General features: G+C 43.6%; 2 protein-coding genes and 1 long non-coding RNA gene across 3 annotated transcripts in view; 1 reads left to right on the forward strand and 2 right to left on the reverse strand.

Moving 5' to 3' along the window:
• Positions 1–761: 761 nt before the first annotated feature.
• Positions 762–99710, reverse strand: TASOR2 (transcription activation suppressor family member 2). Its single transcript, XM_040414217.1, has 24 exons — positions 99583–99710; positions 70210–70309; positions 61865–61985; positions 55906–55925; positions 55726–55825; positions 52138–52238; positions 47462–47559; positions 46542–46614; positions 46386–46460; positions 43966–44709; positions 43058–43261; positions 39881–40808; positions 35832–36201; positions 33454–33720; positions 30228–30908; positions 28538–28939; positions 26538–26837; positions 23624–25939; positions 20291–20416; positions 9712–9865; positions 7093–7198; positions 5311–5492; positions 4161–4275; positions 762–1586 (listed from the first exon to the last, which is right to left on the reverse strand). Exons 3-24 carry the CDS (start codon positions 61888–61890, stop codon positions 1580–1582), a joined length of 7395 nt encoding a protein of 2464 aa, XP_040270151.1. The 5' UTR covers positions 61891–61985; positions 70210–70309; positions 99583–99710; the 3' UTR covers positions 762–1579.
• Positions 99711–139118: 39408 nt separating this feature from the next.
• The window catches only part of ASB13 (ankyrin repeat and SOCS box containing 13), a 20168-nt gene continuing 15107 nt past the window's right edge, over positions 139119–144179 (forward strand). The window contains exon 1 of the mRNA XM_040413379.1: positions 139119–139307. Within this exon, the coding sequence (XP_040269313.1) occupies positions 139241–139307 (67 nt within the window). The 5' untranslated portion in view covers positions 139119–139240. The remainder of the gene's footprint in view (positions 139308–144179) is intronic.
• Positions 143895–144179, reverse strand: part of LOC120984483 — a 16729-nt gene continuing 16444 nt past the window's right edge. Inside the window, exon 3 of the long non-coding RNA XR_005775268.1 lies at positions 143895–143907. This is a non-coding gene — a long non-coding RNA (uncharacterized LOC120984483). The remainder of the gene's footprint in view (positions 143908–144179) is intronic.

Genomic DNA, 144179 nt, shown 5'->3' on the forward strand with positions numbered 1-144179 from the left:
TATTTGGGAATATATTTAGCATAAAGTAGTATTTAAAGGGAACCTGTCATGTGGATATTTGATTATAATCTAACTAATTATATACGATCATTAACTACTAAAAAGTACCTTAGATGTATTCACTTACTGGTGTGACAGATGGTTACCTCACAATATACACACAAAGATGCCGCATGCTAATGAGCTGATTGGAGTCTGATGGCGTGACATCACTGAGTCCAGCGTATATATATTAATTCAGAGCTATAGCCACTCCCCTGCCCACCTGCTGCTGATTCATATGGAAAATAACTGTCATTCAGCAGCAGGTGGGCGGGGAGAGTCAGGAGACATAAATATTCATGACTCATCATTATCAGGTGGAGCTTTTTAATACAAGATGTTGGCAGATTGACTGGGTCAATTAAAGAAAGTGACCCAGCATTGTGCTAAGAGAATCAGTCACTTATTTATGTTGCCCTTAGTTAGGACACCATAAAACTGGTGACAGGTTCCCTTTAAGTATTTTAATTTTCTTAATTCCTGGAGAACCCCTTTAACTTCCCCAAGTGGGCCGCACCAGTCCTGGGCTCCATTTTGGATGTACTCTCTACAAAATGAAACAGAATCTGGAAGTTACTAGACCTCATTTACATTACAATAAAATACTCGCTTGCAACTAATCCTGAATGGGAAATGCAGAACAATGTCTGTCACCAACTAAACATATCAGACTTGAAACCTGTTAAAAAGCAGGAAAAAAGTATAATTATGGATATGCCTTTAATACAAACATTGAACGGAGCACACTTTATTTATAAAATTGTTAACAAAGACTCTTTCCAACAGCTCAATAAAGTAATCTATTACATTTACTGTACATTTTCCATAGAAAAAAAAGAAAGTATCAAGAAAGGGTCCTCCCCCAGCCCTATACACCTTTATTTACAAAACCACACCCTCTACTACACCCTCACTGATAATAGGAAAAATAAAACTAAATATTCCATTAATACAGCTCAATGTACAAGTATTGATTTGTAACATACATTAATTTACATTATTAGCTTGTCTGCAAGCTATGTCATAGCCTATTGTTGTGCACAGTCGTTTACAAAGCGTAAAAGAACAAAAATAGACATTTAAACTGAGATATACATTAATATTTTGGTTTATAAATACTTTGCAAAAACATACGGATTTTGATATCATAGCAAAAGTAAATAATTTATTTATTTTTAAAATAAAAAATAAAAAAAGAGGAAAAAGAAAATCGATAAAAAACAAAAACTACCATGGACATGGCTTTCGATTTTCAATCATCTATAGTGCTGAGGTTGTGTATATCCAATACAGATAAAGATATAAAACAGTCTTATCTTCGTATACTTCTATAGCTTTCTGCATATTAGTATGAATTATAATTAGAAGCATTTTGCGGGGGAAAAAAAACAAAGCTGCAAAGGTAAGACTAGGTTTTAACTGCAAAGTGCATGCATGTACTACGCTGCTATAACCAATACCAGATTGTCTGATGGATTTGCTTCTATAGACAGAGTTCATCAAGTCCTATGTTCCACAGAGCTTATTTTCTGATGCATCATGGCCTGAAGAAAAAAAATTAAAATTAAAATAAAAGATGTTAAAGTTGAAAGTATTTCCTCCAATAATTCCCTCCTCATCACAATCTTGTGTCTGGCTATAAGGCTAGGGCTACACGACGACGTGTCGTGCGACTTATCACACAGGGCACAAATACACTGAAACATGTGTCGCGCGCCAATTTTTATAATGATAGTCTATGGTGCCGCACTGTGACATGCTGCGACTGCGACGAGACAGTCGCAGAAAAATCCATCTTGGATAGGTTTTTTGCTACTGTCGTGTCACAGTCGCAGCATGTCACATGTTGCAGTGCGACACCATAGACTGTTATTATAAAAATTGTCGCGCAACACATGCCGTCGTGTAGCCCTAGCCTAAGACTGGCTACAGCAGGAGCCTGCCCCCACTACTGGCTACAATGTTAAAGGGGTTAGCCACTATATATGCATTGCTGCAGATCTGCTGGGAACAGTGCATTATCCCTTTCAGGACAAGGCGATTTTCAGTTTTTTACTCTCAGCTCGCCCAAAGCCATAACTTTTTTAATTTTTTCATTCACATAGCCATAAGAGGGCTTGTTTTTTGTGGGACAAGTTGCACTTTCTAATAGCACCCTTTACGGTTGCATACAATGTAGTGATGAGCGGGGGGAAAAATCCAAAGCTGTGTGAGGGCTTATTTTTTGCGGAACAATCTGTACTTTTCAATCATACCATTTTGGGGAGTGTATGACTTTTTGATCACTTTTTATTTCATTTCTTTTGTGGGAGGTAAAGCAACCAAATAATAGAGAATCAGCCATTTTTGTTTCCCAGTGGTTGGTCCCCATGAATCAGAATAGGGTTGTCATCATGACACCAAAATTTGGATTTTGACACCAGAATGATACTTTGCTGAGGTATGAATACGTTTGTCAATGTTTTCAAATAGATTGTGCATGTCCGGCTGCTTGATTTTGCGGAAAAACTGCCTTTTTTCGCCCATGAAACTGCGAGCCCGTTAAAAATCTGGCCGCTGATCAGTACATGACATTCGCCATGTTCTCTCAGTGGGACCTGCTTCTAAGCTACGCAACAACAAAGCTTAGTATAGAAATACTGACAATATCAATAGTGAACCAAAGAGGGCATTAAATTATTGAAATGGTTTTAGATCAGACACTTACCCTGTGTCCACAGGCTAGCATAAGTTTAAAGGACTTATCCAGGAAATGATAATAGGTGTTCATTATCACATCACCTGGGGTCCACGTTCTGGCACCCTCACCGATCAGCTGTTCTAGCGAGCCGCCGCGCTCACTGGAGCTCTGGTGAGTGTGGCGGGCTCCTGGTCGCTCACCAAGCACAGCAACGTACATAGTAAATTGCAATGCTTGGTATTGCAGCTCTGTCTCATTCACGTTAATCGGGCTGAGCTGCAACTAGGCCAAGTTACCGATGTACAGTGACGTCACATGGCCTAAGAAGAGACTGCGATGCTCATGGAGCGCACAGCCTCTCCCCAGCCGATCTGTCAGACCCCAGCCGACCCTTTAACCTACTAGGTAAAAATAGAAGAGATCAGAGTGAAGTTTCCTTGTGTTGGAATTTATTTCAGAAACTTGCAGAAAATCCACTACAGTAAAACAGTGTGGGTGGGTTTACCTCCAGTTTACTGTTATCATTCATTTTCCTCTTAGTGTCCCTAAAAAGTGTCACAGAACTTTCAAAAAAACTTTTGATATGACACAGCAACATTTTAAAGGAGGAGACTTTTACCAACCACTAGAACGAGGAGAGAAAAGCGCTCACATAGCGCACACCCTCAAGACAGGCCCATAGATTTTCCTATCGAGCACGTCTCCTTCAGCATGTGAGCACTTCTCTCCTTGATCTAGCAATCGTGGGGGTCTCAGCACTTGAGCCTCCACTGATCAAAACCTTTTGAAAGTTCAGTGATCACTAAGACTTTTATGGGATTAAAAAGATTTGGTCCCAGTGCCACCGGGATGCCAATATTTCTCAATATTGAGACTCTGGTCATTGAAGGGACAGACAAGTGGAAAATTGTGCCCATCAGTAATAGCCCAGAAAAACATTCAATACGTTCTGTACTTATTTCAACTAATGAACAATGTTCAACTATTAGAATGGATGTATTTACTACCCCAGACATGTCCAATACGTTCAAAAATTCAACATGCGTATTTTCCTTTGAAATAAACTCTCAGTTTATGGTTGCATTTTAACCTGTCCAAACTGAGTTCAAAGGGGTCCACTAACAACAGGTTATCCCCTATCCACTAAGATCACTGCGGTTCTGACTGCTGGGACCAAACTGAACACAAATGTGTGGGTTCTGTGCACCCCCCCCCTTACGAAACGGATCACCAATCGTCACTGCCGCTCCATTCATCTCTTCATCATTTCCAGAGATTGCAGAGTAGAGAGCTCAGCCACCTCCAGCAGTCCCCGAGTTTGAATGGAGTGGCAGCACGCATGCTCCATCACCTCTTCATTCATACAATGGACGCGGGAGACCTGCTTTCATGATCAATAGGGTTCCAGTGGAAATCTAGACGTACAAGGCCCCCTCACCAATATGAAGCCTGGAACTGTGAATCCACTTTTTGAATTTTTCTTAAGAAAGTGTCCACATCATACACAAGGATGCCATTCTGCTCATACTCCTCAGTAACCACGGAAGTCGCGCCTGTATAGAAAAAACAAACAAACAAACGCATTTTTACATTTGATTATAACACACCAACATATTCCACAGCACTGCACACAGATCACTCACATTAGTCCCTATCCCCATTGAAACGTATAATCTAACTTTCATCTAATTTTCCTATCTCAGACACACACTAGGGTCAATTTCACCTATTCAAATTAAAGGGGTATTCCGGTGAGAGAAAAAATATGTGGTAAATGCAAGCTAATAGAGAGATGTACATTTTATTAACAATCTGAAGCAATCTCTGACTTCTAGGCCCCTTCTCTGGAAGTTCAGTAGTTCTTGTGGTCTCAACACAGGAGGAAACAGTTCCCCCTAGAGCATGGGACCCAAGGGGCTCTGTTCAATGCCACACTCCTTGGGTCCTTCTCACTCAGCAGCATTGACGTAGTATTCAGACTTGTAACGCTCCCCTAAGCTGTGTCACAAATCACGTGTCCAAAGCTTCCAGCCACCATGGCCACCTGTGTAACAGATGCCATTAAATCCCTCTAACTGTACTCTAACCTGCCTGCTTGGTCACTGGCCCTCCCTTCCTGCCTGCTTGTGTCACGTAATGGCAGCTGTCCAGAGCAAATGAATGGAGACGGAACGGAAAACGAAATGAGAGAGTCTGTTCACAAGCTCCGGACAGTAGCTGTCATGGGACGAGGTCAGAGAGGGAGGGAGGTCGAAGTACAGTCATTCCGCCGTCACGTGAAGGCAGCTCTATGGAGCTTCTGAACAGGCTCATTTACTTTTCCACAAGCAGACTTAGGCAATCTGGAGGCTTCATGTGCTTAGAAAAGGTTGACATGGAATACCCCTTTAACCTGCCGGTATAAGTGGATATTGGAAGGGTAAAGTACCCACAGGAAATGCAGGCGCAGAAGAAAAAAGAAAGAAACAATCTCTGTGTAGGCGTTACCCTTGCCAGATTTCCACCCAAGACCCTAGTGCTTCCACTAAGAAACAGTTCAGACAAGGCTGATAAAGGGTGGAGGCATCACTAGAACTGAGGAAGGATACCTGTCAAATAAACAGCAAGTCTAGAATGGATATGTTGGTACTGGAGGTTCACGAGACATGAAAGATCATCTGATGGCTCGTTAGATCTGGAGTCACATTGGTGATAAGGCAGCATTTCAATAATATTTAAATATTGGTGAGATTTAAGCAGAGACATCTTTGTCCGAGACAGAGGTTCAGCCCTAAAAAGAAGAAGAGGGAAGTAAAACACTCATCAGACAACAGTCAATGATGGCACCACAAACTACAGTGTACAACAACCAGATTAGTCGTTTCAGACTTAAAGGGTTTTGCCCACTAATCACACTTATCCCCTGGCAACAGGATAGCATAGAAGCTAAGGGTCCATTCACACGTCCGCAAAATGGGTCCGCATCCGTTCCGCAATTTTGTGGAACAGGTGTGGACCCATTCATTTTCAATGGGGCCGGAATGTGCTGTCCGCATCCGCATTTGCGGATCCGCACTTCCGTTCCGCAAAAAAAAATAGAACATGTCCTATTCGTGTCCGCATTTGCGGACAAATAAAGGCATTTTCTATGAGAGTGCCGGTAATGTGCGGTCCACAAAATGCGGAACGCACATTGCTGTTGTCCATGTTTTGCGAATCCGCAAAACACATACGGACGTGTGAATGGACCCACAGTGTCCGATCTCTGGGGGTCCAGCAACTGCAACCTCTGAGAATAGAGCAGTACTGTGCATGCGTGACCGCTGTTCCATTCACTTCTATCAATCAGTTTGTCAGAAATAGCACTGGGCGCTGTGCTCTGCAGTCCCATAAGTAGCAGGGGTCTAGGGTGTGCACTACCGCTCCATTCACATAGGGACTCTGGGATCTCTGTTCTAGTGATCCCTGGGGGTCCCAGCAGTCAAACACTTATCCCCTATGTTGTAGATGGGCTATAAGTGTTGTCAGTGTGAAAACCCCATGTAAAGCTAAACATAAGCAGGATCTGCACATCATCTGAGAAGTTCTGGTTCCTCTTTAGCGATGGTGATAAAGGCTCATTACTGAAACCCTAGTTTCCCAAGTGCCAGTAATCTGAAATAAATAGACAAGCAGAATACTGACCTCTGGCAGCCAAAACCCATCTAACAAAGAACGTGTAAGTTCTTAACAGGCTGTTCCTATGTGTAGAGGAAAGTGTGTGTGTGTGTGTGTGGATTTAAATGATTTTTGTAAAATATTTTATTAGTTGAATTTCTTCACTAAAGTTGTCCCAGGTTTTAAAGGAAATGTGTTACTATCTGCCAGTTATACCCGGATAGGAGCATATATTTTTTTCTAATCTGTTTTTACTTTAAGATTTCAGATTTTTTAAATTCTATTTCCTGAACATGATTATGGGGGCAGCCATCTTGCCTGTGCTCTTCTTAACAGCATTAAGAAAATTACTTTACGGCAGCCCCATGGTCCATGGACACATAGGTCAGGAGGGGACCTCAGTGACTTCTATGGGATAGTCTTCTAGCCATGCTCTGTGCCCTGTGCAGAGGACATTGTACAAGGAAGGAATAGATGAGCACTGACCCTCTCCTGTCCCCATGTACTGTAAAACTCTCCACGTCCTTTATACCTAGCACTGATCACGGAAAGCTCACCTCTCCTCTATCTCCCAATCAGTGTATGGGGCCATTCACACATATACAACAGTAAACTAGTCAGTTACAGCTGTCCTATGGTGGGTGATAGCACGGCAAAGTTTCTAAAGTGTATGCCTTATGTCATACAACAGTGGAATATGGAGTATGCTACAATGTGACAGACAGAAAGAAAACCTTTTATCATCTTTAAGCTTCCGATTCTCTCTGTAATGAATTAGCCACTTCCAAGTAGCGTTTCTGTTCATCTTCTCCAAAACGGCAAGAACTTCCTTTAGCTTTCCTAAAAGGTATTCAAAGAAAGGTTGCAAATGAAGTATTATTGCAATAAGTTTATTTTATGTACTTTCCACTCTGGTAGCGCCCCCTGCTGTTTATCCTTCTTGTCCACCTTCTCCTGCATTCAGTGGTGGACCCACGTCATTAGTAGCTTCCTTCTCTCAATACTAGTGTAATCATCTCGGTCTTCATTAATCACTATTTCTAGATTCAGCTAAATACTGTATCTCTCTATGGACAGCAGAGAAGGAAATTGCAGGCATATTGCATACCATATGTATCTCTGGAGCTATATGTGAGGAACTATTTTCTACGCAGCTAATCGCAATGCATCCTGGGAGATGATGCTGCTTGATGAGCTGCTGCCTACTCACGGCAAGGGAAGAAAGTCCTCCAAATATGTGGGTAAGAAAATGGTTTTAAATTTGCACGATAACCTCTTTAATGCTATAGGATAAGGTTACAGAAAACTCAGCAGTACAAAGACTCAGGCTACTTTCACAACCGTTATAGGATCTCAATACCGGAAGAAAATGCATCAGGATGTCTTCCGTTCCAGCAGCATTCCGTTTTGTGACCGGAAACAAAACTGCTGCAGTTTTATGTTATGTCATAAAAACGGGAAAAAAAACGAATCCGACACTGAAAACAATGTAAGTCAATAATGACATCAGTTTTTTTGGGGGGGGGGGAGCCCAAAAAAATAATATCAAATCTATCACCCACTGACTTTCAATGTATTTAGTGACGGATCCTAACGGAACTGATGCATCCTGATGTGCAAAATCAAAACGGATCCATTTAATTCCGGTATTGAGATCTTCTGTCAGATCTCAATAACGGAATGAACAATGTAAGTGTGAAAATAGCCTTAAAACCGGATCCTTTCATAACGGATGCAGCCAGTTGTATTATCCTAACGGAAGCGCAGATGTGAAAGTAGCTTCAAAGTCAATCAAAACAGTTCAACCTATACTTCTGTGTGCAACAGAGACATACACTACTCACAAAAAGTTAGGGATATTTGGCTTGTGGGTGAAATATCAGGATGAACCTAAAATGCCCTCTAACCGTTACAGGTGGACTTAATGTGACCTTTTCTAAACTTTCAAATGCACATGTCCAACCGTTCAATGTTTAAGGTGTTTGATCCACGAATTGCCCAATAAATGTCCTGATTTAATTAGAATTGGTATTTAAACAGTCCTCCTCATCATGCTGTTCACATTTTGACATCATAAGACCAAGACGACACCTAATAATTGATCAACAGTACCTCACCACTGTGAGGCTTCAAGCAGGGTGTTCTCAGAAGGAATTAGCCACTGAGCTTAGAATGTCAGGGAGTGTCACGAGAAGTTTGCAACAGAGATATAGAGAGACTGGAAGAGTCACAGAAACGCATAGAAGTGGATGTCCTTTGGCCACATCCCACATTAATGAACGCTTCATTGTGAACAATGTCCTGCAGAACCGGATGATGAATACCACACAACTCCAGGCACCCAAGTGTGACCATTTGAAACCGTTTATATAAGCATGGTCTGTGAGCCAGATGACCTGCAAGGGTACCTGACCACACCACCAGGCACAGGCATCATTGTTTTGCATGGGCCAGGGAGCATCTACGCTGAACAAGGGACCAGTGGGCCTCAGTGCTGTTCACTGACAAATATGGATTTACGCTGAGCAGAAATGATGGCAGCCAACGATGTTGGAGACGTCAAGCAGAGCACTATGCATCAGCCATTGTTGTCACCAGTCGAGTCTTTGGTGGTGGTGTTACAGTGTGGGCAGGTGTGTCTAGTCAATACAGAACTGCCCTACACTTTGTGAATGGTACAGTGACAAGCCAATACTATCTGAATAACATCATTATTCCAGTCATTGTGCCTGTGCATGAACAAAACAGGCCTAATTTCATCTTCATGGACAACAATGCGCCAGCTCATTGAGGTCACATCATTAGTGAACGTCTGCTGGAGACTGGGGTACCTCAAATGGAGTGACATGCACTTTCTCCCGACCTGAATCCCATTTAAAACCCAGCTGAGTCGCTGTGTAGAGGCTCGTACCTGTGTACCCCAGAACCTCAATGACCTGAGGGCCGTCCTTCAACAAGAGTGGGATGCCATGCCTCACCAGAGAATAAGTCAACTTGTAAACAGCATGAGATGTTGTTGTCAAGCTGTAATTGATGCTTAAGGCCACAAGGCAAGTTATGGAGACATTTTTGTGGGGAATACCCACCACTAGTGTTGGCTTTTGTTTCAATAACTTATATGAGATGAGGAAATCACCATTGGATGCTTCTAATTAAAGGCCGTACTTTCATGATATAATATCACTGTATCGTAAACTTTTTACGTTTTCCATAAATTTTACCCGAAAGCCAAATATCCCTAACTTTTTGTCAGTAGTGTATATATATATATATATATATATATATATATATATATATATATATATATATATATATAGTATATATCTAGCCTTAACTCCTAAACAAACACTAACCCAGTGTTATATTCCCCAATACACTTTTATCTGAGACCACAAAACCACCGGCTTGAAAGAGCTCCCCATATGTTGACTCAGTAATATCCTCGGGGGTGTCCACACCAGCAAAGGTGACATTAGGCAGGAGCTTCAGTTGCATCAAATAAGGAATCTGCAGACATAAAGAGAGAATTTCAGTACAATTCAGCACAATATGGAAATTGAAATACATCACTTTATGTTATGTCGCCTTCTATGGCTCTCGTATTAGATTTCAAAGCTAAGGGCACTTTGGGAGGAATGTATCACGCCCTATACTTCCGAATTGTGGCTTTAATGTTGCAAAATTGCAAAAACTCCACCCTTTGACTCTTGAATCTTTTTTATTGTACATTTGCATCCTAAACATGAAATTAAAGTGGTCTTGCAGGACTTACTTACTGATGACCTGGAAAAACTGGACCTTAGAAAAGGTCATTGATATCAGACTTCCGGGGGTTCAACTCCCGGCCCCCTACCAACCAGCTGTTTGCTGGAACCAGGCACCAGAATACCACAGCTCCATCACTGTGTAGTGGCCGTGTGATATAACCAGGCACTTCACTAAACAGCGTTTTAGATGTGTAGTTCTTCCGGCATTGCAGCTCCTCCAAACAAGTGAATAATGGGAATGCAGGAGTTGGACCCTTGCCAATCCCATGCTGATGATCTATCGTAAGGTCGTCAATAGGCAAGTCCTAGAAAACCCCTTTAAGCAACTTTCTTAATATTCTGCATTGTGTAAGTCCTACACCTAGCTGACGGTGCTGCAGAATAAATGGTGAAGATGGTAATTCATTAATACAAAAATAAAAGTTTACAAAAAGGTGAACCATTGCTTTAAATGATTCACACGCTGCTTCCACCTTAGACGTCTAAAGGTGGATTTCTTTCTACATGCTTCACCCAATATTATAGGTTTAAACCTTTATAGCAGAGAACAAATATTGCAGCACATATCAAATTGCCAAACCTTCCAGACAAACAACTGCAACCAGATCCTGTTCTATAACTTGACCTGAAGAAAATATATTCCCCCCCGAGAGTCCCCCTATAGCTTATCATTTGTTAGCAGACAGTAAACAGTCCCTGTTATTTTCCACTGTCAAAACAGTCAGGAGAGATGAGCGGCCCAAATATATAAGAGAAGAAGTCCCAGGTTAGGGGAAATGTGCAACTGGCTATCTGGGTTGAGTTCTCCTAAAAATAAATATGTTATTACTGATAATGTATTGAAAGTCCAGATATCTCAAAGTCGGCCACAACAGACAGTGCAGGAAGAAAGTCAGCCACAGGCTCAACTAGTAGTTTAGGAAAAAGGAATGGTGATCTCCAGCATTCAATAAAATACAAAAAACAAGATTTTTGTATAACTTACCAGTAAAATTTCTTTCTCGCTCTTCATTGGGGGACACAGACCATGGGTATAGCTATGTCCTCTAGGAGGCGTTGACACTAGTAAAAGCTGTTAGCTCCTCCCCTGGCAGCTATACCCCCTCCAGCCTGGAGAGAGAGCTTCAGTTTGTGAGAAGCAGTAGGAGAAGCAAGTAAACCAACAAAACAATGTGGAACAGCAACAATGCCAAGAACCGAACCAGGTTCTAACCAGCAGCAGCCACAACTGTGGCCGAACAACAATACTGGGTGGGTGCTGTGTCCCCCAATGAAGAGCGAGAAAGATTTTTCTGGTAAGTTATACAAAAATCTCGTTTTCTCGCACATATTCATTGGGGGACACAGAGACCATGGGACATCTGAGAGCAGTCCAACAGGGAGGGAAAAAACCACAGACCCATGAAGCAAGCCCGTGCAGTCAACTAAGAACTGTCGCCTGCAGACCCGCGGCCCACGCAGCGACCATCGATGCATAAGTATGCACCTGGCAACCGCTTGCGAACATGTGCAAGGAGGATTGGATCCACCTTACATTACTCTGCAGCCAAAGCGCGATTTTACCTAACTCGAGAAAACTCCCATCACTTTTGGGGTGTGAGCCATGACACCTAAGGGTGGAGCCCTGCTCCGAGTGCGGTAAGCTGTAGCACTGCCAGACCGAATCCAACGTGAAGTCGCCCTTTGGGGGCCACCAATCCCCGTTGATGACCCTCTGGACGGAAAGGGACTGGAGGCTGCTAATAATGAGTAGAGCACTGACAACGTCCATAATGTGACTCCCTTCCGTAGGGCGCGAAGGAAAGGAAACCATATTCAGATCCCAAGGCTGTAAAGACGAGACAGAGGAGCCACATGTGCCACTCCTTGAAAGAAGATTCCCACGGCACCAGGGAACCTGGAAGGCTGCCCAAGACGGAAGCGCCAACACCTGACCCATCAAGGAAACAAGGGCTAAACAAAAGGTCCAACCCTTAAAGTAGAAGGGAGGGAGAAAAGCCCCAAAGTGAGGGGGACGTCTTGGTTTCATAGAAGCTTCAGAAGGACCTGCAGGTCCCAAAATAGATACTGGCGATGCAGAACTCCTGTCCTGAATCATAGTGAGGAAGATATCTGTCGGAAAAAAAAAATCCACGTTAGAACGGCGGTCTCAATAGCCACGCCATCATTGAAAAGGTCACATAAGACTGAACCTCTTGAAAGAAGGACGTCTCTGAGTGGCAGTGACCATGGACGTCTCCAGGAGAACGAGGTCGGCGTGTCACGCACGACGAGTCAGTTACGGAGCGACTAGGATATGTCTGAATGTCCTCCATCCGGACCTTCCGTAGAACCCTGAGAAGGAGGGGAAAAAACTCCCACCAAGGAGAACCAGGACCTCCATGGCGGATGCTTCCGGGACTCTGGCTCTGGAGAGAAGGCGGAAGTCCTTGTGCAGATACCGTTAGCACACCCGGACCAATGGAAGAATCCCTGTAGGAGGAAAAGTGTGGAGGGCGGCACAGCCCACCAGTTGGGACCAGATCGTGTCTGGAATGGAAAGGCACCAGACGAATACCCCATGCAACGCAGGTGAGGGAAGGTAGCAACATAGGAACTACCAAGGCATACGGGGTGACAATGAACCATGAGCCAAATGGGGAAGACAGGAGAAGCAATAGGCTAGGTCTAAGCCCCTACCCTGTAAGAGACCGACGCTATACAGAAGTAGCAAAAATCAAGCGGCCGTGCCAAAAGAACTCTGCCCGAGAAGGAAGCCAGGCAAGGGAAGTCACACTGCAATGCCAATCCCAAATCTCAGTAGAGGAGGGAACACCCGTAGAAGCCACCGATCCGGTGGTAAAGAGTCCACCGCCTAGCGAGGGGCTGTGCAGTAAGAACCCAAGCATATAGGGAAAATAATACCGCTACCACAGTGGTAGCCAGCGCTTGCTCCCGCAACGCAAAAAAAAAGGGAGGGAGAGGCCCGATACTATCCGTAGAAAGAACCCTACCTGGGCGCTGAACAGGCGCAACTGCCAAGCTAGCTCCAGGGCAGGACACCTACCAGAGGGGGGTGTCCCACTGCAGCGACCAAGAACTCGAACATTAGCGACAAGCCGCCCTGTGGAGGAAAACAGGCTGTAGGAGCTAAATCAGAGTCGCCAGCATAACCACTTCCCCCGATAATGGGGAGCGGTGGATAGAGCATACGGAGTCAGGGAAAAGAGCCGACCCGCTGGAACGTACTCACTAGGCAAGTACAACGGAGCATGTATTACGTATTGACGCGGACAATATCAGGACCGACCGGAGCAACAGAGGCCCCTGGAGATATGGGGGGGGGGGGGGGGTGTCTGTAAGACCCACAAGTGATGCTAGGAACCCCCTGGAAGACAGAGTATGTCATAATCAGGTGCGAAACCAGCACCGAAAGGATGCAACGATGAATAGCCACCGTATCCACTGGTGGCACCCATATAACACTAGGGCAAGAGTGTCGGGCGCCTGCGAGAACCAACTGTAGCCACGCCCTCTAGGAAATAAGCGAAGGCACCTAGAGCCGTAGTTCCGCAGAAGATGTTAGGTTACTCCCCGCTAGTGGATCACTAGTGGAAGGGGGAAATGCGACAGAAGCACGGTGATGTGCAACACTCCGCCTATGGAATGATAGCGGACAGTCGGAACCGTATTCAATGGTAGAGTAATTAGATACCTAAGGACAGTATGAGCATACAGCAAATACTGGTCAGTGGTAGGGAGAATACCCCACCTAAGAAGGGGGCGAATGCCCACAGCGAACTAGCGGATATGGCGAGTCCTGTACCCCGTGGAGTGCAATAGTGCACCTAAGGGGGAAATGCATACAGCACATAATGTAACCAGTGACAATGTCATTGCGCCACCGATGGATCTGCATATGGCAGGTCCCGAACCCCAAGTCATTGTACTTAGTCCACCTATGGCAGGGGACAATGTATAAGGCAGGCACTGTATCCTGAAGTAGTGCAGTTACACCACCAAAGGAAGTGGGTAATGCATACAACAGTACTGCTGGCCACCTAGACGCAATCACTTAAGATTGCTTCGGACTCCTCAGGATCCGAATCAGAAATTCTCCCCTCTTCCTGGACGGACCCGCCCCAGTGAGGGAGGGTGTGTCCGAGCAGGATTTTTAGGGAGGAAGAGTAGGGGAGCGGAAATATTCGAGGAGAAAAATTATCCTGCTGTGGTTCGCCTGCGCGTAGAACTACCCTTCAGAATCTCGTCCCTGGCAGTTGTGGACTGCGCAGGTGGGGACTTATCAACCAAACCACCCGAGGGTGGAACGGAAACTCCCAGAAGTCTCTCCACCGGGTTGCGAAGGCGGTGCATTATCAACCAAAGAACCCCGGAGGGTGGATGGGAGATTCCAGCGGACCCCACTGGATCGCGCAGGTGGAGAATTATTAACCAACAACCAAGAGGGTGGATTGGGAATCCCAGGGGTCCTCCACTGTATGGCGCAGGTGGAGAATTTATCAACCAAACGGCCCTGTAGGACAGATTGGGATCCTGCAGAGAACCTTCACTGAGTTGCGCAGGTGGAGAATGATCAACCAAACGGCCCCGTAGAACGGATTGGGATCCTGCAGAGAACCTTCACTGAGTTGCGCAGGTAAAGAATAATCAACCAATGGCCCCGGAGGACGGATTTGGATCGTGCGGTGGTCTGTCACTGGATTGTGCAGGTGGAGAATCATCAACCAAACGGCCCCGTAGGACAGATTGGGATCCTGCAGGGATTCTTTACCGAGTTGCGCAGGTGGAGAATAATCAACCAAACGGCCCCGTAGGACGGATTGGGATCCTGCAGAGAAACTTCACCGAGTTGCGCAGGTAAAGAATAATCAACCAACGGCCCCGTAGTACAGATTGGGAACCTGCAGTGGTCCTTCACTGGATTGCGCAGGTGGAGAATCATCAACCGAACGGCCCAGGAGGACGGATTGGGATCCTGCAGGGGTCCCTCACTGGATTGTCCAGGTGGAGAATCATCAACCAAACGGCCCGGAGGCGGTATTGGGAACTATGCGAGTGTGGCAGAGGAGGGGGACCCGTATGGACAGACATACCCTTTATTATTTTATTTTTATTTTTTTAAATAAAACTAGGAAACCGGCCTCAGTGACAAGAGGCAGTAAGGGGTTAAATCCTCCGCTTATGTACAGTGCACTCAGGGGAAGGGGCCCAGATAACCAGGTGCCAGCCAATGGTGGGTGGCCATGAAGGGTTAAGGCGGCAGCAGCTCAGCAGGGAGGGCGGGAAGAACTCACCTCCAGGGACGAAGGCCACGGCCCCAGCAAGCCGCAGCGCGGCTATTCAGAGATTGCCTTCCCCCCCTTGCTGCACCGGCCGTGTCACAGACCGACTTGCCACAGACTTGCTGCACAGGCCGTTGATAGCGGAAGTCGGGCAGAGAAGGCGCGGGCCGGAGCACCGATGTGGTGCACGGCCGATCGCGCTGTAGTTAACCCATTCCGGAGCGGCGCGACGGCGTCCGCTCCAAGGGGTGTAAATGTGGGAGGTGTCGGGGAGCGGAGTCTCCTCCGCAAGCAGAGCTCGTCGCATGTGTAAACGGCCGCCCTGCCGGCTGCCATATTTTTTGAGCAGGACGGCAGAAAATCGCGGCCGGAGCACCGAAGTGGTGCCAGCCGAACGCAGGGTGGTTAACCCCTTCCCGGAGCGACGGCGTCCGCTCCAAGGGGAGTAAATGTGGGAGGTGTCGGGGAGCGGAGCTCGTCGCATGTGTGAACGGCCGCCATATTCTTTAAAGCGAACCTTTCACCAGGATTTCACCTAATAAACTATTACCAGTACCTTATAGATTATGCTCATTCTGTTTAAATGCATTCTTGTCCCGCTTTCCTGGGATGTATATTGATGAAAAAAACGACTTATAAAGTCCTTGTCTCCAGCTCCTGCAGTCACGGTGGAAGTCAAGGGGGTAGCCCTTCCCTCACTCCGGGCTGTAACTCCCCTGCCCTAACCCCTCCTCTAACTAGTGTAACTGACACCCGGCTCAGTCGCCGGGACCGCGCTTGTACTGGCGGCGCATGCGCCGTTGGTCTCAGTAGCAGCGCGATCCCGTCTATCGCGCGGACTGAAGCGCGATCCTGTAAGTGAATTGCGCATGCGCCGTCCGTCCCCGATGCCTCCCTGTCTTCTGTTCTTCAGGCGTGCGCCTGAATAGAAGACAGGGAGGCATCGGGGACGGACGGCGCATGCGCAATTCACTTACAGGATTGCGCTTCAGTCCGCGCGATAGACGGGATCGCGCTGCTACTGAGACCAACGGTGCATGCGCCGCCAGTACAAGCGCGGTCCCGGCGACTGAGCCGGGTGTCAGTTACACTAGTTAGAGGAGGGGTTAGGGCAGGGGAGTTACAGCCCGGAGTGAGGGAAGGGCTACCCCCTTGACTTCCACCGTGACTGCAGGAGCTGGAGACAAGGACTTTACAAGTCGTTTTTTTCATCAATATACATCCCAGGAAAGCGGGACAAGAATGCATTTAAACAGAATGAGCATAATCTATAAAGGTACTGGTAATAGTTTATTAGGTGAAATCCTGGTGAAAGGTTCGCTTTAAGCAGGGCGGCAAAAAATCGTGGCCGGAGCACCGAAGCGGTGCCGGCCGAACGCAGGGTGGATAACCCCCCTTAAGAGCGATGCGCCCGGCATCCGCTCCCGAAGGGGTGTAGTATCCACTGGTGGCACAAAAGGTAAATGCCGCCTTGTCTGTGAGCGGAATATGTGCCGCTCCTTGCCGCGCTCTGCTCCCTGCATGTAAATAAGGCGCCAGTAAGAATACCTCATCTATTAACCCCCTATGTCCCCTCAAATCAACCAAACGGCCTGTGCCGGAGGGGAATGCTTCAGGGGTGCTGGGCTGTACTGAAGCCCTGTCTGTACGCAGACTATTGCCACCAAGAGGGAGGGGGGACCAACCCAGAGGGTTAAATACTCACCTAGTCCCGTATACTCACCTCCTCTTCTGTCTTGCCGCCATCTTCCCCCGTCTGGTCCAGCAGGGTCACCCCTTCAGCTACTGGCACCGTAGTGGCAGGACGCTGGAAATGGGGGGCTTGGATGGGTGACCCTTTGGCTGGCGGGATGCAGGGGAGCGAGGCTGCCCTGGTACACCTTGTCTTCTGTGGGGGAGGCAGCACTGCGGGTGACCGGCACTGGCGCAACTCGACCCCGGGAGAACAGGGAGGCGAGGCGTCCACTGTTTTCCCATCTGAAAAAGAAGGAAAAAAATAAACTAGAATAAAAAAATCTTCAGGAGATCCCTGCAGAGTAGGGAGGTCTTGCCTCCTATTGACACTAGAAAAAACTGAAGCTCTCTCTCCAGGCTGGAGGGGGGATAGCTGCCAGGGGAGGAGCTAACAACTTCTGCCTAGTGTCAACTCCTCCAAGAGGACATAGCTATACCCATGGTCTCTGTGTCCCCCAATGAATATGTGCGAGAAATACTTTATTTCAGATTCTAGGATTGCATCGGCTGCAGCAGCGCACACAAAGATGGCTGCCAGCCAAATCTCTCTCTCAAATGACGGCAAATCTTTTTATTCTCCTCTCCTCACTTTGAAACACAATCAGTCACACTGTATTCTGGGTTTTAATATCTTTGTCAGACGTCCTCTCTCCCCTGTGTGGGACGTTATATAGTGCCTATGACCCATTGACTGACTAGCACCTATAGTTCCTCATGGGCAGGCCCGCCAGACGATGCTGCCTCCCAACTTGATTTCAGACCCTTTCTCGCTGTCTTCTGGTCCATAAAATGGCTGCCATCATTTTGAGCGATTTGTGAGGGTCGAATCCCAAAATTTTAAGATTCTCTGTACACTGAAGCTCTTGGGAAATTTGTAACGCAGTCGATTTGTGTAGAATCAATTCGCTCATCTCTAGTCACCTTCTCTTTCTCCTAAACTAGTCTATTAAAAGTGCTCTGCCTCCTCAGATTGGCTAATGTGTATATACACATATACATATACAGTCAGGTCCATAAAAATTGGGACATCGACACAATTCTAACATTTTTGGCTCTATACACCACCACATGGATTTGAAATAAAACGAACAAGGTGTGCTTTAACTGCAGACTGTCAGCTTTAATTTGAGGGGGACCAAAAGTAAAGGGACAATTGGCTTCTCATCTGTTCCAAGGCCAGGTGTGTTATTCCCTCATTATCCCAATTACAATAAGCAGATAAAAGGTCCAGAGTTCATTTCAAGTGTGCTATTTGCATCTGGAATCTGTTGCTGTCAACTCTCAGGATGAGATCCAAAGAGCTGTCACTATCAGTGAAGCAAGCCATCATTCGGCTGAAAAAACAAAACAAACCCATCAGAGAGATAGCAAAAACATTAGGCGTGGCCAAAACAACTGTTTGGAACATTCTTAAAAAGAAGGAATGCACCGGTGAGCTCAGCAAGACCAAAATTCCTGGAAGACCATCGAAAACAACTGTGGTTGATGACCGAAGAATTCTTTCCCTGGTGAAGAAAACACCCTTCACAACAGTTGGCCAGATCAAGAACACTCTCCAGGAGGGAGGAGTATGTGTGTCAAAGTCAACAATCAAGAGAAGACTTCACCAGAGTGAATACAGAGGGTTCACCACAAGATGTAAACCATTGATGAGCCTCAAAAACAGGAAGGCCAGATTAGAGTTTGCCAAACGAAATCTAAAAAAGCCTTCACAGTTCTGGAACAACATCCTATTGACAGATGAGACCAAGATCAACTTGTACCAGAGTGATGGGAAGAGAAGAGTATGGAGAAGGAAAGGAACTGCTCATGATCCTAAGCATACCTCCTCATCAGTGAAGCATCGTGGTGGTAGTGTCATGGCGTGGGCATGTATGGCTGCCAATGGAACTGGTTCTCTTGTATTTATTGATGATGTGACTGCTGACAAAAGCAGCAGGATGAATTCTGAAGTGTTTCAGGCAATATTATCTGCTCATATTCAGCCAAATGCTTCAGAACGCATTGGACGGCGCTTCACACTGCAGATGGACAATGACCCAAAGCATACTGCAAAAGCAACCAAAGAGTTTTTTAAGAGAAAGAAGTGGAATGTTATGCATTAGCCAAGTCAATCACCTGACCTGAATCCGATTGAGCATGCATTTCACTTGCTGAAGACAAAACTGAAGGGAAAATGTCCCAAGAACAAGCAGGAACTGAAGACAGTTACAGTAGAGGCCTGGCAGAGCATCACCAGGGATGAAACCCAGCGTCTGGTGATGTCTATGCGTTCCAGACTTCAGGCTGTAATTGACTGCAAAGGATTTGCAACCAAGTATTAAAAAGTGAAGGTTTGATTTATGATTATTATTCTGTCCCATTACTTTTGGTCCCTTAACAAGTGGGAGGCACATATGCAAACTGTTGTAATTCCTACACCGTTCACCTGATTTGGATGTAAATACTCTCAAATAAAGCTGACAGTCTGCAGTTAAAGCACATCCTGTTCGTTTCATTTCAAATCCATTGTGGTGGTGTATAGAGCAAAAATTTTTAGAATTGTGTCAATGTCCCAATATTTATGGACCTGACTGTATATCACAGGCTCAGCAGGAAGTCAGTGCTTGGAGAACTGATTTCTATCACGGCAAGGACAGAATGATTATAAATGACATACAAATAAGCAACAAGTGGGAAAATGGAGATTAACCGCTAAACATAAACTAAGGCATATGAGCCTTAGCAGGGAGGAACATGGAGAGTCACTTTAAAGGGAACCTGTCACCTGTATTTTGGGTATAGAGCTGAGGACATGGGTTGCTAGATGGGCACTAGCACATCTGCAATATCCAGTCCCCATAGCTCTGTGTGCTTTTATTGTGTTAAAAAAAACGATTTGATACATATGCAAATTAACATAAAAGAGTCATATCTTACTTGTGTGACCAGAGAAGAGTCATATTTTCAAGCTCTGACTCATCTCAGGTTAATTTGCATATGTATAAAATCGTTTTTTTTACACAATAAAAGCACACAGAGCTATAGGGACTGGATATTGCGGATGTGCTAGCGGCCATCTAGCATCCCATGTCCCCAGCTCTATACCCGAAATCCCGGTGACAGGTTCCCTTTAACTTCCAAAATTATTTGACAAAACCTTTTCTTACCTTGTTGATGCAAGAAAATACATCCTCGTTTTTCATGATCACTAAAAGCTGATGAGAGTCAGAATGTTCACTGCTCAAAAAGGCCGGTGGGTCTGTTTCAACATGACCATCCTTTACTAGTAAGCTCTGTGAAACAAAACATTTCTTTTGTCACCTAGTGGACTTTAGTTTCCCAAACTTGTCAGGACTTTTGACTTGATTAAAGTACAACTTTCTCAAAACCATCCTTTCTGTACACTGATCAGCCATAACATTGACCTCTGAAGGACAGCCTACTTTAGTACTAAAGAGTCTACGATTTATTTACATTTTTTTTTTTTTACCTCTGCATCAGTCATTGGAGGGCTTGTTTTATATGGGGCAAGTTGTATTTTTCAATGGCACCTATTTGGGGTACCTTTACTGTATTGTACAACTTTAAAAAAAAATTGGGGACGAAAGTATGGACTTCCAATGTTGAACCCAGGGTGACCAGGTCTTCCTGACTTCATCATGAGATCTGTTTTCCCTAACTAGCAAGTTCTTCCAACCGGTGGTTCCGTCGAGTGTCACAACAAAAGGGATGAGGATTTTTTAGCGATAATGAGGAAAGTACTAAAAGCCCATGTTACTGGGCAAAAAGTTGATGAGGGCCCCCAGAGTAAAATCAAGCCTGGTAAGATAGTAAAGGTTGAAAAACAAACACTTTGTATCACGACTCAGTAAGTCGACAAAATTTGGTGGGGGTGCCCCAAAGATTTTCAAACTGCCTGGGCATGCACCACAGTGCCAGCACACATTTTATGAAAGAAGGTCGATTTAACAAAAAAATAAAAACAACTCTGGCGTTCGATGCCATGCATCTAGAGAAACTGTGACAGTGTTTAAGGATAAAAGTGGTCAGATTCTGAAAATAAAGTTCCCATACCAATAAATAACTAGGTTTTTCGGGTAATGCAAGCAGATATGTGTAATTCAGAAATGTGATGACTGGGAAACTTAGAGAGTAGAAGGAGAGTCGCTAGCCAGGACAGGTCTCAATCATCTGGAGGATTGTTCAGAAACTGGGTGCAGAGTGAAGTTCCTACAATGTAAGGGCTCATGCACACGAACGTATTGTCTTTCCGTGTCCGTTAGGTTTTTTTTGCGGACCGTATGCGGAACCACTTAAAAAAAAACTGAAGTTACTCCGTGTGCATTCTGTTTCCGTATGTCCATATTTCCGTTCCGCAAAATAATAGAACATGTCCTATTATTGTCCGCATTACGGACAAGGATAGTACTGTTCTATTAGGGGCCAGCTATTCCGTTCCACAAAATACGGAATGCACAAGGACGTCATCCGTATTTTGATTGGATCCGTTTTTGCAGACCGCAAAATACATATGGTCGTGTGCATGAGCCATAAGAAAGAGATGGATCATTTGTAAAGGTCTGGGAGTACTGTATGGAGGTCCCGTATTTGAGGGTATTCTTAAAGGGCTTCTGTCACCCATTATATTTTCATAGTAACACCATTATATTTTCATATATCGCTATATAACTAATTTAACTAGCCCAAAAAAAAAAAATCACTTTAGTGGGGTGACAGAAGCCCTTTAAGTGAAAGGTTATGAATCTGAAGCCAGAAGTCCAGGTGTGGTCCTTTTGTACCTTTGGGAGACAGGATAGGGACATCAGTGGGGTAAAACCTGAGATTGGTTTTATTCTGTTAATAACCCAGTTAAATACTACTACTTTAGGGGGTTGAGAGAAGAATGGGTAGAGAAAGTAGCTTTTGGGGAGAACCACAGCTATGTCCATTAATAATTCAAATATTTAAAAAAACTTTATTGAACTTTTTTTTATTACATTTTTGTTAGTCGCTTTAGGGAATTTGAACCTGTCACCTTCTGATCACTTGCACTATACACTGTAATACTCCTACAGTGCATAGTCATTATGACAAGCAGGCTAATACATCCTGCCGCACACATTGGCGGTCGGAACAAGGCAGGCCTGGGGTCCTTTTAGAAGGCTCCCTGCTGCCAAGCCAAGTACTCGGCACCCCACAATTGCATACACAGGATCCCTCTGTCTTACCTCTTAGATGCTGTGGTTGATATGATCTGCAGCATCAGAGTTTTTTTTTTTTTTACTAATGATCTATTCTCTGCGGCATTCTTGGAGCTTTCTCTATCCTATGTGACCAATAAACCTAATGGCCTAGGTGCAGCTTAGCCCCACTGAAGTGAATGGGGCTGAGCTGCAATACCAAACACTGCTGCAATACAAATAACGGAGCTGTGCTTGGTGAGCTGAGAGAAAGCTGCGGCACTACCGATCAGACACTGATGACCTAACCAGTGGATAGGTCATCAGCAAAAAAAAAAAAAAAAAACACTCGGAAATTTTTTTTTACTTTTATTTCAACAGTGAGAGCTGGGTGCCTGCTGTATAATAAAGCTGGCACCCACAGGCAATGGCACAGGCCCAGCTCCTCAGCTATCGCCCTGACGTACTATTATGCAACAGAGCATTGAATACCATTGCTGTAACGTAATAATACGTCAATGAGATTGATGGGTTTAAAGGAGTATTCCAGCTGTATCATTTTAATTAAAACTGGGTAAGAGAGGGATAAATTAATAAACAGCTTACTAATCCCTTGCCGTTGCTTTAGTCCCACCTACCCTCCATTTCCCGTTCACAGGCTTGACACTCTAGAAACAGGTTGGAACTTCCCGCTCACCCGACATTGACTGAGGTGAGTCACCATTGTGGCCAGTGATTGGTCAAAGAGGCAGTCCAAGCCATTTTCAGCATGTCGAAAAGCAGCAGTGTCATGGAATCTGAGAGTACTAACTGTTTATTATTTTACCCCACTTTAAATTAAAATCATGTTGTTACCAGAATACCACTTTAGCAGTTACCATGCTAGTGAAAACCACACTTTCTTCCAGTTTTACCACAAATCAGAAGTTTCAGGAAGAAACTGGACAACACTCAGGGTGTCCCTGAAATTAGAATATTACCTATTGAGCAAATCTGTGTTTCTGCCCCGATTCTCCCACTAATGATCTATTTTCATTTCTGGAAAGCCCCAAGTAAGGTCCGATTTCTTTGTGAAACCTTACAACCCATATAAAAGATCTACTGTTGACATCTTGATTCCAGATCCGAAAGGACACCATTAAATGGTTTTGTGGAGTCCATTGCCTTTACGGGTCACAGCAGTTTTGGTGGGACGTACACAATATTTGGGCAAGTGGCTTTTAATGTTATGTTTGATCAGTGTCTTATGCTAGGTTTATACACGAGAAGAGTTATAGTATATAACAGCATATCAGACTGTTTGCTTAGTATGATAATTACCTTAGCTGATGAGATGAAATCACCATCGTCTGTCTCATATATGTAAAAAGAGACCTTTCGCTCAGATGCTCTTGCAACATTCTGAAGCCTTGAATGTAAGTTCGTACACAGATCTGATATAAGGTTCTTAACAGATTGTGATTTGGAGGAGACTGGTACAAATGGTCTTCTTGAAGGCCTATCACTCTCCTCTGCCAGCTGAATGGCTGAAGTTCTATCTGCTGCAGTACTATCCAAGCCAATGCTACTCAACTTTAAGTGATTGGACTGTACACACTCATTAAGAATGACAGAAATGTCATTATTTGATTTGTCCAATGAATGTTCATACCTTAACCGACTAAAGTGATAAGGAGAATATCTAGGAGTTCTACATTTTCTTTTAGTCCTGTAACTGGTAACAGGCCTGTCCACAGGCCTGTCCCATAGTTCATCCTCATAATAAGGTGAACTATTACAAGTGCTCGGGTGCCAGCTATCATGCCTTCTAAAATCTGTCCTGCGGCGTGGGCAGTGCATAGTGATAAGGAGAGGGCCTCTACACTTGACTGTAGATTGTGAACAGCTGGGAATCCTCCTGGACTCAAACATTGTCTGAAAAGGAGGTCCATGAATGTGCTTATCTGTTGTCGACTTTCGTAAAATATCCTTCAACTTACAAACGAAACGCACATTTTCCATGTCAAGAGTGTTCTGAGTAAGGTCGTCTGACACCATTCTTCTATCAGAGAAGAGGTGGTCCAGGTCAGACATCGAAGAACTCGCCTCAGTGACTGTCCGCAGAGCTCTACCATGGCCTTTAATGTTTCTAGTTACATTAACATTCCCACGGTTTGTATGGCTCTTGGATTCGAGATCTTGGAGATGCCTTGAGAAATATTCATCAGTTTCGTATAAACCACTATTTGAACCAGACTGCAACTGAAAGTTCTTTTTTGTCCTATCTGTGGTAGTCTGTTCCTGAGAGCATGTTACCTTATCCTGGAATAAACTAGGAGACTCTCGAATTTCTTTCTGTAACTGGTCTTCATGTGCCAGTGGTTCCTTATATGAACGTATATACTCAATATCTTCATCAGAAGTTTCAGACCAGCGATCATACTGTTCCTTACTTATACTCCCTGTATTAACTATGAAACAAATATCAGGTAGCTCAGGAGCTAGATCCTGCTCAATGCTGTCGGATACATCTTCAAGGGATGAGGATATTAAGTAGACATCTTGAGAAGACTTTACTCCTTCAAGGATCTTTGGTTCAACAGAAGTCATGGCTGATTCTTCTGGTGACAAGTTGTCTATTGCAGGCTCTTCTGCTACATCATCACTATTCTTCAAAATGCTTTTATCTTCATCACCTGGAAGTGAATTTTTTGCCAAATCTATATTTTCATTTTCCTTTGTGAAGCCGCCAGCGATGGAGTTTTCATCCTGAGACAAGAGAACATTTTCACAACTGGAACTAACAAGATGGCCAGTCATGGACCCTAAGCATATGCGCTTTAATTTTGACAGGATTTCTTTTTTATTCTTGCTTGACTTCCTGTTGCTGTGTTTTGAGTCTTTGCCACTTGTACTGGCTGGCGTGACAGTTGAACACAAATGAACATCATCTCCAGCGAGATCAGGGGACTGTTCTTTTAAAGGCTGTTGTGTAGAATCCATTATATTTGTCTGCAGAGTTTTTTCATTTAAGTTACCAACATCAGATTTTCCCCCTAACATGTCCTTGCTTAATCCAGATGTTACAGAACTATTTACAACAGTTTGACATGTCTGAGTTTCAGCTATGGTTAATAAAGCATCATCCTTCTCATTTACCGTCTCCACTAAACATATGTTATTTTCTGTCTTGTCTCCTTCAAAAGGTGCCTGAGATAGAAGTTGGCGACTTTGGCTTTCAGCTAAGCCTTCATTATGGACATGCCCTTTATGGTTTTCACACTGGACAGAATCCTCTATTGTAAACTTTTCACAGTTGACTTCTCTATCCAGGTCTCCAAGAACAGATGTGCTTGCAATCCCTCCAGCACCAACTAATGAGGGGTCCTCTACTAAGCAGGCTCCATCTGTATAAGGCAGTGCATGACCTGCAGCAGAAATCTCTTGGGTAGAAGGAACCTCTTTTTTAGAAAATTCAAGTAGACCTGCACTGTCAATATTCATGTTCGCATCATGGTTTAATGCTTCTGGCTCTTTTGTTCCTTCATCTGTGGCTGCTTCATTGAAAAGTTGAGTGTCCTCATCATTTAAGCAATTTTGGGAAACATTAAGGGTGAGGATTCCCTTCTCTGGCACTTCCTTCTCAGGTTCCTCCACCTTTTAAGAAACAGAAATAACACAAATTTAAGAAACTACATATGTAAGCATTCAGAAAGCACTTCAGCAGTATTTCAAGCTGAGTGAGATGCATTAAAATTAAAAGACTGCAATTAAAATGGCTGCCTGGAATAAATGCTTTTTTTTCATACTGGTGCTGCAGAAGCCAAACAAATCACAATTTTTAATTTTGTGAATATGTTTCTGATAGTACACCCAAAATTTTACCTTAAGTTTATCTCAAATTATTTAAAAAAATAATTATACTGTGAAAATAATTGCTTTTCTAAAGCACAGCAGATTGTTTATAAAAAGCAGACGCACTCTTGTATTAAAATTATATTTCCATATAACTGGAGGTACACTTCATACATAGATACTCTCTTCCCTCAGATTAGGTTAGCACGGTTTCCCTGCATGGTGCTCCTCCAAATATAGAGGCACAAAGTCTGCCATGGCTCTTCTCTAGGCTTATAGATGGGATAAGCACACGCTATTAAGTCATATGTCCTACAGTGTACTTTGGACTGAGGCTCTAGTTAATAAAAATAAAAAAAAGTTAACAAAAGGAGAATTAAGAACTTCATATAGTGCTTACCATGCTTGCTTCTGAGATATGACTAGGCTCATGCACATCTGTTTCCTCTACATTTTCCTTTTCAGGAACAGAATGGTCCTTATAGACCACAGGCACGGAGTGTTCCACTGTGGTACTGATTTTGTCCTCCCCAATACTATGCCCTTCTTTTTCCTCCGTTTTCTCAGATACTTCTTTCAATGATTTCTCTTTACGCTCCAGTTCATCTGATTCCATATGAGCCATAGTACAGCTTTTAGCACTACAGTCCACATCGGACCCCTCATCAGAGATTCTGCTCATGGTGTCAGCAGCGGTGATCTGTATTTATCAAAGCATGAATGTAAGTGAAAAACAAGATACCAGAATAAACCACACACATTAAGAGTCTTTACCTTAAGATCCACATTACAATAAAATAGATGGTATTGAAGATCATTTCAACAAATGTAAAATAAACAGTCACAAAGGGTTAGAAAATAAAAAAATAAACCATACTGACCCTCACCGTTGACCAATAATGCATTATAGCTTATAAGTCGCAGGCTGTGTCTGTGACACTGTCTAATAAACATACAATCATCCTTTCCCAGGCACCCGGCCACAATGGCAGATCATGGTAGAGGGGGCACTGTTACCTCTCCCTAGATGCCGTGGTCGCTATTGACTCTGGTATTTAGGGAGCTAAGCAGATCGCATCAAATTGAACTGATGCCGGCCCTTACAGCAGGAGCTTGGCCTCAGTCACTGCCGGGCTCCCACAGTGATCAGCGCAGCCTGTGAGTTCTGTTGCGTTCCTGCCAGCCGCGCCAAGTGGCAGGCAGTAGGGACTGAAGAGACCAGATACCGTAGGCTGCACTGATACAGCACCCTGGCAAAAAGAAAGTCTCATGCGCAGGCCAAGTACATAGTAAATGACACTGACTCTAGGGCCAAGTGATAATATCATTATGATTGATTAGGGAGATGAGTAAACCTTTGTCAGCACTATGTAGAATTCCGCGAGATGAGAATACCCCTTAACAGAATGTATGATTGGGGAGATGAGTGTACCCCATGCAACTAAGTATAATTGGGACAGATGAGTATACCCTGTACAACTATGTATTACGGGGTGATGTAAGCATACCCCTTACCATTATTTATATGTGGGAGAGATAAGTATAGCCCATACAACTATGCATAATTAGGGGAGCAGAGTATTCCCCTTACATCTATGTATAATTGGGAGAGACGAGAAAGTCCCACACAACTGTGTAAAATTCTGACAAATCAGTATATCCCATACAACTATGTATAATTGGGGGATGTGAGTATACCCCTTACCCCTTGAATGGAGCTTAGCCGTGCCCAAGCCATTGATACTAGTTGTGACGTCACTTAGACTGCGGTAAACAGCGAGAAGGCCGGGGCGCTACTGCCAGCGCCGCTGCCTTCTCAAACAGCTGATCAGCAGGGGTCCCGGGTGTCGGACCCCCGCCGATCAGATGCTGATGATCTATCCAGAGGATAGATCATCAGTTTTAAAAAACTGCAGAACCCCTTTAAGTCTCGGAAAACCCTTTGAAGTCAGATTCTGTTCCAAAACAGCTGGGGGTAATGCCATCCAGACCAGATATGAATTCATCTATTGTAGCGCCAACATATCCTCCGGTATTGAATAGGGAATACGCTTACACTGAGAATCATCTCTCTTGGTACTTCTTTGGCTGCAGAAATGCTGGTGGCATGAAACCAGCCTGTCTACCAACTGGTGTGTGAACCACAAAATACTGGATCACCCACAAAGCCTTGTTACCATGCAATGACCTGGATACTTAATAAAAGGTCAAAACATTTTTTAGAGGAGACTGAGGGACTCCGCAATGAATCAATACTCCAGAGTTTACAGCTCTCCTTACTGAATTCTCACGTCACCTGTCAAAGCGGGTAGGTTCTACACTTGAGGGCCTTGTTATCAGATTAAGATTCTACTTCAAAATAACGAAAATGTTACCCAACTTATATACTGTGGTACCTACCTTGTTCAACACATTTTCATCAAGCTCATGTGTATTCTTTGGCTCCACCACATTTTCAAATTCATCAAAGATGTTTTCTATAGCTTTTTCCTCTCTATCTTGTAATCCAATGCTGTCCAAAGCAGAATTTGATGTACCTCCCTCTGTACAATTACTATTACAGTCCACATTCATGTCAGAGTCTATATTCTTTGAATGATTAGGACTGTGACCAAACGCCAGTCCTTCTATTTTCTGTGATCCCCGATTGCTTGCAATGGTGTCTGTGCATTCACCAACCTGTCTGACATCATCACTCTGTACTGACTCAGAGTGGACATTTCTATCTGGAGTTTCAAAAAGTCGAAGGTTGTCCGGGCCAACATGGTTAATGCCTGAAGAATCTTTATCACACTCCAATGCCTACAACAAGACACAAATGACGATAAAATTAGTGATTTACAGTTTTCAAGTGCCTTAAGAAAGCACCAAGAGGGAGGAGGTCTGCAAGGAAATTTTGTCCGAGCATGCACATGTTCTGAATGGGGAGGGCTGCAGCCAGATACCTTTGGTCTTTATCCCCCCAAGAACAAAAGGATCCAACTGCCTAATTCTTCTTTCAGTCCCTAACATCTGCTGTCTCGGGACAGTTAAGACACCCTCCTACACATTAGAGGTTTTGCCAGTAACACCAAAATCAGCAGATTTGGACAGCTTTAGAGGCAGGTTGGTAGATCAGAAGATACCAACAATGAGGTGGTTCTTGAGCTGTAAACCCGACCTAATTCACAGAACTGAAACTGAAAGCTCCTTGCTGCCAACCCTGCCATAGCATTTTCAAACATGCCACTTGTCTCATTTAAACAGATGGATATACAAGACAAAAAGAAAAAAAAAAGTCACATATCAAAATGGAGCCTTCGTGAATTTAAAAAGGCCTTGGATCAATTTATTCTGCCGGCTGTCTCAAAGGACAAATATATATCATACACATTACTAAACTATAAATATTACAACTATATCACTGTAGTATACTACACATAGTAAAAATATAAAATCAACATTATTTGCCTTTCATTTAAAGAGGACCTGTCACCACTCCTGACATGCCTGTTTTAATAGCTCCATGCATTCCCCATGTAATAACAATTCTGGAGCATCTATTCTTATGGCTCTATGTTGTGCCATTCCTTTATTATTTCTACTAGAAGTTATGAATGAATTGCTAGCAGTCTGCAGTAAGGGTACAGAGTGGTGGTAACCAGTTGGGGGGGGGTGTACCTGCACAGACCGACTCTATCCAATCAGTGCTGACATTGTCAGACTGTGCAGGTACACACCTAACTGGTTACCTCCCCTCTGTACCCTTACTGCAGACTGCTAGTAATTCATTCATAACTTCTAGTAGAAATAATAAAGGAATGGCACAACATAGAGCCATAAGAATAGATGTTCTGGAATTATTACATGGGGAATGCATGAAGCTATTTAAACAGGCATGTCAGGAGTGGTGACAGGTCCTCTTTAAAGCACAAACTTCTTACATTTCCCCCTTCTAAAGTCAAGCTGCAACTCTCCACATCAGAGGTCACATTGGGTGTGAGAGTATGCTAGGGCAACCCCTTTAAGATCTGGGGATCTTACTTTGGAGGTAATGAATACTGCAATATGTATGAAAAGTGTGAATAGTATTTACAGCTCTTTTAGTTACCTCTCTGTTCATCCAAGGATCCACTAGGTCATAGCTTATACCCGTACAGAACTTTGCTTTCACATCATTATGATCTGATGGACTTTCAACCACCATAACATCGCAGCTATTTGGAATGGTCACCCGACTGTCATTTCTTTCTGTATTCTGAAGTACAGCATCAGCATTAGCGGAGAGGTCATTTATTTCCTGTGAAGGCAGAACAGCGGCTGGCAGTGGATCCTGGCTTTCGGCGGTCTCTGCTGCAGCTTTGTGACTGTCAACACTTGCAGGCACCCTGGCACCCAAAAGACTCACACTTTGAACAGAAAGCTCATCCTTTTCAGGAGACAGCTCCACAGTTGCCGGATTCTCATCTGTAATGTCCTCCCTCATGTCATCTGCAGATGGAATCTCAAGACTGGGAATAGATTTAGAAAGATATTTCCCTTTATGGCCAGCCAGTTCTGACTTGGAAGGAGTTTCATGGCTTTCCCCTGTAGTTGGTGGCTCATGTAGAGATAAAATGTCGCTGTGTGTTTGGCTTGTCCGTCTAGAGAAGCTAACTTTGATATTTCCTGAATTTTCATCAGCATCGCTGCTTACTACTTTACAGTGAGCTTGTTTGCCTGCTGACTTCTGGGCTTCATTCATGCGGGAGAAATGTCTGGAATATTTATGCTCAATGTCTTTAGGCTTTGCCTGAAATCAACAATACGTACGAACAGAATGGATTACAATAAAGGCAGCAGCAAAATGACCATACCTTTAACGTTCTACACCAGATCCAACAGCTCTAGAATTTCCGAGGAACATAAATCGTAGGGCTTGCTAGCTTAATTAGCCTGATGCAGTTCTAATGGCTGCGCACTACTTGACCCTACCACTCACCGACTATGGAGAGTCACTGCTGCAGCCATGGATTGGCTGAGTGGGTGTTTCCTACCATCTCTTCCGTGTTGAGAAAGGACCAGGATGGAAACACCAGTAGTAAACTGTAAGGCCCCTTGCAGATGAGCGTTTCTCCCGCATCGCAGCACCCATAGTCAGTGACTGGTAGGGGATATTTCCTGGCATGTGTGGAACTGCCTGTGTGTTGGGACAATACCGGAAAGTAAAGACCAGTGGGGATCCAGTTAGTGTTGGAAACGGAGCAGCAGTGGTGGAGTATTGATTTATTTATTTTTGTTCCAAAAGTCTCAGAGCACTTTGCTAAAAACGTTGCCCCACTGGACAACCCATTAAAGGAAATGTGTCACCAAAAATGTTATCCAGATAGCAACTAATCTTTTTATTTTCTGATTGCAGATTTATTCTGAAGATGATTATGTAGGGGGAGGGAAGGGGCATCTTGTCTGAGCTGTTCTTAACAGCATTTAGAAATCATTTAGAATTGCTTTACGGCAGCCCCATGGGCCATAGACCCAATGGTCAGGAAGGGACCTCAGTGACTTCTATGGGAGAGTCTTCTAGGCATGCTCTGTGACCTGTGCAGAGGTTATTGTACAAGGAAAGAATAGATAAGCTTTAAAAATTGCCTATTGTGAATGGTGGATCCTGTGTTATCTATACACAGAGGTGGTATCATTATAGGCAGGCTTAGGGGAATATTACACCAACAGATTATCTGACCAATTTCTGTCCAATCAGACCAATAGTTGGTGTGTATAACAAAAGATCTGTGTGTGTAAAACGGCCATCTGACCATTGATTGGTCAGAAAATCAGTCAAATCTGTCTGGAATTAAAACGGGATTTAAACAATAGGTCATTTTCTGGTGACACATTCCCTTTAATAAAGGAAGTGAAGGACCCTCTGAATTTTATGACAGAAACCACATATGAAGATTTGGCAATGAATAGGGGGAAGCGTTGGGCTCAGTTTTCACGCCCATGTTTGTGTAGGCCGTTATAAGAATGCACTATATGAATAAGTGACCCATGGAAAGGAAAGTTATCAGTAAAAAAGGAAAAAAAACCACGCACAGCAGCACCCCGCAGGCACCAAGATATAAGCACACATTTCAGATTTTCATTATTTTAAATGCATTTCATTATTTTAAACTGCACACATGTGGGGTAGCGACTGCCTCTATCTTGTTCACACTCCTCTAATCTGTCCAAGCCTGTTTTTAATTAATTCAGAATTAAGGGTGGGTTCACATCACGTTTTACGCCTCCATTTGACGTTCACGTTCTTGTATTCTGCGCAGTTTTTTTTTTTTACAATGGAACTCTACGGTGAACAGATGTCTCTGTATGACATCAGTTCAATGTATACGTTTTTTATATACATTAAAAGGTTGGGAAAAACCGTGATGTGAACCCACCCTTAGGCTACTTTCACACTTGCGGCAGAGTGAACTGCCTGCCGGATCCGGCAAAACGTATGCCAACTGATGGCATTAGTAAGACTGATCAGGATCCTGATCAGTCTTAAAAATGCCTGATCAGTCAGAAAAAATGCATTGAAATGCCGGATCCGTCTTTCCGGTGTCATCCGGCAAAACGGATCCGGCATAAAAAAATTTCGGTCTGCGCATAACCGGCATTCCGGTATTTTGAATGCCGGATCTGGCACTAATACATTCCTATGGGGAAAAAATGGCGGATCAGGCCTCCGGCTGAGGTTTTATCTTTTGCCTGATCAGTCAAAATGACTGAACTGAAGACATCCTGAACGGATTGCTCTCCATTCAGAATGCATGGGGATATGCCTGATCAGTTCTTTTCCGGCATTGAGCCCCTTTGACGGAACTCAGTGCCGGAAAAGAAAAATGCTAGTGTGAAAGTACCCGTAGCTGGTTCCTACCTCTCCCAAGTTCGTTTTGTAGGTCTAGGATCAAACAAGAGGTATGTCTTCTGCTGTGTAGATTGTGTAGTGTATAAATCACCTTGTCGTAGCAGAAGGGCGCACACAATTTGAACAAAACGTGCGCTACGAATCTCAAATGTCTAAGCGTAGTAAATATAGCAGTAACGTAATTTGAAATCATATATATCATAATATATCACATCACCGAGTATATCTTGGCGCCCGCAGGGTCCAGTGCGTTGTGTTTGCTTTAGTGATCATGATCAATATACGGCCCACAGAGACACAAGTAAGGGCACAAATACAGACCCCCACACAGCAGTACATAGGCTCATTCCCCCTTTCATCGTAGAGGTCATGTTAAATGAATGTACAAGGAACATCTATAAGGCCTGTAATGTCCTGACGTAAGAGACACACATGGATCATTTACCTTTTCAGAAGAAAAACCACCAATGTGCATGCAATTCTCTGATTTATCTGCTAGTTCAGTGTTAAACAGGTTGGTGTCACCGATGTAACACACAGTTGGAACATTGGCACCAAAGATTGTTTTCATTACATTGTCAGGTGCTGGGGCACCTTTGCTTGTCGGTGCCATTATGCCCATCATACTTGTTTGAAGGCTATCACTGCAATCTGCACTCTCACTGTCCTTACACATTTGGAAGATTTCACTTGATAATTTTATATTATAATCCTGTAATGACACATTATGTAGAATTTTGTGTGCAGTTGTCAGAGGTTTTACTTAATCTTATTTAAGAGGATTATTGTATTACTTAAAGGGGTTGTCTCACTTCATGTAGAGGAAGTTAATACAAGGCACTTACTAATGTAATGTGATTATCCATATTGCTTCCTTTGCTGGCTGGATTCATTTTTCCATCACATTATACACTGCTCGTATTCAGGGCTTATAACCACCCTGAAAATCCAGCAGTGGAGGCCATGCTTGCACACTATAAGGAAAAAGTGCCAGCCTATGCACACTCCCAATCACCAGAGAAGCTGGTGCTTTTTCCTATAGCGTGAAAGCGCGGCCACCACTGCTGGATTGCAGGGTGGTCGTAACTCCTGAAAACCAGCAAAGGAGGCAATATGGCCACAATACATTAGTAAGCGCCTTATATTAACTTTATCTACATGATAAATGCCATTCGCTGAAGTGAGAGACAACCCCTTTAACACAGTTGATTGAGCTATTATTGAACAGTACAAAAGAATATTTCTCTGTCAAGTCAAAATGTTATTTATTAGCTATAGGTTGTGCATGTATCTTCTACCAGCTCTCTGTTCTCTCACTTTAATGTTGTCAAACCCTCTCCTACAAGGATTTCCCAAGCAATAGCTCATGGAGAAGGCATACCAACAGTAGTGCGCTTCTAGGAACTTCTGGAAAAGTAGAGGTTGACCCCTAGTAAATAGAGCTAACCCATGTTTGGTGGTGTCTTCCAGGGTTATAAAGGGTTATAAAGCATTATAATCTAGTTGCAATCATTAAAGTTGTCTATGACGAACTTGGAACTTTTTTTTGTTAACCAGATGAACACATGACAACACACTGGGAATGAGGAGATACCAACCGCATGAGATGTTCTACTAACATGCTCTAGAGGGCTCCCTTCACGACTTCATCTCAGCACACTAATCTATGAAACAATTGCCCTCTACTGGACTATTATGATCACAGACAGATTTTGTTCTATGTGGCATTCACATTATTATGTATTTTCTTTTTCTTAAATTCGGGGAGATAACATTAATCATCAACCCTTTCATATACAGACATAATACTGATATAAAGGAGTTTACCCATTTTTTAAAGTGATGGACACAAGTTGATCCAAAGGATACACTATCAACTTTATGATTAATGGGGGCCCAACATTGTATACCAGTCATTACATAACTATTCACATTTCAGGGACTAAACATATCAGCTTTCCCTCAAGCCTTGTGACGGATAAAAGCCTCCGACATGATGGCACCATTATGTTTCCATAACTGCCTTGCCCGCCCAGCCAAAGGAACATGAAAGTTGTGAGTACATAAAGGATAAGGCTCCATTCAGACGTCCGCACTTTGGGTCCGGATCCGTTCCGCAATTATGCAGAACAGCACGGTGGCTCAGTGGTTAGCACAGGCGCCCTGCAGCACTGGGGTCCTTGGTTCGAATCAGACCAAGGACAACATCTGCATGGAGTTTGTATGTTCTCCCGTGTTTGCGTGGGTTTCCCCGGTTTCCTCCCACACTCCAAAGACATACTGATAAAGAGCTAAATTATGAGCCCCATGATGCTAATGTCTGTAAAGCGCTGCAGAATATAGTAGCGCTATATAAGTGGGTAAAATAAATAAATAAACAGGGGAATGTGTGTTGTGCATCCGCATTTCCGGTCCGCGGCTCCGCAAAAAAATAGAACATGTTCTATTCTTGTCCGCAGCTGCGGACAAGAATAGGCATTTCTATTGGGGTGCTGGCCCAGTGTTTTGCGGATCCGCAAAACACTGCGGACGTGTGAATGGACCCTTAGTCACACAAAGCTTTTTTTGACACAAATCTCAGACAATGACATGTAGATTTTGCTGCAGATTTCCTGCTAATTTCACCGCTAAACACTGAAGAGATGAAATTCACCGAATTTGCACAATTCGAAAAGAATTTGAAAATCCACAGCATTTTCAGTTTCCCATGCAAAACAATTCCAATACATGTTGTTGTACCTTTGCTGCGGATTTAGTGTCAAATCTGCACCACAAATCCACCACGTCTGAACACCTGTACATAAGGCTATGCATTGGACTCACCTTTGTCGGAATGCTGGTAGGGGGAACAGTTACATCTTGGAGACTCTTACTGTGACTTTTCCCCAGTCTACAAGACAAGACTGAGTCAAATGGATTTACTTGGCCAGACAATTCTGATCTTTTTCCCATGGGCAGAATGACATTGCTATTCTCTGCAGAAGGGACATCGTCCAGCTCCATGATTTCATAAAATTCAAAGGGGTCCAGGACAGTGTTGATAGACACATATTTTGCAGGATTGCTGTGCTCCACCACTTTCCGTGAACTGAAATTTATCGGCTTGCTCGATTTGCTGTAGAACAGAGCTATCCACATGTGCAGGATGATTTTTACATCTTCTACTTTCTCTTTCAAATTGGGGTTCCATGGGCTGAAAACATAAAGAAGCATCTATTACAATATGGAGTCTGTGCATTATGTTTGAACTAAAAGTATTCACCCTTTGTCCTGCCATGTTTATTGCCTTAGTTTACCACTGAAGTTCATGCCCACCTCAAAGGTTGTGGTACATTAGTATTTTTGAGTTGTTTTTTTTTAATCGTCAGGTTCTTTATTCAGCATGAAAACTGACATATGGCACCAGGGTGAAGTTTCCTTAAAGGTTTTTTTCGGAGACATTGTAGCTGATGAGCCATCCTCTGGATAGGTCATCAGTATCTGATTGGTGGGGGGTCCGACACCCGTGACCCCCACCGATCAGCTGTCTGAGAAGGCAAGGCGCTCCTGTGAGAGTCGCGACCTTCTCACAGCTTTTCATTGGTCATGTGGTCTAGGAGCAGCTCAGCCCCATTGACGTGAGTGGGACGGAGCGCAATACCAAGCATAGCCACTATACAACGTACGGTGCTGTGCTTGGTGAGCACCAATGCCTTTTCAAACAGCTGATCGGCAGGGGTCCCGCATGTTGGCTGGTGATTGTGGGGACACTGGATATTGTAAAGGAATGCCTTAGAAAATAAAAAAAGTAAAAACAAAATTCTCATAGAAATACTAGGGATCGACCGATATTGATTTTTTAGGGCCGATACCGATAATTTGTGAACTTTCAGGCCGATAGCCGATAATTTATACCGATATTCTGGGAATTTTCATTTTTGAGAAAAAAAAAAAAATTCCTACACAAATCTGCTGAAAATTAATATGTTTATTGTTAATGTGTATTTTTTTTGTTTATTGTTAATGTGTATTTTTTTTATAAATCTTTTTCATTTATACTTAATATTTTTGTGTTTTTTTTTTTACTAACTTTTAGCCCCCTTAGGGACTAGAACCCTTGTCCTATTCCCGCTGATAAATCTCTATCAGGGTGAATAGGATCTCACACTGTCCCTGCTGCTCTGTGCTTTGTGCACACAGCAGCATGGAGCTTACCATGGCAGCCAGGGCTTCAATAGCGTCCTGGCTGCCATGGTAACCGATCGGAGCCCCAGGATTACACAGCTGGGGCTCAGATCGGAGGAGCAGGGGAGAGGGGATCCTGTGGCCACTGCCACCAATGAGTAATACTGGGTGGGGGGGGGGGGGCGCACTGCGCCACCAATGTTTTTACAATTGGCCGGGATTGGGATGGGGGTGGGGGGCGCACTGCGCCACCAATGATTAATACTGGGGGGCTTGGGGGGGGCACACTGCGCCACCAATGAAGATGTCTCTCAATCATTCATATACAGGAGGCGGGAGCTGGCTGCAGAATCACATAGCCGGCTCCCGACCTCTATGAGCGGTAGCTGCGATCCGCGGCACCTGAGGAGTTAACTACCGCGGATCGCAGCTGCCGTTCATAGAGGTCGGGAGCCGGCTATGTAATACTGCAGCCAGCTCCCGCCTCCTGTATATGAATGAATGAAAGGCTTATCTTCATTGGTGGCGCAGTGGCCACAGCCCCTCCCCTCCTCTTATGTTCTCTCCTCTCATTGGCGGCAGCACAGGGGGAGGGAGACACTGCTTCCTTCTCCCCTGTGCTGCGGAGGGAACACAGAGAGCGCTGACAGCAGCGCGTTCTGTGTTCCCAATATGTTATCGGTATATCGGCAAAATAGATGCCGATACCGATAACGTTCAAAATCCTCAATATCGGCCAATAATATCGGCCAAACCGATAATCGGTCGATCCCTAAGAAATACCTTCATTAATCTCTTCCTTTATATTATGTTTCATAAAAGAAAGAAATTATGAAATCTGCTCTATTGGTATCACAGAAGATTTGTGTCACACCTGACAGCATTAACAGCCTCCTAGAATAAATCATAGGGTGGGGGGATTCATCATTAACGGAGCCAGAAAACTAGCATCAAAAAGTCACAGATTGTGGCGTGGACACTATTTTTAGGTAAAAAATTGTGACTGTGCTTTAACGCGATTCTTGCCATTTTTTAAACCTGTGTGTCAAGTGGCCGTGGTTAGTTAGAAGTAGTTGTGGGCAAGATTTATCAAAAAAAATGTCCAAAACTCACTCGGGGCAAAGGTATTATTGCGACTTTGGCTAAACGTGATGCAAATCAAAGCCAAACAGACTCCAGATTTCCCCACACAATCAATTCTCTTTCAAAGACTGTCACGCCTCTCCGCTTTGCTTAGTCACGCAGCTGAGCTGCTCGCCAGAGTTAGGACTCATGCACGCGGCCATAAGCGTTTTGCAGCCTGCAAATCTTGGATACCGGCATGCCACCATTTTTTTTTACTTCTGTAAAAATCTCCTATCCTTGTCCACAAAACAGACAATGTTCTATTGTTTTGGAGCCACAGACATGTGGACATATGGAAAAGGACTGCACACGTTGTAGTCCCCGTTTTTTTTGCGAGCCCATATAAATGAATGGTGCTGTATACAGCCTGCAACTAAAACGGAACAGAGGCGGACAAAATATACGTTCGTGTGCATGAGCCCTTAAATGGAATGGGTTAGCAGGAAATTAAGCCTGTTCATGAAACAATCTGCGTGGGCACATTTATCTTCTGCTTGCTTACTCCTATATCATACGTTTCTGCTTTAAGATGTAGCTTTGCCACTGTTTTAACACTGCCATTTTACTGAAACATGTAAATACCTCCTAAAATCTTAACAGAGGCAAGCAAGCTGGTACCTGCCACTGCCACAGAAAAAAAGAAATGAAATATCACCCAATGTGCATCTTTGCATTGGCTTTCTATTAACACATCTTTCCTGCCTTCGCTACCATCTCATCATTACCTAAAGGATGATGATCAATAACTTGGAAAAGGACAGTCTCATGCACAGCATATTTTTTACATCAATTAAAAAAAAAAAAGCTCCTGTACAAAATAAATGAAAACACTAAAAATGACAAACACAATTTCTAACTGCAGGCATTTTGTAAGTTTTTTCAGTGGCATTTTACAAGGCAAACAAAACTCAATTTGATGTTGGTCTTAGCTTCCTTGACATATAGTCATTATAGGAACCCAACATTTCCAATTATAATATATTGACAATTTGTAATGAATGGACAGGGTGTGTTGGCGTGAATGTGTTTACGGTTTCAGATGGAAATACACCCTAGTTATAAATTACCATATTTTTCACTTCATAAGACGCACTTTTGTTCAACCCAAAAGTGAAGAAAAATTGCAGTGTGTCTTATAAAGTGAATACAAATTACTACTTCCATTATGGAAGCGCTCATTAGTATGCAGCAGATGCTGAGAGGCGATTATAGCACTGGCTGTTCTTCTTCCGGGCCCCAAGCTGCACTGCGTCTTGACTCTGTATAGCGGCAGAGCGTAGTGCACTTAGGCCCGCACGATGACCTCATGCTGTGTGATGTCAGGTCACACTGCAGCTTGGGGCCCCAAAAGAAGAGCAGGGAGGGGTGAGTACGAGAAGATCATGCCATCCAGAAAAGCATAGGTAAGTTCATTTATTTTATGTCTGTTCTGAGGTCTGATGAGGATTGGGGGCCTGAATCAGGGGTCTCATATGATAAAGTTTAGGGGTCTGATGAAAAAAAAATATATATTCTGATTTTCCTACTCTAAAACCTACTTGCGTTTTCTAAAGTGAAAAATATGGTACACATCCCCTACTTACCCATGTAGTGCCCGATTTATTGTTTTCTCTAAGGGATCCCGGGTAAATTTGCTGTCTACATCAAAGTCGTATTTTGGTTCCCAGTGAAAAGTAACTACAACATTGTCCTGGAACTTTGACACTGCCCTCTGTTTCTGACCGGCGTCTGGGCACACACTTTCGTTGGTCAATAATAAATTCTCTTCTGGCAGACCATTTGCTGATGGCTCAGGAGGCACAATGTCAGCCGATGTAGTGGAATCAGGGACACCTTGAATGGGTTGTTCATTTACTTGTTTTGCAGGTTTGCCTGGAATATCTTCCATTGGAAGCTGAGAATAAGAATGCTCCAGGCAGATTTTACTTAAGGCATTGTACCGTGCTTTAGCCTTGGCAGCAGCAATGTGAGCTTTTGGTGACATTTGTTTTTCAACATTGTCAAAACGTTTTTGTGATGCAATGTTCCGAGGAGAGACACTCAACCCATTCTTAGGTTTATCAATTTCACTTTCCAATATACGTTCAACCTCAGTGATGGTTATAGTAGACTGAGCTGGGAGACTACATCCCTTTGGTGGCGGTTCTACCGTACTTACGCTGTCACCTGTACTTGCTGCTTCCTCAATTAATGGCTCATTTGCTGATGCCACATTTCCACTTTTTATGTAAGGGATGCCTGTGGAACCAAATGAGTTTAGAGCCAAGTCAGCCAGTAGATTAAGGGCATGTGATTCATACATGCCTATTCTCTTCTCAATCATACTGTCCTCAGAAACCTGAGCACTGCTTTCACTGGATTTGCTGAACGTGTTGATCTGTTCAACTGTAACATTCTTCATTTTCTCTTGATTCCTTTTAACGCCTCTTCCTGTCTTTCCATCTTCTATCTCATTTGCCCTTCTCAAGCTTACAGATTTCTTAGTAGCCCCTACCGACATGTTTTTGTTGCCTGCTCAAAAAAAAAAAAAAAAAAAATACATACGTGAAGCACGGTTTACAAAGTTAAACCCATTATCTAGTAAGGCCTTGTTCACATCTCTGTCAAGCTGATCCAGCACAAATGCCAGCTGACGGGCGGACAAAAAAAACGTTGCCTGCAACAGTTTTTAGTCTGGCCAAAACTGCCGGAAAGCAGCAGGATCACAGCCGGACCTCATTACAGTCAATGGGGAGGTGAACAAGAGAATTCAGCAGGTTGTTCCCTACAGCCTGCCGGATCTGCTTGACAGAGATGTGAACTAGGCCTAAGGCTCAATTGTCCTGGGGGTAATGATCATTATGGTTTCCTTATATGTAAGTACTACAATGACTTCTCTGGTCTGGATTTTAGTGAGACTTTAGCGTGTGCTCTTCTGACTCAAGTCATGTTCAGCCGACATAAAGCGTGGTCTACTGGCTCACTAGAACTGTTATTTGTAGATCATAAAACTAAACATACCTGCCATTTACATGCCGCAAAAACAAGTCACTATGACATTTACTTACATACACAAACAAAAGATGAACTGAGACTAGACGGGTAAAGTAGCAAAATATAAATATACTTTATTTAATAATTCATAAAAAATATGTATATGATGTAATACATCAGATAAAAAGGTGGACTACACCTGAGGGGACATGACACAGTCACACAACGATTGGGGGAAGGGGGCAATGAGGCAACCACAATATACTAAGCTAAAATGCCTTCTTCACATCCCCCAGAAGAAGGCATTTTAGCCGAAACGCGCGCTGGGGTACGTGGCTCTCCCGAGTTGGACAGTTTTGCTTTATGGGTATGTTACTTTATATGCTTAAATGACAAACGATTCTGTTGATACACTTAGTCACTCTATATATGCTACAGGAGTGGATATCGATTCCTGTACATATATATGCCTCCACCTATGGCTCCACTTTCAGGGCACTGTTAGCCGCCCTTTATGCTCTTATGGAGATATATATGTGTATTTTTATATGACCTGTTTACTTGTGATATCTACAGGATTTGTTTCTTTACATAAGTGATAGATGTTATTGTTGCCATATTGGTTTATCCGATATATGTTACAGGAGGATCGTTTTCTGTCAGTTGTGTGTTCACTTACAGTGGACGTGACTATTCGAGTGACCGGTTGTTATACATGCATGTGTCTTCACTTAGGATTCTATCTTCAGGGCACTGATTTGCTCTCCACGGATTTATGGAGACATATACGTGTATTTTGACACGACCTGGATACTTGTGATATTTTTAGCATATCAATAGATATTTTCTGTATACATATATATACTCCTAGAGATGCACATTTGCACTTTTGATAAAATTTTGACATCTGTGACAACTATGTGTGACGTTTTTATATGTCAGTGCATTTGTTGCATATCTTAGTATATTGTGGTTGCCTCACGCCCCCTTCCCCCAATCGTTGTGTGACTGTGTCATGTCCCCTCAGGTGTAGTCCACCTTTTTATCTGATGTATTACATCATATACATATTTTTTATGAATTATTGAATAAAGTATATTTATATTTTTCTACTTTACCCGTCTAGTCTCAGTTCATCTTTTGTTTGTGTATGTTTATGTACACTGAGTGGGTACGTTACTGTAGGGTACTCTCCTTCACATAGGATCACTAAATGTGAACGCAAATCTATGTGTATTCTGTGACTGTTATATTTTAATCAATTACTTACATAGTATGGTGCCACCTGGTGTTCAGAGCGTATGTTAATGTGCATGTCTATCTACTGAGCTAAGTGTTCAAGGTCACACATGCTCAGTCACTACAGCCAGGTCTCCGCATGGTGATCTTCTGTACACCAGAAGAGCAGTAACCAACAGCATTCTTTTCACTAGAGCGACATGCACATTAACATACACTCTGAATACCAGGTGGCACCTTACTAGTAGGCAAAGTAAATGTCATAGCTTTTCACTTTATCATTGTAAACAGAATGTAATAAATATATATATATATATATATATATATATATATATATATATATATATATATATATATATATATATATATATATAAAATTAATGATATGTAATGGTGGGACAACCCTTTTAGCTCTCCACCCTAACAGGCGCTGTTGATAGTGTCCCTAAATGGCGTGGATACTGTCCCTAAGTTTTAGCATCCAACACTATAAATGAAAGTACCAGAAATGTGAGGAAAATCTTTAACCCACTTTAGTAGTACTTTACCTGGATCAGACACTTTACGTTTTGAAGGCCTATCAGGAACAAGAAATGGCTCTTCAGGGGCCAAGATTTTTCTTGGGGTTCTCTTTATGGTTTTAGCCTTTTGAGTTAGATTCTTGTTCTCTTCATTTGTTTTGCTTGTAGCCATCTTATCAGTTGTCTGGATTTTCTCATCTTGTATAAAGGCAGCTGTCAAAACTTCAGCTCCTAGAAATAAAACTAACATGTTCATTATATTTTACAGGTTAAGCAGTCAGGTTGATTAAGGGACGGATGTCGCTTCCCTTTCACAGAAGATTCTGGCTTGGCCAAAATCCCTAGTTCCAGCTACGTCACTTTAATAGGTCAGACACTGACTTAGGGTTAGCTATCTATAGGTGGAATTAGAGAGATAGGTCTCATGTTCTGGAAAATTCATTTGAATGCCTTTTCCCCAGGGAGCACTGCCTGTAAAAGTGGCCATACAAATAGATAGAACTGTGCTGATGGTTGAACAACTATTGAACGAATGGTCGTCTGGTGAGCAATCGTTACACAGAGGCGGCTATACACATTCGAGTCTATCAAGGCCATTACAGTCATTCAAAATGACACCAGGAGAAGGACAAGAAATCTTTCTGGGAATATTCTTTCAAACAAAGATCTTTTGTTCAATTATTGGTCAAAAACAGTGGACTTCTCTTCAGATGATGGTGATATGTTATCTGTTAGCTAAAACAACTGTTGGTTGTTAAACTTTGCCTAACAATCATTTTAATTGAATCGCCCATTTTGACAACTTTTTGGGGAACCTTAAGACTCTATATGCCAGCTGTCATGTCCACAAGGAGAAACAGTACCCTGCCAAAAGCTGTAACAAACTTAAAAACCCTGGTTACAATACTGCATTACACACCAACCAGTTTACCAACCTCTTTTTCTCCTTTGCGGATACGGAGCACTAGCAAGTTTTACCAGAACTTCACTTGAAGAACCAATCTGCTTCTTGTCCTCAGAGAGAAGCCGTTTTCTTTTGTTTGAAGTTTGATTTTCACTAGTCTCTGCTGTGCTCAGGGCAGCCCGATGGACAGATTTTGGTTTGCTTTTCTTCTTTCTCTTTGCACTTTTCCTTTTGGGGCCTCTTTTAGAAATTTGCTGTCTGTCCTCATGAACAGCACGTTTTCTGCGCGGGTTGCTACTGGTAGCTTTTGAATCTGCTGGCATAGACAGCTTAGACGTTGAAGACGGATTGTCCTGCTTTATTACGTTGCCTATAGTTTTACCACTCTGGTCACTGTTGCCAGATAGGGCAGCGGTTTCAGCTACGATGTTGGACATTCTTATGACTGGAATATTGAAATTTACAGGTGATGAAACATACAACTGTAGACAAGAAAAAGCCAGTTGACTACATTTTGTAGGTGGTTCATCACCATGACTGTTAAATACAGATAGAGGTACACTTTGCTCAGGCCTTCTCTCTGATGAACTGCCTTTCTTACTTTGGAGAACTACATGTTTCCTAAAATACTGTTCCACCAATGGACCAGGGTAAAGGGCTTTGTCCTTTTGCAACTTTCTTGACTCTATAATGGCATAATGAAGGCCAGGTAGAAGATTTGTTATTGTCGATGAAAGTTCCTTTCTGGCGAACTTGCTCTCCCATTCGTCTCCCCCTAAACAGAAAACATGTAAAACATTAGCACTCACTCTCCATTATTCATTCCAGTTTCGTTCTGTGTGTTCTTCTTATAGACTTTACTGATCATTGATGTATTTTTGTGTAAATAACCTGTGTTTCAGGGACTTGAAGGGAATCGGTCACCAGATATTCATAAGCCTCTGCCCGCTGCCAATGATTGAGAAAAAACCAGCACCGCCGTATTTCAAACTGGTCACTTTATTTGTAAAAAAAAAAAAAAAAAAAGGAAACACTCAAGCAGTAAAAAACATCACCTCCTTGACGCGTTTCGGGCCCCCAGGCCCTTTGTCAAAAGAATGAATGAACCATTGATTCAGGAGTCTCTGCTCACAGCGACACGTCGACAGCTTTTCATACACGTGGTTCCCTGATAGAGCCGGTAAGGGCCAGGGGGTAATATCCCTGAATTGTGTTTTGTTTGACACTGCCAATGATTGACAGTTATTTTTCCAACTGAATTAGCAGCAGGGGGACAGGGAGAGCTCATGAAAATTCATGACTCATCTGTATGTGCTGGAGCTGTTCAATTCAAGATTTTAGCAGGATGGCTGGCTCAACTAAAGAAAGTGACCCAGCATTGTGCTAATGGGATCTGTCACTAGTTTACGTTGCCCTTAGGACACCATAAAACTGGTGACAGTTTATGCCATTGATGGCAGACTGAGCACCCAAGTAGCCTATTCTCATTCCCAAAGTTTCTATATCTTCCCACACCACACACTTTTGCACTCCATCTCTCCTATCCTGAATTACAGTGATGGGGCTTACTTGGAAACTAGCACATTTGTTTCATAATTCTAGTACTGCAGATTTCACCACATTGGCCGATGTCCTTCCATTTTACATTACTACTAGTGTTGAGCGAACTTGTGTTTTAAGTTCGGCGTCTAAAGTTCGAGTTCAGGTTATCGAAGTATCCCGTTATGGATTCTAAATTCCGTTATGGTCCATGGTAGCGGAATCCATAACGGGATACTTCGATAACCCGAACCCGAACTTTAGACACCGAACTTAAAACACAAGTTCGCTCAACACTAATTACTACGGTAAAGTGACCCTCAAGTTACACAATTTCCAACTTACAATAGTCTTTTCTGAAAATGGCAATCTGACTTGAAGATGCAGACAATCAGTGCAGGCATTTTACTGGTAAACACTTGAACTAGCACATGACATTAGGCACAAACATGAGCCAATCAGTGGGTACTTTACTACTGAAGTCCACGCGGCTGTCTAATATCCCTCAGTGCAACATGTAGTGTACTGCCATCTTTGTCTTCAGATGGGTTGCTGCATGGACACCAGACTAGGCGTACTTGCCCAGTTGAGTGCATAATATAAAATTGCCAAAACTCAAACATATCCACACTATGCTCATTTTTATAGAAAACCAATTAACCCAACAGTGGATGTGGGAGGAAACCCACAGAAACTCCATGATGTTGTCCTTGGACAAAATCTACCCCGAGAGCTGCAAGCAACGGGAGATAGCATGTTAACATGTAAATAATTAACTGGTAGAATTATGGAATGAAGTTGGAGGTCATCTTTAAATGTACCCATACAATAGAAACTTTATGACTCATTACAAAAGGAATTTTCTGGACTAATAAGGACATATAGCTATGCAGACATAATTTGTAGTTTTACCTCTTTTATCCAAAAACCTCTGGTGAGGAAATAAAAACAGGGCGTTAAGTTGAGCAGAGTTTCCGTCTGAGATACCTGCAAAATATATGTTTTGTTACCACTAAAGAAAAACTGTAAAAATATAAAATCTAGAAATCTTCAGATGATAAATGCTACCTGTGTTGCTCTGAAGTGCAGTAGAGTTCACCAAAATAAGAAAGCCTTGATCTTTTAATTCTTTGATGAGTGCCTAAAAGAGAGAGATGACAATCCTAAACTGCACACGGATAGTAGATGTCTAACAGGCTCTGGAGCCACTGCAGCTCGCCTGCCCTCATCTCCAACATTCCTCAAGTAGCTTCTCCATTCGGGCACCATGATGTAGACTTAACGTTGCTATTGCTGGTCAGACAGCTGGTCAGACAGTCACAAACCCTTAAAGAAGCCGCAACCTACACGAGTATTATTGCTAAGGCTGCTGCCACACGTTCAGGTTTTATAATGCAGTTTTTGAAGCAAAATCTAGGCATGGGTTAAAAAAAAGGAGTTGTAAAAGTTGTATCTATTCTTAACATTTTCTCTCCCTTTAGGATCCATACCTGATTTTGACTTCAAACACTACAACAAAAAACCTGAACGTGTGGCGACACCCTAACATATCTCTTCTAGACCTTGTGTGTCGAGACAGGGTATGAATGCTTGAAATAGGTTAAACTTTCTCACTGCCTGAAAAGGGCCTTTGTTAGTAGGTTGATATGAGTAAGCCTTAGCCTAAAAGTAGAGTCAATAGTTGTCTGCTTCACAGAAACTTTCAGTTTTGATTTGCAGATAAACAGAAAGTAAAAGTAAAAAACCTCCTCCTCCAAGATAAAACCTCAGTTGGTTTTGCTCTACACAGACATTAAGAATCTACCAGAGAAGAGGAGGATAAGATGCTGAATCTAGTCCACTGAAAGAAAAGAAACATCTCTTTTAAAGATCCGCTTGGTCACGGTAAGCGAGCACTGATAACTTTAACCTATGTGTTCATTTGGCTGAGGAATTTCTAGCATTCCCCCCCAAACAAAAGACTGCAGTCCATCACTTGATGTTCTTACCAGATCCTGATCTCTTAAGCACTTCAGCAACTTGTCAGATCCAACAATATTTGAGGTTACTACAGAAAAGAGACTGTAGTAGATATTTCCACAAGACACTGAAGAGAAAGCAAAGGGTAATAAGCAAATAAACTCGACAACAGGAGCACTTATTTATTTAAGATTAAGGTCCCATTCACACGACCTGATGGCCGCCGTGCCCGTGTTGCGGACCACAAACAATGGACCTGGAAAACCACGGGCACCAGTCATGTGAATTTCACACAGCGTGTGTGGACCCACTGACTTGATTGGACACCTCAGAGTTGCAAAATTTTGGCTGTGTCAGGAAGGTGAAAACTGGCTGTGTCCTGAAGAATAACGTTGTGAGTTCCCATTCACACCACTGTATGGCCGCTGTGCCCGTGCTGAGGTGCTCAAAACACAGGCACCGGCCATGTGAACTCTGCATCGCGGTGCTGACACACTGACTTGAAAGGGTCCGCGACCCGAAACATATGGCAAAAGATAGGACATGTTCAATCTTTTGTGGAGCGGATGCACGAGCACAGAAGCCCACGGAAGAGCTTCCGAGTGTGCCAGAGGGCTTCCGTGCCTCAGCTCCGCACAGAATAGAACATGTCCTATCTTTTGCTGTATGTTTCGGATAGTGGACCTATTCAAGTCAATGAGTCTGCTCCCCGATGCAGAGTTCAAGCGGCCGGTGCCTATGTTTTGCGCCATGTCACACTTGAAGAGACCCTTAGGCACCTCTACAGTGAAAAGTAAACCCCCAAAAAGTGACTGTAATTTTCAAGGAACTTATCAAGGGGTATACGGAGTGCTTTGACCCTCCAAAGCTGGAAGGTCCCAAGGCTTTTGAAAGGCCTCAGACTGACTTAGCGCCAATCGTCATCAGTCATCGCATCGCAGCAGCCGATGGGCTCAGAGAGGGAGCTCCCTCCCTCTGTAAATCCCTTAGGTGTTAGTCTGCACCAATGCCGGTGCTTACCGGTTACTGACAGCCGCGCCCCTGCCACCGATCAGGTAAGCACTGCTCCTGTGCCTACCTGAACAGTGTGCCGTATATGTAGGGCGTGGGTCGGTAACTCACCTCCTGGAAGCCTCTGAGGTGCTGGTCAGTGGTCACCACAAAGAAATGGGATCAAGTGCCAGCATCAGGTGGCTAGGCCTACAGAAACAGCCAAGCGTGCCAGAACTCCACGGTTTCCATAATTACATTCTAGTGAATAGGAGCTATGCAAACACCAATAAGCATCACTTTACAAAGAATTAAGCTGCATAAAAAGTTGTGCTAACTTTGTACATATCGTGCATTACTTAAAGTGCAGTGATTCGGAATTACAGCTTGGATTATCCTCCAGTCTTTACACCACACAGTAATTTGATTAAATACAATTTACTCCTTCGCAACATTTTAGGAGCGCTGTTGAACATCTTAAAGCAACCCTTCGGTTCAAGACCCAATTAACAGGCTGATAAACTATCATATATTCCTGGGACAATCTTTTCAGCTGCAGATCCATCAATTCCTGGGTTCCTCTTCTCACATCCAAGATAGACACAAAGCTACTCAGACTACTTCATCCTTACCGTGCACTTGGTAGCCCAAGACAGTTCCTGCTTCCCTTGAATGGGCGAGCAGTGCTCACGTGAACAGTGCTGACCAATTCAAGAGCAGTGTCCTGGGCTACTGAGTATGCATCAGGTAGTCGGAGAAGTGGTGCAGCCATCTTGGATGGCAGAAGAGAAGCCCAAGAATTAGTGGTTCTGCAACTAAAAAGATGAAAAAGAGGTCACCATGTAAGTGTTCTGTTCATTCTGCAGTTAATGTATTCATTTTTGTTTTGTAGGGTTGCTTTAAATCAGGGGGGGGGGGGGGGGGCACAACCTTTTTTGGTCTGGGGGCCACATTGTCACATCGCTCTACTTCAAGGGGCCGCAAATAAAAAAAGAATGTCGCTCATTGCACTGGTTTGTGTAAAAGGCCAATGCAAAAGTGACTGTGGAGGAATGATCGCTATCACAGTCATTCCTCCTTCATTTAGTTAGGCCTCTTTCACACAAACGTAAGGGCTCCGTGCCCGTGCTTCGGCCCACAATGCACGGGCACCAACCGTGGGGCAGTCGCAGGGACCACAGAGGCACTCCGTAGAGCTTCCGTTCCGCACCGCATCTCCGGACCCATTCAAGTGAATGGGTCCTCATCCATGATGCAGAATGCACACGGCTGGTGACCCGCGTATTGCGGACCCGCCGTATGCGGCCCGCAGCATGGGCACGGAGCCCTTACGTTCGTGTAAAAGAGGCCTTATATTGATTATTGGTAGCCCATCCCTGATTACACAGGGAGATGTGCTGCAGATAATCTTACATCTTTCATCCTGATAAAATATGCAAATCAGCCGACAAACGAGCAATTCCTTGTTTATTGACTGATCAGCTGCACGATTATACCGGACAGATATGAGCGCTCCTATGAACATTTGTTCCCAGTAATTATCCAGAATATCGTGCTGCAGCATAGCCCCTGAAACCAAAGAGTTATACTTACCTGCTTCCCGCCGCTCTGGTCCTCCGAACTGCCCCTGCTGCCTCCATCTTCCGGTCCCTGCACTGTATACACCTGGCAGTGCATGGACAAGGTCATACACTGCTCCAGCGTTAATGTGGTCACAAACTGCATGACACCACTGAAGCCAGTTGTTAACTGGAGCGGTGTAGGTGACCATGCACTGCCAGGTGTAAACAGCGTGGGAACAAGAAAATGGAGGCAGCGGGGGCAGGGCAGAGGACCGGAGCGTCATGGAGCAGATAATTATGAATCTTCTATTTCAGAGGCCATGCTGCAGGAACATAAAAAAAAAAATTTGCAAAGCGGCGACATTTCCTTCCATCCTGCCTCCTATTCATAAAGCAGTGCTTTCCTCTACTGCAGAGGACGGAGCTCACTGGTTATTACCTCCTCCTGCCCCCCAGTCACAGGTTCCATGCAATAACCAGTAAGCACTTTCCCTTGCTATTGGGGAAAACACTCATTGGTTAACGCTTTAACGACCAGTACTGAAAAGGCTCAATGACCAGACACATTTTTGTGTTTTAGCGCCTGTGGTGGTTCAAACGATAACTATCTTATTTGTTACTACAAAAACAATTTTTTACGTGACATAGGGCTTTAGAATTTTATTTTTAGTAGTTTTATTTGGGGGAAACTGTACAAAACGTTTTTAAAAAGTATATTTTTTCAAACTATATATCACCTTATTCTTTAAATATGCAAACTGACACCAAAATAAATTATTATAATAAGTTCCCTATTTTGTGTAGGCCATTTTGTTATATAATATGTATAGTTTCACGTGAATGGGGCGGTAATGGTGACGGTTTTGGTTGGTGTGGGTGTTTTTTTCTTTTATGTATTTTTTTTTTAAAATCTTTTTTTTAACTTATTTTTTTATATATTTCTGCTACATAATATGTCTCTCAAAGAGGTCATAAAAAGACCTTTGGGGGGGACACACCAACACTTTTTTTTTAATTTAGCACTTTATCCTTTAAATTTTTTTCTCTTATTTGTATTTTACTATTTCTTTTAATTTCCTTTTTATTTTTTCTATTTGTATTTTTTTATTTTTTTTATTTTCTATTGTTTTTTTAAATATATTTTTGCCACATAATATGTCCCCCATGGGGTCATAAAAAGACTATTGGGGTACAGTGAACACTCTTATTTAGCACTTTTTTCTTTTTTTTTTCTATTTCAAATTTTTTTTTTACACATAATTTGAAAGACCTTTGGGAGACAATGAGAGACTTTTGTACTATTTGCACTGTAACTGGAGCATCTAAAGGAGCCCCAGTTGCAGGAAAACCAGCCTGCTGGGGGTGCTTTGTACTAGGGCAGAGCTAATCAGGGTCTACAACTCCTCTGTCCCCGAGACACCCAGCGATCACGTGATCGCCGGGTCCACACTGCATGACGCTCATAGAGGAGAAGACAGAAGCGCTGAAAGCGCTTCTGTCTTCTCCTCCGCTTCCCCGCTCTCACTAGCAGCTGGGAAACCTTTCCGCTCCTGCTACAGTGCGGAAGCAGGAGCTGTCATCCATCGCTTTGCGGAGCTCCGGGCAGAAACACAGCGTATCGCAGGATCAGCTGTGTTTCTGCCCAGCAGGACGGGGGCCACAAACCATAGCTCTGGGGGTCGCATGCGCCCCCTGCTTTAAATGAATACCGGCAAAGCTGTGAACTATATACAAGCTACAAGATAAGTAATGCAATATATTCACTCCACTTACAGATTAGATTGTGACTACTTGTCAAAATTCTTGCAAATGATGCAGGACTTTTCCCTCTTTAAAGGAAACACGTAGGTCGTGCCACAATGGTGGCAGACTCGGCTGGTTTACCACGACTAACCTAAAATGACACACTTTGTATGGTTTTTCGTTGGAGCTTCTCATTAATTCTGTAAAGTGGAATATATGTGTTCTATGGTTTGGTTATTTGGGTTTGTGCAATTCTCTTTTCTATGTTCCAAATTGTAGACTCTTGACTATGTTAAGCCATACTCTCAGCAATAAGGTATAGAAATAACAGAGCCACCGCTCAAGTCACTATACTGTCACCTAAAACTATTATAAAGCCACTGCCGTGTTAGACGATGCACAAGTTTTACCTTCTTGACCCGTTGGATCTGTCTTCTGGAATATGTCTTCGGGTAACGTTTTTCTTAAGTCAGACCACTGGATTACTTCTTTCAGATCTAGTTTTTCTGACCTGGTTTATGCAATTTAGCACAAAGAATAAAAGTCACACAGAATTAAACGCATTCAAACATTGTAGAAATAAAAATTGGATAAATCATCATAGCTCCAAGTGTCACCTTCCTGCCTGGCACTTATTAGAGCTGGGTGGACATTTCTGAGGATGTTATCTTCGGCCATCACTAGAAAAACGTGAGAGCACATCATATTTATTAGGCCTCATAAACATGTGCCGGCGGTCCGCAATGCAATGGCACCGACCGTAGGGCTGCTGCATGCAGACCCATTCACTTGAATGGGACCTGCAATCCGCATCCGACAGGTGCACTACTTTTTTGCGGTGCAGAGGCATGGACAGAAAACCCACGGAAGCACACAGTGGTGTTTCCGTCCTTCCGTTACGCACCGACCTTCCGGATTGTGGACCCATTCAAGTGAAGCCCCCAACGTCGGGACACAATACGGCCACGGCCGGGCAACAACTGTATGCATGAGGGCTTAATCAAAGACTTGTTTCATTTTATCCTACAACATGTACAACTTTATTTTATTTTTTTCACATAAACTAAGGCCTAATTCACACAACCATATTTTCGGTCAAATTCATTTCTATGGGGCCGCAAACAAATACAGACAGCACACTGATGTCATCTGTGTGCCGTCCATATCTGTATGACAGAACATGTCCTATTCTTCTCCGTTTGCAGACAAGACTAGGCATTTTGATAATGGGGCTGGCAAAAAGTGCAAGATGCACACAGCCCGTATCCACATTTTGTGGATCCGCAGTATGTCAAGTGATCGCATCTTTTATGCGGCACCGAAAATCATTATTTGTCGGCAGCATATAACCCTGTGTAAAACAGGAGATATGCGGCTGAGAAATTAAAACTGCATAGAGACAAACCATTGTGTAGCCTGTAAAAGCAGGTAAAGAGCGCAGATTGACATGCCGATATCGCTGACTGGTGTTCGTTACTTGGAACATTATAAGCGTCCTGAAGTTGTCTATATGTCGACAACTACCCAAAAGTCAATTAAAATATACACTGGATGAACTAAGCTGATGAGGAATGATCTACATTTGATTTTATACCGCATTCAATTTTTGAGGCGATCACAGGGCTATATAAAATGTTGCACATAGGTTTAAAGATATGCCAAATTTATCAAACTAACACTTTTGTATAGAAATTCTACCCCAATTTTTCTACCCCCACCCCTTTACTGGGGTGAGTTTGCTTTAATTTCCCCCCCTAAGTCTCAGTGATGAACCTGGAGTGAAACTATTTAATAGTTCACCATGCCCTCTTTCCCCAAATATTTCAAAACTGGAATAAAGGGTGTATTACATGGGCAGATTTTCTGCCCAATGGTCGCTAACGAGCGTTTGTAGCAATCATCTTGCAGAGTAATACTGCCACCGATTTAACAATTAATGAGCAAACTCTAGTTCATTGGGTAATCCAGATCTTTAAAGGGTATGTACACCTTTGGAGGAAAAAAATAATTTTGTTATTGCATTTAACTTCTTTTTTGGCTAAAAATCATATTTTCAATTGGCCTTTATCAAAAATATTGAGCCATTGTCTCACAAAGGGTTAACTGTTTTTCTAATTGTGTGACTGATACTTTCACTTTGTGCTTCATCTAATAAATCTGATTTCTAAACTACTAAGAGGTCATAAACACTGTAAGCCACATTCTTATCAGTAAGATAAGGATTGCACTATAATGAGTGTTTATAAGGTCAGAGAGGAGAGATAAGAAGTCCATCTGCTCCTCAGATGACAAAAGACAAAACATCCACATGCAGCTAGTAGAGCAGCTCAGTTCTGTACACAAAAAAAAGGATTTCATATTGTTAAGAAAGACCAATTGAAAAAATTATTTTTAGCTCAAAATAAGTACAATGTAATAATTAAAAAAAAAATTGCAACCAAAAGGTGTACATAGCCTTTAAGCATTTAAGATCAGGACCAGCTGACGATAGACTGTGCAGTCTAATTATTATCTGCTGCCGGCAAACCACAGTACAGCATGGGGATGAGGGATGGCATAGTGATCGCTCCTCCCCAGGCTGCAGAGAAGATCGCTGCATGCAAGAGCAGCGGTCTCCTCCACTAGCAGGCAATTGTGAATAGCCCTATTTATTAACATTAGCAGCGGATTCTGGCATACAAACTATGTGCCATATACGGACCGCAAATACACTGGTGTGAAAGAGGCCCAAGTGGTGTAAAAGTGAAAAAATTTCGCAACATTTTGTGCGCAAGTAAACCCCAAAAATTGCAAAGCACCTGTTTTGCGATTTTTTTTTTAAAGCCGGAATTCTAAAGTACAGGGCTTGATAATTACCCGCACAGTCGTTTTAAAGAAGCACTACCACAACATTTTTTATTCTCTTACCTGTTAGAAAGGTATATGATTTAAACTGTCATGAAGGTAATCTTACCAGTGACTGTATTTGTGAGTTATAACCTCCCTTCTGATCCTCAGCTGTGTCATGTGACCAGCACTCTGACTCCCCAATTACAAAGAATGTTATGTGTGGACAGGAAGCCAGTTTCTCTATGTATTCCTATGGTAGTCTCAATGTCATTTTCATAGGAATGAATAGAGAAGGTTATAAAATCACAAAAACAGTCACTACAGTTTACATCATGTACCTTTCTAAGGCTAGTTTCACACTAGCTGCCCACTTAAAATAAATTCCTACATGGACAAGAGAAATCAATGAAAGGCTCTCCATTTAGGAGAGGATAAAATGAGTGATGCTGCAAACGTTTCATACACGACCTGCTATCTGTAGTGTTCCTCTGATTCGCAGTACGTGTTCCTCTGTACGATAAATATAGCGGTTTTTGATACGCCCTTTCAAGGACGGATATGACTAGACACAGCTTGAAGAAACCATTTATGAGAATTGTTAAAGGGGTTATCTGAGTGTTTAAAGGAAATCTGTCACCAGTGACCCCCCCACTAGAAAACTGCTGACACAGACACATAGCGGTGGTTCACCTGATTAAAACGTGGTTTTTCTTTTGTTGACCCGAGACTCCATTCAAGAGTTAGGAGACTTTTTCTTTATGCAAATTGGGCCACTGGTGCAATGAGGGCGTCACCATTGCTCTTGTTGAACCCAAGCTCCTCTCTTTTCTGTGACCAGCCCCAACCCCCTGCTTTGCCACTGTCCGGCCCTGTCAATCAAAGCAGCCAGGAAAGGGCTGGCCACAGAAAGGAGAGGAGCATGGCTGCAACAAGAGAGATGGGGACGCCCTCATTGCACCGAAGGCCTAATTTGCATATAGAGAAAAGGTATCATAACTCATGAATGGAGCCCAGAGTGTCTGAGTAAACAGTTGGCTAGGGAGGTCACTGGAAGCAGATTTCCTTCAAGCTTTTACTTTTAACTACAGAGGGAAGCAGTTGTAATAAGGTGTAATCGTTTTACTACAATAAGAAAGGGCACCAAAGGTCTAATACAGGAGATCACTTACAGTTGAGCAGGAATGCTGCAAGCGCTAGGTGCCTGTAAAGCAATGCTGCACACCAACTGCTCATGGATATACAGCTGTCCTCTCCATGCATTATACGGTGCTAAAAAAGTAGAATAAGTGATATACAAGGTGACAATATTCAACAGGTTAACGTACGTTTCACAAAGACCAATAACATACCTACAGTGTTTAGGTGGATCCTGAGGGGGGGAAAAAACAAAAAACACAAAGCAATGAAATATTCATATGATAAATGCAAGAGTTTACTTTTTAATTCACCTGAAAATCTATCACATTGCCCAGATGTTCCCCATCCAAGTGTGAAGAACACCTAAGGAAATGCGACACCAAAAAGTTATCTGCCAATTAAAACCAGATGGCGACAGATCACTGTTTTTATTTTCTGATTACAGATTTATTCTATTTCCTGAGCAGGATTATGCGAGCGGCCATCTTGCCTGCCCTGTTCTTAACAGCATTTAAAAGGCCCTTTACACAGGTCGAGAATCCGCTAGATAATGGCTAACGAGCGTTCACAGGAACACTTGGCGATTATCTGGTGGCGTAAAAGTGCCACGATTACCCGGTGGACAGGCAAAACACTCATTTGTCGGGTAATTGGACTATCTGTGTAGGCATCTAAATCATTGTTTGCCGGCAGCAGATTGTGCCGTGTAAACAGCCTCTGCTGCCGGCAAACAACGCGTCTGTAGGACGGCATTAGCGATCACTCCTCCCCATACTGTGGAGGAGATCACTGCATGTAATTGCAGCGGTCTCCTTTACTGATGAGCAGGTGATTGTCGGGAAGGAACGCTTCCTTCCTAACAATTACCTGCTGATTTGCCAAGTCTAAAAGGGACCTATAGAAAGCATTAAGAAAATTGCCTTACGGCAGCCACATGGGCCATAGCCCCAATAGTCAGGAGGGGACCTCATTGACTTCTATAGGACAGTTTTCTAGACATGCTCCCTTGACCTGTGCAGAGGCGATTGTCAAATCTTATCTGTTCTTCCCTTGTACAATCACTTATTGTGAATGGTGGATCCTGACTTATCTAGACTCAAAGGTGATATCATAACAGGCAGGATAAGAATGACAGATAAGCAGGTAACTGCAGTAAAATGATCTGTACAGATTCAAGAAGTAGAATCTATGATTAGGCTTAATGGCCACTACAGGATTTTATGGTTTTTGCTTAAATATAGATACTGACATAGAAAATTAAAAACAACATCACCAAAAATTCTTTAAACTATGTTAAAGATAAAAAAAAATGCTTTAAACAACAAGTAATTTTCTGATGACACATCCCCTTTAAAGTCCAGCTTCATTATATTGAAAGGCTATCAATATCAGATCAGCGGGGGTCCGACTCTCGGTTTAAAGGGAACCTGTCACCTGGATTTTGTGTATAGAGCTGAGGACATGGGTTGCTAGATGGCCACTAGCACATCCGCAATATCCAGTCCCCATAGCTCTGTGTGCTTTTATTGTTTAAAAAAAAAAAAAAAGATTTGGTACATATGCAAATTAACCTGAGATGAGTCCTGTCCCTGACTCATCTCACGTACAGGAATCATCTCAGGGTAATTTGCATATGTACCAAATCGGTTTTTTAAAAACAATAAAAGCACACAGAGCTATGGGGACTGGGTATTGCGGATCTGCTAGCGGCCATCTAGCAACCTATGTCCTCAGCTCTATACCCAAAATCCCGGTGACAGGTTCCCTTTAAAAGCACATGTGAGAGTGCTGCATCCTCTTTACCTGCACACGGTCTACAATGTAGCAGAGGTGCAGTGTAATTACAGATTCCTCTGCCATTCAGGTGCATTGCTCCACCACTACAGGTAAACTCTGAAGATGCAGCACTCTCACAGGTGCCATGGCCCCTTCAAACAGATCGGGAGGGGTGCCACTGATCTGATATTGATGACCTATCCTGAGGACAACAAATCAAGATCATGAAATCGGACAATTTGTTTAAATCATAATATTTTTATATCCATAACTCGATTCATTTCACAGATATAAACTTAAAGGGCTTATTAAACTGGCTGACTTTAGACATGTGCTAATGTCAGCTGAAGCTAACAGTCTTTGTCCCTTCTTTCTATGTGCCTCTGTTTTGTGAAAAAAAAGGAACTTTTATTTATGCAAATGAGTTTCTAGGAACAAAAGGGGCGTTGCCTCTACTCCTAGAGACTCCATTCTCCCTCCTCTGGCCACGCCCCCTCGTGTTGATTGACATGCCAGGCAGAGTTCACATCACCCTGCCTGGCCCTGTCAATCAGCATGATGAGGGCACGGCCAGAGGAGGGAGAACGGAGTCCCCAAGAGTAGAGGCAACACCCCCATTGCTCATAGAGGCTTATATGCATAAAATCAAAGTTCATTATTCACAAAACTGGAGGTGGAAAGAAAGAAAGACTGCCATCGTCAGCTGATATTATCACATGGCTAAAGTCAGCCAGTCTAATAAAAATGTTCCTGACGGCAGAAGCCCTTTAAAAGAGAACATGTCGGCGGCCTGCAGTGCCACTGGAGGGAGCTTACAGAATACCGCCCTACCATTGAGTTCAATGGAGAAGAGTGCACATTTATCTTTTGAAACTTTAGATTAAAAAAAAACAACAACTGGGTAAAAAAAAGATGAAATTGAGCTTAAAGTGTAACTGCCATTTTTTTTTCTAATGTGTAAGGACAGTGATGCATTTTTCTAATATACTTTATTTAGGGAAAACCCTTATTTATAGGAGAAAGCTGGGGCTGAAATGTGCCTTAGCAGCGATCTTCAGAGCTGTCTTCCTAAGGGCTCATGCACACGACCGTTGTTGTTTTGCGGTCCGTTTTTCATGGATCCGTTGTTCCGTATCGGAGTTTTTTTTTTCTCCGATTTAAGTCCTCTTCTATTCCGTTATTCCACAAAACATATCCATATGGTTTCCGTATGCGATCCGTTTTTTGCGGATCGGAAACAGAAATAGTAACTTATTAATCACCAAACACGGGCTGGGCATAGCATTTCTACAGTATGGATCCGCAAAATACGGATGTGTTCCGTGTGGATTTCGTATTTTTTTTGCCGACCCATTGACTTGAATGGGGCCTCGGACCGTGATTTGCAGACAATAATAGGACAGGCATTACTTTTTTGTGGAACGGAAACATGAAAACGGAATGCACAGGGAGTACCTTCCGTTGTTTTTGCGGACCTATTGAAGTGAATGGTTACGCATACGGTCTGCAAAAAAACACAGAACGGAAGCGGAAAGAAAATACATTTGTGTGCATGAGCCCTAACATTGCAGTGCTGTACTAGGGAGATGGGCTGGGAGCTGCCCGGTGTCTGCCCGCACTGCTCCCTCACACAGAAGTTATTATAGATGAAATATGTACTAATATAGGAATAAATGTCTTTACTTTCTTCCTGCTCACTGGCCAGCGCTGTCAGTGATCGCTCGCCACGCTGGAGCGATGCCTGTGTGAGCGGTAAGCGCTCACTACAGGTAATGCAGGGAGGCAGGGGAAAACTGTTATACAGTATATTGGGACCGTTCTAGTATATAAATATCCCTATGTACAGTACAATAGCTTCCCCCTGCATTACCGCTCACACAGGCATCTCTCCCGGCGACCAGTTTCATAGGTACAAATCTGTTGACAGATTCCCTTTAGTAAAGACGGTCACATAAATTAACTAACTGCTGGATATTTGGTGACATACAGTACAGACCAAATGTTTGGACACACCTTCTCATTCAAAGAGTTTTCTTTATTTTCATGACTATGAAGGCATCAAAACTATGAATCAACACATGTGGAATTATATACATAACAAACAAGTGTGAAACAACTGAAAATATCTCATATTCTAGGTTCTTCAAAGTAGCCACCGTTTGCTTTGATTACTGCTTTGCACACTCTTGGCATTCTCTTGATGAGCTTCAAGAGGTAGTCCCCTGAAATGGTTTTTACTTCACAGGTGTGCCCTGTCAGGTTTAATAAGTGGGATTTCTTGCCTTATAAATGGGGTTGGGACCATCAGTGGCGTTGAGTAGAAGTCAGGTGGATACACAGCTGATAGTCCTACTAAAAAGACTGTTAGAATTTGTATTATGGCAAGAAAAAAAGCAGCTAAGTAAAGAAAAACGAGTGGCCATCATTACTTTAAGAAATGAAGGTCAGTCAGTCAGCCGAAAAATTGGGAAAACTTTGAAAGTAAGGGCTATTTGACCATGAAGGAGAGTGATGGGGTGCTGCGCCAGATGACCTGGCCTCCACAGTCACCGGACCTGAACCCAATCAAGATGGTTTGGGGTGAGCTGGACCGCAGATTGAAGGCAAAAGGGCCAACAAGTGCTAAGCATCTCTGGGAACTCCTTCAAGACTGTTGGAAGACCATTTCAGGGGACTACCTCTTGAAGCTCATCAAGAGAATGCCAAGAGTGTGCAAAGCAGTAATCAAAGCAAAAGGTGGCTACTTTGAAGAACCTAGAATATGACATATTTTCAGTTGTTTCACACTTGTTTGTTATGTATATAATTCCACATGTGTTAATTCATAGTTTTGATGCCTTCATAGTCATGAAAATAAAGAAAACTCTTTGAATGAGAAGGTGTGTCCAAACTTTTGGTCTGTACTGAAACTGTCACAGTAACTTGTGGGCCACAACATAACCACATTCACTTTCATTATGCTGCAGCGTAACATCGCAATACTGTGATCTTTGGCTCGGCAAAGTGTTGACCCACAGTCCCCTATCCAGCAGAGAGAAGTGTCTGATCGGTGAAGGGGTGACTGCCGGGGCACCTGTGTTCCTGTGTTCCCCCATTGGCATGGAGCCGCAGTCTGGAACGTGCACCGCTCAACTATACGTAACTGCTGGAGATGGTGAAGTACAGCGCTCTGCTATCTCTGAATGGAGCAGCAATTCTCGTGCGTGACCACTTCAATTCAGACAAGTGGAACATGGGGACCCATATTCATGATCACCGGCAGTCCCAGCAGTCGCACCCTCACCAATCAGATACTTACCAACTAAGGAATAAGTATTTATCGCGGGACAACCCCATCAAGGTGGCAGATTTGATGTTTGATAGAATGTATAGTTCAGTGCTTTGGAGTAGGCTGGGGCCTCTTATCTATAAGGAAAGCACGGGGGAGGGCAGGACAATTCTATCTAGCGGATCAATCGTTCTCCAAATATGAATCCACTGACACTGCAGTGTAATTACATGTGTATGTCCAGGCACTGTATGTTGCTTTCAGAGATGTATAGGCTATTTATCTGTTACCTTTTGGCACGGTTTTGTGTGGGGTATTATTTTGACTCCTATATGGCATTACTATTCAAACAGGTTTTGCAATTATTAGATTTTTGTAAGGAACATTATTTTACAGCTACAGGAGGCTACCATTTATTGCACTTTATAGCAGTATTGTGCACTATACTGTGGAATTATTTGAACAGTGTATGGTATTTGAGCAGTGTAATGCTGCATTTGGTCAATGTATGATGGTATTATTTTACATTCCTTTTATCACTATACGGAGGTGGCATTATTTGAGCATAGTATGGCAATATTCTTCAGACACTGTTTGCAGATAATTATTTGAACAGTGTAAGGTGCAGACTCTCTGTAGGTTAATGTGAACAGGGGATGGCTTTGAAACTAAAGGGTATATTAGACAGGCAAATTTACTGCCCGATGATCGCTACCGCTCGTTAGCGATCATCTGGCAGTCTAATACTGCCGCCGATTGCACGATGAATGAGAAAATGCTCGTTCATTGGACGATCCAGGTCAACAATCAATATTTGCTGAAAAATCTATATTCGCCTGCGGCAGATCTCGCTGTCCAATTACGACCTGCCGCCTACACACCACTGTAGAGCATAGGGATGAGCAATGGCATATCGATTGCTCCTCCCCAGTGAACACAAGCTCACCTGCCTACAGTCTCACACTACGCATGAGGTGTAACAGGCAGTACCACAAGCAGAGAGGGTTTTTTGTGTGTGTTTTTTTTCTGCATCTGATGCATCACTGTGCACCATGAAGAAAGAGTAGGCAATGTAAAAGGTGCAAGTAATACTGTACTATACAAGTAAAACAATAGTAACTGCTTACATATCAGAGTCCTTCAACATGAGCATGCTTTCTTAAGCAAGAAGAAAGGAACAATTATAATTCAGAAGACCGGTGACTACTTATGAAGTCGTCTGCCATTATGGAATCCGTGTGGTTAATCCTGAAAGGTGAAAAAAAAACATTTTTATATACCGTAAATTGAGCACTTAATATAATATCAATATTCTATAATTCTATAATATCAATATGTCCTAATATACCACCTATATCACAATTGTAATACATGGATATAGGTATTCCACTTCAGCAAGTGGCATTTATTATGTAGAGAAAGTTAAAACAAGGCACTTACTAATGTATTGTGATTGTCCATATTGTTTCCTTTGCTGGATGGATTCATTTTTCCATCACATTATACACTGCTTGTTTCATGGTTACGACCACCCTGCAATCCAGCAGCGGTGTTTGTGCTTACCAGGGCTCCAGATGGCGACCAAAATGGTCGCCAATGCGCCTTAAAATTTGCAGATGGCGACAAGACTTTTTAGTCTTGTCGCCATTTGCGACTGTACCGCCGCGATCCTGCGCAGCCTAAGTTCCCTTCAGTAGCACACTGCACAGTGGAGAAGGAAGGAGTCCCTCCCTCTCCACTGTGACGCGGCCGCCACTACCACCAATGGGGAGATAGCAGGGGAGGAGGAGGGGAGGAGCTATCGCCACTGCGCCACCAATGAATGTAAATCATAAGTATAGGCAGCGGTATTATCACAGACCCGGCACCCGGCCTCAATAACAGGGCATGCGATACGCGGCAATTAACCCCTCAGGTGCCACAGATCGCATGCCCTGTTATTGAGGCCGGGTGCCGAGTCTGTGATACCGCTGCAGACAATTGTATGAAAGAGTTAAAGAGGACCTTTCGTGGGTCCAAAGAATATGAACTTAGTAGCAGGCTGCATAGAGCGGCGCCCAGGTATCTAAGTGCACTTACTATTATTCCTGGACGCCGCTCCGTTCACCCGCTGTGGCCCCCGGTATTTTCAACATTCAGAGCAAGGAGGAGGAGACGCCAGTGTCTCTCCGTCTCCATAACAGCAGCGCTGTCCAATCACAGCACAGAGCCAGAGAAAAAAAATGCTCTGAATGTTGAAAATACCGGGGGCCACAGAGGACGAACGGAGCTATATAACGGATTTATATGGTGGCCACAGGGTCCCATCCCCTTCATTGGTGGCAGTGGCAGATTACACTGCTGGGTCTCATCGTTACCATGGCAGCCAGGACGCTACTGAAGCCCTGGCTGCCATGTTCAGCTCCCTGCTGCTGTGTGAACAGAGCACAGGGCAGCAGGGAGAGTGTGAGGTCCTATTCACCCTAATAGAGCTCTATCAGGGTGAATAGCACAAGGGCTGAAAAGATCCAGGTTCTAGTCCCTAAGGGAAGAAATGGTTATTAAATAAAAAGTAAAAAAATAAATAAATAAAAAACCACCAAAATACTAAAAGTTTAAACTGGCCCCCTTCCCAGTTTTACATATAAAATTTACAAACAATAAAGAATAAACATATTACATATCGCCACGTCCCAAAAAATGTGAGCTATTAAAATATTAAAAAATATTACCGCTCGGTGAATGCCGTAACAGAAAAAAAAAAAACTCTAAACCACGCAATTCGCCATTTTTAGTCACCTTGTCCCCCAGAAGATGTCCCTGAATGTGAGAGGTATGTGGTGCCGTTTTTTCCTATATGTAGTGCTGGCTCACTACTGTGACCTGCCTCTCCTCTTCTCCTTATATTATATACATTTTAAATTTGGCGACTAAAAAATTTAATTTGGCTCCTAAATTTTTTAGTTTAGGAGCCAATGGCTCCTGGTAATTTTTTTTTGTTTGGAGCACTGCTTACACACTATAGGAAAAAGTTCCGGCCTATGCGCACTCTCACAGTCCTAGTATAGTGTACAAGCACGACCACACCTGATAGATTGCAGGGTGGTTGTAACCATGGAAATGAGCAGTGTATAATGTGATGGAAAAATGAATCCATCCAGCAAAGGAAGGCAATATGGACAATCACAATACATTAGTAAGTGCCTTGTATTAACGTTCTCCACATAATAAATGCCACTTGCTGAAGTGAGACGACCCCTTTAATGGCGGTGTTTTTGCCTCTCTTTCTTCTTTTTAAAAAACATTGCATGGTGGATCTCTTTGGGTTTTTTCAGGCTTTTTCAAATCTTCTTCTGTATAGGGGAAAATGCAATGAAGAAAACAATACTGGGCAAAAAGACTATTTGCAAAAAAACGTCCAAATAAACACCACAAAAACATGGTAAAAGTTACAAGTTGCCAGACAAAAAATACATGCGTTATTGTGGCATCTTACAGTCCCCCCCAATATTTGTGCAAATATTTCTGTGTGTAGGGACCACAGATGAGTGAATTGATTCTTCTCATCAAGCAGAGTTCTGCACCTGCGACAGGGTGTCCCTGAAGCGGAGGGTTCCCCTACCCCACTGCTCAAATGACAGGGCCAGAGATCCTCAGCTTCAGACCTCCTGCTCCTGTATCAGTTTTTTTGCACTTTACAAAACGCGGATACCGGGCGTATGGATCTTGCAGTTCCCCTTCTTCAGGTTCCGCAGCATGTTACAAATGCCTATTCTTGTTCGCAAAACGGGCAATAAAAGGACGTTCTATTTTTATTTTTTTTTTTGCAGGTCTGCCTTCTTGCAGCTTACCAAGCACAGCGCCGTACATAGCATAGTGGCCGTGCTTGGTATCGCAGCTCAGCTCCATTCACTTCAAAGGGGCAGAGTTGCCCTAGGCCAGTGATGGCTAACCTCCAACACCCCAGCTGTGGTGAAACTACGACTCCCAGCATGCTCCACTCATTTCTATGGAGGTCTGAGAACAGCCAAGCCAGTGTACATCTTGGGAGTTGTAATTTTACCACAGCTGGAATGCCGGAGGTTAGCCATCACAGCCCTAGGCCATGGAACGGATGAACGTGACATCACATGGCCTCGGCAAAGCCGGAGAAGGCCGCAGCACTACTGCTAGTGCCGCTGCTTTCTGAAACAGCTGATCGGCGGGGGTCCCGGGTTTTAGTCTCCCACCCATCAGATACTGATGACCTATCTGTAGCTGGCCAGCTAAGACCTGTCCTAGGTTGCTAATATAGCTTATATGTTTATACAGCTAGACCTGCCAATAACTTTAATACAGTTCCTATGTTTGTGTGTTAAAGACAAAAGCAGAGTTATTTACAGTGACTTCATGTTTGGATGTCATAACTGTTATATATTGTGTTCACAGAAGCAGAAAAGATAATATGTCTAAGATTAATTATATGGATGTGAGGCAAGCTCAATGACACAGCAGAAACAACAGAAAGCATAGAGTTAAACTGTTGTTGCTGGTCAAGAGTCTAGACCAATCACAGCCAGCCTCACACACAGCCTGTGTGGGAAATTCCCCTAGCTGGAATCATTACACCAGAGGAGAGAAGCTGAACAGACATTCACTCCACTAAGAGCTGTGTTTTATGAAAGCAGAGAGGCCAAAATAGGTATTTAAAACAATTATATATTGTTCTTACTGTTAATATTGTGATTGTGATTAGAACTGTATACTGAGCTAGTTAGGCTACTTTCACACCTGCGTTTAGGTCGGATCCGTCTGGTATGTGCCCAGACGGATCCGCACCTATAATGCAAACGTTTAGATCCGTTCACATTACCATGAACAAAAAAAAAAAAAATAATATTTTTTATTTTTTTTTTTTTTGTTCATGATAATGCAAACGGATCCGTTTTGACTTTACATTGAAAGTCAATGGGAGACGGATCCGTTTGAAAATTGAGCCATACTGTGTCAACTTCAAACCGATCCGTCCCCATTGACTTACATTGTAAGTCTGGACGGATCCGTTTGCCTCCGCACGGCTAGGCGGACACCTGAACGCTGCAAGCTGCGTTCAGGTGTCCGCCTGCTGAGCGGAGCGGAGGACAAACGGAGCCAGACTGATGCATTCTGAGCGGATCCGCATCCATTCAGAATGCATTAGGGCTGGACGGATCCGTTCGGGGCCGCTTGTGAGCCCCTTCAAACGGAACTCACAAGCGGAGCCCCGAACGCTAGTGTGAAAGTAGCCTTATATGTGTGTTTACTTAGTTTCACCAAACTACAAATTCAATTGCATACAAATGAACTACTGAGCCGTACAATCATACAATCCAAACAAATTGCATACAAATGTGAACTGCTCATACCAGATCATAAGCAATTGTATAAAGCAAACTGCAAACCAAGTAGAGCAAGTGAACTATTGGTTAACCTCAGATATACACTGCTCAAAAAAATTAAGGGAACACAAAAATAACACATCCTAGATCTGAATTAATTAAATATTCTTCTGAAATACTTTGTTCTTTACATAGTTGAATGTGCTGACAACAAAATCACACAAAAAAAAAAAATGGAAATCAAATTTTTCAACCCATGGAGGTCTGGATTTGGAGTCACACTCAAAATTAAAGTGGAAAAAGACACTACAGGCTGATCCAACTTTGATGTAATGTCCTTAAAACAAGTCAAAATGAGACTCAGTAGTGTGTGTGGCCTCCACGTGCCTGTATGACCTCCCTACAACGCCTGTGCATGCTCCTGATGAGGTGGCGGACGGTCTCCTGAGTGATCTCCTCCCAGACCTGGACTAAAGCATCTGCCAACTCCTGGACAGTCTGTGGTGCAACGTGACGTTGGTGGATAGAGCGAGACATGATGTCCCAGATGTGCTCAATTGGATTCAGGTCTGGGGAACGGGCGGGCCAGTCCATAGCATCAATGCCTTCGTCTTGCAGGAACTGCTGACACACTCCAGCCACATGAGGTCTAGCATTGTCTTGCATTAGGAGGAACTCAGGGCCAACCGCACCAGCATATGGTCTCACAAGGGGTCTGAGGATCTCATCTCGGTACCTAATGGCAGTCAGGCTACCTCTGGCGAGCACATGGAGGGCTGTGCGGCCCTCCAAAGAAATGCCACCCCACACCATTACTGACCCAATGCCAAACCGGTCATGCTGGAGGATGTTGCAGGCAGCAGAACATTCTCCACGGCGTCTCCAGACTCTGTCACATGTACTCAGTATGAACCTGCTTTCATCTGTGAAGAGCACAGGGCAACAGGGGAGAATTTGCCAATCTTGGTGTTCTCTGGCAAATGCCAAACGTCCTGCACGGTGTTGGGCTGTAAGCACAACCCCCACCTGTGGACGTCGGGCCCTCATGTCACCCTCATGGAGTCTGTTTCTGACCGTTTGAGCAGACACATGCACATTTGTGGCCTGCTGGAGGTCATTTTGCAGGGCTCTGGCAGTGCTCCTCCTCTTCCTCCTTGCACAAAGGCGGAGGTAGCGGTCCTGCTGCTGGGTTGTTGCCCTCCTACGGCCTCCTCCACGTCTCCTGATGTACTGGCCTGTCTTCTGGTAGCGCCTCCATGCTCTGGACACTACGCTGACAGACACAGCAAACCTTCTTGCCACAGCTCGCATTGATGTGCCATCCTGGATAAGCTGCACTAACTGAGCCACTTGTGTGGGTTGTAGACTCCGTCTCATGCTACCACTAGAGTGAAAGCACCGCCAGCATTCAAAAGTGACCAAAACATCAGCCAGGAAGCATAGGAACTGAGAAGTGGTCTGTGGTTACCACCTGCAGAACCACTCCTTCATTGGGGGTGTCTTGCTAATTGCCTATAATTTCCACCTGTTGTCTATCCCATTTGCACAACAGCATGTGAAATTGATTGTCACTCAGTGTTGCTTCCTAAGTGGACAGTTTGATTTCACAGAAGTGTGATTGACTTGGAGTTACATTGTGTTGTTTAAGTGTTCCCTTTATTTTTTTGAGCAGTGTACCTCTCAGAGAGATCATAAAGTGCTTAAATAACTTAAAGTGATAGTACAGATACTCAAGAGAAAAATATATCCACCATTTTATGTTGAATGACAAGATTGAGCAGTTGAACCACCATCTTATGCATACCGCCATTTTGTGATATATTTTCAACACGTGTTAGATACATGGACTATTTGCTGCGGAGGCGTCAGTGTTACATATGAAGAAAAGGTGGTTAATAAAGAAGTTATTTCAAGCATTTGGTGTGCTCTTTAAACCTACTGTTTCCATAGAACGGCGCTAGAGGAATTACAAAGTAATAGACAGTCTGGTTAGACTAAAAAGTCAGAGATATCAAAATTCTTCTAATGCCACAGCGCAAAAGGCACTTTATAGTGCTGGGTCTACCACACTATCAATTGTCATAAGTAAAAAGCTCTCGGAAGAAACCCTTTTAACTATTTTTTGGACATGTTATACTTAATATGTGTCCAGAATTAATTCATTAAAAAAAGCATTTGTCTCCAAAAATAGACTTATATGTTAAACAGTGCATTTTTTTTTTTCAAACCTTCATTTGAATATCAGGGAATTGGTCAGAAATTCCCTATTCACTTCTATCATTTAAATTGCTGTGCTTACAAGTGGGAACAATTTGGTTAATAGAGGAGAGCAGCTGGAGAGAATTCCCTCGGCTGCAGTACCCAAAGCCATTTATGGCATCTGTATACCACCCATGGAAAGAGACGAGGAGCTGTCATGATGTGCTAAAAGCCAATAAAACAGCCCCTCCTTTTCTGCAAAAGTTGCTCAGAGAAAGGTGAGTATTAATAGATGTTATGTCATATCTATTGTGCTCCGTTTTTTTTAAATCTGAGAACCTCTTTAAAAAGCCACAGTGGTGTCCTAAAGAAGAAGTATCTAGCTTTTGTAATTAAGGGGCATCTTTGCTTAGAACTTTAAGCTGCATTGTGCCATTCCTCAGTTATTCCTTCTGAAAATGTAGAAAATAAATGTATAAATATATTGCCATTAAGGTGTGTCCCTTACAGTCTGCCACTGCGGCACCCAGTTGTCAATTTATTCATACATTTCCCAGAGGAATAACAGAGGCATCCTTGCAGAGTGAACAACATCTTTACTGACTCACAGCAATATATTTCCCTTCACTTGTTACCTAGTACCTGAATAATCCCATCTTGTAAAGGGAATAGTTCAGGTGGCAGAAATATATTCGGTTATAAAATACCCCACTACAAAAGTAAGGCTAGGTCTACACGACTCCATTTTGTCGCACCAATGTTGCGTGACAATCTTTATGATGATAGTCTTTGGTGTCGCACTGCGACATGCTGCGACTGCGACAGCCTTAAAAAATCCACTCGAGATGGATTTTTCTGCAACTGTCGCAGTATGTCGCAATGCGACACCATAGACGATCATCATAAAAATTGTTGCGTGACATTGGTGCGACAAATGTTGCAGTGTAGTTGTGCCCCATCTGTCGCACGACACACGCCGTCGTGTAGACCTAGCCTAAAGCATGCTCAGTAAATAATGTAAATCCAGAAGCTTTGTGAGACCAAATCGTGCTAAATGAAGGAAAATAACCGAACTGTCCTGGGAATACATGACACATGGGAAACATAATGAGACCCTCTCCTTACCCTGCTACAGGCTACATGGGTCTGTGGTACCCATATGCTGCGTTTTATTATTATGGTGCAGGAGAACGCCGAGGGTCAGTTCACATGGCTGATTTTCAAAATACACATGTAAAAAAATAAAAATAAAATCAGTGCTGAATCCAAGCAGATTTTTACACCTCAAAATTATGCATGTTTGACGTGTTTTTTGTAACGCGTTTTTCAGGCAGATTTTTTTATTTAATTTTTTTAAGACTCCACAGCTTCGTTTCTATGCCAACCATAGAAACTCCACTGTTGTTCTTCATCCCAGGAGCCATTTTAGATGACACACAATAGCACATCTGTATGTTAACCAAGAGCTCCAATAATCACATTAAAGTACACAGAAATGAAATGCGCCTTTTAATGAAAATTTTTGTAAACATATCCAGAATTGCACTTTTATGTACCAAAACAAATAAAACTATTTTTTTTAAAAACGTATTCAAAACTTTATTAAATTCTATAGTACTTTTCCCACAAGAGTTTTTGGCATGTTTACGCACAAAAAAAAGTGCACATCGCAAATGGTGCGTTTTTTTCTTCTTTATTTGAACGGGGAAATCAGAGCCGATCCTGCCCTAAGACAGGGAATGCTGCTTCTTTTTTACACGTGTAAAAAAGAAGAAAGTGCTGACTCTCATTCAAATTAATGAGAGGCTTTTTATAGGCGTTTTACATGTGTAAAACACGTCATAAAAAGCACAAAAAAAAAAAAATCAGCTGTGTGAACTGACCAAGACCAAGCAGAAATTACCATCAGTAAAAACATTAATACTATCACACGTTACCTGTGTTAATTCAGACACTTGAATGAATATGATTTTCTAGAGAACAATCATACTCAAAAATGTTACTGTGCTTGCAGAATTGTCGGATGTGAAGGAGTACCTGTAACACAAGAAGTAAAAACGGTGGTTAGAAGCATGAACATAAAATACCAATGACCTCTGATCCATATCAGATCTGCTGGGGTCCGACTCCTGGCGGATCAGCTGTTTTCAGGAGCAGTATAGCTCTGTATGCGGTGTAGTGGCCTTGCGCGGTTCCCGCAGGGCTGCTCCCATTCACTTGTGACCACCAACGCTCCACACATTAGCTGGACATTCAGAGAAGGAATCAAAGGCACATCAGCGGGTGCAAAAGGAGTTCTAAAGGAGCTCAGTTCAGCTATTGCTTTTCCTCTGTTCATAATATTTACAGATTATTTAATGACAGGCATTGTACCAAGAGACTGGCGCAAGGCGAATGTGGTGCCCATTTTCAAAAAGGGTGCTTGGTCTTCACCAGGAAATTATAGACCAGTAAGCTTAACATTCATAGTGGGAAAAAATTTTGAGGGCCTTCTACAGGACTACATACAGGATTATGTAATGGTAAATAATATAATAAGTGATAGCCAACATGGTTTTACTAAAAACAGAACCTGTCAAAGTAAACTGATTAGTTTTTATGAGGAGGTGAGTAGAAGCCTGTCGATATTGTGTTTTTGGACTTTGCAAAGGCGTTTGATACTGTCCCAAATGGATGACTAATGGGTCTATTGGTTTAGAAAATATAATTTGTAATTAGATTGAAAATTTGCTTCATGATCGTATCCAATGCGTTGTGGTCAATGATTCCTACTCTGAATGGTCCCGATTATAAGGTTCTGTGCTGTGTCCTCTATTATTTAACTTATTTACGAAAGGCAATCTGTCGCCTGGTTTGAACATATTAAAGTGTTACTACTGCCATGTACAATAAATACCTTATTTCTTGCTGTAGTCTTCATTTTTTGTTTCATGGTTTCATTAGCGATAAAATCCACTTTTTATGTTATGCAAATGAGTCTCCAAGGTGCCCAGAGGGGCGTTATTATCCTTCTCTGGAGCCCAGTAACACCCCCTGCAGTGCCCAGCCCGCCTTCCTTTAGAGCCCAAGCCCACCTCTTCCAGCATAAGTAACTGCCCAGACCCGAACTCTTTGCCACCGCCCCCCTCCGCTATGTGAAATCTCACGCAGGCGCAGTACCGCGGACTGCCTGCGCGATGTAGAAGCTTCTGAGGTCAACAGCTTCAAATGTGTCACTGGGCATGCGCAGAGCCCAGTGACATTTAAAGCTATTGCCCTCAGGAGCTTCTACATCACGCAGGCAGTCCGCGGTACTGCGCCTGTGTGAGATTTCACATAGCGGAGGCAAAAAGTTCCTGGATTTTATTGCTAATGAAACCATGAAACAAAAAATGAAGACTACAGCAAGAAATAAGGTATTTTATTGTACATGGCAGTAGTAACACTTTAATATTTTCAAACCAGATGACAGATTCCCTTTAATGACATAGAAGATGGGATTAATAGTGCTGTTTCTATTTCTGCAGATGACACCAAACTTTGTAATACGATCCAATCTATGGAAGATGTTAATAAGTTACAAGCTGACTTGGACAAACTTAGGCTAATTTCACACTCGCGTTTTGGGCAGATCTGTCATGGATCTGCAAAAACGGATCCATTACAATAATACAACCGCATGCATCCGTCATGAAAGGATCCGTTTGTATTATCTGTAACATAGCCAAGACGGATCCGTCATGAACTCTATTAAAAGTCAATGGGAGACGGATCAGTTCTCTATTGTGCCAGATTGTGTCATAGAAAACGGATCCGCTGCATGCAGCGTTTTGGTGTCTGCCTCCAGAGCGGAATGGAGACTGATCGGAGACAAAACTCATGCATTCTGAACGGATCCTTTTCCATTCAGAATGAATTAGGGCAAAACTGATCCGTTTTAGACCGCTTGTGAGAGCCCATGACGGATCTCACAAACGGAAAGCCAAAACACGAGTGTGAAAGTAGACTTACTGTTTGTGCCTCCACTAGGCAAATGAGGTTTAATATAGATAAATGTAAAGTTATGCATTTGGGGCCTAATAATCTGCATGAAGCATATGTCCTAGGGGGGAGTAAAACTGGGAGAGTCACTTGTTGAGAAGGATCTGGGTGTATTAGTAGATCATAGACTAAATAAAAGCATGTAATGCCAGCCAGCTGCCTCGAAGACCAACAAAATGTTGTCCTGTATTAAAAGAGGTATGGACTCGCGGGACAGGGATGAAATATCACCACTATACAAAGTGTTGGTGCAGCCTCAACTGGAATACACGGTTCAGTTCTGGGCACCAGTCCATAAAAAGGATGCCCTGGAGTTAGAAAAAGTGCAAAGGAGAACAACTAAACTGATAAAAGGGCCTGGAAGATCTTCGCTATGAACAAAGATTAAATGTCCTGAATTTGTTTAGCTTTGAAAAAAAGACGTCTAAGGCTACTTTCACACCTGCGTTAGGTGCGGATCCGTCTGGTATCTGCACAGACGGATCCGTACCTATAATGCAAACGCTTAGATCCGTTCAGAACGGATCCGTTTGCATTACCATGAACAAAAAAATAAAAATAAAAATATATTTTTAGTTTTTTTGTTCACGATAATGCAAACGGATCCGTTTTGACTTTACATTGAAAGTCAATGTGGGACGGATCCGTTTGAAAATTGAGCCATATTGTGTCAACTTCAAACGGATCCGTCCCCATTGACTTACATTGTAAGTCTGGACGGATCAGTTTGCCTCCGCACGGCCAGACGGACACCCGAACGCTGCAAGCTGCGTTCAGGGGTCCGTCTGCTGAGCGGAGCGGAGGACAAACGGTGCCAGAATGATGCATTCTGAGCGGATCCGCATCCACTCAGAATGCATTAGGACTGGACGGATCCGTTCGGGGCCGCTTGTGAGAGCCTTCAAACGGAACTCACAAGGGGAGCCCCGAACGCTAGTGTGAAAGTAGCCTAAGGGGGGGGACATGATTTAATTGTACAAATATATAAACAGACCATACAAAAAATATTAAGGGAAGCTATCCTGTGTTAAACCCGTTCACAAAACAAGGCGCCACTCCCTACAGAGAAAAAAAAGATTCAGTCATAAGAGGCGACAAGCATTCTTTACAGTAAGATCTGAGAATCTGTGGAATAGCCTGCTGCAGAAGCTGGTCGCAGCAAATACAGTAGATGGCTTCAAAAAAGGTTTAGATGACTTTTTATTTCAAAATAACATTGACTCTAATGACAATATATAGATATCGTGTTCTACACACCCTTTCCCATTGACCCAACCCCTCCTTAAGAGGAAGATGGAAATTGATCCAGGGATTTGTTCCGTGGATCAATATAGCAGGATTGAAGGTTAGACTTAAAGGACTTTTGTCTTTTTCCAACCTTAACAACTATGTAAAATATTAAGTATGAAACATCAATATTCCAATTGAAAAATGTTTGTTCTGGGTGATCTAGGAGAGAAATGTAAAATATAATCATGGGACATCCCCTTTAATGTAATCACTGGAGTATTTGCACCCATCCATGAGAGCTATGTGACAAAGCTTATTGCAATATCTGCCATTTTTTACATGGACGGGCTAGTTTGTTTGCATGATCACTGTTTGCATTACTTAAGTAATGGATCTGTTATTAAGGTCTTGACGAGATCCGATTCACAGTACCAAGGGAGCCTTCTTCTCCCTGGAGTGCCATCAGTACGCAGCTTTTGCTTACTCCTAGGCAGGCGCTTCATCCTCCACAAGACAGGGACAATAAAGCATTTGACTTCCTGCAAGGTCTATATTCATACTGCATTTTGCTAAATGTTTCTCTCCTCTCCAGTTTCTTCCAAGAAATATATGAAGCACACACCGGCTGCAACCACATGACCATATTAACAGTCTAAAACAGATGATGAGGAAGTGCATATTCTAATTATGCTCAATCCCAGCCACACATTCTACTGTGGGTGGTCAAATGGGATATTACACCATAGACATGTGTGGCATACCCCACTTCTGGAACTGTAAGGTGAAGCAAGTGTCAAAATCCATATAGAGAAAAGATGGCTGCAAATGGCCATGGCACTCTCAACTCAAGTTTATTAGAGTGACAGTCAACAGATATGAATGTTCTTTAACCCCATAACAGTTCTGCCCGAGCTCTGCTCAGGCTTTGAAAAAAAAAAAAATAACCAAACAGTTCAGAGGTCAAACAGCAGGGTGGAGGCATCTTTTTTAATCCTTCATATCAGGGGCTCTATAGCAGCTAGGGATATGGGTCTTTGGACCTGGTCTTGTTTTAAAGCTTAGATTCTCAGCTTCCAAACAAGACCAGCATTAGCTCTTCTACATTTTTTGAATATAGCCTTTAGAAATCGGGTCGTGAGTGATAGCAGCTTAAAGCAGTTTTTTCTAGAAAAGGAGTGAGAAGATGAGCACCTGCCCATCTAAGGGTACTTTCACACTAGCGTTTTTCTTCTCCGACGCAGAGTTCCGTCCTAGGGGCTCAAATCCGGAAAAGAACTGATCAGTTTTATCCTAATGCATTCTGAATGGAGAGTAATCCGTTCAGGATGCATCAGGATGTCTTCAGTTCAGTCTTTTTGACTGATCAGGCTTTTCAGAAAACTGTAGCATGTTGTATTTTTACCTCCGGCCAAAAATCCTGAACACTTTGACTGAACGACGGATCCGGCCTTTTTCCCATTGACTTGCATTAACGCCGGATCAAACCGGATCCGGCTTTTGCATGTTAAACCCGAAAAATTTGAAAAAAAAGTTAAAGTCCATAAATGGCGGATCCGTTTCCAATGCATTTTTTCATTGTGATCAAAATCCTGATCAGGATTCAAATGTAATCCGTTTTCACACGTTTTTACGGATCCGGCGGGCAGTTCCGGTGTCGGAATTGAACGCCGGATTCAAACAACGCTAGTGTGAAAGTAGCCTTAATCACCCCTCTGCACCAAATTAGCCAAACTATTGATGCCATGACCCAGACGTTTACCAGCATCCGGATCATAGTGTCAAGTTACACCAAACACTTGTACCTCACACACACAAAAATCAATAACATTTTCATTTTACACTTTTCCTCCTGTCCATATCCTATTTTTACCACACAATATGTGAGCCACTTCTCTAGTGATACCCTAGATCAGTGATGGCGAACCTTTTATAGACACAGTGCCCAAACTGTAACCTTAAACCCACTTATTTATCACAAAGTGCCAACACGGCAGTTTAACCTGAATACTACAGTCCAGTATAGTATATCTTCCACATACTTTATCATTTAGCTATAATAGCCTGCCTGCATTCAGTGCGCTGCCTGTGCTGTTCATAGTGTGCCCTGTGCTGATGAATGGCAGGAAAAGTCTAAGGCATATTGGTACACCATAGACTTTTTCCAGGGCACAGGTGCCCACAGATAGGGCTCTGAGTGCCGACCTCTTGCACCCGTGCCATAGGTTCGCCACCACTGCCCTAGATGCTACAGTAATAGCGATAACAGATGAATTTTATATATTAGCCCTCTCATGGTTATGTCTTCAGAAAAATAAAAATGTTCTTGGAATGCAGCAACAAAAACATTTTGCAAAAAAAATAAGTTTTTATTATGCAAATGTTACATAAATTTCCCATAATCGTACTGACCCACGGAATAAAGTTATAATATTACTTATAAGACACCATAAAAATAAATCCCACAAAATTTTTTAAAATTGCAGTGTTTTTATCTTTCCCCAAAAAATAAAAGTTATTTAATAAACTATATGAACCCCACAAGAGTTTCTAAAAGAGCTACAACTCGTCCAGCAAAAGTCAAGGTCTCAAATAGCTAAATCGAAGAAAAAATAAAATTAGTCCCACTTTGTGTTCCAGTGGTGATATTTAATATTCCATATGATATAGTTGCAAGTTTAGTTTTTATGGCATTCACTGTGCAATAGAAGTGACATGTTAGGCTACTTTCACGCTAGCGTTTTTGCTGGATCCGGCAGGGCTCAGCAAAAACGCTGCTGTTACAGATAATACAACCACCTGCATCCGTTATGAATGGATCCAGATGTATTATCTTTAACATAGCAATGACAGATCCGTCATGAACACCACTGAAAGTCAATAGGGGGCGGATCCGTTTTCTATTGTATCCGAGAAAACGGACCTGGCACCATTGACTTGCATTGTGGGATCCGTTTTGCTCCGCATCCCATGAATGAAAGAAAACCAAAGCTTGCTACGGTTTGCTCTCCGGTATGGGAACGCAACCAAATGGAACGGAATGCATTTCCGTCCCCGTTGACGAAAAATGTAAACACAAGTGAGAAAGTAGCCTTAGATTTATGTTGTGGGTCAGTATAATTATAATGATAGCATTATGGACAAAAAAAAAAACGGGAAAGGGCCAGCCACTTAAATAAAAATAAAATAAATATAAAAATCAATATCTTTTCATATAGAAATCACAAACATGTAATGCTCCAATGAGCACGTCTATGGAAAATAACAATACAAATACCTACAGAAAACTGCCAGACCGCATGAATCAATGATAACCTTTACTGATAAAAATTCATACACATTAAAATGTTAAAAACAAGTGTAAGGAAAATGGCAACATAACTGGAAGAGAACACAATGGCAGCAGTTCATAATAGTCCAAGAAAAACTACGGTAAATAAAGTGAAAGTGCAGAAAGTATAAAGGACTGAATCAGTTACCCATATTGTGTCTCCTCCAGGATGGCGCCAACCCATGGTAGCTTTTCTTATGTTTTAATACTTAAAATAAAAAATATGTCTTTGCATTGTATTATTCACCCATAACTTTTTATACTTCCATCTACAGAGCTGTGTAAGGGCTTTGAGGGGAGATGTAGTTTTCACTATTTTAGGATATATTCGACTTTCGATCACTTTTTATTAAAATTTATTTTTCCACTTTTTAAATTTATTTTAAGAGTCTGGTCATTCTCAGACACGGTCATACCAATTATATTAATTTTTTACTGTTTTTGTAAAATTGGGGAAAGGATTGATTAGAATCTATAATTGTTCATAATTTAAAGAATTTTTTTACTTTTTTTTTTAACACACAATTCTTAGATTGCTTAAACCATAGAATGTACTGGTTTCCCATTGCACTATTAATTCCTGCCTGCGGTAGAGCTTAACAGGGCTGTGGAGTCAGAGTCGGAGGCAATTTTGGGTACCTGGAGTCGGAGTCGGCAAGAAATGAACCGACTCAGACTCATACTAGATTTAAATTGTCCCAATGTCCCAATTCACAAAAAGTTATAATTAATTACCATATTTTTCGCCCTATAAGGCGCACCTGCCCATAAGACTATGTTTTTGAGGAGGAAAATAAGAAGAAATTTTTTTTTAACCAAAAGGTGTGCTTTTGGTGGGTTTTGAACTAATGGGGGTCTGTGGGTGGCACTGTTATGGGGGCATCTGTGGGTGGCACTGTTATGGGGGCATCTGTGGATGGCACTGTTATGGGGGCATCAGTGGATGGCACTGTTATGGGGGCATCAGTGGATGGCACTGTTATGGGGGCATCAGTGGATGGCACTGTTATGGGGGCATCAGTGGATGGCACTGTTATGGGGGCATCAGTGGATGGCACTGTTATGGGGGCATCAGTGGATGGCACTGTTATGGGGGCATCAGTGGATGGCACTGTTATGGGGGCATCAGTGGATGGCACTGTTATGGGGGCATCTGTGGATGGCACTGTTATGGGGGGATATGTGGATGGCACTGTTATGGGGGATCATTGTGGGGGCATCTGAGGATGACATATATATAGCATCTTATCTTATGTGTCATCCACAGATCTCCCCCATAACTGTGTCCCTGTGTAGTGAATGAGGGCCGGCATCTGTTTCTGTAATGGCAGCGGGGCCCGGTGCCTGCTTCATTCATAAAGTGGGCGGAGCAGGCGCGTGACGTAGTGAGCTACGCTACGAGCGCCCACCCGGCCTCCTGACTGCCAAGAAGTTAGTAGTAAGTAGTATAGCGCTAGATATAAGATGATTGGAATACTTATAACAATACCCACAAGTTAGATATGATTACCGTATACTACAGTGAGCGGGGCCCGGTGTAGTAGAATACAGTGACTGCACCGGGCCCCACTTTCATTACAGAAACAGATACCGGCCACCAGCCCCTCTCAGCCTATTCACCGGACGGTCGCAGCATTCGCCCCCCATAAGACGCACTGCTATTTTCCCCCCACTTTTGCGAAAAATACGGTACTTCTCTACTGTAAGAATAAAGGCCAATGCATGCAGGGTGTCACGTTACCGCAAAACGAACACGTTAAATGACCATGAAGAAGCATGCTTTTCATATGCTTCACTATATGGCACGCAACGCACAGTTAAGGAGCGGCAATACTTATACTTTCCATTGTGTTGTGTTCCGCTGTTACAGGGAACGCAACGCCCATGGTTAACCTAGCCTCTCACTGATAACGGATTAAGTAACTATGTTTTTTGCAGGACTAGACACTTGTATAAGTGAAGGGAATGGATAGTCAATAGTTCAAGTCTGAAGCTGTAAACCATTTGAAAAACTGCTGTCATTCAGCTAAGGCTATAAAAACTTGTAAACTCAGATTTTTAGCTTAAATGTTAAACAGGACTATGGGATTCTATGAGGGAAATCATGTTTTACAATAAATGCCCCTTCCCCTGCCCCGTCCTGGATCCTCCCACTGCCCTATCTTCAGCAGAAGATCAGCACACAAAGGAGAAAGCAGCTTCCCAGCCAGTAGTTCTGGGGTAATGACATGTATGTTGCCTTTCTTTCCTTCAAGGAATGTATAAAATACATTTGCATATTAAATACAGAGGAGTCGGAGAGTCGGAGTCGGAAGTACCAAAAACGGAGGACCATTTATCTACCGACTCCACAGCCCTGGAGCTTAATAGGAACTTAACGAGAACTTGTCCGCACAAATCTGTCAGTGCAATCTGCAGGATATTGTAGAGCAAGGGAAGCTGAACAGATTGATATATGGGAGATATATGGGACATGTGGGAGAAGATACAGTAAAACTTCAGAAAGCCTTTAGTCCCTTTTACTTTTTACACATTTTGTTATGTTGTGGCCTTGTGCTAAAATAACAAAACAATCAAGTTTTTTCCCCATCTATGGGCCAGATTTATCATTAGCTCAAGTCAGAATAAGGCCTCATGCACACGACCGTTGTGTGCATCCGCGGCCGTTGTTCCGTTTTCCGTTTTTTTACGCGGACCTATTGACTTTCAATGGGTCCGTGGAAAAATCGGAAAATGCACCGTTTGGCTTCCGCGTCCGTGATCCGTTTTTCCAGTCCGTGAAAAAAATATGACCTGTCCTATTTTTTTCACAGACAACGGTTTACGGACCCATTCAAGTCAATGGGTCCGTGAAAAATCACGGCTGCACACAAGATAGTCATCCGCGTCCGTGATCCGTGTCCGTGATCCGTGTCCGTTTTTCCTATCATTTTCAATGGAAACTTGACTTAGTTTTTTTTTTTCACTTTTCATGTCCGTGGATCATCGAAAAATCAAGGAAGACCCACGGAAGAAAAAACAGTCACGGATCACGGAACAACGGAAATCCGTTTTGCGGACCGCAAAAAAAAACGGTCTTGTGCATGAGGCCTAAGGGAGTGAAAAAGTTGCATAAAAATGCGCAAACGCTAAAACTGCGCACAAATTTGCGACTTTTTCTGCTCTGCACTATGCTCGCCAGTTTTCTGAAAGTGGGCGTGTTTCCTTATGTAAATGAATCTCTAGACAGATTTACTATTGGGACTATTTAAAAAGTCGCAAAAAAGTCGCAAAAAAATGCGCAATTTCACTCCAGTGAGGACCATGCTTATCTTATGAGACTTTTTAATAGAACATGCGACTTTTTCGTAAGGACGTGCGACTTTTGTAAAGCTGCTTACTGACGGATAAACTGCTACCGTCAAACCAGATTTATTACAGTCTTAAAGGGCCGATCATAAATCTGACTTGGCTAAATCTGACTTTAGCCATATGTGAAAGTGGAGTGAGCTGTCAGAGTCATGATAAATCTGGCCCATTCTGTACTTTATACCTCATAATGAGAAAGTGAAAACAGAATTTTTGAAATGTTTGCTAATTTGTTAAAAAGGAAAAACTAAAATATTGCATGGACATAAGTATTCATAACCTTACTCAATTCAGTACTTAGTTGAAGCACCTTTGGCAGCGATTACGACCCCCAGTCTTCTTGGGTATGATGCCGCAGGGTTTGTGCACCTGGATTTCAAGATTTTCTGCCATTTTTCTTTGCAGATCCTCTCAAGCTCTGTCAGGTTGGATGAGGACCGTCGGTGGACAGCCATTTTCAGGACTCTCCAGAGATATCCGATTGGGTTCAACTGAAGGCTGTGACTGGGCCACTCGAGGACATTTACAGAGTTGTCCCAAAGCCACTCCTATGTGTTGGCTGTGTGCTTAGCGTCAGTCTTGTTTGAAGCGGAACATTTGGCCCAGTCTGAGGTCCAGAGAACATTGGCTCAGATTTTCATTAAGAATATCTCTGTACTTTTCTCCATTCAGCTTTCCCTCAACCCTGACTGGTCTCCCTGTCGGTGCCTGGTTTCCACCAAATATGATGCTTGGAATTGAGGACGATCTTCGTTTCATCAGACAAGAGAATCTCTTCTCACAGTTGCATTAGTTTTAGGCGTCTTTCACATTAGCATTTTTTGCGGATCCATCATGGACGGATCCGGTTGTATTATGTCTTCTATAGCCAAGACGGATCCGTCATGAACACTATTAAAAGTCAATGGGGGACGGATCCGTTTTCTATTTTGTCAGAGAAAATGGATCCGTCCCCATTGACTTACATTGTGTGTCAGGATCCGTCTTGCTCCGCACCACATCGCAGACAGAAAAACGCTGCAGGCAGCGATTTGGTGTCCGCCTCCAGAGCGGAATGGAGACAGAATGGAGCCAAACTGATGCATTCTGAGCGGATCCTTTTCTATTCAGAATGCATTAGGGCAAAACTGATACGTTTTGGACCGCTTGTGAGAGCCCATGACAGATCTCACAAACGGAAAGCCAAAACGCCAGTGTGAAAGTAGCCTTAATGAGGAGAGGATTCTTTCTGGCTATTCTGCCATAAAGCCGAGATTAGTGAAGTGCTGCAGTGATGGTTGACCTGGAAGTTTCTCCCATCTGCACACACAGGGACAGATTGACCATAGACCCTACAGGGAAATTTCCCGGTGGGCTGGTGCCCAGTGAGCCACTCAAGCCCTCTTGATGGCCGCAGGCCAGGTACACAATGATCTAATGCTCAATGGCTGCAGGTGCCCTCCAGAACTGTATTACTGTCCTCAAGGTAGTGAGGGCAGCAGTACTTTGTGCTGTCCTGTGGTATTTGGTTCTGCTGGGGCGGTATTCTGCGGTGCACTACAGTATTGCAGGCCCTGCCGACTTTGGTTGTCCTCGCCTACTTGTTTTGGCCCGTCTTCTGTCAGTTTGAACCCACCTACAACATGGGGACACTTTTTGGGTTTTTTCCAGGGCCACTTTAAGTTCCCAATCCGGCCCTGTGCACACAGGATCTTTGGAGCTCTGCCAGAGTGACAATTGGGTTCTTGGTCACCTCTCTTACCAAGGCCCTTCTCTCCCACTTACTTAAGTTTGGTGAGGTAGCCAGCTCTAATAACAGTCCTGGTTGTTCCAAACTTTTTCTATTTAAGAATTATTAGAAACTTTTAGTGCAGCAGAAATGTTTTTCTACCCTTCTCCAGATCGGTGCCTCCACAAACTCATGTCTCTGAGCTCTACAGTTTTTTCCTCAATGCTCGGATATGCATTGTTAGCTATGAGACCTTACATAGACAGCCTTGTGTCTTTTCAAATCATGTCCAATTGACAATTTACCACAGGTGGACACCAATCAAGTTGCAGAAACATCTCACAGATGATCGAGATAAATGGAAGGCCCTCAGAGCCAAAGTTTCAAGTGTCATAGCAAAAAGTCTGAATATTTATGTCCATGCAAAATTTTAGTTTTTCCTTTTTAATAAATTAGAAAAAAAAAAATGTCTAAAATTCGGTTTTCACTTTCTTATTATGGGGTTTTGAGTGTAGATTGATGGGGGGAAACTGTGAAGAGTTTCTGAATCCATTATACATTTAAATCTCTGTTTTTTTCTGACTTCATTGTTCACGGGGGGGGGGGGGGATAACGCCTCCTCCATGAACAATGAAGTCAGAAAAAGGAGAGATTTAAATGTATAAATGAAAGTGCTGTGGTAAAGGTTCAATAAAACCTTTCATTTATATAGTTAAATCTCTCCTTTTTCTGACTTCATTGTTCATGGAGGAGGCGTTATCCAGCGTTTATACGGAGATAGAGCTCAGTCACTGATAACCCCCGTGAACAATGAAGTAAGAAAAACAGATTTAAATGTATAAATGAAAGGCTTTACTGAACCTTTTACCTGTAGCACTATATGTCACTCTGTGTAGCTGCCTGCAGATTGCATTGCATTTCGTGGTGAAAGGTCCTCTTTAAAGAGAATCTGTCACCATGAAATACAGTGCAATCTGAAGGCAGCTAGTCACTGGGCAGAAGGAGATGAGCAGATTGATAGCACTGATGAGCACTGTTTTGTGGACTCAATAAAACTTGTAATTTCATACATTGAAATCTCTGCTGTTTCTAAGTTCAAGAAGGCCCATTCAGCTATTATAAGTGATTAATAGCAATCTCTGTGTAAAGGTCGATTTGCATGGCCCAATGTTTGGTCAGATTATAGGGAACAAACGTTCCCGATAATCGGCCAGTCTAAAGGTGCCGCATATCGCCTGATGAATGAGCGAAACGCTGAAATGATCGGAGTTGCAGACACTGCAATCATCGTTCCCAGATAGCAGATCGTGCTGTATAAACAGCATTCTGCTGCCCAGGAGCAATGATTTAGTATGGGGACAAGCGATAGCAGCAACCATCACTCATCCTCATCCACAGAGCTTCACCCACTTCACGAACAGTTGACTGTCGGGAAGGCACACTTCCTTTCCAACAATCAGCTTCTCCTTGCCCCGCGTAAATCCACTTTTAGTGTATACAAAGTTAGGAGGAGGAGCGGGACTCGCTGCTAATGGGTGCGCAGACAGCCCTTTGGGATTTGTTTACGTAATCAGCGAATTTATAGAAACGTGTCTTGGGGGGGGGGGGGGGAGAACTGAGTTAGACATAAAAGTATGCTTACAAATGACTATGGCAGAGCTACAGTGCTGTATAAACAACTACAAATGGTCTAGGGCGGTGACAGATTACCTTTAAATTCCATATAAATATATATACTAAAAGGTACAGAGTAAGGGCCTATTCACACGACCATATATTTGTGTCCGCATCCGCAATTTTGTGGAACGGATATGGACCCATTAATTTCAATGGGGCTACAAAAGACACAGACAGTACACTGTGTGCTGTCCGTATCCGTACTTCCGTTCTGTGGCCCCCCAAAAAATAAAATAAAAAAATAGAACACCTTAGGCTACTTTCACACTAGCATTTTTACTGAATCTGGCAGGGTTCAGAAAAAAACGCTTCCGTTACTGATAATACAACCGTCTGCATCCGTTATCAACAGGTCCGGTTATATTATCTTTAACATTGCCAAGACGGATCAGTCATGAACTCCACTGAAAGTCAATGGGGGACTGATCAGTTTTTTACTGTGGCAGATTGTGTCAGAGAAAACGGGTCTGTCCCCATTGACTTGCATTAGGAGTCATGCCGAATCCGTCTTGCTCCGCATCCCAGGACGGAAAGCAAACTACAACATGTTGCAGTTTGCTCTCCAGTCTGGGAACGCAACTAAACGGAACGGAATGCATTTTGGAGCATCCGTTCAGTTTTGTCCCCATTGACAATTAATGAAGACAAAACGGAAGCGTTTTTTTCCGGTATTGAGACCCTATGACGGATCTCAATACCGGAAAACTAAAACGCTAGTGTGAAAGTAGCCTTATTCTTGTCTTGCGGACCGCAAAAACAGATATGGTCATCGGAATGAGCCCTAAAACAGTGTTAATTACTCTTACCGGTAATTGGATTTTCCAATAGCCTCCCCAACGGCACTGACAGGATGGTGATCCCCGCCTCCAGGACAGGAAACAACACAGAAGCTCAACTTTAAAAGGGGTCCTCCTCCCCTTACCTAATCAGTAAATAACAAAGTACACAGTAGTGATGCAAAAAAAAAAAAAAAAAAAATTATATTAATCCAACCGGAATACAAAAAAAAGAGTATGTAATCATAAATCCAAGGAAATCATAATTATGGGTGTTATTCCTCCAGTGCCGTTAGGGAGGCTACTGGAAAATCCAATTACCGGTAAGAGTAATTAACACTTTTCCCCGGCGCCTCCCCCAACGGCACGGACAGGAGGAATAACAGGAGTTTTTTTTCTCTAGGGTGGATTACGACAGAAAGAATTCTGCGCCCAAAGGATAAATTCTGATTATGTAAGACATTTAAATTTATAATGGTTAAAGAAAGTCATTGGATTTGCCCAAACGGATGCTTTAAAAATCTCCTCAATTGAGATGGCCGCATTTTCCGCCCAAGAGGTCGACATAGCCTGTGTTGAATAGGCCCCGAGGCCCTTCGGAGGATCTAGATTCTTCTGAGAATAACAGAGAGACTGCCTGCTTTATCCTTCTTACAATTGTGGCTTTACTGGCTGCCTGACCCTTGTTAGGCCCCTGAAACTGAAGGAGGAGTTGATCTGATTTTCTATCTTCCTCCCAGATCTTTAAGTAGGTAAGCACACAACGTCTCACATCCAGGTTATGAAAACACCTCTCCAGGTCTGTCGAAGGTGATGGACAGAATGATGGTAAATTGATCTCCTGATTACAGTGAAATCTGGATACTACCTTCGGGTGGAAGGATGGACAATGTTTTAGGATTATATGTCAACTAGGATCTAGATAGGAAAGACAGCACGAGAAGGCTTGTATATCCCCCACCCTTCTTGCCGTTGTTATGGCCAGGAGGAAGGTAGTTTTTAAGGTCAGGAGTTTGAGGGGAAATATCTTCAATCGGTTGAAATGGAGAACTCATCAGTACCGTAAGGACTAGATTTAAGTCCCAAGGTGGGATGGTAGAGTGTAACCTGGGGGAATCTCTGGTTGCTCCCTTGATGAATCGCCTGATCAAAGGATGGTCAGATAGGTTTGTCTCTAGAAAAACTGTTAATGCGGAGATTTGAACTTTAAGGGTGGATGGCTTGAGCCCCTTGTTCAAACATGCCTGTGGAAAGTCCAGAATGAAAGGGATGTTGACTGAGGAACTTTGCTGGATCTTGTTACCTGAAAACAAAAAGAAAGCCTTCCACGTTCTGTAATAGATCTTGGAGGTTATAACTTTCCAACTTTTTAGCAGGGTGGAGATTACAGGGGTCAAAGAGCCCTTTCTGCCTAAGATTCTGGCATTCAATCTCCATTCTGTCAACTTTAACTGAGAGACCCCCGGATGGTGCACTGGTCCCCGTTGCAGAAGGCAAGGAAATACTGGAAGAGTCCAGGGCAATTCCCTGCGATAGTTTGAGTAAGAGGGAAAACCATGCCCTTTTGGGCCAACAGGGAGCAATCACGATTACCTGAGCGTCCCCTTCTGCCACTTTCATCAGAGTTCTCGAAATCGGGTTGAATGGGGGGAATGCATATAAGAGACCCTTTGGACAAGGGCGAGATAGGGCTTCCACTATTTCTGGACCGTCTAGGGGAGATAGGGAACAAAACCTCTCTACTTTTCTGTTCATCCGATCTGCGAATAAATCCAGAATTGGAACATCCCACATCTCGGCAACTTGAAGGAAGACATTGGGATGTAGAGTCCATTCTCCCTCTTTTAGAGTCTGACGGCTGAGGAAGTCGGGCCACAATATTGCTGCTTCCTTTTAAGTGTACTGCTGTTAGAGATGATAGGTGTTTCTCTGCAAAGAGAAAGATATCCCTCGATGTTGCTGCCAGCGATCTGCTTCGGGTGCCTCCCTGCCTGTTCAAATAAGCGACTGTCGTCAGATTGTCTGACAGGATCTTGGCATGATCGAGAGAGGTTTTTGAGTGAAGAGCCAGAAGAACCTCGTAGACTGCTCTGAGCTCTCTTAGGTTTGAAGATGCCTGTCGCATGGAATCGTCCCAGACTACTTGAACCATAAGGTCTACTGTATGACCTACCCAGCCTCGTCTACTAGCATCTGTAGACACTACTAGAAGATTTTCTTGACGCCAGAAGACTTTTCTTCTTATCCTCCACCAAGTCAGGGAACGTTTTACAAAACTGTGGAATTGATATTTTCTTGTCCAGAAAGTTTCTGCTGCCATTCCAAGATGCTAGAAAAAAAGCCTGCAGGATTCTGGTGTGGCTTTGCGCCCACCTGACAGCCAGGATTGAGGATGTTAGAACTCCCAGGATTGTCATGATGTTTCTGATAGTAGTGGATCTTAGACTGCAAAACTGATTCACTTTTAATTGAAGAGACGATTGCTTTTAGAAACATAGAAACATAGAATGTGTCGGCAGATAAGAACCATTTGGCCCATCTAGTCTGCCCAATATACTGAATACTATGGATAGCCCCCGGCCCTATCTTATATGAAGGATGGCCTTATGCCTATCCCATGCATGCTTAAACCCCTTCACTGTATTTGCAGCTACCACTTCTGCAGGAAGGCTATTCCATGCATCCACTACTCTCTCAGTAAAGTAATACTTCCTTATATTACTTTTAAACCTTTGCCCCTCTAATTTAAAACTGTGTCCTCTTGTGGTAGTTTTTCTTCTTTTAAATATGCTCTCTTCCTTTACCGAGTTGATTCCCTTTATGTATTTAAAAGTTTCTATCATATCCCCTCTGTCTCTTCTTTCTTCCAAGCTATACATATTAAGGTCCTTTAACCTTTCCTGGTAAGTTTTATCCTGCAATCCATGTACTAGTTTAGTAGCTCTTCTCTGAACTCTCTCTAGAGTATCTATATCCTTCTGGAGATATGGCCTCCAGTACTGCGCACAATACTCCAAGTGAGGTCTCACCAGTGTTCTGTACAGCGGCATAAGCACTTCACTCTTTCTACTGCTTATACCTCTCCCTATACATCCAAGCATTCTGCTGGCATTTCGTGCTGCTCTATTACATTGTCTTCCCACCTTTAAGTCTTCTGAAATAATTACTCCTAAATCCCTTTCCTCAGATACTGAGGTCAGGACTGTGTCAAATATTCTATATTCTGCCCTTGGGTTTTTACGCCCCAGGTTTTCTTCTGGAAGAAAGGACATAAGCAAGCAAGAGTCAAGAAGGACCCCTAAAAAGACTCTTTGTTGAGCCGGGACGAGGTTGGATTTTTTGACATTTATGATCCAACCGAGATCCGTGAAGGTCATTTGAACGAGGTCTAGATGTACCAGAAGCCGACTTTCTGATTCTACTGTCAATAGCAAGTCGGCCAATTACGGTATTATAAGAATGCCCAATAGATTAAGATATCTGGTTATTTCTGCCACTTCTTTGTGAAAATTCTGGGAGCTGATGACAGGCCAAAGGGGAGCACTTGAAATTTAAAATGACAGAGGCGACCTCTCATACTGCTATCCTGAGAAATTTTTGATGATCTTTGAAGATGGGTATATGGTAATATGCGTCCTGTAAATCTATTGTCACCATGTAACAATGTTGAAGAAGCAGATTTATTGTTGACTTTATCGCCTCCATCTTGAATTTCTTGTAAGATAGGCACCCCCTGGTTTTTTATGATAAAAACTGGGGAATAAAATCCTTGCTGTTTCTTTGGAACTGGTAGTAGGACGATTTTTTGAATTAAGTTAGTTATTTCTTCCTGTTCTTCTTTTGCCAACGGCTTGTTGACAAAAAAGTGGTCTGGTGGATAGGTGCTGAATTCCATCATGAAACCTCTCTGAATGGCGGCTAGTATCCAAGGGAAGGTTCCTATCTCTCTCCATTGTGGAACCAAATTTTTTAATCTTGCTTCCACCTGGCGTCATTGAGCAGCTTTTGATGCATTGTCAGGATTGAAGAGGAATCCTTTGTTTCTTCCTCTTGATGATTGCCATTAGAGATCGACCGATTATAGGAGTTACCGATATTATCGGCCGATATTCATGATTTTCAAAGTTATCGGCATCTAACCTTGCCGATATGTCGATAATGCGTCCAGCGCGCTATCACAGAGCATGATTGCACTGCTGTCAGCACGCTCATGTTTCCTCAGTAGCACATGGGAGAAGGAGTCACTCTCTCCCTCCCCCTGTGCCCCGCTGCCAATGAGGAGAGACGGGAGGAGGATGGGCGGGCACACTTACTATTATTTCTGCCCGGAGCTCCGTTGCGCCGCTGTGGCCACCGTTACATTCTCCCGCGCGGTATGCAAATCACTAGCATTGGAACACCAGGGAGGAGACATCATCTTCTCTCCCTGGGCGTTCCTTCTCCCTGGTTGTAGCGCTGTCCAATCGCAGCGCAGAGCATCACAGCCAGGGAGAAGAAGAAAAAAAAAAAAAAAAAAAAAAAAAAAAAAACTCACCTTCTCCCTGGCTGTGCTGCTCTGCAATTGGACAGTGGTTAGCATACAGCGCTGGAGAATGTAACGGGGGCCACAGCGGCGCAACGGAGCGCCGGACAGAAATAATAGTAAGTGCAGGGGCATCCTGCATTAACCCCTACATGTTCTGCGACTTACTTTATTATGCTTGGACCCATGAAAGGTCCTCTTTAACGTTTAATACAAATACAGGAGGCTGGGTGCAGAATCATATAGCCATCGCCCAGCCTCTATGAAGGGAAGCTGCCATGGTAAACTCCCTGCTGCTGTGTGCACAAAGCACAGGGCAGCAGGGAGAGTGCGATGTCCTATTCACCTTAATAGAGCTCTATCAGGGTGAATAGGACAAGGGATTAAAAGATTCCAGGTTCTAGCCCCTAAGGGGGAAAATAGTTATGAAATAATAAAGAAAAGTTACAAAAAACACCAAAATATTAAGTATAAATCACACCCTTTCCCAATTTTACATATAAAATATATAAACCATAAATATATCACATATTGCCACTTCCAAAAAGTCCAAACTATTAAAATGTTGGGTGCATTTCTAGCTTAAATTGCACACTGACTTATCAAGATGTTGTAGATTGTAGATTTTTGGTAACAGAATATGAAAGTTGTATATATTACACTTGAATTTAGCACTTGCAGATCTGGAAAATACAGTTTTTTGAAGAAAAAAAAGTGTGTTTTTCAAACCCCAGAAAATGATGGGTGTATTTCTAGCTTAAATTGCACACTGACTAATCAATATGTTGTAGATTGCCAAAAAAGTGTTTTTTTGGTAACAGAATATGAAAGCAGCGCAATCATGTTCTGTGATAGCGCGCTGGACGCATTATCGACATATCGGCAAGGTTAGATGCCGATAACTTTGAAAATCATGAATATCGGCCGATAATATCGGTAACTCCTACCGTATAATCGGTCGATCTCTAATGGCAATCATCAAGAGGAAGAAACAAAGGATTCCTCTTCAATCCTGACAATGCATCAAAAGCTGCTCAATGACGCCAGAGGCCAGGTGGAAGCAAGATTAAAAAATTTGGTTCCACAATGGAGAGAGATAGGAGCCTCCCCTTGGATACTAGCCGCCATTCAGAGAGGTTTCATGCTGGAATTCAGCACCTATCCACTCTCCAGGAGTCTCCGCCCCCAGCATACCGCAAGATGTTCTGTGCTCCTCCAAAAGAGCCTGCAGGATAAAGCCCGGGGCAGCCTTGAACAGGACTTACGCCAAAGGTACAGGGAAGGGAGGCCGTGCGTCCCCGGAGCCCCTTTCTAGTGCAACGAGACCAGGCCGTGCGGAGGAAACTTCTGCGAACCTGCACACACAGGTAGGAGCTTCCATGCTGTCCGGGACAGGAAACAACACTGATCATGTAAGGGGAGGAGGCCCCCTTTTAAAGCTGAGCTTCTGTGTTGTTTTCTTTCCTGGAGGCGGGGATCAGCCTCCTGTCAGTGCCGTTGGGGGAGGCGCCGGAGAAAATATTACATTTTTTTTTTTTCTTTACCATGAATGAATTATGAACTGCTTAGCCTTAGTTGAAGTGTTTGCTTGTCAGGACCTGCAATAGAGCAGGAGTTAAACCTGTAATTCAGAGAGACTAGATGTCTACTAATACTGGATGAACTACGACCACATTATCACGTACGGTAATACAACATACCGCGCTACGCTGTGAACATAGTTTTCAAACTGATTGTTTTACAGGACAAATCATGTGGACATTAACAATCAGTTTGAAAAGTAGGCCAATCTGCGATAGACACAAAATGACACGGCCTATGCCCGCACCCTAACAATTACATACCATCAGAGACAGTATAATTAACATTTCTAGAGATATAGATAAAAAAAAAAAAAAATCACGGATGGACAAGTTGTATTTTTTAGTTGCTTGGTAAAAAGAACCAACCTAGAGAGCAACAGAGAGGCGGCAGTGGCATATTTAACCCCTTGGGGACACAGCATATTTTGGACTTCAGGACATGGCATTTTCAAAAGCCTTTTTTTTTTCCAGGACAAGTTGTATTTTTAAACCGCACCATTTTAGGGTAAATCTAAAGCAGGGATGCCCAGCCTGCGGCCCTCCAGCTGTTGCAAAACTACAACTCCCAGCATGCCCTAATAGCTGTAGGCTGTCCAAGCATGCAGGGAATTGTAGTTTTGCAACAGCTGGAGGGCCGCATGTTGGGCATCCCGATCCGTAATGTGTAGGGGACAGATGTGACAACACACCACAGCCTTTCTGCCAGTGTTTTTCAGGGTTTGTTTTTATGGTTTTCGGTGTGCAGTAAAAGTCACGTGATAATGTTAGGCCTCATGCACATGACCGTTCCGTTTTATTTGCGGTCCGCAAACCGCAGATCCGTAAAAAACGGAAGCCGCCCGTGTGCCTTCCGCAATTTGCGGAACGGGCGGCCCATTGAAGACATGCCTATTCTTGTCCGCAAAACGGACAAGAATAGCATATGCTATATTTTTTTTGCGGGGCTTTGGAACGGAGCAACGGATGCGGACAGCATACGGAGTGCTGTCCGCATCTTTTGCAGCCCCATTAAAGTGAATAGGTACGCATCCGAGGCGGCTCGGATGCGAACCCAAACAACGTCCGTGTGCATGAGGCCTAACTCTGTGGCTCAGTACAATTATGGCAAAACCAAGGGCAGAGACAAAAATATGAGCTGTATGTAGTGGCTCCAGTGAGACCCATTGGTATTGCATGGTGTACATTTTTTTTGTCTTGTCTAAAAAAAACGGATCTCAAACGGACGCCAAATGTACATAATGGAATCGGATGCACAGGATGTATTTTTTTTTTTTTAAACAGGATCAGTTTTTTTCCCTTTATTTTTCTGTTCTTCTGATGGATCAAAAGAATGGAAAAATGACGGTTATGTGAACTGTCCCTTATTTAGGTCCAGGCTGGAGCAATCGCTGCCTGAATAAGAGACTACTCATTAGAGGCACTGCTTGCTTTGGCCATCTGTGTGTGGGCCTGGACACAGCACTGCGCTGTAGTTGTGACTAGTGTTGAGCGAACTTGCAATTTGCAAGTTCAGCGTTCAGGTTCGCGTTATATAACAATTCCATAATGGATTCCGCTACCACGGACCATAACGGAATTCTATGACGACAACATGCCCTACGGAAACCTATAAGAGGCATTCCGTCATAACAGGGCTTGACAAATTTCCTTGGAATCTAGGAGCCAGCTAAAAAAGTTAGGAGCCAGGCGGAGCCGCGTCATAAAGCCCCTAGTAGGTGCCCCCATAGTGCCCCCCCTTCTCCATAGAGCCCCCCCAATAATGCTGTATACCATGTTACATATACCGCCGCTCTGTCCCCGGACCCTATTGACTATAATGGGGACGAGGGTGGAGCTCTGGCGCAGCATGGCAGTTCGCGGTGAGAGGCCGCCGGACTAAAAAGTTGGACATGCAGTACTTTTAGTCCGGCGGCCTTTCACCATGCACTGCCGTGCTGCGTCAGAGCTCTGCCCCCATTATAGTCAATGGGGACAGAGCTGCGGTCCGGCGAAACAGCGGAAGGACGGATCCGACAGGGTGAACAGCCTGCCAGATCCATCCTGCCGCAAGTGTGAAAGTAGCCTTAGTTCTATAGCTACTGAATGAGACAGAAGAAGGGATGCCTTTAACATATAGATCTCCTTGAGAAGCCAATTTGATCCTAAAGGGTTAATTCAACCTGTAATCTAAACTGTGTCCTGTCACTTCTCTCATCTCTCTGCTCCTGTCCCTTAATCTTATCACTGCTGCAAAAGCATCAGCCACAGCCTCAGTGTAACCTGTTCTAGCCTCTGACTGACTGTTCTTTTAACTCAAAGAATCGAATGAGTCTCTAACTAAGTCGGATCTTTAGATTCTTTTAACCTGTGACTCATTCGATTCATACTTAGGCCCCCTGCACACGATCAGGATTGCGTGCGGATTTTCCGCGCGGATTTGCGTGCGGAAAATCCGCACCGTAGGTCATGTCCATTGTATTCTATGAGAATTTGAAATTCTCAATGCACACGATGCGGATTTTTTCCGCGCGGATTTTGACCTGCGGTGCGGATTTTAAAATCCGCGACATGTCAATTAATTTTTTTTTTCCTGACCGGATTTTCTTCATTCACTTAGTGAAATCCGCATGCGGAAAATCCGCACCAAATCCGCACGCAAATCCGTATGCAAATCCGCACCAATTAATGCGGATTGACCGCACGGATTTGCCTGCGAACACCTGCGGATTTCAGTGCGGATTCTCCGCACATGAATCCTGATCGTGTGCATGTAGCCTAAGACTCCCTCCTGTACTTGTGTCAGTGACTCGGACTCAGAGCTGCTAGTGCTTGCCTCGCCTCAGCTCTGATTGGTTGGTGGGCGGGGAGGGGAGGGGCTGGCAGAAGCAGCTTCCACTCTAGGATCAGATTACACTCCTCCCGAGCCCCTCCCCTCCCTGCTGCCAGCGTCTCTGCTATTGTGTGCTGTGACGGAGCTGTTTCACACGGTGCTGCCTCCGGACAGAACGGCAGCTCCGCACCCATCGCCCGGGCACCTTTGAAAACGGGCTGACAAATACCCAAGCGCCAGGACTAAATTCCTGGTCGCCATGGCGATCTGGCGCCTGGGATTTGTCGAGCTCTGCGTCATAATACAAGTCTATGGCCAGCATAGACTTCTATTAAGACGGAATGCAATACGAAATGCCTTATCGGCTTCCATGGTGCATTCCGTCATAGAATTCCGTTATGGTCCGTGGTAGCGGAATCCATTTCGGAATTCTTAAAAAACCCGAACGCTGAATTTGCAAATTGCAAGTTCGCTCAACACTAGTTGTGACCACTTAGTTCAAAGAGAAGGAGCTCACAGCATCTGTATACCAGCACGCCGCGCTCATAAGAATGGAAGCAGCGATTCATCAATAATTACACCTGTCCACCAGCAGGGGTCATTTTTATCAAGGATTTTTATCTTTTTTAGTCGTAAAAAAGTCACACGGTCGTGCGTATTACACCACATTCGACAGTTGGTTCGGACAGGGCTGTGTCAGGGGCTGTACCAGGGCTCCCGCACATTTACACCTGGAAACAAGCGTAAATGTTGATGAAAAACGCATTGGACTGCCATAAATGCGCCTAATTTCCTCGTCATAAAGTAGCCAAATCTTACAGCAGCGTAGGGGGAATCTAATGTTTAATAAATCACCCCCAATAACCTGGACCTTATCTGCTTGCATTTGAATTAAAATTGAGGGGATTTGCCCCATGTTTTATATTTGATGACAGTTAATAAATAAAAAAAAATTTTGCTTTTTTACTGTAACCGTGAATCAGTTTTGACATGCAGACCGAAACAATTGCATCTTAGGCTACATGCACATGACCGCACCGTGTTTTGCAGTCCACAAATCGCGGATCGCCAAAACACGGATGCCGGCCGGAACAGCCCGCTCATTATAGAAATGCCTATTCTTGTTCACCAAACGGACAAGAATAGGACATATTGTATTATTTATTTTTTTGCAGGGCCACAGAACGGAGCAACGGCGTGTTCTGTCCGCATCTCTTGAGGCACCATTTAAGTGAATGAGTCTGCATCCGAGCAACAAAAAATGCGGCTCGGATACGGAACCAAACAAACAACGGTCGTGTGCATGAGGCCTTATATTGTGAGACTAAGGCCTCATGCACACGACCGTGGTGTGTTTTGCGGTCCACAAATAGCGGATCCGCAAAACACACATGGTGTCCGTGCGCGTTCCGCAATTTGCGGAACGGCACGCACAGCCTTCAATATAAATGCCTATTCTTGTCCGCAAAGCGCGGACAAGAAAAGGACATGTTCTATTTTTTTGGCGGGGCCACGGAACGGAGCAACGGATGCGGACAGCACACGGAGTGCTGTCCGCATCTTTTGCGGCCCCATTAAAGTGAATGAGTCCGCATCCGAGCCGACAAACCGGCGGCTCGGATGCGGACCCAAACAACGGCCGTGTGCATGAGGCCTAACATACACCAGTTCCAGCAAAACCCAAAAACCCAGGTCTACATTTTTCAAGTTTGTTTCTTAATAGCTACAGCAAAAATGAAATATTCCTCTTTACATCCTGTCAGATCACTTCCCCACTTTTCTCGTGACTGGTCACTTCCTGAGAACTCTTTAAGGGTTCATTCACACGTCCGCAACTGTTTTGCGGTCTGCAAATTGCGGATCCGCAAAACACGGACACGGCCATGTGTGTTCCACATTTTGCGGACCGCACATGGCCGGCACTATAATAGAAATGCCTTTTCTTGTCCGTGTCTGCGGACAAGAATAGGACATGTTCTATTTTTTTGCGGGGCCGCAGAAGGAATGCGGAACAGAGACCAACGGTGCCAATCAAGTGTAGCAGGGCACGGCCAGAGATGGGAGAACAGAGCCAGGTGCAGTGAGTAAAGCCGGCGAGCGTCCTTCACTTACTGCGCCAAATTTCCACAGGAGACTAGGGCCGGCAAGCGGAGACCAACGCGCCCCCCCCCCCCTGCTCCTAGAGGCTCATTTGCATATTATAAAAGTTATTTTTTTCTCAATAACGGCGGCACGAATATAGTTAAATTCAGCTGACATTAGTACATCACTAATGTCAGCCAGGGTAATATCCATTTACCTGCTGACAGAAACCCTGTAAAGGGGTGAGGGCAGCATAACTGCACTAAAATTTATGCATATGGCGTTTGAAAAGTTCAAAACCCAAGGTTTGCAACTTTACGCCAGAAAACTGGCATAGGGTCACAGTATATGACCCCCCCATAGGTGCAGATTTTTTACACCGCTCCATTAGCCAGCTTCACCTGTTTTGGTAGCCATGTACTAAGATGTTTCATAGGTGTTAATAAAGACAGAACAAAAAAACTTGACAGGAACATCTTTTTGGCAGTTTGCCCTACTGATCCTGGGATTTGTCAAGCCCTGTATCATGAGGGACAAGGCCACCCTTCTTATCTCAGAGGGTTTTCATCCATGTGGATCAATACGAGCACTGAGAGAATGAAAGGTCATGGGAAACATTAAACATCTACACCAACTGCATCAAACATGCCTAGAAATAGCACCAAACACAAAACAACCAAAAAGGAAAGATCACATAAACTCTATAATGTATGAGCCGTATAGATGGACACAACATCATTATTATGAAGAATACACAGGCCTAGAAATCTGTATCTGCTCCGCATGCGTTTCAGTTAGAATTATTTCTCTCGTCCAGGAAACCTGGCTTCTTTCTAGAAAATCCAGATCTTCCCCAGTGGTTTGGGAGATCCCTCCCTGGTTAACAGCTGGGAGAGGCTTGCTATGACTCCTTTGTGAGGTGTGACTGGACAAGCTGAGACACAAGAAGCAGAGGAAGGAAGCCGAAGAAGAACTCGCCCTCAGTGTATTCCCAATGACTGCTTAATGGACTCTTATCGGCAAGCCAGCAGTACCTAACAGGCTGAGCTTACGAAGAGTGAAAGTGAAGGAGATCACAGGACTCCATGGCCCAGACCTACTAATCCTAACGATGGTGTAGGCTTAGCCAGGATGTCTAGACCTGCACCAGATTCATCACCGGGGCTCAGGATGGATGATAAATCTAGTGCAGGGATAGACACTTTGCTTTGTGACTCTGCTTTGTTTGGCTTACTTTAAGACACATTTTTACGCCAAAACTGTGCCAAATTTTTGTTCCAAAATTCTGCGCCGCAGACGACGACGCCCTGTTCATACAAAGACCCACTCTCTTTTTAGCATGTCAGGGTAAAGTGCAGAAATCTACTTGTGCCACCATTTTAGAAAGATTTTTGGTGCAGATACAATAATAACTGATAGTTGTACACGGGGGAGGTGCTATCAGTGATTGATAGCATTCTCTGTGTAAGTGTGTATACAGAGATCTCTGTTTTAGGCCTCTTACCCACGACTGTATGCCCTCTGAGATATACGGTCCGTGAGTGGGCCATATGTCCCGGAGCGGCATTGATCGTGCACACAGCATCATAGATTACACTGATGCTGTGCAATTCGGGCCGCCCAAGGGACTATTGTCCTACACTCATAAGATCATATGAGTGCGGGACAGCATCCCCACGGGCGGCCCGACGTGCACAGCATCATTGTAATCTATGATGCTGTGTGCACGATCAATGCCGCTCCGGGACATATGGCCCACTCACGGCCCGTATATCTCGGAGGGCATAAAGTCTTGGGCAAGAGGCCCAAGTGTGTATTAGGGATCGACCGATTATCGGTTTTACCAATATTATCGGCTGATATTCAGGATTTTCAAAGTTATCGGTATTGGCATCTGTTTTGCCGATAAGCCAATAACGAAATCGGGAACAAGGATCGCGCTGCTGTCAGAGCGATCCGTGTTCCCTCAGCAGCACAGGGGAGAAGGAAGCAGTGGCCCCCTTCCCCCCTGTGCCGCTGCCACCAATGAAAAGAGAGAGAAGAGGAGGGCAGGGGCTGTGGACACTGCACCACCAATGATGTTAACTCACTCATTCATTCAAATTCAACAGGAGGCGGGAGCTGGCTGCAGAATCATATAGCAGCACCCGACCTCTATAACAAGTAGCTGCGATCCGCGGCAGTTAACCCCTGTCGCACCTGAGGGGTTAACTGCCGCGGATCGCAGCTACCGCTCATAGAGGTTGGGTGCAGCTATATGATTCTGCAGCCAGCTCCCACCTCCTGTATATGAATTAATGGGCGAGTTATCTTCATTGGTGGCACAGTGCGCCCCCCCAACCGCAGCATTAAAAACATTGGTGGCGCAGTGCCCCCCCCAAGCCCAGTATTAAAAACATTGGTGGTGCGGTGCGCCCCACCCACCCACGCCCAGTATCAAAAACATTGGTGGCGCAGCCCCCCCCCCAGTATTAAAAACATTAGTGGAGCAGTGTGCCCCCGCACCCAAGTCCCCCAGTATTAATCATTGATGGAAGTGGCCACAGGGTCCCCTCCTCCTCATTGGTGGCAGTGACAGCTTCTGATCGGAGCCCCAGCAGTGTAATCCTAGGGCTCCGATCTGTTACCATGGCAGCCAGGACGCTACTGAAACCCTGGCTGCCATAGTCAGCTCCCTGCTGCTGTGTGCACAAAGCACAGGGCAGCAGGAAGAGTGTGAAGTCCTATTCACCCTAATTGAGCTCTATCTCAGGAAATAGGACAAGGTGCTAGCCCCTAATGGGGCTAAAAGTTAGAAAAAAAAGTAAAAAAAATAAATAAATAAAAAACACAAACACCAAAATATTAAGTATAAATGAAAAAGAAAGATTTACAAAAATAAGCTAAACGTTAATAATAAACATGTTCATTTTCAGCAGATTTGTGTACGATTTTTTTTTTCTTCAAAAATGAAAATGCACAGAATATTGGTATAAATTATTGGCTATTGGCCTGAAAGTTCAAAGATTATCGGTATCGGCTCTAAAAAAAATCAATATCGGTCGATCCCTAGTGTGTATACATATATAGCTGTCAATCAATGATAGTTGTCCACGGGGGAGGTGTTATCAGTAATTGATAGCATTCTCTGTGTAAGTGTGTATACATAGATAGCTGTCAGTCACTGATAGTTGTACACAGGGGAGGTATTATCAGTGATTGATAGCATTCTCTGTGTAAGTGTGTATACAGAGATAGCTGTCAGTCACTGATAGTTGTACACAGGGGAGGTATTATCAGTGATTGATAGTATTCTCTGTGTAAGTGTGTATACATAGATAGCTGTCAGTCACTGATAGTTGTACACGGGGGAGGTGTTGTCAGTGATTGATAGTATTCTCTGTGTAAGTGTGTATACATAGATAGCTGTCAGTTACTGATAGTTGTACACGGGTAGGTGTTATCAGTGATTTAAAGCATTCCCTGTGTAAGTGTGTATACATAGATAGCTGTCAGTCACTGATAGTTGTACACGGAGAGGTGTTATCAGTGATTGACAGTATTACAGAGGAAGTTGTCAGTCACTGATAACACCAACCCTGTGAACATTGAAGTCAGAAAAAGCTGAGATATAAATATATAAATTACAAGTTTTACAGAATCTTTTCCCATAAAACTATACATCTGCTCAGCTCCTCCTGCTCTATAACATGCTGCCTGCAGATTGTACTACTCCATTTTATGGTGACAAGTTCTCACTATATAATGTCTACAGATGAAGAACCCAACACCAATCCTGAGTGTACTGTATCTTAGCTATGGAAAACCAGGTTCTTCTCCATCCCGATGACGTCACACATTTCCCCAAATTACTGTAGCTCACTCCTCTGCGGATCACCACTGCTCAGTAGGGGCCACATAACTTCTCCGACTTCTGGGCACAGTGCCAAGAAAAGGAATGACGCCGAAGAGCGAGGGTGAAGCTGGCGACCATGCCCGGATTGCACAATATCAGGAGGGATGTAGTCACGCAGCCCGTGCCCTCTCCCATTACATCAATCCTACCCAAACCTAACGTGAATGGGCAACGGGCCCGCACTGGCAGCTTCCAGGACCGGACCCCAGCTGTAGGTAAGTAAAGCAGTGAGAGCAGGAGAAAAGTCCGGAGCGCCAGGAGCGGGCACAGCTGCCACCGACAAAGTCACAAGGGCACACGTACAGAGAAGTGGCACAGACGCCAGCGCTTACCCTCTGGGCACTTATCGCAGCTTCTGTACACAACCTACAGCAGGCAGAAAATGTCTGACGAGCACACACCGTCCTCCTACGGGGGCTCGACCTCAGGAAGTGATTCCTGCCATAGGAGAGAAAGTGAAAGCTAACCCGGAAGGAGTATTGGCTGGTGGACGGCGACTGCTCAGCTCTGCTGTGCTCTGCCTACACGTCATATGCAGTGTCGGGCTCTCTGCTTGCCAGCAATGCCTTATGTCACATTTGGGGATTTTTTTTTTAGAAGTTTAGAAATTGTCTGCCATAAGTTAGTACATTTATTTCCATTAAACCACTTAAAGGCGTTTGGAGGGTGGGTAGCAAACCCTCTCTCCAGGGCAGAGCTAAGGCTTCCTGGTGCCAGCTCCTGGCATCTTTGCCCCCAATCTCAGATCAGTCAGTGGACCAACCAGCACCCCTGCTGATCAGCTGTTTGAAGAGATGGTGAGCTGCAGCCTATTCCTAGGCCAGTGACATCACAATCATTGGTCATATGGCCTATTCACAGCTCAGTCCCATTCAAGTCAATGGAGCGGAGCTGCAATACCAAGCACACCTGCTATCCAATGGACGGTACTGTGCTTGGTGAAGTGTAAGGAGGCTTCGGCGCTCATCACGTTGCCGAATCCTCCACAAACAGCTGGTTCTCGGACGACAGCCAATCTGATATTGATTACCTATCCTGAGGAGAGGTCAGCAGTGTCAAACACATGGAAAACCCCTTTAATATATTCGATATACACAGATTACTCCCCATGACACAATCTGTCCCTTATATTTCTGACCAACTCTCACAATACATCCTACCCTTGGGAGGGTAGGATTGGCTAAAGGCTGGGCCCCTACAGCAAACATTTGAATGCCCACCACCACGTGGCATGAATAATGTGTAATTCAATGGATCGGTATCATTATGATGATACCAAATATGTGTATTACTTGCAAATCTCACTCCCAACTAGGGTTGCTACCCAACCATTAAGCAATCAACATAGTCGGTATTTACAACATGGGATTTGTGCTGATAAAGATTTTTACTGGCAATCTTAATTGCCGATATTTTCCAGCAGCACCTACTTCAACTGCATCCGCATCCTCAGGACGTAGATGCAGTTGAATACAGTGGTGGAGCAAGGAGATGCCAGCTGTCTGCTCCACCATTCAGCCTGTGACCAAGCACGATTCAGCAACATCATTGTGCCTAATGGACTTAGCTTCCGGACAGACTAGAGCAGATTTCCAAATAAAGATGTGCTGCAGTCTGTCCGGCAACTAGGCGCAACGAGTCTGATGATGTCATTGCATCTTGCCTCCCTATAGGATTATACTGTGTGGGGGCTCATAAAGGAATTTTATACTGTGTGAGGACTTATAAGGGGACATTATACTGTGTGGTGTGCAAAACAAGAGGGCATTATACTGTGCGGAGACCATCACTGATTATTATACGCACTAATATAGCGCTACTATATTCCACAGCGTTTTACAGACATTAGCATCAAGCTGTCCCCAATGGGACTCACAATCTAAGTTCCCTATCAGTATGTCTTTGGAGTGTGGGAGGAAACCGGAGAAACCCACAGAAACATGGGGAGAACATACAAACTCCATGCAGATGTTGTCCTTGGTCAGATTCAAACCCAGGACTCCAGCGCTGCTAACCACTGAGCCAATGTTCTGCAGATTATACTGTGGGGGCACTTAAGGGGGTATTATACAGTGCGAGGCACACAGTAAATACATAAATGCATAAAAATTTGTTTAAAAAAAAGGCACAAAGCTCAAAGTGTGAAGAAGCCATTAGTGATGAATAACACATGTGTTAAAGAGGACCTTTCACTAGAATAAAACATCTAAACTAAGTATACAGACATGGAGAGCGGTGCCCAGGGATCTCCCTGCACTTACTGTTATCCCTGGGCGCCGCTCCGTTCGCCCGGTATAGGCTCCGGTATCTTCATAGTTAGGCTCCACCCAGGGGAACCTGCCGGGGTCTCCTTCTCCCATGCTGTAGCGCTGGCCAATCGCTGCGCTCAGCTCATAGCCTGAGAAAAAAAAAAGCCTCTCAGGCTATGAGCTGAGCGCTGCGATTGGCCAGTGCTACAGCCTGGGAGAAGGAGACGCCGGCAGGTTCCCCTGGGTGGAGCCTAACTATGAAGATACCGGAGGCTATAACAGGAGAACAGAGCGGCGCCCAGGGATAACAGTAAGTGCAGGGAGATCCCTGGGCGCCGCTCTCCATGTCTGTATAGTTAGTTTAGATGTTTTATTCTAGTGAAAGGTCCTCTTTAAGCCATGCACGCAACCCCCCCCCGCCCCCTTTTTTTTTTTTTTGCCATGTAAGCTTAGGGTACTTTCACACTAGTGTTTTTGTTTTCCGGTATTGAGTTCCGTCCTAGGGGTTCAATACCGGAAAAAAACATATCAGTTTTAGGCCTCTTTCACACGACAGTATGGCTTTTTCAGTGTTTTGCGGTCCGTTTTAAACGGATCCGTTGTTCCGTTTTTTGTTTCCGTTGTGTTTCTGTTTCCGTTCCGTTTTTCCGTTCCGTTTTTCCGTATGGCATATACAGTATACAGTAATTTCATAGAAAAAATTGGGCTGGGCATAACATTTTCAATAGATGGTTCCGCAAAAAACGGAACGGATACGGAAGACATACGGATGCATTTCCGTATGTGTTCCATTTTTTTGCGGACCCATTGACTTGAATGGAGCCACGGAACGTGATTTGCGGGCAATAATAGGACATGTTCTATCTTTTAACGGAACGGAAAAACGGAAACGGAATGCATACGGAGTACATTCCGTTTTTTTTTGCGGAACCATTGAAATCAATGGTTCCGTATACGGACCGTATACGGAACGCAAAAAACGGCCCGTAAACGGGGGGAAAAAAACGGTCGTGTGAAAGAGGCCTTATCCTAATGCATTCTGAATGGAGAGCCATCCGTTCAGAGTGCATCAGTTCAATCCCTATTACATTTTTTGGACGGAGAAAATACCGCAGCATGCAGAGATCACAGCTGCATGCTAATCGTGCAGCTGCAGAGCGGGTTGCCCGCTGTCAGTGACAGCAGGGCAACCAAGAGAGAAGGCAGGGACAGTTCTCAGGTGTCCCTGCCTTCTAGATCGCTGCATACACAGCGAGCGCTGTGTGTACAGATCAGGAAGCGCTATGTCAGGGCCGGGAGTGTGCAGGAGCTGTCGGGTCTTTCAGAGACTTCAATCAGCCCTGCATTGAGGCTGTACAGCGCAGTATACCGCTGTACAGCCTCTCTGGGGGGTGTATTTCCCCTGTAACTGGGGCTACTATGTCAGCCCCAGTTACAGGAGAAATCAATAGTGAAAAAATAAAATGAAGTCAAATGTCCCCCAGAGGTCTTGTATGACCTTATGGGGGACACAAAGTGTAAAATATAAAAAATAAAGTGTTTTATAAAATCAAAGGTTTCACATGTAAAAAAAAAAATCCCCAATTAACCTCTTAAGGACATAGGGCGTACAGGTACGCCCTTGTGCCCTGGTACTTAAGGACACAGGGCGTACATGTACGCCCTGTGTATTTTCGATCACTGCCGTGCGGCTGGCAGTGAGCGGAACCCGGTGCCTGCTCAAATCATTGAGCAGGCACCTAGGCTAAATGCGCGGGGGGGTCCCGTGACCCCCCCATGTCGGCGATCGCGGCAAACCGCAGGTCAATTCAGACCTGCGGTTTGCTGCGATTTCTGCAGTTTCTGGTCCCCGCGGTCCCTGACCGCGGGGATCAGAAACTTTATATGCCTAAAAAAACGTTTTATTCACCCCCCCTGCACCCCCGAATGATTTTATGGTGGCGGGAGGTGCAGGGGGAGGGTTGCGGGCGGTGCGGGAGGCGGGCGGTGCGGCAGGCGGGATCGCGATCCCCCGCCCGCCTCCCCTTGTATAATCGTTGGTTTCTAGTGGGTATACCAGGGTGCCAGCACATTGCTGGCACCCTGGTATAAACGGCTGACATCTGCGATGCGATGTCAGCCGTTTAACCCTTTCCATACAGCGGTCCGTACGGACCGCTGTATGGAAAAGGTTAACAGCGCAGGGAGCTCCCTCCCTCTCCCATCGGGGGGCTGCTGTGCCTTTGCAGCCCCCCGATGGAGAGGGAGAGAGCCCCCAGACAGCCCCCCGAGAGATCCCCTCCTTACCCTTCCCCGTCTGCGAAGTTCTGACCAGAACTGAGCAGACGGGGAAGGTTCCCATGGCAACAGGACGCCTCTCAGGCATCCTGCTGTCCATGGTGCTGAACAGATCTGTGCTGAAAGGCATAGATCTGTTCAGTGTAAGTAAAATACAGTGCAGTACAATATATATTGTTCTGTACTGTATTATACAGACATCAGACCCACTGGATCTTCAAGAACCAAGTGGGTCTGAGTCAAAAAAAAGTGAATAAAAGTGAAAAAAAAGTAAAAATCAAAAAACACATTTATCACTGATAAAAAATGAAAAAAATAAAATTCCCTACACATGTTTGGTATCGCCGCGTCCGTAACGACCTGATCTATAAAACGGTCATGTTACTTTACCCGAACGGTGAACACCATAAAAATAAAAAACTATGATGAAATTGAAATTTTGCCCACCTTACTTCCCAAAAAAGGTAATAAAAGTGATCAAAAAAGTCGCATGTACGCCAAAATTGTAACAATCAAACCGTCATCTCATCCCGCAAAAATCATACCCTACCCAAGATAATCGCCCAAAAACTGGAAAAACTATGGCTCTTAGACTATGGAAACACTAAAACATCATTTTTTTTGTTTCAAAAATGAAATCATTGTGTAAAACTTACATAAATAAAAAAAAGTATACATATTAGGTATCGCCGCGTCCGTATCGCCCGGCTCTATAAAAATATCACATGATCTAACCCCTCAGATGACCACCGTAAAAAAATAAAAATAAAAACGGTGTAAAAAAAGCCATTTTTTGTCATCTTACGTCACAAAAAGTGTAATAGCAAGCAATCAAAAAGTCATATGCACCCCAAAATAGATGCCAATCAAACCGTCATCTCATCCCGCAAAAAATGAGACCCTACTTAAGATAATCGCCCAAAAACTGAAAAAACTATGGCTCTTAGACTATGGAGACACTAAAACATTTTTTTGGTTTTAAAAATGAAATCATTGTGTAAAACTTACATAAATAAAAAAAATTGTATACATATTAGGTATTGCCGCGTCCGTGACAACCTGCTCTATAAAATTACCACATGATCTAACCTGTCAGATGAATGTTGTAAATAACAAAAAAAAAAACGGTGCCAAAAAAGCTATTTCTTGTTACCTTGCCGCACAAAAAGTGTAATATAGAGCAACCAAAAATCATATGTACCCTAAACTAGTACCAACAAAACTGCCAACCTATCCCGTAGTTTCTAAAATGGGGTCACTTTTTTGGAGTTTCTACTCTAGGGGTGCATCAGGGGGGCTTCAAATGGGACATGGTGTAAAAAAAAACTGTTCAGCAAAACCTGCCTTCCAAAAACCGTATGGCATTCCTTTCCTTCTGCGCCCTGCCGTGTGCCCGTACAGCAGTTTACGACCACATATGGGGTGTTTCTGTAAACTACAGAATTAGGGCCATAAATAATGAGTTTTGTTTGGCTGTTAACCCTTGCTTTGTAACTGGAAAAAAAATATTAAAATGGAAAATCTGCCAAAAAAGTGACATTTTGAAATTGTATCTCTATTTTCCATTAAATCTTGTGCAACACCTAAAGGGTTAACAAAGTTTGTAAAATCAGTTTTGAATACCTTGAGGGGTGTAGTTTCTTAGATGGGGTCACTTTTATGGAGTTTATAATCTAGGGGTGCATCAGGGGGGCTTCAAATGGTACATGGTGCCAAAAAAACAGTCCAGCAAAATCAGCCCTCCAAAAACCAAACGGCGCACCTTTCACTCTACACCCCGCTGTGTGCCCGTACAGTAGTTTACGGCCACATATGGGGTGTTTCTGTAAACAGCAGAGTCAGGGCAATAAAGATACAGTCTTGTTTGGCTGTTAACCCTTGCTTTGTTAGTGGAAAAAATGGGTTAAAATGGAAAATTAGGCATAAAAATGAAATTCTCAAATTTCATCGCCATTTGCCAATAACTCTTGTGCAACACCTAAAGGGTTAACGACGTATGTAAAATCAGTTTTGAATACCTTGAGGGGTGTAGTTTCTTAGATGGGGTCACTTTTAGGGAGTTTCTCCTCTAGGGGTGCATCAGGGGGCTTCAAATGGGACATGGTGTAAATAAACCAGTCCATAAAAATCAGCCTTCCAAAAACCATACGGCGCACCTTTCCCTCTACGCCCCGCTGTGTGGCCGTACAGTAGTTTACAGCCACATATGGGGTGTTTCTGTAAACGGCAGAGTCAGGGCAATAAAGATACAGTCTTGTTTGGCTGTTAACCCTTGGTTTGTTAGTGGAAAAAAATGGGTTAAAATGAAAAATTAGACAAAAAAATTCTCAAATTTCCTCCCCATTTGCCAATAACTCTTGTGCAACACCTAAAGGGTTAACAATGTATGCAAAATCAGTTTTGAATACCTTGAGGGGTGTAGTTTCTTAGATGGGGTCATTTTTGGGTGGTTTCTATAATGTAAGCCTCGCAAAGTGACTTGAGACCTGAACTGGTCCCTAAAAATTGAGTTTTTGTAAATTTCTGAAAAATTTCAAGATTTGCTTCTAAACTTCTAAGCCTTATAACATCCCCAAAAAATAAAATATCATTCCCAAAACAATTCAAACATGAAGTAGACATATGGGCAATGTAAAGTCATCACAATTTTTGGGGGTATTACTATGTATTACAGAAGTAGAGAAACTGAAACTTTGAAATTTGCAAATTTTTCCAAATTTTTGTTAAATTATGTATTTTTTGGTGCAAAAAAAATTATTTTTTTGACTCCATTTTACCAGTGTCATGAAGTACAATATGTGACGAAAAAACAATCTCAGAACGGCCTGGATAAGTCAAAGCGTTTTAAAGTTATCAGCACTTAAAGGGACTCTGGTCAGATTTTCAAAAAATAGCCTGGTCCTAAGGTGTAAAAAGGCTGTGTCCTTAAGGGGTTAAGTAATAAAAAAAATTATTAAAAATAGGAAAAAAAAAAAAAATGTACATATTTGGTATTGCCGCGTCCGTGACGGCCTGATCTATAAATATATCACATGATCCACCCTGTCCGATAAACACCATAAAAAATAAAAACTGTGTCAAAAAAAATCTATTTTTGTCACCTTACATCACAAAAATGCAACACCAAGTGATCAAAAAGGCGTATGTCCCACAAAATGGTACTAATAAAACTGTCAAATCATTCTGCAAAAATGAGCCCCTACATAAGAAAATCGCTCAATAAATAAAAAAAACTATAGCTTTCAGAACATGGAGACATTAAAACATAATTTTTTGTTTCAAAACTGCTATTATTGTATTAAAGTAAAATAAAAAAAGTAGACATATTAGGTATCGCCGCGTCCGTAACAACCAGCTCTATAAAAATATCACATGACCCAACCCCTCAGATGAACTCCGTAAAAAAAAAAATAGAAACAGTGCCACAAAAAAAAGCCATTTTTTGTCACCTTACATCACAAAAAGTGTAATAGTAAGCAATCAAAAAGTCATATGCACCCCAAAATAGTGCCAATCAAACCGTCATCTCATCCCGCAAAAAAATGATCCCCTGCCTAAGACAATCGCCCAAAAAATAAAAAAAACTCAAACTAAAACATGAATTATTTTTTTTGTTTCAAAAATGATATTATGTAAAACTTAAATAAAAGAAAGTATACATATTAGGTATTGCCACGTCCGTAACGACCGGCTCTATAAAAATATCACTTGACCTAAGCCCTCAGGTGAACACCGTCAAAAGAATAAAATAAAAACTGTGCTAAAAAAAACACTTTTTTTGTCACCTTACATCACTAAAAGTGCAACACCAAGCGATCAAAAAGGTGTATGCCCCCCAAAATAGTACCCATCTAAAAGTCACCTCATCCCGCAAAAAATGAGCCCCTACCTAAGGGCTCATTCACACGAACGTGTGCTGCCCGTTGCCGTATTGCAAACCCATTTGCGGATCCGCGATACACAGGCACCGTTCCATGTGCATTCCGCATCTTGGATGCAGACCCATTCACTTCAATGGGTCCGGAGATGCGGAATGGAAGCACTGAACGGAACACTACGGAAGCACTACGGAGTGCTTCCTGGGGTTCCGTTCCGTGCCTCCGCCCTGCAAAAAGATAGCTCTCTTTTTTCGGAATGAAGGGATCGCAGACCCATTCAAGTGAATGGGCTTACGATCCCCATGCGGCTGGGCCACGGTAGGTGCCCGTGCATTGCGGAACGCAATTTGCGGTCCACAGCATGGGCACGAGCTTTACACAGTCGTGTGAACAAGCCCTAAGACAATCGCCCAAAAAATTTAAAAAAACTATGGCTCTCAGAATATGGAGACACTAAAATATCTTTTTTTTTGTTTAAAAAGTATACATATTAGGTATCGCCACATCTGTAAGAACCTGCTATATCAAAATATCACATGACCTAACCTCTCAGATGAACACCGTAAAAGAAAAAAGAAAAACGTGTCAAAAAAGCCATTTTTTGTCACCTTACATCAGAAAAAGTGTAATAGCTACGATCAAAAAGTCATATGCACCCCAAAATAGTACCAATCTAACAGTCACCTCATCCTGCAAAAAATGAGCCCCTACCTAAGGGCTCATTCACACGAACGTGTGCTGCCCGTTGCCGTATTGCGAACCCATTTGCGGATCCGCGATAGACAGGCACCGTTCCATGTGCATTCTGCATCACGGATGCAGACCCATTCACTTCAAAGGGTCTGCAAATCCGGAAATACCAATCAAACCATCATCTCATCCCGCAAAAATGATACTCTACCTAAGACAATCGCCCAGAAAATAAAAAAACTATGGCTCTTAGACTATGGAGACACTAAAATGATTTTTTTTTGTTTCAAAAATGATATTATTGTGTAAAACTTAAATAAAAAAATAAAAAAAGTATAGATATTAGGTATCGCCGCGTCCGTAAGAACCTGCTGTATACAAATATCACATTTTACCTATCCCCTCAGGTGAACACCGTAAAAAAAAAAAAAAAAAGTATCAAAAAAGCCATTTTTTGTCACCTTACATCACAAAAAGTGTAATACCAAGCGATCAAAAAGTCATATGCACCCTAAAATAGTACCAATCAAACCGTTATCCCATGCTGAAAAAAATTAGCCCTTACATAAGACAGTTGTCCAAAAAAATATATATATATATGGCTTTCAGAATGTGGAGACATTAAAAAAATTATTGTCACCGCCAGTTCTGTGAGAAGGTCTGTTAGACGTTCTTCTCTGCCTCTTGCATGACGTTCTTTGTTTTGGTTTCATTTTGTCATCTCCTTTCCTTCTCCCAGCTGTCACCTATTTACACTAATTGTCTCCCTTTATATTCCCTCCCATACTGCCTCACTTTGCGGTTTATACTTCTTCCTGGATGAGTTGTTCACTGCTGGAGGCTGCTACTGCTGATTCCTCAGATAAGTCTTTTTCCTTTATTTGTGTTTCCTTGCTGGCTTGATTCTAGGTGACCCTGACTCCTTCCGTATTAAGTGCAGGGAGCCGGTGGTCGTGTCCCCTCACTATTATAGGGTTTTCAGGTGTCACACAGTATAAGGTACGTGTGCATGCAATCGTCTACCATAAAGACCTTTGCATGGGCATAGCAGTAGGGAGAGCTCTAGGGGTTTTATAGGGCTCACCCATATGCTCCTTAGTTTGTGATCAAGCCAGTCGGATGTTTATTTATAAGTTCCAGCTTTCTGAAACACCATCCGTGACAATTATTTAAAAAAAAAATGCTTTATTATGTAAAACTGAAACAAACAACCCCAAAAAAGTAGTCATATTTGGTATTGTTGCGTCCGTAACAACCTGCTCTATAAAAAAAAGCATATAATCTAACCTGTCAGATGAACATTGTAAATAACAAAAAAAAAAAACGGTGCCAAAACAGCTATTTTTTGTTACCTTGCCTCACAAAAAGTGTAATATAGAGCAACCAAAAATCATATGTACCCTAAAATAGTACCAACGAAACTGCCACCTTATCCCGGAGTTTCCAAAATGGGGTCACTTTTTTGGAGTTTCTACTCTAGGGGTGCATCTTCAAATGACCAAAAAAACAGTCCAGCAAAATCTGCCTTCCAAAAAGCACATGGCGCTCCTTTCCTTCTGCGTCCTGCCGTGTGCCCGTACAGCAGTTTACAACCACATATGGGGTGTTTCTTTAAACTACAGAATCACTGCAATAAATATTGAGTTTTGTTTGGCTGCTAACCCTTGCTTTGTTACTGGAAAATTTGGGAAAAAAGGGAAATTTCAGCTCCATTTTCCATTAATTCTTGTGGAACACCTAAAGGGTTACCAAAGTTTGTAAAAATCAGTTTTGAATACCTTGAGGGGTGTATCTTCCAAAATGGGTCACTTTTTTGGAGTTTCTACTGTAGGGGTGCATCAGGGGGGCTTCAAATGGGACATGATGTCAAAAAACCAGTCCAGCAAAATCTGCCTTCCGAAAACCATATAGCGTTCCTTTCCTTCTGCGCCCTGCCATGTGGCCATACAGCAGTTTACGACCACATATGGGGTGTTTCTGTAAATTTCAGAATCCGGGCAATAAATATTGAGTTTTGTTTGGCTGTAAACCCGCTTTGTTAGCGGAAAAAAAATATTAAAATGGAAAATCTGCCAAAAAAGTGAAATTCTAAAATTTCATCTCCATTTTCCATTCATTCTGAAACACCTAAAGGATTAACAACATTTGTAAAATCAGTTTTGAATACCTTGAGGGGTGTAGTTTCTAAAATGGGGTCATTTTTGGGTGGTTTCTATTATGTAAGCCAAACTGACTTCAGACCTGAACTGGTTCTTAAAAAGTGGGTTTTGTAAATTTGCTTCTAAACTTCTAAGGGCTCTTTCACACTTGCGCTCTTTTCTTCCGGCATAGAGTTCCGTCGTCGGGGCTCTATGCCGGAAGAATCCTGATCAGTTTTATCCTAATGCATTCTGAATGGAGAGAAATCCGTTCAGGATGCATCAGGATGTCTTCAGTTCCGGACCGGAACGTTTTTTGGCCGGAGAAAATACCGCAGCATGCTGCGCTTTTTGCTCCGGCCAAAAATCCTGAACACTTGCCGTAAGGCCGGATCCGGAATTAATGCCCATTGAAAGGCATTAATCCGGATCCGGCCTTAAGCTAAACGTCGTTTCGGCGCATTACCGGATCCGACGTTTAGCTTTTTCTGAATGGTTACCATGGCTGCAAGGACGCTAAAGTCCTGGCAGCCATGGTAAAGTGTAGTGGGGAGCGGGGGAGCAGTATACTTACCGTCCGCGCGGCTCCCCGGGCGCTCCAGAGTGACGTCAGGGCGCCCCACGCGCATGGGTGCCGTGATCACATGGATCACGTCATCCATGCGCATGGGGCGCTCTGACGTCATTCTGGAGCGCCCGGGGAGCTGCACGGACGGTAAGTATACTGCTCCCCCGCTCCCCACTACTACTATGGCAACCAGGACTTTAATAGCGTCCTGGCTGCCATAGTAACACTGCACGCATTTTGAAGACGGATCCGTCTTCAAATGCTTTCAGTTCACTTGCGTTTTTCCGGATCCGGCGGGCACCTCCGGCAAATGGAGTGCACGACGGATCCGGACAACGCAAGTGTGAAAGAGCCCTTAGGCCCCTTTCACACGAGCGAGTATTCCGCGCGGATGCGATGCGGGAGGCGAACGCATTGCACCCGCACTGAATACCGACCCATTCATTTCTATGGGGCTGTGCACACGAGCGGTGATTTTCACGCATCACTTTTGCGTTGCGTGAAAATCGCAGCATGCTCCTCTTTGTGCGTTTTTCACGTAACGCAGGCCCCATAGAAATGAATGGGGTTGCGTGAAAATCGCAAGCATCCGCAAGCAAGTGCGGATGCGGTGCGATTTTCACGCACGGTTGCTAGGAGACGATCGGGATGGAGACCCGATCATTATTATTTTCCCTTATAACATGGTTATAAGTGAAAATAATAGCATTCTGAGTACAGAATGCATAGTAAAACAGCACTGGAGGGGTTAAAAAAAAAATTAAAATCATTTAACTCACCTTAATCCACTTGCTCGCGTAGCCCGGCATCTCCTTGTGTCTCCTTTGTTGAAGGACCTGTGGTGAGCATTAAATACAGTTACAGGACCTGTGATGACGTCACTCCGGTCATCACATGGTACGTCACATGATCTTTTACCATGGTGATTCACCATGGTAAAAGATCATGTGACGTACCATGTGATGACCGGAGTGACGTCATCAAAGGTCCTTTACCCAGGTCCTAAAGAAAGGAGACAGAAGCAGATGCCGGCTGCGCTATCAAGTGGACTAAGGTGAGTAAAACATTTTTTTATTTTTTTTTAACCCCTCCAGCGCTGTTTTACTGTGCATTCTGCCATGTTATAAGGGAAAATAATACAATCCACAGAACACCGATCCCAAGCCCGAACTTCTGTGAAGAAGTTCGGGTTTGGGTACCAAACACGCACGATTTTTCTCACGCGAGTGCAAAACGCATTACAATGTTTTGCACTCGTGCGGAAAAATTGCGGGTGTTCCGCACATTTTTCCGCAACGCCCGTGTGAAAGAGGCCTTAGTCTTCTAACGTCCCAAAAAAATAAAATGACATTCACAAAATGATCCAAACATCAAGTAGACATATGGAGAATGTAAAGTAATAACAATTTTTTGAGGTATTACTATCTATTATAAAAGTAGAGAAATTGTCATTTGGAAATTTGAATTTTTTTTCAAATTTTTGGTAAACTTGGTACTTTTATATAATAAAAAATAAAAAAATTTGACTTAATTTTACCACTGTCTTGAAGTGCAATATGTGACAAGAAACCAATCTCAGAATAGCCTGGATAAAGTTATTACCACATAAAGTGACAGATTTGCAAAAAATGGCTCTGTCAGGAAGGGGGAAATGGCCCGGATGTGAAGTGGTTAAAAATTTTTAAATAAAAATTAAATAGACATATTTGGTATCACCACATCTGCAACGACCGACTCTATAATAATATAATATGATCTACACCATCAGGTGAATGCCGTAAAATAAATAAATAAATAAATATTGCGCCAAAACAGATTTTGTTAGTGAGCTCACCTTCCAAAAAACAAAAAAACAAGATGTTAATCAATCAAAAAGTCGTATGTACCCCAAAATGGTAGCAATAAAAACGTCACCTCATCCCGCAAAAAATGAGCTCCCACACAAGACCATAGCCAGAAAAAAAAAAATTGCTCTATGAAAATATCACATGATCTACCCCATCAAGTGATTGGTGTAAAAAAAAAAAAGAATAAAAATTATGGCAAAACAGTTTTTTTTAGTCACCTCACAAAAAACATAATATCAATTAATCAAAAAGTCGTATGTACCCCAAAATGGTGGCAATAAAAACGTCACCTCGTCCCACAAAAAACAAGCCCTCACACAAGACTATAGCCAGAAAAATGAAAAAAATATGGCTCTAAGAAAATGGTAGCACAAAAACATGATTTTTTTTTCTAAAAATGTTTTTATTGTGTAAAACAAAAATAAAAAAAATAGACATATTTGATATTGTTGCGTCCGTAATGACCGGATCTATAAAAATATCACATGATCTACCAAGTGAACGGTTTAAAAAAATAAAAAAATTGATAAATTACACCAAACTGCTTTTTTTGTGACTTCACCTCCCAAAAATTAGATAAAAAGCAACCAGAAAGCCAAATGTACCCAAAATGGTGCCAATAAAAATTACAGCTTGTCTCGCACAAAATAAGCCCTCATGCAGCTCATTCAACAAAAAATAAAAAAAGTTAATGCTCTTAAAAACTATTAATTTCAATAGATCCGCCAAAAAAACGGAAGGTACTCCATATGCCTTCCGTTTCCGTATTTCCATTCCGTTTAAAGATAGAACATGTCCTATTATTGTCCACATAACGGACAAGGATAGTACTGTTCTATCAAGGGCCAGCTGTTCCGTTCCGCAAAAAACGGAATGCACACGGCCGTCATCCGTATTTTTTGGTGATCCGTTTTTTGCAGACCGCAAAATACTCAAAAAGCTATATGGTCGTGTGCATGAGGCCTAACAGGGAGATTTATCAAAACTGGTGCAAAGAAACTGGCTTAGTTACCCATAGCAACCAATCAGCTTGATCGTTTCATTTTCAGGAGCCCTGGTGGAATCTGATTGGTTGCTAAGGCTACTTTCACACCAGCGTTTTTGCTGGATCCGGCAGGGTTCAGCAAAAACGCTTCCGCTACTGATAATACAACCATCTGCATCCGTTATGAACAGACCCGGTTGTATTATCTTTAACATTGCCAAGACGGATCCATCATGAACTCCATTGAAAGTCAATGGGGGACGTATCCGTTTTCTATTGTGTCAGATTGTGTCAGAGAAAACGTCCCCATTGACTTGCACTGGGGGTCCGTCTTGCTCCTCATCCCAGGACGGAAAGCAAACTATAACATGTTGCGGTTTGCTCTCCGGTATGGGAACGCAACTAAACGGAACGGAATGCATTTTGGAGCATTGTTCTGTTCAGTTCAGTTCAGTTTTGTCCCCATTGACAATGAATGGGGACAAAACTAGGGATCGACCGATTATCGGTTTTACCGATATTATCGGCCGATATTCAGGATATTCAGGATCTATTTTGCCGATATTCCGATAACGTATGGGGAACACAGATCGCGCTGCTGACAGCGCTCTCTGTGTTCCCTCAGCAGCACAGGGGAGAAGGAAGCAGTGTCTCCCTCCCCCTGTGATGCTGCTGCCGCTGCCGCCAATGAGAGGAGAGAAGACAAGAGGAGGGGAGGGGCTGTGGCCACTGCGCCACCAATGATGTTGACTTACTCATTCATTCAAAATGAACAGGAGGCGGGAGCTGGCTGCAGAATCACATAGCCGGCTCCCGACCTCTATGAGCGGTAGCTGCGATCTGCGGTAGTTAACCCCTTAGGTGCCGCGGATCGCAGCTACCGCTCATAGAGGTCGGGAGCCGGCTATGTGATTCTGCAGCCAGCTCCCGCCTCCTGTATATGAATAAATGAGAGATTTATGTTCATTGGTGGCGCAGTGTGGCCCCCCAGTATTAATCATTGGTGGCGCAGTGCGCCCCCCACCCCCACCCCCGTATTAAAAATATTGGTGGTGCAGTGCGCCCCCCACCCAAGCCCCCCCAGTTTTAATCATTGGTGGCAGTGGCCACAGGGTCCCCTCTCCCCTCCTCCTTCGATCGGAGCCCCAGCAGTGTAAGCCTGGGGCTCCGATCAGTTACCATGGCAGCCAGAACGCTATTGAAGCCCTTGCTGCCATGGTAAGCTCCATGCTGCTGTGTGCACAAAGCACAGAGCTGCAGGGACAATGTGAGATCCTATTCACCCTGATAGAGATCTATCAGGGTGAATAGGACAAGGGTTTAAGGGGGTTAAAAGTTAGTAAAAAATAAACACCAAAATATTAAGTATAAATAAAAAAGAAAGATTTACAAAAAAAATAAATACACATTAACAATAAAAATATTCATTTTCAGCAGATGTGTGTAGGTTTTTTTTTGTTTTCAAAAATAATATTTCACAGAATATCGGTATAAATTATCGGCTATCGGCCTGAAAGTTCACAAAGTATCGGTATCGGCCCTAAAAAATCAACATCGGTCGATCCCTAGACAAAACTGAAGCGTTGGTTTCCGGTATTGAGCCCCTATGACGGATCTCAGTACCGGAAAATATTAACGCTAGTGTGAAAGTAGCCTAAGCCAGTTCTACTTTACACCAGGTTTGAAAAATCTTCCCCTTAGTACCTAGTACAAAGGGGGAGGTTTTATTAAAACTGGTGCCAATGAAAAGTGGAACAGTTGTCCTCAGCTACCAATAAGGTTACTGCTTTTATTCTCCAGCCTATAAAAATGAGCTGGAATCTGATTGGTTGTTTTGAAGATATTGATCCCACCATTTCAGAGAAAATGGGAACATGATATTGGACGCCTCTTTCCACCCATGGGATAGAATACATTTATTCATACATACAGTACAGACCAAAAGTTTGGACACACCTTCTCAAAACTATGAATTAACACATGTGGAATTATTTACATAACAAACAAGTGTGAAACAACTGAAAATATGTCATATTCTAGGTTCTTCAAAGTAGCCACCTTTTGCTTTGATTACTGCTTTGCACACTCTTGGCATTCTCTTGATGAGCTTCAAGAGGTAGTCCCCTGAAATGGTCTTCCAACAGTCTTAAAGGAGTTCCCAGAGATGCTTAGCACTTGTTGGCCCTTTTGCCTTCACTCTGCGGTCCAGCTCACCCCAAACCATCTCGATTGGGTTCAAGTCCGGTGACTGTGGAGGCCAGGTCATCTGGCGCAGCACCCAATCACTCTCCTTCATGGTCAAATAGCCCTTACTTTCAAAGTTTTCCCAATTTTTCGGCTGACTGACTGACCTTAATTTCTTAAAGTAATGATGGCCACTCGTTTTTCTTTTTCTTTACTTAGCTGCTTTTTTCTTGCCATAATACAAATTCTAAGTCACTGATGGTTCCAACCCCATTTATAAGGCAAGAAATCCCACTTATTAAACCTGACAGGGCACACCTGTGAAGTGAAAACCATTTCAGGGGACTACCTCTTGAAGCTCATCAAGAGAACGCCAAAAGTGTGCAAAGCAGTAATCAAAGCAAAAGGTGGCTACTTTGAAGAACCTAGAATATGACATATTTTCAGTTGTTTCCCACTTGTTTGTTATGTATATAATTCCACATGTGTTAATTCATAGTTTTGATGCCTTGTGAATCTACAATTTTCATAGCCATGAAAATAAAGAAAACTCTTTGAATGAGAAGGTGTGTCCAAACTTTTGGTCTGTACTGTAAGTACACTTCATTTGTTTCAGAGAGCTACCATCACTTCACATAGGCAGGGAGGGGGGATGGCGCAGTGCCACGGCTAGGAAGAGAGATCAGAGTACAGTCATGTCATGCCGCCAGTCAGAGTTTTATGTGAGTTGTGGTAATGTGACTACGTGAGGAGATGGAATAGCATCTGACTGGTAGGCGGTCATAGTGTTTGGCAGCTGAGGTCACATGATGTGTGATGGAGCTGGGGGGTGCATTCCAAGTCCGATTACTATGCTGACACTTGTCAGGCGAAAGGACCCAAGGGGTCAGCAAGTTATGGAACAGAGGGTGAACTGTTTCCTCACATGTCAAGTCACATGAAGGGAGAAGGGGCCAGAGAATGCTTGCAAATTGTTAATTAAAATACATTAGTAAAATGCACATCTTTCTATTAGCTCGCAATTACCACATCATATTTTCTCACTTGAATACCCCTTTAAAGAAAACCTGGTTTCTGAGCTGAAGGCAGCATATTATAAAACAGGAGGAGCTGGGGCGTGGTCTAGTGAACGGACGCAGGAAACTCTGCTCCTCCACACAAGCCTTAATCTAAGGACATCCAGTGCCCTAAATTCCCCATTCTTACTGAAAACCCCCAGATATAATAGTTGGGGACCTGCCTGGCGGCTTTCCACCCTCCTCGGAAGCGGTTCCGACACAAATCAAGGTCACGGCCTACCACCCGAACGAAGCCCCGACCTCAATTGCCGGCGGTATCCTGCAGGGCCGTCAAAGCCCGAACATACTTGACCCGGGAATACATCCTCTGGAGTTAGGACCTGTCCCGATCCGGGGATCTGTCGGTGGAGAAAGCCGAAGTGGGAGCCCAGAGGTGGGCCAGGAGTGGAAGCAAGGTGAGAGGGCCCAGACGGCGTTGTAGGCGCCCCACAGCCGCCGGCATATAGGCAGACTGCTAAGCTTAGCAAGGGGAGACTAGAGCGCACGAGGGGCGGAAGACTGAATCCGGTCACAAAAATTACCCCCACCACTGCAATAACGCTCAGTGGTTACGGCATTGGAGGCCCCAGTGCACACCAGATAACAACGCCAATAAAACATAACGGCCATACTTCCTACACAGAGTTCTCTCACGGATACTCTTCCTCCACCATACAAACCTCTGGGAGAACAACTTTTGAAGGCTCCAGCCCACGCTATCAGTCCCTAGACCTCTTATTCACATCACTGGATATTTAAAGGGCCAGCGACCCAGAGGAGATATGGCCATATAATTGAAGACACTCCGGCATATAGTGACAAAAGCACAGCAAAATGCAGTTTCTCACAGAATACTTTTCTATAATATAAAGGGGACATATTAACTGATGATGGGAAAGACAAAATAAACTAGAGCAATACTTTGAAAAGGACCAGGGAAGAGATAACGCTGATACGCATGATGTGACTTCTCACCCAGTCTCACAAAGATTTTCCTCAGTGGCGCAGACACCCCGCTCAGAATCTCCAGCCTCTGATCAAGAACTGCCCCTCTCACAGAACCAATCCGAACCCTCACTGCCTTCAACACCAGAAGACATCAGGTCTCTACAAGAAGGGACACAGAGAGGGCAACAAGGCGAACAAGAGGGAAGAAACAACCACGCACCTTCACACAGTCCGCAGAGCAGGAGGCTAAGAATGGAAATGGGAGACAAGACCCTGGCTGCTGTTCCTAGAAATATTCCCCTCATACAACCAGCATCAGAAGATACCCTTAAACAAATGCTAGTACCTTTGAAAACATCTTTGAGACGGATATTTCACAACTTCTGGCTCCACTGTCAGCCTCCATACAAGGTCTAGAAGACAGGGTAGAGCATATAGAATCCAAAATGGAAGAGTACGCCACATCTCAAAATAATGTAATTGACGCACATAACGATATGGTGGACGAAGTGGAAATGTTAAAAGCCAAAATAGATATGGAGGACCGATCCCGCCGTGAATCGGTGCCTAATAACGAGTTGCACCCTTACCTCGATGTTTTCAACTCTTCTACCAGAGATTACACCGCAAGATATGATAATCGACAGAGTGCCAAAACCACAGTTCCTAGACAAGGAAGTACCCCGAGATACGCTGGCAAGAGTCCATTTTTTCATGTCAAAGAAGCCTTAATGGCGGCAGCACGAAAGCATAAAAATCTACCACTTCCCTTCCATTTGGTGAAACTATTTACCGACCTATCTGCAGCTACACTCCGCCAGAGAAGATCTATGATCCCCATTACCGCAGCATTACGCAATCATAATATTGCATACAGATGGGGCCATTGAAATACCCATTCAAAATACAAATATATGTAGAAGGTAAAACACATGTAGTGAAGTCCAATGTGGAGAGGAAGAAACTTCTTCAAGAATGGAAGACAGGGCCGGCGCCACCCATAAGCAAAGTAAGCCACCGCGTAGAGCGCACTCTTGCTGGGGGCGCCGCTCTGGCCGTGACGTAGTAGTTGCAGCAACACCCCACTCCCAGCGCGGTGCGGAGTAGGAAGTGGCCGGTAACCTTCACTCGGGGCCGGGATCAGCGGAGGAGAAGATTGGAAGGCGCAAGGAGCGGCCATGGTGCTGGTAAAAGAGTTGTAAGTCGTGGGATGGGGGCTGTATGGGGAGGTGCTGTCCTGGGGGAGGGAAAGCGGAGAATGAATGAGGGGAGAGCAGCCCGGAGGAGGCGGTGATGGCATCAGTGCTGGCAGGATGTGTGAGAGGCTGGGACGGAGCTGGGCTATGGGATGGAGAGGTAACATACAGGTGACAGATGTCTATACATAGCATGGAAGCCTATAGATCAGACTGAGGATGTATGTACATATCATGGGAGCCTATAGATCACAGCTGAGGATGTATGTACATAGCATGGGAGCCTATAAATCACAGGATGTGAGGACAAAAAAGGGGCGGATCAAAGGGCATGGTCAATGGGTGGACTCAAGGAGTGGCAAAATTACCTTTTGCCTAGGGTGGCAAAAATCCTTGCACCAGTCCTGATGGAAGATCTACATGGAACCACAGAAGGAAAGGGGATGCACTACCCATCCGCATCTACGCTGAGAATGGAACACGGTCACTAAAGAATAGACACACAAGAGATAACTAACTATGCTGTCACTTTGCCGGGGCGCATTGAACGGTGACACTTCTGGTATCTATATGGAACTTTTCCCTCCAAGTTACGGTAAGCGGCATTATGCCGAATGGTATAGTCATTACAGGCTATTTGTCTATGTGTTTTGTTGTTCAGTTTAAGTTTTTATTAAGGCCCTCTAGTGCATATTACAAAAAGCAGTATTATTTCTGTGAGTTAAATGGAGATTAAATTACTGTCAGTTAATGCTAAGGGATTAAATAACCCTTGTGAGGGATTAGCTCTTTTTTGGCGGTCATTATTACAATTATCGCCACAACAGCCGGATTGCAGGTCCAAACGTGCAGTTTATTTTCATAACAGCCAAACAAAAACAACAAAACAAACCCCTTGCCCGTCTGGGCTCTAACTAAACAAAGATAATCCTACCTCATTTATAGCATCGCTCACACACAGTACGAACATGCAGTCCAGTACCTTTGGGGGGTGGTGGCCCAGAAGTCCACCTGACTCTGGCCTAGCGACCGTAGATTCCCAGACCTCGAGGAGTCCCCCAAAGCTCGGGCTAACACCTAGCCAGCCCGGCTGAGAACACTCGTACAGAGCCTCCAGCAGGACTCTGTTGCACAAAGAATCTCTCCCCTGACTGACAGTCTGGGCTGGGCTCTTCTCCCAGACTGATTGTGTCACCTGGTGCTGCCTCAGACCTGATGACCGACGGGGAAGACACAGAAACACCTGCCATGAATCTCCCCTAGCGGCTATGAGGCTGTCACTGCCTCACACCCTCAAAAGAGGGTTTATGTTTGGAGGGAGGCGATAACAGCACAAGCAGATGTCCTCAGCGTGCAAGAGTCACATTTGCTGTAGACACCATAGAAGACAGTTGCAGAGCAGCACAAATGGACCTCCTGACCAATCTTTTAGTATCTTTTTGTGTGGGCACTCTTGGTTCCCAATAAATAGTCACACCGGACATGCTGCTGTGAACCTCTTTACTCTCTACATTTGCTGTAGACAGACGCTCACCGAGTAAAACATTGCCTTTATCCAACCCAGGGGCATACATAGAAAACACTGGGCCCCATGGCAAGAATCTGAATTGGGCCCCCTTGTGAGTGACCCATCGTACCCCTTAGGGTACGTGCACACCTACTGCAGAGGTTCCAGCAGAAGCCTCTATTGCAGATTCTGGCAAAAACAAAGGGCAAAACACCGCTGCATGTGGGATCTCGAATTACCTCATTATTGTGAATGGGATCCGGCAGGTGCCAGAAGTGTTTGGCATATGCTGGATCTGGCGATTCTGGTATTTTGCTGGAACAGAATACAAAAAATCTGATCGCAACTGATTACCTAGCCTTACCCGATGAATTGTGCCCGCTGCTGCTACTTCTTATATAGTGTGTCATCCTTCCCCCATGGACTGTGCCTGCTGCTGCTTCACCTCCTCTCCAATGCTGACTTACTGTTTATGCTGCTGGCAGAGCGTGGTCAGGGCCTGGGACAGATCTTTACAGAGCTGGACTGGAGTCTAGACTGGTGATGGTGCGGGAATCAGGTCAGGTCCGGACTGGTCAGTCAGGTCACAGTACGATGTGTGCTGGTGGAGGAACAGAACAGGGACATTTTACAAAGTGCAGATACAGAAAACTAAAGGATTTAATCCAGTCACAACTGATGTTTCTCTGACTGCTGCAGAACCTCCTAATACACACCTCAGCTGCTGCAGAACCTCTTAATACACACCTTAGCTGCTGCAGAACCTCCTAATACACACCTCAGCTGCTGCAAAACTTCATAATGCACACATCAGCTGCTACAGAACCTCATAATACACACCATAGCTGCTGCAGAGCCTCAAAATACACACCTCAGCTAATGCATAACCTAATAATACACACCTCAGCTGCTGCAGAACCTCCTAATACACACCTCAGCTGATGCATAACCTCATAATACACACCTCAGCTGCTGCAATACCTCCTATTACACACCTCAGCTGCTGCAGAACCTCATAATACACACCCCAGCTGCTGCAGAACATCATAGTACACACCTCAGCTGCTGCAGAAGCTCCTAATACACACCTCAGCTGCTGCAGAAGCTCCTAATACACATCTCAGCTGCTGCAGAAGCATCTAATACACACCTCAGCTGCTGCAGGACATCATAGCCTGATGCTAGAGAACATATAAAGCTTTGATCACTTCTGTGTTGTGGCCTCATTCACAGATCAGGTCATAAATGCTGGACACAATTTTATATCCTAGCAGATGGAAACCCGTCAGATCTCATCATGGTCAGCGGGATCCATCAGATGTTGACGTCTATTAAGCGCCAGATCCGGAATTGCAGTGATTTTCGTTGTTCTGATCCTATGACCGGGCAGAACAGTGAACATCACCAGTAGAGATGAGCGAACTTCTGTTTTAAGTTCGGCGTCTAAAGTTCGGCTTCCGGTTAGCAGGGGATCCCGATATGGATTCCGAATTCCGTTGTGGTCCGTGGTAGCGGAATCAATAATGGTCATTATTGATTCCGCTACCACGGACCACAACGGAATTCGGAATCCATATCGGGATCCTCCGCTAACCGGAAGCCGAACTTTAGACGCCGAACTTAAAACAGAAGTTCGCTCATCTCTAATCACCAGCACAGATGTGAACAAAGCCTAATACACACCTCAGAATCTGCAGAACATTATAATCGTGACAAGGGAACTACAAGTCTCATCATCACCAGACAGAAAAATAAAGAAAAAAACAGATCCTGTATTTCAAGCATCAGTTCTGCACATTCCGCATCCGTTTCAGCCATTTCAGCCTGAGAGCCTTTTATTTTAGATGGAAAAAAGTCCTGCACGCAAAACGAAAAACGAAATGGTGATGTGAACCCATCCTAAGAAGAGAGCACTACTTCTCCCAGCATGTCCAGATTATTATAGGGCATCATCCAGTTGTACTAGGTGAGAGCTTTATAAGGAAATAACTCTAACCCCCAGTATGGCCAGACTTATTATGGGACATCAGTATACATTACATAGAGGGAGTATAAGAGGAGAGAACTACAACTCTCAACATTACCAGACTGTACTAGGGCATAAATTAAAATTACATGGAGAGGGATATAATAGGACAGAACTACAACTCCCAGCTTTCCTAGGATGTTATGTGGGTTATCTCAGGACAGCACCAACCTCTACTCCAGGCACCACCCCGAAGCTCCGCCCCCTCACAGAGACATCCCATAGGTCTTTCACCAGTCCTTTGCACTGGTCACATGATGATGACATCACCAAAGGTCCTTACCAACTTCTACTGCTCTGCTATTCCTTGGCTTCCTGGACTGATCACATGGTTGATGACATCACCAAAGGTCCTTCTCCACTTCTTACATTCTCTTTTTACAAAGGTAGCTATACAACTGTAATTAGTGGGCGGGGCCTATCCTCCACTGCGGGCCCCCTTCCCTCAGGGGCCCCATAGCAGATGCATGGTCTGCCTCTATTGGAGGTACGCACACAACAATAATAAAACAAAAGGTGTTTTTATTGCCTTGAGGAACACATTGGCCTTTTCTGTAATTACCCAATCAATAGACCTGAAGGGGAGATACATTATCTTGGTTCGCTGTATTAATAATATAATCTACACCCTGGTAAACATATATGCTCCCAACACGCACCAGATGGCATTTTTGCGACGAGTAATGAAAAGAGTAAACTATTAAAAAAGGTAAACTGATTATATGCAGGGATTTTAATACTGTAGTAGACCCAACAATTGACACTACCAACACCAACCACAGAACAGAGAAAGGCATGTCCTCACTGCTGCACGCAGAGGGATTGTTTGACGTGTGGAGATCCCAACATGGCTTAGTAAGAGATTATACTTACTTCTCTCCCCCACACGCATCCTATTCACGTATCGACATGTTTTTGGTAGATCGCACCAGGGCCGGCCTTAGGTGTTCAGGCGCCCTGTGCGAGCTAACCTTGTGGCGCCCCCCCCAAAAAAAAAAAAACACTGCTTGTTGCTGGCATCATGGCATAGGCTGGCTGACTATCCAACCAAGTAGTTACCAGCCCGCACACCCCAAAGGCCGGTGTAATGTTATACTTCCCTACTTCGTGAGATTTCCCTACCTTCGTCACTTCCGGTCGCACCGGACATGACGTGAGGAGGTGTGCAGTGCCGCGCAGGCGCACAACGACAGGTTAGGGAAATTTCACAGCAGAGTGCGCATGCGCCAGGAGCCTCGCCGGCGGTTAGGGTAGGGAAAAACTATGGGCCAGTGCGCAGGCGCAGTGATCGGATGGATGTTCTCAGCTGGACACCGGCCGACACTGCGCATGCACCGGGAGCCTCACCAGCGGTTAGGGAAGGGAAAAATCACGTACGGGCCAGTGCTTTTTCCCTACCCTAACCGCTGGTGAGGCTCCCAGCGCATGCGCAGTGTCGGCCGGTGTCCAGCTGAGAACATCCATCCGATCACCGCACCTGTGCACTGGCCCATCATTTTTCCCTACCATAACCGCCGGCGAGGCTCCCAGCGCATGCGCACTCTGCTGTGAAATTTCCCTAACCTGTCGTTGTGCGCAGTGCGCCCCCCCAATATAATAAACATTGGTGGCGCAGTGCGCCCCCCCAACACCCCAGTATGATAAACATTGGTGGCGCAGTGCACCCCCCCAACACCCCAGTATAATAAACATTGGTGGCGCAGTGGGCCCCCCCAAATATAATAAACATTGGTGGCGCAGTGCACCCCCCCAACACCCCAGTATAATAAACATTGGTGGCGCAGTGCGCCCCCCCCCAACACCCCAGTATAATAAACATTGGTGGCGCAGTGCGCCCCCCCCAACACCCCAGTATAATAAACATTGGTGGCGCAGTGGGCCCCCCCAATATAATAAACATTGGTGGCGCAGTGCGCCCCCCCAATATAATAAACATTGGCACAGTGCACCCCCCCAATATAATAAACATTGGTGGTGCAGTGCGCCCCCCCAACACCCCAGTATAATAAACATTGGTGGCGCAGTGCGCCCCCCCATATAATAAACATTGGTGGCGCAATATAATAAACATTGGTGGTGCAGTGCGCCCCCCTCAATATAATAAACATTGGTGGCGCAGTGGGCAGTGCCAATGAGGGTTAAAAAATAAAAAATTAATTAACTCACCTCCTCCAATTGATCGTCTCCTGTTCTTTCTTCAGGACCTGTGGTGACATCACTGTGCTCATCACATGATCCATCACATGATCCATCACCATGGTAATGGACCATGTGATGAGCTCAGTGACGTCACCACAGGTCCTGAAGAAAGAACAGGAGACCGGCAGCTACGCGATCAACTGGAGGAGGTGAGTTAATTTTTTTAAATTATTTTTTAACCCTCATTGGCACTTCCCACTGAGCCACCAATGTTTCTTATACTGGGGTGTTGGGGGGGGGGGGGGGTGCGCACTGTGCTACCAACGTTTCTTATACAAATACAGGAGGCGGGTGCCGGAATCAAATAGCCGGCACCCGACCTTTGTGACAGGGAGCTGCGATCAGCGGCAGTTAACCCCTCAGGTACCGCACCTGAAGGATTAACTCAACTGCAGCTGATCGCAGCTCCCTGTCACAAAGGTCGGGTGCCGGCTATTTGATTCCGGCACCCGCCTCCTGTATTTGTATTTCAGGTCAGTTATCTTCATTGGTGGCGGAGTGGCCACAGCCCCTCCCCTCCTCCTCCTCTTGCCTCTTCTTATTGGCAGCGGCGGGGGCAGCAGGCAGGTCAGACACAGGGGAGGAGGAATCAGGTCAGACAGGGGAGGGGGAGATGGAGGGGGCGCCCCGAGGGAGAACACAAGTGCAGCCTCGCCTGCCGCATATTACATTGCGAGCTGTCGGCCGCCCAGCGCCCCTGTTGCTATGGCGCCCTGTGCGGCCGCACAGCCCGCACACCCCAAAGGCTGGCCCTGGATCGCACCACACTATTTCATTCAACGTCCACCACAATAGGCCTCATGCAATGGTCGGACCGCACACCAATAACATTGCCAATAAGGGAACAATCCCAGACTCAAAGAGCTCCAGTATGGAGGAATAATACCTTTATAATGAGCCATAGGAAATACTCCCAAGAAATAACAGAGGCCTTGGAAGAATATTTCAAGATCAATACTGACTCTGTCATAGATCCATATATTGTATGGCGCATAAAGTGTGCATTAGAGGGATAATGATAAAAATAGGCCATCAGGAAAAAAAAGCAAGAGAAAAAACTATAGAGGATGTCCTAACCAAACTGACATCCTTAGAGCAGACTAATAAACAACAACCAACAAAAGCGCATTCAGCAGAAATAGCATTAGAAAGAGAAAAGCTGAGGAATCTTCTCTCATTTAATTATGAGAAAGCCTTATCTCGCACAAAAGCTAGATGCTATATACAAGGAAATAAAGCGGGTAAACTTCTAGCGTCAAAATCTCAAAACCATGTAAACCAAAACTCGAATTCCTCATATATTACACCCACACACTCAAGGTAAGCTAACAGACCCCAGAGACATAGTGGACCAATTTAGAATATATTACGAAATACTTTATAATTTAAAGGAACAAATCCCATTACCAGACTCCTATTCTACAATGGTACACCATTTTTTGATAAACGCAAATTTGCCTTCTCTTTCCGATGCCCAATTAGCAAAGCTTAATGACCCTATCACAGAGAAAGACATAGAGACAGTGATTAAGTCTCTTCCGGTAGGAAAATCCCCAGGTCCGGATGGCCTATCCGGAGAATATTACAAACAATTTATTACAATACTGTTGCCTCATTTAACCTTCGTATATCAAAGAGCGGCCAAAGGAATACCCTTTCCAACTGAGATGCAAACGGAACTCATAATAACACTCCCTAAACCAGGCAAACCAGATAATGTCCCACAAAACTTCAGGACAATATCTCTGCTTTAGGCTCCATTCACACGTCCGTAATAATGGGACCGCATCCGTTCCGCAAATTGCGGAACGGGTGCGGACCCATTCATTCTCTATGGGGACGGAATGGATGCGAGAGCACACTATATGCTCTCCGCATACGCATTTCGGGAGCGCACCACCGATCTTACGGTCCGCGTAAAAATATAGAACATGTCCTATTCTTGTCCGCAATTGCGGACAAGAATAGGCATTTCTATGGAGGTGCCGGCCGGGTGTATTGCAGATCCGCAATTTGCGGATCTGTAATGCACTAGAGACGTGTGAATGAAGCCTAATGCAGATATAAAAATATTCTCCAAACTGATTGCAAACCGACTAGCACCCATATTGCCCTCACTCATCAAGGTGGACCTAACAGGCTTTGTTAAAGGACGCCAAGCTGCAGACAACACTAAGAGACTATTGAATATCTTTAATTACGCAGAGGTGCGGAATATCCCACTCTTCACCATAACTTTAGACGCTGAAAAGGCATTTGACAGGCTCAGGTGGTCATATGCATTCTCAGTGTTGGATGCAATTGGTGTCTAAGGCCAAATAAGACTCTCCATTTCAAGCCTGTATACAAATCCGTCTGCTCAAGTCTATACAAATGGAGTTATATCCCAAAGATTTAATATAAGGAATGGATCACGTCAGGGATGCCCCTACTCGCCACTGATCTTTATTCTTGCCCTGGTGCCTTTGGCGCAACATATCAGAAACACCACAACAATAGAAGGAATAACTATTGGCCAACAAACATGCAAGATTGCAATGTATGCAGATGACGCTATACTAACCCTAACACACCCGAGACAATCCATACACAGTGCCATAGAGATTATCTCACACTTTGGCAATTTGTCATATTATAAAATTAGTGAAAACAAGTCTCAAGCCCTGCCAATGCAAATAAGCGCCGATGAGTTACAAACCCTTAAGACGGCGTATAAGTTGGATTGGCAGGACTTCAGCATCACCTACCTGGGAGTTCAACTCACGACCCCATGTTCACTACTATACAAGAAAAACTACTTACCCTTACTACATACCCTAGAAATGGACCTTAATGGATTTGCATCAAAGGAGATGTCGTGGGTAGGTAGAACAGTCTCCTTTCAAATGATGACTCTTCCTATGATTATCTATATATTTTGCACATTACCCATTCAGATCCCGAACACATTCTTTAAAAAAGCACAATCTATCTTAAAGGGATTCTGTCACCAAGTTTTGGGCTATAGAGCTGCGGACATGCACGGCTAGATCGCCGCTAGCATGTCCGCAATATATCTGTCCTATAGGGCTGTGTGCTTTTATTTTCTTTAAAAAAGGATTTTAGAGATATGTAAATTAGTCTTGTATGTGTCCAAGGGGCTGTACTAACCTTCCTGGAGCCCAGCCACGCCTATGTCCTCCGAATCTCCTCCTTTAATCAACGATAGATTGCCGTAATCTCGCGATGCGCGAGCTCGCGCATGCGCAGTGCCGGTATAGTGTTCCTTCCCTGTGCTGGCATCAGCCTCAGGGAAAGAACTGCGCATGCGCGAGCTCGCGCATCGCGAGATTACGGCAATCTATCGTTGATTAAAGGAGGAGATTTGGAGGACATAGGCGGTGCTGGGCTCCAGGAAGGTTAGTGCCGCCCCTTGGACACATACAAGACTAATTTACATATCTCTAAAATCCTTCTTTACAGAAAATAAAAGCACACAGCCCTATAGGACAGGTATATTGAGGACATGCTAGCGACGATCTAGCCGTGCATGTCCGCAGCTCTATAGGCTAAAACGAGGTGACAGAATCCATTTAAATAGATACATTTGGAACAAGAAGTCACCCAGAATAGCACACACTATAGTGACCAAAAGGAAAAGAGTGGGCGTTATAGGCCTATCATCTATTAAGGATTATTATACGGCAATAGGGATATCGTTTTTGAAAGAGTGGTGGACGGGAGATGGCAGTAAACCTTGGGTTCGAATTGAGGGGCATGTTGCGGGCAGAGGCCCTCTAAGAGATCTTTTGATCAGCTCCATTTGGAGAAAGGAGACTCTGAACACACCTATGCTTATGACGCAGCATGCTATCAAACTTTGGACTCAAATACACTCCGTACATGGAAAACTCTCAACCCCACCGAAACAGCTTGTAACTATTTCAGTACTAGAATGGACTATTGAAGACGCAGACTTCTCTGCATGGCTTGGGGCGGAAGTCAGAGATATTTGACAATTAGTGGAGGGAAACGTAATAAAATCTTTTGAAACAATTCTTTGAAACAACAGCTTTTATGATTCCGAACATGGAATTCTTTAATTACTTAAAGGGAACCTGTCACCAGGATTTTGTGTATAGAGCTGAGGACATGGGTTGCCAGGTGGCCGCTAGCACATCCGCAATACCCAGTCCCCATAGCTCTGTGTGCTTTTATTGTGTATAAAAAACGATTTGATACATATGCAAATTAACCTGAGATGAGTCAGAGCTTGAAAATATGACTCTTCTTCGGTCACACAAATAAGATATGACTCTTTTATATAAATTTGCATATGTACAAAATTGTATTTTTTTACACAATAAAAGCACACAGAGCTATGGGGACTGGGTATTGCGGATGTGCTAGCAGCCATCTAGCAACCCATGTCCTCAGCTCTATACCCAAAATCCAGGTGACAGGTTCTCTTTAACTGCCTCCGGACCGCCTAACGCAGGATCGCGTTCCGGAGGCGGCTGACAGGCACAATCACGCATCTACGCGTCATCTTGCGAGAGGCGAGATTTCCTGTGAACGCACGCACACAGGCGCGCGCGTTCACAGGAGCTGCAGGTAATCGAGTGGATCTGCAGCCTGCCAGCGGCGATCATTCGCTGGCAGGCTGTAGATCCGATTTTTTTAACCCCTTAAAGGTATATTAGACGCTGTTTTGATAACAGCGTCTAATATACCTGCTACCTGGTCCTCTGGTGGTCCCTTTTGCTTGGATCGACCACCAGAGGACACAGGCAGCTCTGTAAAGTAGCACCAAACACCACTACATGACACCCCCCGTCACTTATTAACCCCTGATCACCCCATATAGACTCCCTGATCACCCCCCTGTCACTGATCACCCCCCTGTCATTGATCACCCCCCCTGTCAGGCTCCATTCAGACGTCCGTATGTGTTTTGCGGATCCACGGATCCGCAAAACACATACGGACGTCTGAATGGAGCCTGACAGGGGGGTGATCAATGACAGGGGGGTGATAACCCCATATAGACTCCCTGATCACCCCCTGTCATTGATCACCCCCCTGTAAGGCTCTATTCAGACGTCCGTATGTGTTTTGCGGATCCACGGATCTGCGGATCCGCAAAACACATACGGACATCTGAATGGAGCCTTACAGGGGGGTGATCATCCCATATAGACTCCCTGATCACCCCCTGTCATTGATCACCCCCCTGTAAGGCTCCATTCAGACGTCAGTATTTGTTTTGCGGATCTGCGGACCCACGGATCCGCAGATCCGCAAAACACATACGGACGTCTAAATGGAGCCTTACAGGGGGGTGATCACCCCATATAGACTCCCTGATCACCCCCGTCATTGATCACCCCCCTGTAAGGCTCCATTCAGACGTCAGTATGTGTTTTGCGGATCCGCGAACCCACGGATCCGCAAAACACATACGGACATCTGAATGGAGCCTTACAGGGGGGTTATCACCCCATATAGACTCCCTGATCACCCCCCTGTCATTGATCACCCCCCTGTAAGGCTCCATTCAGACGTCAGTATGTGTTTTGCGGATCCGCGGACCCACGGATCCGCAGATCCGCAAAACACATACGGACGTCTAAATGGAGCCTTACAGGGGGGTGATCACCCCATATAGATTCCCTGATCACCCCCCTGTCATTGATCACCCCCCTGTAAAGGCTCCATTCAGACGTCTGTATGTGTTTTGCGGACCCGCAAAACACGGACACCAGCAATGTGCTTTCCGCATTTTGCGGATCCGCACATTGCCAGAACTATATAGAAAATGCCTTTTCTTGTCCGCAATTGCGGACAAGAATAGGACATGTTCTATATGCTCTACAAAAAACGCAGTGTTCACACTTAAATCAATTGATGGAACCCTCTCTAATACGCCCCAGGCATAACTTTGAATACGTACAACTCCAACATTTTTACTCCTCTATACGTACCACCCACACTTTACGCAGGAGCCTTACGGTGTTTGAACAAATGTGTCTTGCCCCCTCTGCGGTCTTCAGGGACATTTCCACCATTTACAACTTGCTTGCTCTCCAGACCTCTGACCAGCTCCCCTCCTTCTGCCACGCCTGGAATCGTGATCTGGGGAATGACCTCACCCCATCTCAATGGAAACGGGCTTTTCTTCTTTCTCATGAAGCAGTAATTTCCACTAAGGCGCAGGAGACGAATTATAAAGTCCTCTCCAGGTGGTACAGAGTGCCGTCTGTGCTCCACAGATGGTTTCCATCTGCTTCGGATCTCTGTTGGAGGTGCTGTACTGACGAAGGCACCTTGCTACACATTTGGTGGAATTGCACCATCCTGCGACCTTACTGGAACTTTGTGCACCGTATTGTGCGGGCAGTGACGGGAATACCCATTCCCAACGCTCCTGAAGCACTTTTGTTGTTTATCTTTGACCTGACCATCCCTGCTTTTAAGGTTTCGCTCCTTAAGTATATGTTACAGGCTGCTAAAACGGTCGTCCCTCGCCATTGGAAATCACCTACGCCTCCCTCCCCGGAGGAATGGTTTGAAGAAATTGCCCTACATCAGCGGATGGAGGATCTCATCTGCGTTTCTCCTCAGGACACCTCTCGATTCGTTCAAACCTGGGGCCCTTGGGAAACTTTCCGAGGATCAGATGAGTTTCGTAATGCCCGTCTATAATCCCGCACTCCCCTACCCTCTCCTTCCCCTATACCTTTCCTCTTTGTCTGTGACCTATTGTTCTGTGTTTGTTTTTTCCCTTATGTACATGTCTTACTAGGCTTAGATTCATATAGCCTTCTCTGCTTCATGTAAACAATGTGATTTTCTTGCTCATGTGTTGCCACATGTTCTTACTGCCTTTACGTAATCTGGAGATTACTCTACAATGTATATGGCATTGCATGACATTGCAATTTGTTGCCTTTTGTGGCACATTTTTGTCTACTTATTTGAAAAACTCAATAAAAAATTTTAGCTGAAAAAACGCAGTGTTCGCCCGATCAGGCCTGATCTTGTGCGCACACTTGCGTTCAGTCCGCCCCACCGCAGTGACCGAATTTTTTTTTTTCTGATCACTGCAAAAACACCGTAAAATCGCTGCGGCGCTATAAAAAGATCACTTTTGAGGGGCATGGCGAGTTCATAGAAGATTTATTTATTTTTTGTCACAAGTTGGCGGAAATTGATATTTTTTTTTTTTTTTTTCTTACAAAGTCTCATATTCCACTAACTTGTGACAAAAAATAAAATCTCACATGAACTCACCATACCCCTCACGGAATCCAAATGCGTAATTTTTTTTAGACATTTATATTCCAGACTTCTTCTCACGCTTTAGGGCCCCTAAAATGCCAGGGCAGTATAAATACCCCACAAGTGACCCCATTTCGGAAAGAAGACACCCCAAGGTATTCGCTGAGGGGCATATTAAGTACATGAAAGATTGAACTTTTTGTCACAAGTTAGCGGAAAGGGAGACTTTGTGAGAAAAACTAAAAAATAAAAATTTCCGCTAACTTGTGCCAAAAAAAAAAACTTCTATGAACTCGCCATGCCCCTCACGGAATACCTTGGGGTGTCTTCTTTCCAAAATGGGGTCACATGTGGGGTATTTATACTGCCCTGGCATTTTAGGGGCCCTAAAGCGTGAGAAGAAGTCTGGAATCCAAATGTCTAAAAATGCCCTCCTAAAAGGAATTTGGGCCCCTTTGCGCACCTAGGCTGCAAAAAAGTGTCACACATGTGGTATCGCCGTACTCAGGAGAAGTAGGGCAATGCGTTTTGGGGTGTCTTTTTACATATACCCATGCTGGGTGAGAGAAATATCTCTCTAAAATGACAACTTTGTATAAAAAAATGGGAAAAGTTGACATTTACAGAGATATTTCTCTCACCCAGCATGGGTATATGTAAAAATACACCCCAAAACACATTGCCCTACATCTCCTGAGTATGGCGATAACACATGTGTGACACTTTTTTGCAGCCTAGGTGGGCAAAGGGGCCCACATTCTAAAGAGCACCTTTAGGATTTCACAGGACATTTTTTACACATTTGAATTTCAAACTACTTCTCACGCATTAGGGCCCCTAAAATGCCAGGGCAGTATAACTAAGTAGTAAGAGAAGTAGTTTGAAATCCAAATGTGTTAAAAATGCCCTGTGAAATCCTAAAGGTGCTCTTTAGAATTTGGGCCCCTTTGCCCACCTAGGCTGCAAAAAAGTGTCACACATGTGGTATCGCCGTACTCAGGAGAAGTAGGGCTATGTGTTTTGGGGTGTCTTTTTACATATACCCATGCTGGGTGAGATAAATATCTCTGTCAAATTAGCCTAGGTGGGCAAAGGGGCCCAAATTCTAAAGAGCACCTTTAGGATTTCACAGGACATTTTTTTACACATTTGAATTTCAAACTACTTCTCACGCATTAGGGCCCCTAAAATGCCAGGACAGTATAACTACCCCACAAGTGACCCCATTTTGGAAATAAGACACCCCAAGGTATTTTGTGATGGGCATAGTGAGTTCATGGAAGTTTTTATTTTTTGTCACAAGTTAGTGGAATATGAGACTTTGTAAGAAAAAAAATAAAAATCAACATTTTCCACTAACTTGTGACAAAAAATAAAAAGTTCTATGAACTCACTATGCCCATCAGCGAATACCTTAGGGTGTCTACTTTCCGAAATGGGGTCATTTGTGTTTTCTTTTTACTGTCTGGGCATTGTAGAACCTCAGGAAACATGACAGGTGCTCAGAAAGTCAGAGCTGCTTCAAAATGCGGAAATTCACATTTTTGTACCATAGTTTGTAAACGCTATAACTTTTACCCAAACCAATAAATATACACTTATTGCATTTTTTTTTATCAAAGACATGTAGAACAATAAATTTAGAGAAAAATTTATATAGAAATGTTTTTTTTTTTGAAAAATTTTACAACTGAAAGTGAAAAATTTAATTTTTTTGCAAAAATTTCGGTAAATTTCGATTAATAACAAAAAAAGTTAAAATGCCAGCAGCAATGAAATACCACCAAATGAAAGCTCTATTAGTGAGAAGAAAAGGAGGTAAAATTCATTTGGGTGGCAAGTTGCATGACCGAGCAATAAACCGTGAAAGTAGTGTAGTGCAGAATTGTAAAAAGTGGTCTGGTCATTAAGGGTGTTTAAAGAGGACCTTTCACTAGTTTAAAAACTAAAAACTAACTGCATCAGTGGGCAGAGCGGCGCCCAGGGGTCCCCCTGCACTTACTAGTATGTCTGGGCGCCGCTCCGTTCGCCCGGTATAGGCTCCTAGTAAGTGCAGGGGGACCCGCTCTGCCCACTGATATAGTTAGTTTTTAGTTTTTAAACTAGTGAAAGGTCCTCTTTAAGCTAGGGGAGCTGAGGTGGTTAAGAATACGGCATTTCCTGAATCAGATCTTACTATCTCCCCCCCAAGCTTAACCTAGACCTAATTAATAAAGGGAATAGGGAAAAAAAAGTAGACATATTAGGTTTTGCCGCGTCCGTATCGACCGGCTCTATAAACATATCATATGACCTAGCCCCTCAGATGAACACCGAAAAAAAAAAAAAAACTGTGCTAAATAAACCATTTTTTTGTCACCTTACATCACTAAAAGAACAACACCAAGCGATCAAAAAGGCGTATGCCCGCCAAAATAGTACCAATCTAACAGTCACATCATCCCGCAAAAAATGAGCCCCTACCTAAGACAATTGCCCAAAAAATATAAAAACCAATGCTCAGAATATGGAGACACTAAAACATAGTTATTTTTTGTTTTAAAAATGCTGTTATTGTGCAAAACTTAAGTAAATAAAACAAAGTACACATATTAGGTATCGCCGCGTCCGTAAGAACCTGCTCTATAAAAATATCACATGACCTAACCCCTCAGATGAACACCGTAATTTTTTTAAAATAAAAACGGTGTAAAAAAAGCCATTTTTTGTCACCTTACATCACAAAAAGTGTAATAGCAAAGGATCAAAAAGTCATATGCACCCCAAAATAGTGCTAATCAAACCGTCATCTCATCCCACAAAAATGATACCCTACCTAAGACAATTGCCCAAAAAATAAAAAAAACTATGGCTCTCAGACTATTTGTTTCACAAATGATGTTATTGTGTAAAACTTAAACATCTAAAAAAAAGTATACATATTAGGTATTGCCATGTCCGTAACGACCGGCTCTATAAAAATACCACATGACCTAACCCCTCAGGTGAACACCGTAAAAAAATGAAAATAAAAACTGTGTAAAAAAAGCAATTTTTTGTCACGTTACATCACAAAAAGTCTAATAGCAAGCAATCAAAAAGTCAAACGCACCCCAAAATAGTGCCAATCAAACCGTCATCTCATCCCGCAAAAATCATACCCAACCTTAGATAATCGCCTAAAAACTGAAAAAACTATGGCTTTCAGACTATGGAGGCACTAAAACATGATTTTTTGTTGTTTCAAAAATGAAATCATTGTGTAAAACTTACATAAATAAAAAAAAGTAGACATATTAGGTATTGCGGCGTCCGTAATAACCTGCTCTATAAAAATATCACATGACCTAAACCCTCAGGTGAATACCGTAAAAAGAAAACGGTGTGAAAAAAGACATTTTTTGTTACCTTACATCACAAAAAGTGTAATAGCAAGCGATCAAAAATTTACACGCATCCCAAAATAGTGCCAATCAAACCGTCATCTCATCTCGCAAAAATCATAACATACCTAAGATAATCGCCCAAAAACGGAAATAACTATGGCTCTCAGACTATGGAGACACTAAAAAATAATTTTTTGTTTAAAAAATAAAAATCATTGTGTAAAATTTACATAAATAAAAAAAGGTAGACATATTAGGTACAGCTGCGTCTGTAATAACCTGCTCTTTAAAAAATCACATGACCTAACCCCTCAGGTGAATACCCTAAAAAAAATTTTTTTAAAAAGCTGTAAAAAAAGCCAATTTTTGTCACCTTACATCACAAAAAGTGTAATAGCAAGCGATCAGTCATATGCACCCTATAATAGTACCAATCAAACCGTCATCTCATCCCGAAAAAAATTAGCCCCTACACAAGACAGTCTCCCAAAAAATTAATAAAGCTACGGCTTTCAGAATGTGGAGACACTAAAAAATCATTTCTTTTTAAAAAATGCTTTGTTATGTAAAACTGAAACAAACAACCAAAAAAAGTAGTCATATTTGGTATTGTCGTGTCTGTAATAACCTGCTCTATAAAAATACCACATGATCTAACCTGTCAGATGAATGTTGTAAATAACAAACAATTAAAACTGTGCCAAAACAGCTATTTCTTGTTACCTTGCCTCACAAAAAGTGTAATATAGAGCAACCAAAAATCATATGTACCCTAAAATAGTACCAACAAAACTGCCAACTTATCCCGTAGTTTCCAAAATGGGGTAACTTTTTGGGAGTTTCTACTTTAGGGGTGCATCAGGGGGGCTGCAAATGGGACATGGTGTCAAAAAACCAGTCCAGCAAAATCTGCCTTCCAAAAACCGTATGGCGTTCCTTTCCTTCTGCGCAATGCCATGTGGAACGTACAGCAGTTAACGACCACATATGGGGCGTTTCTGTAAACTACAGAATCAGGGCAATAAATATTGAGTTTTGTTTGTGACCCCTTTAACAGCTAATGTCTCTCAGATATTGCACAACTGTCATTTATTCTAGGCCCCTTGACTTTAGCTAAAAAAGGGTGCCTGATATTTTCTGGGAGCACAATTTGGCTACAAACTGGATATGGGAACTTCGCTTGAACAGCAATCAAGGCAGATAGGCTTTCTTACTTCTTCACTGCATGGTAGTGTTTGGACAGGTTCAGGTCTTGATGGCCTTAAAGGGAATCCTTCACTAGTTGAATGCTGCTCGGTTTTAACAGCTCCTGCGCATGCCAATGAGTCCTGATATTCATGAGCCTCTGGCTTTCTCCACCTCCTGCCACTGATTGACAGTTTTTTACTAACTGAATTAGCAGTAGCCAGGAGCTCATGGATATCCAGGACTAATCTGCCTGCGCTGGAGCTGTTCAGTGCAAGATTTTAGCAAAACGGCTGGTACAAATAAAAAATTACTCAGTTTATGTTGCCCTTAGGTAAGACACTGTAAAACTGCTGACAGATTCCCTTTAACCCTTTAAGGACATGGTGAATTTCCTTTTTTTTTTTTTTTTTTAGCTGGACAAGTTATAATTTCTAATGGCCCCAATTACTGTTGCATACAATGTAGTGGGAAGCTGGAAAAAAATTCTAAATGGAGTGGAATTGGAAAAAAAAATGCAATTCTGTCAGAGTTTTATGGTGTTCAAACTGATCCATGCCCTTCATTTTCTGCGTCAGTATGACTACAGGAAAATCATATTTATAGTTTTGCTTGTGTTTTAATACTTAAAAAAATAAAGTTGGAAAAAAATAATTTTTTATTTTCATCGCCATATTCTGATTTTATTTTTATGTCGACGGAGTTGTGTGAGGGCTCATTTTTTGAGAAGCGTATAATTTCTTGACAACTTTTTATTCAATCTTTTTAGGGAGGTGAAACGCCAAAAAACTGTAAATCAGTCATTTTGATTTTTTTCCCATTGAAAATTCTGTGAAGTTCTGTGCTGACGTACCGTAAGGCAGCTACACAGAACAGCTGATCGGCGGGGTCCTGAGGATAGGCCATCACTTAAAAAAGGCTGGACAACCCCTTTTAAGCCTCATGCATACGGCCGTTGTTTTGGTCCGTATCCAAAGCCGCAGTTTTGGTGGCTCGGACGCGGACCCATTCACTTCAATGGGGCCGCAAAAGATGCAGACAGCACTCCGTGTGCTGTCCGCATCTGTTGCTCCGTTCCGTGGTCCGCAAAAAAAATATAACCTGTCCTATTCTTGTCCGTGCTTTGCGGACAAGAATAGGCAGTTATATTAAAGGCTGTCCGTGCCGTCCCGCAAATTGCGGAATGCACACAGACGCCATCTGTGTTTTGGGGATCCGCGATTTGCGGACAGCAAAACACACAACGGTTGTGTGCATGTAGCCTTAATCTAACGCATATGAAAAATTGCTAAATTGTGTCTGATTACAAAGACAGCAATCATCCTAGTCTTGAACAGGTTAAAGGGGTTTTCCCATCTCAGGGGCATATCGCTACACCAAGAATAAAGCCCCGAATGCCCTCCATTTATTTCTTTGGGACCGCTGAAAATAGCCGAGCGATGGCTCGACTATTTCCGTGGACCCCGTAGAAATCAATGGGAGCGGTGGCTGCGCAAGTGCAGTGCGCTCCCATTAACTACTATGGGGAGAGCACTTGGTGGTGGCCGGACCCAGGGTCCTCTGGCCACTACCTTCCCCGCTCCGTTCTCGGTGGATATGCCCCTATTGTCTCAGATGGGAATACCCCCCTAAGGCCTCATGCACGGTCCGCAAAATACAGATAACGTCTGTGTTGCATGTTATTTTTTTCTGACCTATTGACGTTAATGGACCACATTCTTTTGAATAGACATATGGACGGAGAAAGCATGCATATCCTTCATGTGCTTTCCTGCTCCATGTCTGTTCCTCAGAAGATAGAACATGTCCTATACTTGGCTGCAAATTGCGGTCCGCAGACCGCGCGATTAAGCCACAAGTGTCCCTCTGTTCTTAGTCATAGCAGCTCGAAACGCGCAAGTGTATATGATTGACTTTGTATACAAGTTTATTACTCTGGACATTTGAACTCCTTCAGCGTATAGGCGACCATATTTTATCAGTAGGTCTGTGTGTTATGTCCATAACAGGTGCAGTACACCGCCCTAGAGGTCCTTCCTATATTTTATTATGACATGCCAGGAAATAACATTAGAAAACTGCCTGGCAGGATGTGAGGTATTTCCCTCATTAGGTTCCTGTAAACGTCACTGTTCTCAGGCAGCCGCAGTTAGAAAACTACAAGTCCCAGCATGCTATGAGAGCTGCAGCCTGTGGAATAAAACGTCATTGCAAATGGCGGGCTGAGGCAGGAGACGGCCTGGTTCAGGCTAAATAGCACATGACTATAATTTCGATGCGTGGCATACAGTCACGTGCGGCCCGGCTACCGCCTAGTCACGTCAGAACGGAAAACTACAACTCCCGAGATCCTTTGAGAAGTTGTTTTCCTCTGGTCACTCCGTACAGGAAGCATTTTTAAATGCGTAGTAAATCTAGGTCAACGTTGTCATGGAAACCGGAGCAGCTCCATTGACTGCGCCGTCTGCTCTGAGGGGCCCTGTAATCGGAGACATCGGTAGGAGCTCGTGCCCTGAGTCAGTTATCTACATTGTGAGCAGTCAGGATGGGGCAGAGTGCGCATGCGTGGTGTGGGCAGCGCTAGTGGTCGTGTCAGTACCACACACTGCTGGTTTACCACCGACCATAGGAATAACTAAATGGTTCTGGGGCAGAAATCCATACAGTTAAATTTTGGATTCTTCTTTCCAAAAAATGCCCACAGACGGAGTGATAAAGGAACTAGTTTGAGCATGGTTGGGATATTTCTAGTGATACAATTGTATTATGGGTTCGGGTTATCTAAGAATTCCGGTCCGTGGTAGCAGAATCCATAACGGAATTCTTAGATAACCCGAACTTTGTACGCCGAACTTGAAAACACGAGTTTTCTCAACACTAATTATGGGAAATATGTTTTCATTGGTGGCACCTTCCCAAACGTCGTAGGCCTCCTGCACATGAACGTGTGCGCCCCGTGGACGCGCTGCAATGCACGAACACCGACTGTGGGGCAGCCGCAGCGGGTCGCGGACCCATTCACTTTAATGGGTCCGCGATCCGCCCGTTCCGCAAAAAGATAGGACATGTAGTGCTTCCGTGGGTTTCCGTTCCGCAACATTCCGCATCTCCGGATTTGCTGACCCATTGAAGTGAATGGGTCCGCATCCGTGATGCGGAATGCCCACGGAACGGCGCCCGTGTATTGCGGGTCCGCAAATGCGGTCCTCAATACCGCCACGGGGCGCACATGTTCGTGTGCAGGAGGCCTTAGTTATTTAATCCTTTAATGACCAGGACATTTTCCATTTTATTTATTTTTTTCCTTTTTGTTTCTTACTCCCAGATCGCCCAACGTCATTTTTATTTTTTCATTCACATAGCCGTATGAGGGCTTGTTTTTTGTGGGACTCGAAGCACTTTCTAATGGCACCATATACGGTTGCTTAAAATGTGGTGGGAAGGGGGAGGCGACCCCCAAAAAATGGCAAATCGGCCATTTTGACTTCTATTTTTTTTCTATTTCGCAGTTTGTCGTGTATTTTATATTTTAAGTGTGGGCGTTTTCTCACATGGCAATGCCCATGATGTGTATTTTTTTTATTGTTTACATATTTTTATTTACATTTTAGGGAAAGGGGGTGATTTGAATTTTTAGATTTTATTTTTGAAATCTTTTTTATTTTTGAAATCTTTTTTTTTTTTATAGCAAGCAATCATCAGATTGCTTCTCTCATGGACTCCAATGCATTAGTACTAGAGTCAGTGAGAATTCTACTATGTTCCTGTGGAGCCCTGCCACAGGCAGGGGCTCCATAGAAACTAATATGCGGCAACCTCCTGTCACACAGGAGGACAGGGGCTGTCAGAAACACGGTCTGGCTCCCCTGATCCCCCGCCAGGGAAGCGCGCTCTTCTGGTTTTTTGGGCATCCAGATGCCCTGGTCACACTTAACTATGGCATCTGAAGGGTTAAAAGCCCACGATCGGCATTACCACCCGTCGAAGACATTAGTGCAGGGTGTCTGCTGTTTAAAACCCACTGCTATAGGGGTTCCAAAAATAGCAGATCGTCATCTAGTCTATTTCCAGCAGTCACATAGCGGTGAATATAGATGTGCCCGCACTTGCACTTTTTGAAAAATTAGTGACCCATTAATCCCTTACCGCACCTTTATGTAATAGCAGGCAGGGGTGGGCTTGGCATTTCTGGGGGCCCTAATAAAAAGAAATTTGAGTGAGGTGTTGCCAACATCGCTGTGTAGCCCCAGCCTAAATTTTTACGACGACCACTCTGCTTGTCCTTGTACTAATCCAGGCCTTCTGCTAAAGGGGCTGTGTGGTTTGAGGATACTGATGACACCACCTGACACCCCCACCGATCAGCTGTTTAAAGGGGTCCTGGCGCCCATGCGTGCGCTACATTGACTTCAATGTTTACCTGCACGCTTTCTAGGTAGCAGGATGGTGCAGGGTAATTACTGCTTCCTCCTCCATTCACTCAAATGGGATGAACAGCTGTAATTACACTCCATGTGTCCGCGAAGTCCACAGATACATTTGAAGGCCATTGCACCTGTCAGGGCCCTACGCAATTGTATAGTATGTGGTCAACACTGCCACTGATAGTACGTCAAGGGCCGGAGACCGTTAACCCTTTCACTGCCAGGGAGGTGTGGACCTTTTTGTAGTTCTGGTAACCAGGACAATTTTCGCAGTTTTGACACGTACAAATAAACCAAAATTTTGAAGTTTGAAAATCATACTAACCGCCCATACCCATATATTTTTCACTGTCAAAATGCCACTTAGCACTTTACACACACAGATATTTTCACGCAACTTTACGTCAAAATGTAATTTTTCATAAAGGTTGCAATTAGTGGTTAAAAATGAAAGTTATATGGACCACACCTCCTAAAATAAAATTTCGACATGTCCAGAGTTCATACATACCACTTAGGCCTAAATTTACATGCAGATATTTTCATAAAATCCCCAGACCTGTAAAGAGCAAACATCTCTTTTTAAGCTGGAAATTATAAAGAAGTACCAACCTATAAAATGCAGGGATTACACTCCTTGAAATGTAAGTGAACCCCCAAAACCTGACAGCAGTTAACGTGATGATTGCAGCTTTCCTGACGGACTGTTGACCACCATGTCCACTTTCATGTAACTTTTTCACAAATAGTAAAAATGGGGGGTCACTTACTATCAGATATACACCCGTTTTATAGAGTATATCTGGCGCAGATTGCGGCGCAAAGGTTATCGGTGCCGCAATCTGCAATTTTTCACTGTTCACACCAGGTCTAAAAAGGGGGCGTAAAATGGACAGGAAAAGGGGCGGCGGGCCTGGAGGCCCTTCTTATTTATTATTTTCTACGCCTTTTTAGGCGTAGAAAATTGTCTAAATTTAAGCCAGCAAGGAAGCTGTTTTACATTTAGAGTGGCGGTGGAAGCGCCGAAGTTATGTAGAAGATCCACCGCCAGCGCAATGGGTTATTAAGAGCGGTGTCTAAAACGCCGGTCCTAATAAATGACCCCCCATATTTTCAAAAGTTGTGTAGAAACAAACATTTGTGCCTAAAGTTCACATCTAAACAGACGTTTACACATAAAGTGTAAAAATGATATAGTGCAGTGTAGAAAGCGTATATACACCACAAGTGTATACATCAACACGAGCTGGTGCTCGTAGAACCACTGAAACACAGGCCATGTATTATCTGGAAGTCATCCATAAAGGCATTACAAATGTATACGACAAACAGCCGCCATGTTGCCAAAATATACATTTTCTGAGCGCGCGCAGCATACCGTGTATAAAAATATAACTTCATAATCAATACACACAACCACCTCCGTGCAACTTTGCTGCAGTCGTTGTATAAAAAATTGGCCGAAAATTTACATTTTGGACTAAAATGTGTACTCTAGTCCTTATGATACATAAATATACAGTGATCCCTCAGGATACAATGGCCTCAGGATACAATATTTTCAACATATAATGGTCTTTTCTGACCCATCGTAAGTTGAAACTAGACTCAACATACAATGCCTCAGACTCAGATCCAACCAACCAAGGTCACTTCTCTGGTAGCCTTGTTGTATTAGTTGCTAGTTATCAGCTATTCCTGACTTATATGTAAGGACTTGTTTTATCACTCTTTAGTTATCTGCTTATTTTTCTTAAATCTTAATTTTCTCATATCTTGGATGACATTTGGGGCTTTGGAACCCATTACTCAACTTACAATGGTTTTCCTGGAACCAATTAATATTGTAACTTGAGGGACCACTGAAGTATGCAAAAAAAAATAAAAAAATAGGATGTGAGGAGTTCCTAGACAGCACACGTTAGAATAATGCTAAAACTGCAGGAATGCACCAACCGATTACAAGTATTGGGAGTTATGTAGTTTATAATTTCCATCCCCCTATGCAAATTGTAATCCTAATTGACAATGATAAATTCCTAAACCTGATATAATGCATTAAGTAAGGCCGCTTTTAGACGGGTACAATATGGGGGCTTTATTGCTCCTGTATTATGACCTGAACCTCCTGTAGTTATTCAGAAAAGGAAATAGGCCCCTTTCACACAAGCGAGGTCCACACATCGGACTTGCAGCGTGAGTATGCGGCAGCTCCCGTCCTGACCTCCCAGCACTGACGGGGTCGCATTGCATTATATTGATTTATGATGCTATGTGACCTTACAGTTCTGGAATGTATTGGATAACACTGGCAGCATTATGTCGGTGTTATCCAATACATTCCAGAACTGTAAGGGTTACACAGCATCATAAATCAATATAATACTATGCAACCCCAGCAGTGCTCCGGAGGTCAGGACGGGAGCTGCCGCATACTCATGCTGCGAGTCCGATGTGTGGGACTCGCTTCTGTGAAAGGGGCCTTAGAGTGGCATATCTCTGGTTCTTATGAACCGCAGGAGGTCCAGGTGATTATTCATAATATTGGCAAAAAAAAAGGCATTGTATTACAACCTGTTACAACAAGGCAGTTGAATACTGGTAATTTTTGAAGAAAAAAACTACAGTGCCTAAAAATAATTATTTATGGTGAAAGTCAGTGAATGAATTTGTCTTTTTTGACTCATGAAAATATTGTCCATCTATCAGAAATATATTAGATTTCTCTTTACCAATGACCATCATCGCTTTTACTACAGCTTGTAACTAGTATCACTAGAGAAGTGGTGCATATATTTTACTGTATAGATCAGGTATGGACAGAATAGGGATACTGTAAAATGTAAACCTTTTTGTGTTTGTGGTGTGTTTGGTGCAACGTATTTGGCACTGTGGTCTGGACACTGGTAAACGTCTGGGTGATGGCATCAATCAGTGGCCTAATT

The sequence above is a fragment of the Bufo bufo genome, chromosome 1 (assembly GCF_905171765.1).
Source record: "Bufo bufo chromosome 1, aBufBuf1.1, whole genome shotgun sequence".
NCBI lineage: Eukaryota > Metazoa > Chordata > Amphibia > Anura > Bufonidae > Bufo > Bufo bufo.

Coding starts and splice junctions, on each gene's coding strand:
- TASOR2 (XM_040414217.1), bottom strand. CDS start 61,890: ATGCTCATGTTGAAGGACTCTGATAT. Junction 55,826..55,905: donor GATCCACCTAAACACTGTAG/GTATGTTATTGG, acceptor CTACTTTTTTAG/CACCGTATAATGCATGGAGA. Junction 44,710..46,385: donor GAGGTTTTTGGATAAAAGAG/GTAAAACTACAA, acceptor TTTTCTGTTTAG/GGGGAGACGAATGGGAGAGC.